This window comes from Arachis stenosperma, chromosome 7 (assembly GCF_014773155.1).
Source record: "Arachis stenosperma cultivar V10309 chromosome 7, arast.V10309.gnm1.PFL2, whole genome shotgun sequence".
In the NCBI taxonomy this organism is placed as follows: domain Eukaryota; kingdom Viridiplantae; phylum Streptophyta; class Magnoliopsida; order Fabales; family Fabaceae; genus Arachis; species Arachis stenosperma.
Genome location: NC_080383.1, coordinates 2,757,298 through 2,899,549, shown reverse-complemented (window position 1 = coordinate 2,899,549; position 142,252 = coordinate 2,757,298). Strand labels below are relative to the sequence as shown.

Below are 142,252 nucleotides of genomic sequence, written 5' to 3'. Positions count from 1 at the left end.
AAAATTAATAATAAAAGATTACACTTTATTCTTTAAAATAAAATTTAAATTTTAGAAGAATCAAATCCTATCAAAACATAACTAATAACTTTGGTTGAAGATGTGAAGGGTGGACAGACGAGGAAGGTGGATTGGGTGGTATCTTAAACAATATATACCCATTTTTAAGGGAAAAAGACAAATAGGTCCCTCACTTTTTAAATTTTTGACAAATATATCCCTGACAAAATTTAAATATAAAAAAGTCCCTGACTTTAACAAACGGAGGACAATTTAGTCCTTCCGTCTATTTGCCTCTCATACACCTAACGGAACTGGCTGACGTGGCTGAAACAATGTCCAGGTGTCCGTTACGGTGCCACGTTGAAAGAGGAAAAAAGTTTGAAGGACAAATAAGTCATTGACGTCATTTTACAAATAAAGTTCGAAGGACAAATAGGTCCTTGAGAATTTTTTGTTTTCAAAATTAATAAACTCATTTCCTAAATTCTCTCATCTACCTTCTCTCTATTTTTATATTTCTCTCTACTATTTTTACTCTATATATAATTATATTTTATATTAGTAATTTGAAAAATCAAAATATGTCATTCGATATTTTTTTACAATTAAAATATTATAAATGTAAAATTATACACATTAAATTATTTTAAATTTTAGATAACGAATGTTAAAATTAATTACTAATAAAAAATTAGACTTTTTCATATAAAAATAATAACTAAAAATCTTATTATTTAATTTTTTATCTGCAGATATCTTGGTCTTCTTAGTCAGAAACTTTTGTCAACTTACGACTTTTTTGTAAAAGTAGTTTGATTTTATAAATCTTTTGTGTTATGCATAATTTATACTGTTAGAACAAAGTGAACTATAATTTAAAAAAAAATATTCTCGTAATGTTATTATGCATAAAAATACTAGTTCTAATATAATACACAAATGCACTAATGCTAACTTAATACACGAATGATGCATAAATGAACTAATGTTAACTTGATGCATAAATGAACTGATGCTAACTAATGCCACTGGTATGATGAAAATTGAACTAATGCAATTTAACAAATTCTAATATAATACACAAATGCACTAAAACTAAACTAATGCAATTTAAGAAAAAAGAGTAGAAACATAACAAACCCAATTTCTACAATTTTAATACAAATAATTTCAAAATACAAGCATAATTTTATCAGAAATTATTTTTAATATGGAAAGAAAATTGGTGTTTTGGTTGAATATTGACATTTGAAGTGTATTATAGTATTGTGGAAATTATTCAACACGCCCCCACGTGTTGGCTAAGATGCTGGCACGTGTTCAACACGCCCCCCACGTGTTGGTCAGAATGATGCCACGTGTTGCACCACGCTCCCCACGTGTTGATTTCCCACAAAAAAAATCCACCCATCTATAATTACACCACATTCTCCCATTTTCAACAAAAACACCAATATTTTTTCCATACAAAAAAAAATTAGCCTAATTTTATAAACTAAATTCTCATAATAGAAGCATAATAGAAGTATAATGAAAAAAAAAATTCTCAAGGACCTATTTGTCCTTCGAATTTTATTTGTAAAATGACGTCAAGGACTTATTTGTCCTTCGAACTTTTTTCCCCTTCCAACGTGGCACCGTAACGGACACCTGTACACCGTTTCAGCCACGTCAGCCAGTTCCGTTAGGTGTATGAGAGGCAAATAGACGGAAGGACTAAATTGTCCTCCGTTTGTTAAACTCAGGAACTTTTTTGTATTTAAATTTTGTCAGGAATGTATTTGTCAAAAATTTGAAAAGTCAGGACCTATATGTCTTTTTTCCCATTTTTAATTTGGCCTGAGAAGGTGAAATTTCATTGGATTTTGGAGCGTGTAAAGGGTCTTAAAAGTACCAATATTTAGGGCCAAGGAAAATTCGGTGTTTATGATTCGGGAACACCCATACTTGGGACTAATTTTCTCTCTCTTATTGAATCTCCTCTTTGACAACGTAGAATGGATCTTGAGGTGAGGGCATATTACCTTATTGTTATTGCTCTCTCTCTTAAAATATACAAATTGACCCCTTTTAGTTTGCCTTATATTATAATAGTTAATACAAATATCCTTTTTCTTTTTCATTGATACTCTAAGCAATGACGAACACTCTTATGAATCATCGTGTTTGTATATTAGATATATTTTAAATATAATATTTATTTATATTCGTTCGATAATTAATCGTATTTTAATAAAAATAAAAAAATGTTTGATATACTTAAACATAACTAAATATTATTATTTGTCAACATGTCTAACTTATTCTTAATATATTTTTAAAATAAATTTAAAAAAATATATTATTATTTATTAAAAATAAAATATTTTAAATATTTTATAATTAAAATAAGATATTAAAATAATTAAAAAATTAATTAATATTTTAATATTAATAAAATATTAAGATATTATTATAATTTATCTAAAAAATATTTTATATTTTATATATATATATATATATTCTTTCTTATCTTCTAATATTTTAAAAATTGTGTGTTAGTTTTATTTGCCACGGTGCATCAAGCTAAGGACCACTAAATCAATAGAAGATAAATTCAATCCAATTTTCTATTTTTTTCATAATATTTTTTAATTTAACAAATTAAAAATTAATTTGTTATAATCTAAAATTTATTTAAGATTTTATTATTAGTTCATAGATTGTTGTATATATAATATAAATTTTAAATTTTAGATATTTAATTAAGTTGATAAATGAATTAATCATTCAATCAACTCAAATGAGTAGTAATTTTTTTTGGAGTAAATATTTTTTTCGACTCCGGTCTTTTTTAAAAATTGATAAGTTGTCTTCTAATCTTTTAAAAAATAATAAATTGGTCCTATCTATTTCTTCTATTTTGTGGCTAATAAACAAGAATTAATGTGCCTAACGAAAAAAATAAATAAAAAACAATTTATCTAATAAAAAAATGGATGTGTCTAACAAAAGAAATAGACAAAAATCAATTTATTATTTTTTAAACGTTAAAAGGTGGGTTGTTAATTTTCAAAAAATAACATAGATCAAAAAGAATATTTACTTTTTTTTTATTTTAATTAGCTAGCTAATCTAACAATTACAAGCTTTTAGTTTGATGGCGATGGTTATTAGTTTAATAAAGATTGTTCAATTTCTGAAAGAATATTCAATTGATTTAAAACTACAACACAAAACTTCCACAGTTAATTTTTAACTTCATTCGAATAAATATTACGATAAATATATTCATATACATAAAAAATTCTAATAAAAATGAAAATTAGACATGGAATAAACACAAGGATTTGACATTATTATATTCACATAGGAGAAAGTCTAGGGGCAAGTAATTCTATTGAATTTGGGCCAGCATATAACCAACAAAGAAATGTAAGTCATTGGATAAAATCTCACATCATCAAATTATCATTGATAGCAAATTGATGGCTAATAATCATAAAAATTATTGGACCCCTAACATTGCTCTTCACATAGTTTATTTAAAAAAAAATAAATTATATTTATTTGTATACACATGCAAAGGGAAGCATAAGAACAAAGAGCTCATTGCTTAATCAAGCTGCCAATAATTATATATTTATCAAAATAAATATAATAATTATCAAAATAAATAATTTAAAAAATATTTATCAAAATAAAAAATTTTTTTATTTCGTTTACGTAATTACACTGTAAATGAGATAATTTTGTATGTACATTGTTTATAAAAAAAATTGAAAATAATAAAAAATATTAATAATATCAATAATCTAAATTTTTGGCATATAATTAGTACATAAAAAGATTGGTAGAAAAAATTAAATGGATATATTTGATCAATTTTAGTTCATTTTAAATGATAAGTATTAACGCGTTATTTAGAAACTATTAAACTGTCGACTATTAATACGGTTACCTCTTTTCTAACTACCCACTGTTTTAAAATTTTAAAATATAATTTAAATACACGTGATTTATTTAATGACCCAGTTAATACATGTCACTATTCTATTAGTATATAATACGAAATTCTTTTTACTTAAATTATATTTTAAATTTGTATGTACTCCTATGCAACAAATAAAATTTATATGTACTCCACGATAACAAACGAAAAAAATAGTAAATATAGAAGAAACAAATATATTAATAATGTATAGTTAAAAATATATTTATAACTGTCTATTACTAATAGTGTATTGAAAATATATTTATAACTATCATTATTAATAGTAAATAGTATGTTTATTTTTTTCCATATTCACTCATTCATTTTATTTTTTGGACGAGAGTACATATAAATTTTATTTATTATATATGAATACATAAAAATTTAAAATCCAATTTAAGTAAAAAAGATTTCAAAACCACCTGCCGATTCCAACTTTTTGTTGTCCTCCTTCTGTTTTTTAATTGTGGGATTCTCTTTACCGCTCGGGCACAATTCGAAGTAGCCCTGACTCGGGTCCATTTCTTTCTTTTTTGGATGGAGTCTCTTCTCTATGTTTGGTTACTTTTTATTTGTTCTGTTTGTTCTTTTTTTTATATTTTTTTTTGAATTAATTGCATGTCTTGCTGGTAGAAAATTGCTTATATTAATTAGATTTTTATATTTATTACTATGTGTAGTTTTTTTTGCATGTTTTTTTGTACATATTAATTTTTTATACCATAATATTATGAAATTTTTTATTTTAACAAATAAATTAATTATAATAATTACTGAAATAAATAATTTAAAAAATATTTATCGAAATAAATATTACTCTCTTATTCTGTTTATAATATAAACGAGATAATTTTACATGTATCTTACTTACGGTGTAAACGAATACGTACAGTTTTTTTATTTTCGTATATCTTGTTTATTGTATAAACGAGATAGATGTATTTGTAAATATAAAAATATATTTTGTGACAATAATAAAAAAAAAATTAATAATATCAATAATCTAAACTTTTAGCATACAATTAGTATTTAAAAAAGTTGGTAAAAGAAATTAAAATAGATATGTTAATCAATTAGTACTCAAAAAGAGTATATAACAATTTTAGATTAAATCATAGATCGAATTGGATTAATTTAAAAATAAAAAACTTGTACCATGTTTAGGTTCCATGATGAACTTCATATTTTTCATCCTATAAATATATTTCTATATAACAAACAAAATTTAAATATATTTTAAATTTTTATATACTCTCATACAACAAACAAAATTTTTTCCCTTAAAAATAATTACTTCTATATATAATTATATTTTAATTTTTATGTACTCTTACAAACAAAATTTAAAATATATATAATTTAAATTTAAAAATTAATATTCAAGAGAGTACATCAAAAATTTAAAAATTTGGTTCGTTAAAAACAATTATTCCTATATTTTTTTGCTTTCAGTCATCACTTGTTATTGGTCAAAAAAACTGAGTTATTCTCGAAACACTTAGATGCTTGTTTACTAAATAGTTAAATTACAAATTAAAAAATTGCTCGAGTCTTAGTGTTTGTAATTTCTTTTATGCATCCCTTTTAAACTTAGGGAGAAACTGTGCCATGTATCAAACATATGAAAAAGGCGAAATTTATTAAATTTACATCCACAGGTTTGGTGGTACTACATTGGCAAAGAGTAGGCTTTTATATCTGTCTCTCCTTCATAGTTTATCAGTTATGTGAAGACAATGACCATGATAAATTAAAGATGCAGCATCTATGAGACAACATTTTCTTGAGAATGCATTTGTTGCATTTTTCATAAAAAAATAATCTTTTATTCTTTTAAGAGTAAATTATATATTTGTCCTTAATTGTTACCTAGATTATTTCTTTATCAATAATAGACTTACCATTGTAATTATTTTTTAGTGAGAGTACATAAAGAATATATAATACATAGGGTAATAACTCAACAAATATTTTTAAAAATGATATTTTTTATTCTATTCAACAATGAGAAGAACTTATTTTTCTCTCCCTCTTAATCCCTTCTAGTTCATCAAATCATCAACATCACAGTTTAAACAGTTTAGGATATGAGATTTTCTTCATGGTGCGGTGAGCGTGGAGAGCAATCAAATTAAAAAAAGGTTGTGAATTGAGATCCAATCCAATTTTACCATTTTCTTTTTATCCCTAACATTTTCTTTTCCCATTCTTACCTCTCTTTCAAACTTATCCAATAGAGTTTGATGAGAGGCTTTCTTGATGAACATAACTGTTCCTATCAACGAGTTGGAAGGAAGAAGATCTGAATCCTTATTACTCTATAAATTATTGATTTCTCAAAATAGCGGTAAACAGATCCTCCCATTATAGAGGTCGTGGAACAAGAAAGGCCACATAGAAGATGTATATTATAAGAAACATGGGCACTTCTCCCATTTCTATCGACGGCGGCAACATAACAACACCACGGGCATGATGATATACTCAGTGACAAATAATTGCAGCTCAATTGTCTCAAAGTGAACACTGGAATATCAAGATCTGGGTTCACACAAAAGTGTGCAACAACAACCTCATAATGCAAATCCAATTTTGACTAATTCCATTTAGACTTCCACTCTAGGAAAAATCAGTGCATTATATTTTAATGCGAAAATTATGAGTATTATCAAAATATGCAATATGGGTCATTAATTCTGGTGCAATAGATCACGTGACTTTTGACTTAAAAGATTTCGCAAGTTTTCAAAATATTACTCCAATCAATGTGATATTGCCAAATGGGACCAAAACTGTTAGCACCATCATGGACACAATCACATTCTTTAAAAAAAATTTTCTCAAAAATGTTTTATACATTCCTTCTTTTGATTTTAAACTGATCTCTATGTCAAAGTTAACCTCAAACTTACATTGTCGACTGTTAATCAATGATAAGTGTTATGAGATACAAGATTGATCCACATCAAAGATGCTTGGCATTGCTGAGTGTATAGAAGGGTTATATACAATGAGTAAGGATTCTCTCACTTTTCCCTCTTCCAACAAAGCAAGCTTCATTGGCGGCAACTACGATTACTACTCATCCCATCACACCTTCACACAATGAGCACAACAACATTTAACATCTTAGACTAGGACACATACCCATGCATAAATTGATTTTTCTAAAGAAGTATTATCCTTTTATAGATTGTATTGCTTCAAAACTTCTTTGTGATTTATGTCATTTTGCAAAATAAAAGAAATTATCTTTTAATCTTAGTACAACTGAAATAAAAAATTATTTTGACTTAATTCATATGGATATCTGTGGTCCTATTTCTGCCCCTTCCAACAGAGGACATAGGTATTTTTTGACTGTGGTGAATGACAAGAGCAGATTCACTTGGATTTTTTTTATGAAAACCAAATCTGAAGCATCACAATTGGTTATTAATTTTGTGAATTTTTTTAGAGTACAATTTGAAAAACAAGTTAAGTGTATAAGGATTGACAATGGATCAGAGTTCACTCTAAAATTCTTTTTTGCATCAACTGAAATTTTACACCAAACTTCTTGTGTAGAAACACCAGAACAAAATGGGATTGTAGAGAGAAAATACCAGCATATTTTAGGTGTTTCTAGAGCACTGCTATTTCAATCAGGAATTTCACATTGTTTTTGGCAATACGCAGTTGCTCACGCCATTCACCTAATTAATAGGCTGCTCAGCACTAACCTGAAAAATGCTAGTCCTTACAAGCTTTTGTATGGTAACTTACCTGATCTTTTATATTTAAGAGTATTTGGTTCTCTTGCATATGCCTCCACATTAACAAATTAAAGAACAAAATTAGGCCCAAGAGCCAGAAAAACAGCTTTTCTCGGTTTTAAATTAGGAACAAAGGGTTTTCGACTTATTGATTTAAAATCAAAGAAAATTTTCATATCCAGAAATGTAACTTTTTATGAAACTCATTTTCTATTTTTACATTCTACTAGCACTGACATTTCTGTAGTACCTACTCATACTCCACAATACATTGATCTTTTTCAATATGATACACCATTCACACATCATTTGCAATCACCCACACATACCATACTCACAAATTTAAATGAACATTTCTCAAGTCCAATGCACTCACCAATTTTCTCACACACCATTGCACCCATTATCACACCACACACTAACAATGCACCTGTATTACAACACTTTGACATCACACATGACTGCATTACTAGAAAATATGAAAGAGTCAAGAAACCGCCTGCTTATTTGAAGGACTATCATTGTATGACAATCCACATAGGTCACTCTAGCAACTCGGCCAACTCTAACTCTTTATATCCTATCCCACAACACTTGTCATATGATAAACTAACCCCAAAATATAAGTCAGGCCATCAACTCAAATCAAGAACCTAGCACTTATGAGGAAGTTGATGCGTGAACATCTTCTCTATCTTTTTCTAGTGATTTTGCACTTGAATTGCTAAGTTTAATCAAGATTTTATATATTTTAGCCACTATAGACACTACTTTGAGTTGTGTGTAATTCTGTTTATTTCAGGTAGCATTTTAGATGAATTTAATAGAGATGGAGCCACGGATGGAGCAAGAAGAGATTGGAAATCAAAGCTGCCAACTCCACACCAAACTTAGATCCTCCAAGTTTGGCGACACAATAAGAAATCAAAGCTGCCTCCTCCACGCCAAACTTGAGGTTTCCTCAAGTTTGGCGCCACTTCAAAGAGTCCAAAGGAATGCATGCTGAGCTCTCCAAGCCAAACTTGGATCCTCCCAAGTTTGGCGCCAACTCCATTATCCAAGAAGACCATTCAGCCTCCTCCATGCCAAACTTGAAGTTCTTCATGTTTGGCGCTAGCTCAACGCTCTAAGGGAAGCTCTGTGCACAACCTCCACGCTAAACTTGGACCCTTCCAAGTTTGGCGCCACAACCCACGCATTAAGGAAGAACCCACTGCCATCTCCAAGGGAATATGTGCTGTCCACTTCATGCCAAACTTGGATTCTTCCAAGTTTGGCGCCAACCCTAATGCAAGTGGTAGTCCCCAACCTCGTCCAAAGGCTCACACAAGTCATTCATTTAGTTTTGATTAAAATGTTATTATTATTAAGATTAGGAAAAGATATTATTTAGTTTTTAGGAAAGATATTTTACATTAATTAGGATTAGATATAAAAGGGAAAAGAATTAGCCTTTTGGGCTCTTCTCTTCTCTTCTACCTCATTCGACAATTTATAGTTTATCTGAATCTTAGTTTTCTCTCCGAACCATGAGCAACTAAACCTCCACTGTTAAGGTTAGGAGCTCTGTCTATTGTATGGATTGATACTATTATTTTTCTATTTTAATTCATGTATGGATTTATAATTCAAGAATTGTTTTTGTTCTTTATCTTATGAATCTGGGTGTAACGGAAGTATGACCCTTGTTCTAATTGAGTTCTTGTATAACTTGGAAAAGCTCTTTACTTGAACAACAGTTTGAAAACAATTTCTCCTAAATTTATAATTATCTAGATTTAACGGGATATGTGACATATAATCCTCTTATATTTGGGTAATTAGGGTTTTTGTGGCATATAAACTAGAATTGAACTTCACCCTCTAATTGGAATTAAGCGACCGAAGAATTGGTGGTTGATGAAGGTTAGAGAAGACTAAAAAGGTCTAAAAAATTAGGGTTTAATCACATATAGTTTACCATGAATTAAATCTTGCATGATTAAAATAGTTAGAAAGAAAAGTCAATCCAAAAGATAGATATCTCTGAAGCTTTAACTGTTTCTCTATATATTATTCACTAGTTGTTTACTGCTTGTTTTTCTGATATTCTGAATTTACTGTTAATGCGTTTGAACTCTCAAAACATCATTTTTTGTTTGTCTGACTAAGAAATTCACTTGACCTTTATTGCTTGATCCATCAATCCTCGTGGGATCGACCCTTCATTCACCTGAAGTACTACTTGGTACGACCCGGTGCACTTGCCGGTTAGTTTGTGGACTTTAGCGCCAAAAATTGACTGTGATTGACAACTATTAGTTGTTTGATTGCTTAGATTAGGCGTTTTAGCTTTAAATTTATTTAATTTTTGCACATTAGTTTTCGAATTTTTTCTAGCTTTATTTTTCCTTAATTTCTAAAATTAAGTTTAGTGTTCCCTAGTTATTTTTATTTTAATTTTTTTATTTAATTTGCCTAATAATTTCAAAATTTTCTAGTCTTAATTTCAATTACAGTTTTTGAATTTTAATGTTTATTTTATTTAGTATTTATTTTATTTTATTTCTTTACACAGGTTACCTTACTGGAAATTCTCTACACTCTGACATAGAGAATCCCATATTTTCTTGTCTTCTGTCTGTTTATGAGCAGGAACATGGATAAAAAACCTCTTTTAGACTTTGATCCAGAACCTGAAAGGACTTTGAGGCGGCGTTTACAACAAGCAAGACTTTACAAGGCTGCGGAGTCTACCATGGATCATAATAATGCTGCTAATGCCAATGTGGCAAATCCAATTAGGAATGAAGAACGCAGAAGAGTGCTTGGCTCATACACTGCTCCCAATGCAGATCTTTATGGAAAAAGCATTGTGGTGCCTCTTATAGCTGCAAACAATTTTAAATTGAAGCCTCAGCTTGTCACTCTTGTGCAACAAAATTGCCAGTATCATGGACTTCCTCATGAAGATCCAAATCAATTTATCTCTGATTTTTTGCAGATTTATGATACGGTGAAGACCAATGGAGTAAATCTTAATGTGTACAAACTCACGCTCTTCCCATTTGCTGTGAGGGATAGAGCAAACGTGTGGTTAGATTCTCAACCCAAAAAAAGTTTGGGTACTTGGAACAAGGTGGTTATTGGATTTCTGACTAGATTTTTCCCACCACAAAAGCTAACTAAGATGAGGGTGAAAGTTCAGACTTTCAGACAGAAAGAGAGTGAGAACCTTTATGAAGTTTGAGAGAGATTTAAACTACTAACTAGACAATGTCCTCCGAACATGTTTTCTAAGTGGACTCAACTGGATATCTTTTATGAGGGCTTAGACGAAATGTGCAAGATGAGTTTAGATCATTTTGCAGGTGGTTCATTGCACATGAAAAAGATACCAGAGGAAACTACTGAGCTCATTGAGTTGGTTGCTAATAACAAATTTTTATACGCTTTTAACAGAAATCCTGTGAACTCTAAGGCCCCTCAGAAGAAAGGCGTTTTGGAAGTGGAAGCTGTTGATGCTCTTCTTGCTCAGAACAAACTTTTGTCCCAGCAAATAAGTCTAATTACTCAGCATTGGGTGGAATGTAAGTTTCAGCTGTCAACACTCAGAATGCACCTCAAGAGGTCCCTTATGACATGACAGGTAACTTTATGCAAAATGAGAATTATGATTATACTCAATCTTCTTCTAAACAGGTCAACTATATGGGGAATGCTCCTAGACACCCCAATAATGATCCATACTCTAAGAGCTACAATCAGGGGTGGAGAAATCACCCAAATTTTGGGTGGAGAGACCAACCTCAGAGACCTCAGAATTTCAACAATAATTCTCAAGGCGGTTTTCAGCAGAATAATCATAATAACGCCAATTTCAATTTCATCAACAACAACCACCTTAGCAGGAAAATTCTCAACCTCGGTAGAATACTAACTGGGAGACAATGATGAATAGTTTTATGCAGGAAACTAGAGCTTCCATTAGAAATTTGGAGGTGCAAATGGGCCAGTTGAGCAAGTAATTACCTGAGAGATCTCCAAGTACATTTCCTGGTGATACAGTGGTGAACCCAAGAGAAGATTGCAAGGATATTCAATTGAGAAGTGGTAAAGTAGCTGGTTCTGAGACCAAGGTCAATGAAGAGCTAGTTGAAAAAGAAGCTCCAGAGGAGAAGAAGGAAGAAGTAGAGCACGCCCCTCCAAATCGTGCAGACAACCCATTCCCAAACTCTCTTGACACCTATCCTACATTGCCCAAAACTCCTGAGTACAAGCCAAAAATGCCTTACCCTCAAAGGTCAAAGGCTTCAGAAGGCTTCCAAAGACAAGTAATTTTCTAGATTTTTAGAAGTCTTTAAGAAGCTGCAGATCAAAATTCCTTTTGCAGAGGCTCTTGAGCAAATGTCTCTCTATGCTAAATTTATGAAAGAATTGTTGACTAACAAGAGGAATTGAAAGGAACAAGAAACAGTGGTGTTGACCAAGGATTGCAGTGCTATTATTCAACATAACCTTCCTGAGAAAATGCAAGATCCAAGGAGCTTTGTAATTCCTTGCACCATTGGAGATATCACCATTCAGAGGGCTTTATGTGATATTGGAGCTAGCATCAATCTCATGCCACTTTCAGTGATGAAAAAGCTTTAAATTGAGGAGGTAAAACCCACTCGTATTTCTCTTCAACTTGCTGATCTTTCTATTAAATTTTCTATGGGTGTTGTTGAGGATTTACTTGTGATAGTAGGACCATTTATTTTTTCTGATGATTTTGTTATATTGGATATGAAAGAGGATGCAAAGTCTTCTAGTATTCTTGGTAGACCCTTTTAGCTATAGGTAGAGCTTTGATTGATCTGCAAAAGGGTAAATTAACCCTGAGGGTCAATGAAGAGCAGGTGGTCCTTAATGTATTTGAAGCTCTCAAACACCCGAATGATTCTGAAGGGTGTATGAGAGTTGATATTGTTGAACCACTTATTCAAGAGGTACTGGAAGCTAAGGTACTTGATGATATTCTGGATCCTATTTCTGAGTATGAATTAGTTGAAATTGATGATTCACCACCCCAAAAGGAGCTAATGAATACGCCTAAAGCAGAGAAGGAAGTCCCCAAGCTTGAGCTCAAACCCTTGCCTCCTTCTCTAAAATATGTATTATTGGGTGAAAATGAGTCATATCCAGTGATTATTACCTCTTCCTTGAAGCCTGGAGAGGAAGAGTCGCTTATTACAGTGCTTAGGAGCCATAAAATAGCTCTTAGGTGGACAATTGGTGATTTAAAGGGGATTAGTCCAACCAAGTGCATGCAAAAGATCCTTCTTGAAGATGATGCTAAACCGGTTGTGCAACCACAAAGGAGACTAAATTCAACTATGAAAGAGGTGGTCTAAAAAGAGGTAATAAAACTATGGGAAGCCAACATTATTTATCCTATTTCTGATAGCCATTGGGTGAGCCCTGTGCAGGTAGTTCTCAAGAAAGGAGGTATGACAGTGATTAAGAATGAAAAGAATGAGCTTATTCCTACAAGAACCGTCAACGGAGAATGTGCATAGACTATAGGAGGCTCAACACTGCTACAAAGAAGGATCACTTTCCCCTGCCTTTCATTAATCAGATGCTTGAGAGGTTAGCTGGTCATGCTTTTTATTATTTTCTAGATGGATATTCTGGATATAATCAAATTGCAGTAGACCCTCAAGATCAATAGAAAAGAGTATTCACATGCCCTTTTAGAGTATTTGCTTACAGAAGAATGCCATTTGGACTTTGTAATGCTCCAGCAACTTTTCAGAGGTGTATACTTTTCATTTATTTTGATATGGTTGAAAAGTTCATTGAGATATTTATGGATGATTTCTCTGTTTTTGGTAATTCTTTTGAATCCTGCCTTAAGCATTTATCTATAGTCTTGAAACAGTGTCAAGAATCAAACCTTGTTTTAAATTGGAAAAAATGTCATTTTATGGTTACAGAAGGTATTGTTCTTGGGTACTAGATTTCAAGCAAGGGGATTGAGGTTGATAGAGCAAAGGTGGAGGTAATTGAAAAATTACCACCACCATCTAATGTTAAGGCAGTCAGGAGTTTCTTGGGTCATGCAGGATTTTATAGAAGATTTATAAAGGATTTTTCTAAAATTGCTAAACCATTGAGCAACCTGTTAGTTGCTTATCTGCCTTTTGTTTTTTATGCTGAGTGCCTGCATGTTTTTGAAACTCTTAAAGCATACCTTCTCTCTGCTTCCATTATAGCTCCCCCTGACTGGGATTTACCATTTGAATTAATGTGTGATGTCAGTGATTATGCTATCGGAGCTGTTTTAGGACAGAGGCAATGCAAGCTTATACATATCATTTACTATGCTAGTCATGTGTTAAATGAAGCTCAAAAGAATTACACAACTACAGAGAAAGAATTATTAGCTATTGTGTATGCTGTTGATAAGTTTAGGTCCTATTTAATTGGTTCTAAGGTTATTGTTTATATTGATCATGCTACTTTGAAGTACCTTCTAACCAAACAGGACTCTAAACCAAGATTAATCAGATGGGTGTTACTCTTTTAGAAGTTTGATATTGAGATTAAAGACACGAAAGGGTCAAAAAACCAAGTGGCTGACCACCTTTCCAGAATTGAACCTGAAGAAGGAATACAACCACCCACAGCTGTGACTGAGACATTTTTGGATGAGCAATTGTTCTTTGTTCAGCAGGCTCCATGGTTTGCAGACATTGCAAATTACAAAGCCGTAAATTTCATCCCAAAAGAGTACAGTAGACAACAAGTGAAGAAGCTACTGACTAATGCAAAGTACTACTTTTGAGAGGATCCATACCTTTTTAGAAGATGCTCAGACGGTATAATCTGAAGATGTGTCCCAAATGAGAAAACACAGTAGATTCTTTGGCATTGTCATGGTTCTGATTATAGAGGCCACTTTTGTGGTGAAAGAACAGCTACAAAGGTCCTTCAGAGCGGGTTTTACTGGCCAACTCTCTTCAGGGATTCAAGAGAATTTGTGAAGAACTGTGACAGGTGTGAAAGAGCTAAGAATCTCCCTGCCAACCATGAGATGCCACAACAGGGGATTCTTGAGGTTGAGTTGTTTGATGTGTGGGATATTAATTTCATGGGACCGTTTTCACCCTCATATTCCAACAACTTTATTCTAGTGGCAGTTGATTATGTGTTCAAGTGGGTGGAAACTGTGGCTCTGCCCACCAATGATGCCAAAGTGGTGATGAGCTTTCCATAGAGATATATTTTCAACCAGTTTGGTGTCTCAAGGACACTCATTAGTGATAGTAGAAGTCACTTCTGTAACAGACAGCCAGACTCACTTTTGCGGAGATATGGAGTCCGTCATAAAGTGGCTACCCCTTATCTCCCTCAGACAAGTGGATAGGTTGATGTTTCCAACAGGGAACTCAAGAAAATTCTAGAGAAGACCGTCAGTGTTTCAAGAAAGGACTGGTCTAGGAAGCTTGATGATGCTCTCTTGGCATACCAGACGGCTTACAAAACTCCTATTGGCATGTCCCCTTATCAGTTGGTCTGTGGCAAAGCCTGTCACTTGCCAGTGGAGCTGGAGCATAAAGCTTACTAGGTAATCAAGTATCTGAACCTTGATGCTTAGGCTGCAGGAATTAAGAGAATGCTTCAGTTGAATGAGCTTGATGAATTTAGATACTTAGCCTATGAGAATGCCAAGCTTTATAAGGAGAGAACCAAGATATGGCATGACAAGAAGATTGCCATTAGAGTCTTTGAGTCAGGTCAGAGAGTGCTTCTGTATAATTTAAGGCTCAAACTCTTTTTCAGGAAGTTGAAATTCCGGTGGCCAGGACCGTTTGTGGTTACTAGAGCCTCACCTATGGTCATGTGGAGATTCAGGAAGAGAATTCTGACAGAAAATTCACGGTTAATGGTCAGAGGTTGAAGCATTATCTTGGAGGTAAGATTGATCGCCAAAGGTCCACTCATCGCTGAACTAGCAGAATTGACCGTCAAGCTAGTGACGTTAAAGAAGCGCTTGTCGGGAGGCAACCTGATAATTTCGTATCCTTAGTTATTTTCCGTTAAATTGATTTTATTTTTATTGAGTTTTTACTATTTTTCCTTTGGTTTACATGTGTTTTTGTCATGCAGAAATTTTAGAACAGGAACCCGGACACTTAGAAAAATTCTTGACCACCCTAGAGGTGCATGCTGCGGACTATGTGACGCCAAACTTGGGATCCCCAAGTTTGGCGTGGAATATTGCGAGCAAAATAGATGAGAGGCTCTGGAAGGTCCACGCCGAACTTGGAAATTCCCAAGTTTGGCATGGAAAACGGCGTAACAATGAGCAAAACTAGCAAAAGCTTTGGCGCCGAACTTACTTTCCTCAAGTTTGACGTGGGAGTTTCGAAAAAAGGGAGTAGTACGCTCTGCCGGGGTGACGCCAAACTTGGCTCCCCTGGCATTTGGCGTGAGGAACGACGTATTATGAGGAGCTGGAGAAGAATTGACGCCAAAGGAGCATCCCAGCGGGACGCCGAACTTTGCTCCCCTGGCGTTTGGCGTGAGAAATTGCAAAAAAAAATAGCATTGACTTTTATTTTCTTCTATTTCAATTTCCGCTTTTCTATCTTCTTCCTCTTTGTATTTCTTTATTTTGCTCGAGGATGAGCAACAGTTTTAAGTTTGGTGTTGTCGCTTTGCTGTTTTATTCTGTTATTTCCATGGCACCAAAGACCACCCAACCTTCCAAGAAGAGAAAAGAAAATGAACCGGCCACCAGTTCTCATTATTCAAGACGCTTCCGCTCTAAACTGCATGAAGAGCACTTTTATGAAGTTACTAGCAAGAGGCCATTTCTACCGGAAGTGCGGTTCAATCTCCAGTGGAATGAATATCCAAAAATTCAGCATGAAATTTAGAGAAGAGGATGGCAGCTTCTGTGCAATCCGCACACACAAGTGGGACAATTAATAGTTCAAGAATTTTATGGAAATCTATGGGTCACATATAAGGATATATCTGGAGTCAATGAAAAAGGAACCACAAAAGCTTTGTAAGAGGAAGAGTAATTGATTTCAGCCCAGAGACCATCGAACAGACCTTCCAGCTACCACATAATATCCCCTCACTTCGGTCCTACAATGAGAGGGTAAACAGAGACCAGCAGCTAGAGCAAGTAATCGCTTACATATGCATTCCAGATGGCCAGTGGAAATTGGGGGCAGAGGGGAAGGCGGGCCATATCAGAGTCGGTGACCTGACGCCTTTGGCTAGGGGATGGCATTATTTTATTCACCGGTCTATTATACCCACAAGCAACCGGTCCGAATTCATTGTGGACCGGGCCATTATGATTCACTGCATTATGAGAGGAGACCCGGTGGATGTGGAGGACGTTATTACCCAACAGATTTACCATGTCGCCACCGCCACCTAGGAGAATGCCAGGTTGGGCTTCCCACATCTCATCTTCTGCCTCTGTAAGGCCGCTAGGGTGAAGATAGAGAATGATTTTCCTATCCCAGTCAAGAAGCCTATAACGAAGAAAACTATGGAACTGACAAGGGAATATCAGAGGCTCCCAAGAATAGAACAGGATGAAGAAGGAGCTCAAGAGGAACAGTCATTGCCTCAAGGACAATACTTTCCTCCTCATTAGGAATACTGGTAGCAGCTCGCATCCTTCATGGAACAGATGAGGGTCATTAATTACAGCCGCTGGCAGCAGTATACTGCGTCTGTTGAGGAGATCAGAGCGATACAGCAGAGTCGTTGGGCGCATCTCTGTACCAAAAGAGTCAGAAACAACCATCACGAACATAAAAGATAAAAATAAAAATTGTTCAAAGAAGGGCCCGGAAAATAGCTAAAATCACTGGAAAGGTAGATTGGGGACATCCAGAGGAGAGGAGTTCGGATCCGCAGCAAAAGTTGGAAGGGTTAGAGCAGTCTCTTCGGCAGCGAAAGTCGGAGCTTCTGAAGATGTCGACAGGAATCCCTCCTGTTGCTCCTCATGAGGAGGAGACTCAATAAGCCTTTGTCCGCGATTCTTCAGCTCGGAGTCCGTCTGAGGGCGAGGAGGGGAGACAATGACTCCATCAATAACGACCTTGTCGGGATGGAGAGGAGAAAGGTCCAAATCAGGAGTGATAACTCCGACTTGTTCCTTAAATATCCTCCAAGCCTCCTCCGAGCTCTTCGCTACGGAATCCTCCAAGTTCTGATAGGCCTTCCGGTTCAACTCCAACTGCTTTTGAAGATCAATATTATCAGCAAAGAGCCTGACATAACTCTGCTCCGCTTTCTTCTTCAACCCCTCCGACATGGCACACTGGCTCATCAGCTTCTTCTCCCTCTCCTGAAGCTGGGCCAACTCCTCCTTCATCCAGGCAACCTCTTCCTGAAGTCGCTTCTCCTCCTTTTGATAAATAACAACCCTCCCCTGAAGTTTCTCTATAGGTTTTTTAGAAGAGCTCAAAGAACTCAGGAGAGTTTTGTCCAAAATATCAAGGAGAGCGGTGCAAATCCAGCAGACCGAACCCCTGCCCGAACCAAGACTTGAAGATGATTATGAAAGGAAGCATCATCCATAGCAATCTGGCTATGAGGGAAGATGTGCTTTCGAACAAATTGAGGACCATCGAAGCCAAATTCCCCAGCAACAGAACTGGACTCCAAGGTCTTTTGTTTCTTTTTTTCCGGTTCGGGAAGAGGTCCGACTGGAGGGATAGAGGCAGGAGGAGGGAGACAAGAAGCAGAGGTAGAAGTCACCATGATGGGACGAGAGGAGGACCCTAGATTTTGAGGAGGAGGGGGAGGAGGAGCGCCAGTAGCCTTCGCAGCATCAGCTCGGGCCCGAGCCATCCTTTTTGCCTCCTGGACCTTTTGGTAAGCTGCGCTAGATCCACTCTTCACCATTTCTGGAAAGAAGAGATAAATAATTAGTTAAAAAATTGGAAAACAGCGCAAGTCAGAATCTCCAAAAACAACTACAAAAGACAAAAGCTACCTAATTGGGTTCACACGAAACTCGAAAATCCCAAAAGAAACTTCTTAGTATCCAAGTTAGAGGCTCTCCCCTAAACTTCTTGGAAAAATCCCACTATGGCCTCCTCCACCTCGTCCAAGTCGTCCAGGCCATACTTTTTTATAGGGGAGGCCTCTAACCAATAAAGAGGAAATCGGGGGTTGGAGTTTTCGTCAAGGAAAAAAGGGATGGTGACCCTCTATAGCTTGGACTTTGAAGAAAAAATTTTTAAAATTATGGAAGGATTCGTCAAAAATAGAAAAGACTTTTCGACTTTGAATGGCCCAGAAAGAAACCCACTGTTGTTTATTATTTTGAGCACTAAAAGGTTTGGTCATGTGAAAAAGATAGAAAAAATCTTTAAAGAGGTCAGAAATTCTAGCTCGCGGCTGACAAGTTAGTAAATTTTCATAAAACCCCAAGAGTTGGGGTGGAGTTGGGTAGGAGCAACTTGGGCAATGAGATAACATGCTCATCTCAAAATCAGAAAAAGGCAGAAAAATCTCTAGACGGGTGAAGAGGCAATCATATATAAAGAAAAAAATGAGGGTCAACATCAGCAGCCTTCCCGAAACAAACTCGGTCTTCAGGACCCGGAGCTACCATCTCATATTTGGGCTCATCAACATCAGTGCCACAAATCATATGATGGGTGCGGAGGTCGGCAATATAGTCAGTATCTACTAAATGATTTTTCTCCAATACTATATCGTCTACCCATCTCGAAAGGGACGCGGGGATATGGAAAGACATTTTTTCAACAAAGAAGTAGGCACAAAAGTGGAAATACCTACAAAGAAAAATGAAAGGGCATCAAAAACAAGGCTTCCCCAAGACAAAGCAGCATTCTCTAAAAAAAAAATCACTAGACCACAAACAAGGAATCGTAAAAATACAAAAGCCTCCTTCGACATGTCAAGAAAAGCACAACTTAAATGATAAAGGAAGAAAGAACTAACCTTTATCCGCGAAAGTGAGGAGGAACAGACACAGTGGCAACGAAGCACTCCGAGAAGGAAGGCTCAAGGTTTCTTTTGAGCGAGAAAGAGCAAAGAGTGTAGGCAAGAAGCTTCAGAGGACGAAAGAAAACAGAGAAAAGAGAGGGAAAAGTATTTATAACATGTTAGAGGCATAGGGGTAAAATTGACGTGATCATTAAAGAAACGCATCGTTGCCACTTACCAATGTAACTGCTCCCACGTGTAAATACGAAAACTCCAACGGACGCGACGCTTGATTAGACACGACAGTTGAGAATTTTAAATCACGTCAGTTTTAAAAATCACGTCAGCTGCAGACCCGAGTTCAATACTCGAATCCAACTCATAAGTAAAAGAGATTGGACTTGAGTAGGGGTACTATTCATACCCTGACCCAGCATTATGGCCCAGGTCCAAATGAACCGAAAGGCCCAATCCAAAGATTGGCCTCCTCTACCCACCGACCTCCTTAGAAGAGGTCGGATTCGACATAGATTTCTTCCCAAAGAAGTCGAGCTCGAAGGATAGGTGGCAGATAATACTTATTCAAATAAGTAACTGCCCCTAAAATCTCTTAACCCACTTCTGGAAGCTATATCTCAACAATACTAAGATAAAGGGATGATTATCCACCTTTAGAAGTGGAACTACTCCAACGGTGGTTATTGAATCACCACTATAAATACGCTGACCCCTCAGGTATCTCTAAGTTCCAATACTCTCTAAACCTGCTTAACCCCTTACTGACTTAGGTATCAGAGTGTCTTTGCAGGTATCACCCTCCATCCTTTCACATACACAAATCGGACGGCGATTTCCGGACGTAAACCAAATCAGAGACCACCTTCCACTGACCCGCGTGAGCAGTGGTGGACGAAGTGGAAGCGAGAATGTCGGCTTGAGTAACGCAAACGATGGTGAGAATCCAATACCTCAAAAACCTAAGGGTTCCTCCACCAGGTTCGTCCACGGAGGGTGTGTCAGGACGTTTGAGTCAATCCTTCAATCCCAAATTACCAACTTTAGATTACCCTCGTAACAATTATTATACAATTTATTATGATATATATTTTTTTAAAATTATATAAGAATTATTTTATAATTAATTATAAAATAAAAATATATCTATTATTTTTAATTATCTAAAAAATTATGAACAAAAAAATTTGTAATATTATTAGTGCACATATCTAAATCTTGTTTCTTCTAAATTTGACTGCATTGTATTTATTGTTCTTTGCTTGACACGTTGTCATACACCTTTGTTCTATTCTATCCACGTTTATAAAGATACACTACCGAAGTCATTTTTTAAGCATCTATAAACTAGGCCATAGTTTTTTATTCGATATTATTTCTATATAAAAAATCATTCATTAATCAGTTATATATATATATATATATATATATATATATATATATATATATATATATATCATAATTATTTATATATATATATATATATCATAATTAATTTAATAATTGACTTTTAGTATTATATGATATTTTTACTTTTTAAATATTTTTTTAAACATTTAAGAGCTAGAAAATTTGTGAAATAATAAAGGCGTAATTCTAGTCTTTAAGTAATACAAGTTTTGTGGTACTAGGTTTATAGTCAAAGCATAAACATTTTTTCTTTCTTTCCACAAAAGTCAAGATAACACAGAAATTCTGCTGATTCATAACTTACGTGGATCCAAATAATATTACATATATATATGAAATGAAATTACTCAGGAACCTGCTTCTAATTTTCAGCTGCTTTATATTCACCGTTCAGAATCCCAGTAGAAAGATCAAAGAGCATAATGCTTTTACTATAATGTTAAATAATTATTATTCTTAACGAATTTTATTCGGTAAAAGCTTGATTTTAATGTAAATAAATACCATGGAAAATTTGGAAGAAATAACTAACTGAAATTTACATATAAGTCAACATTTAAAACAGAGAGTTAAACAAATAAAATAGATTGTTGACCACAGTTTTGGAATTCTCGGTCAATTATAAGATTACACAATATAAAATATATATTTTTTAAAATTAAGAGTAAAATTTAAATTTGTAATTTTTAGATAAATATAAAAAGATTATGTTATTTGAGTTGTAATTTATTAATATATAAAATATATATTTAAAGTATATAAAATAATATATATGTATATACAAATATATAATAATTAATTTAATAATTAATATTATATATATAATATTTTTATTTCTATTATATATATTATGTATTTAAAGTATGATTGTTTCTGCAATTTCAGTTGCATTATCGGTTTTGTGATTGAATTGAATTTCCCATTTTTGCTTGAAATTTAAAAATGTTTCATCAAAATAACTACTATTTTTCACAGACAATGAAGCCCCAAAAATTAAATTAGTAATGAGACATTATTAGAGGGTTTAATCCTAATAGAGATAGAGTATGTAATATAATATATTAAGATAAAAAAGATCAAGATATAGTTGTTAAAAGATAATCAAGCTTAATTTGTTTTTAAATTTGTTATTTCTATTTTGTGTTAATAACAGAATTCTGTAGTAACTTGCTATATATATAGTAGAATTGCCTTATCTATGTAATCTGATCCAATTACTCAATGTTAGATCATCAAATCATTTTAGCTTTTTGTTTTATTGAAAACTTTTTCATGGTATCAAGAGCATAGGTGATAAATCCATAGCTTCAATCATCTCTCATCAAAACCCACCCACTTCTTCTTCTTCTTCCCCTTCTCCTCAACCCTTTATTGCACCCGTTCTTGACAAATTGACTGAAAATACTTTTCGAACATGGCAGAAGCTTGCCCTTCATGTTATTAATGCTAATGGCCTTACTGATCATCTTTTTGCTGACAAGGTTCCATCACAATTTGAATCCAATTTTGTAAAACAAGCTGGTATAAAATCAAAAGCTTACAAGGATTAGAAGCAAAAAGATGATTACCTTATGACTTGGCTCCTTTTTTCTCTGGATCTCACATTCAAGAATCGATTGCTGGATTGTCAGTATGCGCATCAAGCTTGGACGACTATCACTGAATATTTTGCAAAGACCTCCAAGATCAAGATTCAGCAATTAAAGAATGAATTGAAGTCTGTCAAGAAACAATGTATGACAGCAACTGAGTATCTCAAGAAGATTCGAGATATTGTTGATTCCATGACATCAATAGGCTACACCCTTTTCCTAGAAGATCATATATCAGCCATTACCAGTGGTCTTGATGAAAACTATGCTTTATATCTCTCAACAGTGATGAAAAAATCAGAATCCATTACTCTTATTGAAGCTGAAGCACTTCTTCTTGGACATGAAGAAATGATTGAACGGTTTAAAAAGACTGCTTTGGGCACGATCCAAGCACACTATACTCAGACATCATCTTCCGTTTCCAAACCACCAAATTTCCCAAATTATGCTCCAAGAAGAGGTCGAGGAGGAAGAAACTCTACCAGGAGCAGGTTTGCAAATTATGATTCTAAACCAATTTGTCAAGTCTGTGGAAGGATAGGTCATATTGCCCTGTCATGTTTTCATCAGTTTAATCAACAATATCAAGCTTCATCTTCTAATGCAAGAACTCCAACCCAATCTAGACTGTTACCACCTCCTACTACCTATCACAATCCAAGGACTTATATGGCTGCTCCATCCACTTTCTCATATGCAAGCTAGCTTCCTGACACAGGGGCAAGCAATCATGTTACAAATGATTTTCAATCTATCTTGGCGCCCTCTGAATTTCTTGGTACAGACCAATTCCTTCTAGGTAATGGATCAGGTAGTAGTATCTCTCATGTTGGACACTCATATTTGGTGAATTTAGATTCAAAGAAACACTTTCTCTTGAACCAGCTTTTACTTGTTCCTGAAATTACACAAAATTTAGTTAATGTACATAAATTTGCCACTGATAATGCATGCTTCTTTGAGTTTCACCCTAATGTTTACTATGTGAAATTTCAAGACACTCAGGAGATTCTTTTACAAGAAGCTCCATATAATGGGGTGTACAAGTTTGATAACATTGCTGTCACAAAATCTGCATCTAATAATAGTCATATTTCTCCACCAAATCCTATCTCTTGTATTTCTGTACCTGCTGCTTACGCTTCTCAATTAGACACTTATAATTTATGGCACAAACGTTTAGGTCATTGTGCATCTAAAACTATTGTTTCTGTAATGAACAAGTGTAATCTGCCCATTTCTTCTGCTTCAATAAAATCTGGTGTTTGTAAACATTGTTGTCAAGCTAAAATGCACTTGTTGCCTTTTCAATTAGATGAATTCAATTTTCATGCCCCTTTAGAAATGGTTTACAGTGACATTTGGGGCCCTACACCATATACATCTTATCATGGTTTCACATATTATATTTCTTTTGTGGATGCTTATATTAGGTATAGTTGCATTTATTTACTTCTTACTAAATCACAAGCTTTTCAGGCATTCCTTCAGTACAAAGCTGAAATGGAAATTTTCACTGATTTAAAACTAAAACAAGTGCAAACTGATCATGGTAGGGAGTATCTTTCCAATGCCTTCACTCAATATTTAGCTCAAGAAGGTATATCTCCTCGCTTCTCCTACCCTTATACTCATCAACAAAATGGGAGAGTAGAGAGAAAGCATAGACATGTGACTGAAGTAGGCTTGGCACTTTTAGTCACTGCCTCCATTCTTTTAATTCACTGGGATGATGCATTTATATCTGCGACATATATTATTAATAGACTCCCTTCCCTTAACACTAATAATCTATCCCCATTTGAACTTTTACATCATCATCTACTTGACTACTCTTTTTTTAAGATTTTTGGTTGTGCTACTTTTCCTTGTATAAAACCTTATAATACTCATAAATTGGACTTTAAATCACAACTCTCTGTATTTTTGGGTTATGCTCCTCATCATAAAGGTTACAAATGCCTAACTAGAGAAGGTAAGGTTATTATTACAAGACATGTACTGTTTGATGAACACAGATTTTTTTATGTTGAAATCTTTCAACTTCAGAAGCCTTCTTCAACATTTGGTCAGTTTTCTCATATAATTCTCCCTTTACCTCTTATTTTATTTCTTCCATCTTCTTCCAATCTTGCTCCTATGACCACTATTGATTCCACTCAGAACTTAGAACCTGCTACTCTCCTTACAACATCACAAGATAAAGCAGCTCACAACATCCCAATCAATAACACTATTATTCAATTTGGAAACTCTCCTCCTACTAGACTTTCTTCTAACACTCACCCTATGCAAACCAGATCCAAGTCTGGCATTTTTAAACTGAAAGCCCTTACTGTCTCACTCTCCACCTCATGTGATCTTATTAATAATATACCTTCATCTGTTGCTGCTGCCCTAAAATAAGAACACTGAAAGAATGCTATGTTGGAAGACTTACAAGCCTTATACAAGATCAATACATGGACATTGGTCAATTCAACAACACAAGACAAGGTTATTGGCTGCCGTTGGGTTTTTGCCATCAAAAGGCATCCCAATGGCCAAATAATGAAGTATAAGGCTCGGTTGGTAGCCAAAGGCAATCACCTAATTGAAGGAATCGATTATGATCAGACATTTGCTCCTGTGATCAAGCCTTCTACAATCTGGTTGGTGCTCTCTTTGGTTCTGAGTTTTCATTGGACAATCAAGCAGTTGAATTTCAATAATGCCTTCTTGAATGAAGACCTTAGGGAATTTGTGTACATGTCTCAGCCACTAGGCTTTCAGCAAGGTGATTCATCATATGTATGTAAGTTAAATAAGTCCATTTATGGTCTTAAACAAGCTCCTAGAGCTTGGTTTCTGAAATTGGCCTCAACTCTTGCTGTTTTTGGTTTCTATAGAACAAAGTCAGATCCTTCCTTATTTGTTAAATCCTCTGGTAATATTACCCTTTATATTTTAGTTTATGTTGATGATCTTCTTATTACGGGTAATGATAACAATGCTATTCAAACTACCATTACTCAATTGAACAATACCTTCTCTTTAAAGGATCTTGGTGAATTTTAGCTACTTCTTAAGGATAGAAGCTACTAAATTGTCCTCAGATTCTTTCCATTTGTCTCAATCAAAACATATTCAATCATTGTTAAAAAAGACTAACATGATAAACTCCAAAGGTGTTCCTACTCCTATGGTCACCAGTTTAAAACTCTCAGGTCAGGGAGATAATGAATTTGATAATCCATATCTGTATAGGTTTATAATAGGATCATTGCAATATGCAACTCTTACCAGATCTGAGATCTCCTTTTCAGTAAATAAGGTTAGCTAATATATGCAACGCCCCCTTCTCACACACTGAAAATATGTAAAAAGGATTTTGCGATACTTGGCTGGCACTATTGATCAAGGTCTATTGTTTCATGCTTCTACTAATTTAAGACTATTTAGTTTTACATATTCCGATTGGGGGTCGGACATTGATGACCAAAGATCTACTTGTGGATATGGCATCTATTTGGGATCGAATCTTGTTTCATGGTCAAGCAAGAAACAATCTTCAGTGAGCCAGTCTAGCACGGAAGCTGAATACCGCGAGCTAGCTGCAGCAGATTCTGAAGTCATTTGGTTACAAAATTTGTTGAAGGAACTGCACATTTCACTATCTGGGACACCCACTCTTTTCTGTGACAATATCAGCGCTGTGTTGCTTGCTGAAAATCCTGTTCTTCATAGCAGGACAAAACATTTTGACTTGGATCTGCATTTTATTCGTGAGAGGGTTAATCAGAATCAATTGAAGGTTGTGCACATACCCTCTACAGAATAGGTTGCTGACATTTTCACAAGGCTTTATTAGCTCCTACTTTTGAAAAGTTCTGTTCCAAACTCAAGGTTTTTCCTAAAATCACCATGAATTTAAAGGAGGGTAATAGAGATAGAGTATATAATATAACAGATTAAGATCAAGAAGATCAAGATATAGTTATTAAGAGATAATCAAACTTAATTTGTTTTCAAATATATTATTTTTATTTTGTGTTAATAACAAAATTATGTGGTAACTTACTATATATATTGCAGAATTGCCTCATTTATGTAATCTGATCCAATTATTCAATGTTAGATCATCAAATCATTTTAGCTTTTTGTGCCATTGAAAACTCTTTCAAATCTATACTGTTTTCTTTTAGTTATTTTATTAACACAAGTGGAATTGACCATTTTATCCATATTCTATTACATAACAAGTTACATAATGATACTTCATGAGTTTTGGTATACAACTTGTAAGGAATGACAAATGAGCAGCACAAGAATGTTGACTTTTCTTCATGTTTTTTTGTCATATAAAATACATAATAATGACTGAGAATAACTCTATTCACTGAACAAACATTTACCATATGCCCCACCACAAATTTATTACAATGAAAAGAACTTGCTTGAATTGAAATAATTGTAATGTAATGTAGCCTCCTTAATTCATGATACTATTTTGTACTATGCAACTTTTGGCCATACATGTGTTGATGTGTTCACTTATTACTAAACGTTCATTGTTACCTACCTTGGTTTTAAGATATAATGGCTTTTGTTATGAATTTCAATAATTTTGTGATGTGGTCCAAGATAGAATAACAAGAAATTAAATTAGATAAAATTATAAAACAACATGTTTATCTCATTATATATAAGTAACATTTGGCAAAGACTATACTGCTTCTATAGATATTAATGCAAGACTTTTGGTTCCCTCTATGTTTTGGCAATTGAGAGAAATTTTTAAACATTGTCATTTTCAAATAATACAACTTGTATGAATAAATTAAGAACTTACATTAATTTCAACTTTTTTATAAATTATTTTATATTATGAACTTTTATGTACAAAATATGATGCACATTAGACAAAATAAGGTTTAACGAAAATAATGGGTTCCTTGATTAGGTGAGACTGCTTTCATTTTCAACCATATTATTGCTACATATTTAAATCTTAAAGATTAGCAAAAAAAATATAAAAAATAAAAAATTTTATAAGTCACAAATGAAAAATAATCCTTAATTATTATAATGCAGTGTTCAGCTAAATATTTAATTAAGGGAAAGTATAGGGGACCAGCAGTTTTATTGAATTTTGGCCGGCATATAACCAGCAGATGAAGGTAAGTCATTGGATGAAATCCCATACCAATCTCACACCATCAAATCATTATTGATGGCTAATAATCACAAAAATTACTAGCCCCCTAACATTGTTCTTTAATTAAACCTTTGAAAATTTGGAACAACACAGTTTTATTAAACTACTCTTTTATCTTAGTTCATGATAATAATAAAAAAGTTTGATGATTTACAAGTTGCTAAATGAAAAATATCAATAATCCACCATTTGAATTAATTCCAATAAAATTATTAAGAAAGATGTGTCTGACATAGTATTACAAAAATTTTTTTTATTGTTGTCATAAATGAAAGTGGAGGAGTAGTTTAATAAGTTTAAAAGATGCAACCATATACTTTGAATTGATGAGTTGCCAATTGGTGCATTGATGTGTGTGAGTCACATTCTTCTTTGTTCAACACCTGAAGCTTCCTAGAAGCTTAACCTTAAATAGTTAAATCTTATTAACTTAGGATATATCTTAATTATGAATATATCTTAAGTTATTTTATTACACATTAACAGCACTTTGTGACATAACATAATTGTGCATTTTCCGTGTGCTAGTTGTGTTTCTCACTCATGGAATCATGGTACAAGATTTTTATTTTTTTAATATTATTGATATTATTTTACTAGGTGGTGGAGTGTTATATGACACTTTCATAGTTTTATACTTTTATCAATTATCATTTGATGTGCGGCGTGCCATTTAACATGAAAACAGTTTATGAAAAAAATTATGAATTGGTATTATAAAGAGATTTTATATATTCAATTTATATTAATAAAATAATTAGTTTTATAATTATTTAAAAAATAAATATAATTAAATGGATATGTAAATAATTTATATTATTAGTAATGCAAAATTAAATAAAAAAACAAAGAGAAGAGGAAAACAAAATGGTTATGTATTTATTTATTTATTAATTTCCTAGCTTTTGTCATTTTGTTCTTGTTGAAAATTTTGACTTCTTTTGTCTGTTCTTTGACAATAGCCAGTCTTTATCTATTAGCCGTTCAATCACGTAGGGAATAGTAATTCATAATTTTTTGAATTCATAATTTTTCGTAATTCAATTTCATCTATCTATTTAATTGAGAAAATTGGCGCTAATTAAATACAAGACAACAAAAAAATTTAATCAATTGTAGAAATTAATAAGTAATAATATTTTAATTTCAGTTATGCTATGCACATCTTATAGAGACACGAGTTACAACAAAAAAAAAGGAAATATTATATATATACTTTATCAATTAATTAATTAAAATGATGCAAAAAATTAAGAGGACAATTAAAAAGAAGCTCCCGTTATTTTATATATATATATACTTATCAAGTAAGATCATTATTTGGGGAATTAGGTAAAGTTAGTCTAAGACTAAGCATCCACTATGTAACATAATATTAAAATAATTTAAATGAGCCTTTTTACCTTTATACTATTATTCTCTGTTGAAGATTCCCATATGCTTATGAGTTTGTAAAAGTTAGTGAAACGACTCAGTAAAAAAGAAAGATTACTGCCTCACACAGCTAGCCAAAAGTTAGTGGATTTTTTATTTTAATAAATAAATTAATTATAATAATTATTGAAATAAATAATTTAAAAAATATTTATCAAATAAAATAAGAGAGAAGTATTTATTTTGATAAATATTTTTTAAATAATTTATTTCAATAATTATTATAATTTATTTATTTATTAAAATAAAAAATCCAAAAGTTAGTACTTAGCAAGAGTTAAAACTTACCATAAAAAATAAAAAACAAAAGAAAACAGATAAAAGTTAAATACATGGTAAAAAAAAATTAACTGACACAGCCGATAAAAAAAAACCTTCAAATTTCATTAAAATCTAAATTCATTTTCATCATAAGAATATTTCAATTAGAAAAAATAACAAAGTAAATATTGAAATTTAAGTATTTTTATACATTTAAAATATAAAATCAAATTTTTTTACACTCTCTTAATTAACATTCTTAAGACATTTTTTAATTATTTCTTATTATAATATGATTTATTTTGTTGGATAATCATTCTACAAATATTTAAAGAATTTTAAAATGTACCTAAGAAAATTTGATAATATATATAAGAGAGATACAAAATACATATTTCTCTAAATTTTTTATATATAATTATCTAGTGTAAATTAAAAAACAGTTTTTTAATTTACTCAGAAAATTTTCAAACTCTGATTTAAATTAAAAAAAATAAAAATAAAAAAGGAAAAGAGTGCAATTGATAGGTAGATGCATCATAATCATAGTGCAAAGACAAAGCATAAATGGTGTCTTATTATTGGAGCTTGGGAACTTGTGCTGCCATTCATTTCATTCATTCACTCCCTCTTCTTCTTCTTCTTCTTGTTTTCCACCATTCTCTTCTGCCAACACTCTCTCATCTACTAAGGTAAGAACTAAGAACAACCTTTTCTACTCAAAATATATATAGCATCATGATCCTTAATTAATAATTATCAGTTTCAATTTATTATTTTCCATATATAGTTAATTACTTATATACCTCTAAATTAAATTTCTTAATTTTTCTTTGCTTTGCATATTCCAGAAAGGAAATTAAATTAAAACACCACTTTGGAGAAGCTTCTGAGTCCCCCTCCAAAAAAGGTAGATTTAAGAAGATTCTTGCTTTCCTTATAAAATTTCTCCATTATTTTTTATCTGATTTTTTTTTTAAATTTGGAGGTTTAAAAAAAAGTCACAATATTCTGAATCAAGATCAATAGGGAAAAATATTGGTGGTCCGGTAATTTTAGCCGTCGGATTTAGATCCTCTAAAGTTTGAATTTCACTTTAGAGAATAAAGTTTGATCTCTCACCATTGATTTCATAGGTGGAACCAAAAATAAATACGAAAGAGAAATTATTCAAAAGTAGAAGATCACACTTTACTCTGTAAAATTCAAACTTTAGAGGATCCAAATCCTTAGCCGTCGATCTTAATCATATACATGATTGAAATCAACAGTTAAAATGATTGAAATATAGAATATTATACTTTAAATTTTTCCAAAAGTTGATTCTGATTTTAGATTTATTGTGTGGTGTTTGTAGGAAAGTACTAAGGGTTTTTTGTGTTGGTGACTTAACTAAGAAAGATGGAAGGTAAGTATGGATTAGTTAGGGAACATAGTGGGATATGGAAATCATTGAGAGATGGTGACTTTGATGAAGAAGATGTTTGGTGTGTCCTTAACAAGGACACACATCACTCTGGTGCCCTTAAAATTAAGGAGTCTTCTCCTATTCCTGTCCCTAGATCAAGAATGATTCCAAGGCCTAATAGCACAAATAACATTAATAATAATAATAATAAAAATAATAATTCCTCTAGTGAAGCAAAATTTCATCAATTTCTTCAGCAATCAGCACCGGTCAACATCCCTGATTGGTCAAAGATGTATAATTCAGGTGATTATGTTGAAGATTATGGTAGTGATGAGGATTTATTAGATGAAGATTATGATGAATATGATGTTAATAATAATAATAATAAAATGTTGCTACCACCACATGAGTTTATTGCTAGGAGGCTAGCAAGGAGTCAAATATCATCATTCTCAGTGTTGGAAGGTGTTGGAAGAACACTCAAAGGTAGAGATCTTAGCAAAGTGAGGAATGCTGTTCTTACAAAAACTGGTTTTCTTGAATCACTATGAATATTTAATTAATAACATTATTATTATTATTGTTGTTGTTATTGTTAAATATTGTTATAGCTACTAGTATAGACTATAGTATTATTATTATTATTAGTCATTATAGCTAGTATAGTGGTTTTTAATTGGGGATGGAGAATTTTTTTTTTTTCATGATTAATTATTGGGGTGTGATTGTGAAGGATTTGTTGTTTTAGCCATTTACCATGTAGAAACTGAAAAAAAAAAAAGCAATGAATTAGATTTTGGTTTTCATCACAATATCTAGTGATGATTATTTATGTCTTTTATTTTATTTGTCTGTTTAATTTTCTTTGTAATTTTTTGATTGAGTTTAATTTCTTTAGTCTAGTAGTACTTTATTTTATTTTATTTTTCATTTGAGACGGTTAGTGAATGGAGTTAATAGAGATAACTCTTAATAAGCTATAGAACCACAGGATCAAGTTTATGTAGACACTTTTTTTTTCTTTTTTAATTTTATGGGTGACTGCTTTTTTTTTTTTAATACACATAGTATGGTGAAAAGTTAACTTATGTATTAGCTTTTATTGAAGTTGTTTTAGATATAAAAATATATTATTTGTACTTGCAATTTTGGCATAGTTGAGAGATAGCATATGAACTACAAAGTGGAAAAGCACCCACATCTCTTTTTTTTTTTTTCAATTTGTTTTTTTTTTAAATCTAATATAATTTCAGATCCAAGTGATGGGCATCAATCTTATGTTAAGATTTTTTTTTTATGTGAACAAACATTATTCTTACATGAATTAATTCTTTAGTTGTGGGGAAAAAAATATACTTAATTGTTGATTAGATCATCAACGCTTTGTTTGTATCCTACACCTAATTTAAAAAAAAAAAAGATAATACTATTATTTGGATGAGTTGATTGCTTATCTGAAGTATAAATTAAATGATTTAATATGGAATAAATTACTTCCAATTGGGTTATTATTAAACTAAAACAACACTTTAGTGTTAATCCCAATTAAGAAGAGACAAGAATTTGTGAATATTGAAATAAGGTGACTCTAGTGTTGGACCTAAGCAATATAGTACCAAAATTATTAAATAATGGTGGGAGAAATTGAAAATGACATTCCACCGGCTTCATTTCTTTGTCTTTAAGTTATAGAAAAATAATATGGGATAAAGTATATTTTTTGTTTTTGAAGTTTTATAAAAATTTTAAAAATATTTTTAAGATTTATTTTGTTTAAATTTTATTCTAAAATTTTTTTATTTGCATCAAATATATTTTTAATGACTAATTTTAAAAAAAATTAAGACAAATTTAACAACAATTTTATAAGAACAATCTTCAATACAAGCAAATCAAGCATAATTTTTATGTATTATTGTTAGATTGGTCTTAAATTTTTTTAAAATTTAGCCGTCGAAAATATATTTGATGCAAATCGAAAACTTTTAGAACAAAATTGAGATAAAAAAAATAGTGGTATTTTTAAAATTTTTATCAAATTTCAGAGACAAAAAGTATACTTTATCCGATAATATTTAATAATGCATGACACTATGAATAAAAAATTACTTGTTAATCTAAAAGGGTGTGTATTACTTGAATTTAATCGTATAAATCAATTTTAATGTGAGCAAAAGAAATCATGTTAAATGATTATTTTATCTCTATATTAAATATCCGTTAGATATATACTTGGGTGTTGAAACAAAAAAAAAATCCTTGTAGCCTGCTTTGAGAGCTCATAACTTTGGATTTAATAAAAATAAAGCTTAATTATTTTATTAATCTTTATAATTTAAAGTTTTTATCAAATTTTTATGATTGAGTTTTATATTAGATAAAAATTTATAATTATATTTTTATTAATTATTATTTTTCATAAAATATAATAATATTCTAGAATATTTATTTTTAAAGTATTTTATAATTTATCTTATATCAAACAAAAAAAATTATACTTTTTAATAAAATAATTATAAAAAGTTAAATTACAATTTTTGACCTAATATAATGATTTAATTATTAAACTATAAAACCATTATTAAAAAATTAATTAAACTATCAAGACATACTAATTAAGCCTAAAAACAACAACATTATTCAAGATCTAAAATATTACTAAAGACTTATTCCTCCAAAGAGTTTTATTCAATAAATTTGTTGGAGTCAAAATTGTTGGAGTAATATATAATACAAAGAAAAATAAAATAATAGTATTTTAGTTTGTTTCATAATTCATACCCATAGATTATTGAGAATTACTTCTCTCACACCTTGTTTTTGGACGAATAAACTTCTCTCTAAAGTTTTATTATATATTCGTTTTTTTTTTGGACTTGATTATATATTCGTTTATCGTATTAGGATATGGGCTTTGGGAGAAGCCTATCACAAGGGCCCAACAAAAAGATTATATCATTAATAACCAGAAATTTAATATTTTAATTTAATACTTATCCTCCATTCATTTGTATTTGTCATTTTGACTAAAATAATACTTGAAGTCAAGAGCAATAACAAATATTATAAGAATTTTCAATAAATACTTGTATAGATTAACAGTATAATTGATAATTTGGACAGATGAAACAAAAAAAACCTAGCAAGGTCCTATAATAATTAATAAGTGGGAACTAATCACAATCAAGAAGAATTTTGGGGTTAAGCATGGTCCATAAAAAAGATAGCTAGGATGGCAAATAGGTTTCCACCGTGTGTGTCATATAATTTTATGCCTCTAATATTTATAATTACAAATTTATTATATCTAAAATTATTTAATTATTTCAAAAATAATTAAAAAATATAAAAAAATTAATTTGAGTTGATCAAAAAGTTAGTTCACATGGTCACACGTCTATTTAAACAAATTTTAGAGTTTAAATTTTATTTTGTATATATAATAATGTATTGATTATTAATATAAATTCTTAAATAATAAAATTTAGATCTACAATAAATTTATTATTTTTTAATTAAGTAAGAGGATATCGTAAAAAATTAAAAAATAAAAATAAAATAACATTAAATTATTTTAGACTAATTTTTTATTCCCAAACATCTATGAAATACAATTATAATCTATAAATATATATGCCAATGTAATGCAAAGAAAAAATGTGAGATAGGCATAAAACAAACATATATGTACTTTTTCCTCTGATGATAATCCTCTAATTGCTAGATTTATCAAAATTTTGAATCCTTTATATATTTTTAAGTGGAGTCTTTCACTTTATTAATGTGTATAATATTATTGTTAAAAAAATCATCAATAACCGAAATAATGTCTTTTTTGAAAAAGAAAACGTTTCGGATCTCAATGCGTGGCAGGGATAAGGGATGAAATATGGAGGTATGAGTCATGCATGGATACAAATAGTACATGCATCAAATATATATAATAATATCTGATAATAATCTTATTATAAAAAAGGTATAAATAAATTATTGAACTGATCGTGCATGTGTTACTGATCAGTACTACATATATACATACATATTATACACACATGAATATGAATCACATATGTTTAATTTGTGTACCCTTTCTATAGTTTGATATACAGACTTTTAAGTAAACTAACTTATTTTAGTCAAGTAAATTAGAAGAAAACGATGAATTAATAATATATTAATTAACGATAAAATTTTAAATAAAATTTATATTTATGACAAATTAATCATTAGTAAATTAGAAGAAAATGAAATACTGATAAAAAAATGTATATATGAATTAATACTCAATTTAATTCTTGAAATTTGAGGTTAGATTTAAATTGATTCTTAAAAATACAATCGACTTATTATTTCGATCTCCAAAATTTATAATAATAACTTATGTTAGTTGCTGAGTTGATTTTATAAATTGTGTGTTAATTTTGTACGTTAACTTATTAAGATTTAAACTCATCATATAAATTTTATATGACTAAAATCTATTAGACTTCCTAGAAACTTGATTCACTGTCCAATATTCTCATAAAGACGATAATTATAAGTTTAATTTAAAAAATTTGTAATTCTAGGAGCAACAATCAAATTTTTAGAGTTCTAATAATCTTGATCTCGTAGAATTTAAGTGAGAAATTTAAATCACAATAAATTGATATATTAAATCAATACGTCGTTAAAAAAGATTAGTTCAAAGCTTAATATGAGTTATAATTATATATTTTAGAATCTAATTTGAATCCATTAAAATTTAAAAAAATTAATTAAATGCGATAAAAAGTATATAGAATCGAAAGGTTACCAGGCAAAAACTAAACAAAACCACATTAATTTATATTAATAATTAATTTTAATTTTTTTAAATTTAAAATTTAAAAAATTTAAAATTAATTAAATAAACCTAATTAAAACCTATAAAAACCTTCTTCTACTCTCTCACGTTTACCTACCCACCTAATAATCACACACACAAACCTCTCTCTCTCACCAATGCTGCTGGAAGCGCCGACGACTTCCATGCTCTCCGCGATGCCCTCAACAAGCGCATCCAAAACAATTGCGCCGTCACTCGCAAGAACGCGTTCGATTCCCTCATCACCCTCAACTTTCGGTGTTGCTGAGTGTTTCTGTTTTCTGTCATGGATCCAAACTGCGTTAGGAACACCGATTACATAAACGCCTACGGATTCGGCGACGATGGTGGTGCTTTGTTTTCAGATTTCAACGATTGGGATCTACACGGACAATACAATCACCCTTTCGATTTAACTCCAAGTAATGCTTTTGATCGGTTTGACGCCGACACATTTAGCTTGCATGCACATGCGGTTTCGAATTCCGGAAGCTCGGAGCCGTTTGTTCCACCCTCTTCCGCGAGCCGTGTGGAAAAATCCATGTCGGGTTCAACTTTTGGGGCTGTGGCTTCTATGCCGGATCCTTCCGTGGAAGACACGGACTTTTCTTGAGGATTATAGCACATGCAAGGTTTATCCTCAAAATTCTCTTCCAATGATTATTAAAAAAAAAATTCATTTAATATGAAAAAAAATATTCTAATACTTAACAAAAGAAATATCCAGTTATATTTTAGTAAAAATAATTAAATATCTATAAAATTTTAAAAAAATATAAAATTTTTAAAGAAATAGAAACATTCACATTTGCAATACAAAAAAATTTGAAAAATATATAAAAGAACATCCATTTAGTACGAAAAAGAAATATTCTGATATTTAGCAGAAGAAACATCCATATATATTAACTCGTAGAGATTTTAGATTCATCCAAAAATATTTGACTGATTTTTGACTAATACCCTTTTAATTCTCTAGCATTATTCATTTTCAAAAGATAAATTAAGTATTAACTCGTACATATTAAGTTAATAATGTAAGTATATCCATGTACTGTTTGCACGTGAATCACAAGGTACCATAAAACTAGTAGTTTATATACATAGTGCAACACCTAACACTCCACTAAAATTGCTTTTTATTTGGATGGATCGAGAGAGATGAATAATGATGGAGAAACAGTGTAAGACCTAATAAACTTTTCCTGGAAAAATATTGAGAATTACTACTTTATCCGTTCAACAATCAATTTTTTTTCCTTTTAAAATTTTGTTTATATGTCTCTGCTCCCACAACTCACTTTCCTTTGTCAGACATATCCGATGATGTAGTATGAATTAGGATGCTCCCGGTGTTGTTTAGATCGGTTTGAGGGAATAAAAATTTAATTTAAATACTAATTTGATTTGTGGTGTGATTTAAATTTAATATTTTTTTTAGAGAATTTGATTTAATTTTAAGTAATTTGAATTAGATTGAATTTGTGGTTTTATAAATTAAAAAAAATAAAGTATATTTTTTATTTTTGATGTTTGACAAAAAATTTTAAAATATTTTTAATTTTTATTTTATTTTAATTTTGTCTTATAAATTTTTTATTTGTATCAAATATATTTCTAATAGTTAATTTAAAAAAAATTAAGATTAATTTAATAATAATTTCATAACAACAACCTTTAACATAAGTAAATTAAGTATAATTTTTATGTATTATTATTAGATTGGTTTTAAATTTTTTGAAAATTTTGTTGTCAAGAGTATATTTGATGCAAATTAAAACAAAATAAAACTTAAGAGTATTTTTAAAATTTCAAAGACAAAAAATATACTTTACTCTTAAAAAATCAAATATATAACAAATTTCAATATCAATTTTTAAATAACCAACAATATCATAACAAGTCTCAGTAATATTTTAAAAAATTAATAATAACATAATAATAGAAATAAAATTATAAATTAATTAAAATAAATAAATAAATTTTAAATTCATAAAAATTTACTAAATAATAATAATACATGATAACATAAATATTTATAACAGATTGAACATATTATGTTATAATAAAAATTTTAAATATAATAATAATATTATAGTATATTATAAAATTTAGATTGAATTGGATCGATTTTGATAAATAAATTTAAAATTTAATTAATTTAATTTATATAGTTTGTCAAAAAAATTTATTTAAATTTAAATTAATACAATTTTAATCAATTATCGATTTAGATTAAATTAGATAAACGATTTAGTTTGAATCGATTTGGATTTGGATAGGAATACCTGAAATAAATTAATCCCATAAGATTAATTATATTACCTGGTTCTCATCATCAAATAGAGTTGATTTGCTCTCCTACTACTTAATTAAGCATATATCTAATTTTATATAAAGCACATATATGCGCATATATAATTATACACTTTATTTTCTCATACAAAACATAGATTCTTATTATTAGTACTATGGATTAAAAGATGATTGAAACGGAATAACCAAATTTAAATTGCGGTTAATATAATTTCTAGTTACAAGTGATAGGCCACGTTTACAAAGGTAATTCATGTACTTCGTTCAAAAAATAATATATGATGGATATGAAAATTTCTTGTATGCTATGAGAGAAACAAATATTTTTGCTATATATTATTTATTTTGCTTCATCTTAGTTTATATTTTATATATTAATATATATTTTTTTGTTAAATCTTAATTTTAAAATAACATAGTGAATCTGTATTACTAATAACCTGAAAAGTAATTAAAGTATCGAACGAAAACCTACAAATGGAGTTGTTTTCGAAACACCTAAAATTATAGTAAATACATCTTAATATATCTTACATTTACATAATTATAACACCACCTAAAATACAATTAAGATAATATTTTTTTTCTAAACATGAATAATGAAGCTAGAAATTGCATCAACATCTCTATTATTGTCCTTGAAATATTGCAATTCCTTGAATGCCAAATCTTTTACCACTTCCACTTCTTCCCAAAATCCCTCATTAACCATTCCTTGGATCATTCCAACATAAAATCCAAATTTTCTTAACCTTTCAATTTCCTCTTCACTCCCACCACCCAACATTGCTCCACATGAAGCCCCACATGCATGCAACCCACCCTCATTTTTCTCCATAATGTCCATGATCCTTTCCACGTGGCATGACTCCCCACCGTCCGATTCACTCAATAAAAATTTTTTGTATTGGGCATCTATCAGTCCTTTTGATCCCACGGCGCGTGATATCTCAATGATCACGCGCAAGACCCGGTCCGAGTTTTCTTGAACCGAGTCACAGGATTTAGACAACAATTCAAACCCAAAAGGTATAAGACCATCTCCTGTCATAAGTTCAATACCAGGACTAAAAGCCCGAAAACTCATAGTATTGGATTTGGGCCTGGACATGGGCTTGGGCTTGGACTTGGGCTTGCTTGGAATTTGCTCGTGTGTGTGATTAGCTGCAAGGAGGAGTACCAAAGCAGAAGCCGCCGCCATGGCTTGGTGGCGATCACCACTGAGAAGCTCGCCGGCGGCGAGGCAAAGAGCCGGCACGGTGGTTCGAGGGGCCGAGAAGACGAGATGGTGCATGGGCTCGAATACCACGAGTGGATCTTTATAGGGCATGACATGTTTGAGATGGGCTTCAATGTCGGCCTGCAAAGAAGCCCAATAAGGTTGAAGGATAGAGGGAGCAGTAGTAATAGTAGTAGTAGTAATTGTTGTCATTTTAACCGCCGTGGGCTTAGGTATGTATGATGGACGATCATGATTTGATTTGCATGAAAAATGGACGGTTGGATTGCCATTTATGTGGAGCATAGAACCAACCACCATGGTGGAATGAAGAAGAAAAAAGAGAAATGGAAAGAGCTTAGGCCTAGGGAGAATTAATAGGAAGAAAAGCTTTGAAGAGAGAGTGGAGGGCCTATGCTATATTTATATATGCTTGAATGCTTCCTTAAATCATTAAATGAGTGACTGCTGCCAACCAGCCTTAGCTTAGAGGGCATTCTGCTCCTTTTCTATTTCAAAGATCTTTGATTAATAACGATTTAATGGTGTGAGATTTTATTTAATGGTTTATTTTTTTTTATTGATTACATATTGATCAGAATTTAATAAAATTGTTGGTCTCGTAGACTTTTTCATTCCTACCAATTACAACCAAGAAGAAAAAAAACTTATACTTTATTTTATTCTAAACTTATATTCATAAAAAAACTTTTATTTTATTCTTTTATGATAATTTATTTCGATTATAATTTTATTTTAAGAGTTATATTTTGTATTCTATAAAAATACAAATACTTTTGTGATCATTAATAATTTATGATTTGTTTTCGAGTTTTTGAAATTAAAAATATATAACAAATTTTTAATTAAATATACCAAAAAATACTAGTATCTTATAATTTTATAAAATATTATTAATATTGTTATATTTTTTTATGTAGTTCTCATACCAAAAATAAAATTACTAAAAAAATCTATATTTTATATATATATTGATAAAATCATAAAAAAATTCAGTAATTACATATCATACATAAATTGTTTTTATGTAGTAAAAAAATAATATAAAAAATTAAAAAATTATATAAAATTTAACTTCTACATATCAAAATTTTTAGATTTATCTCTGTTTACCTACATATTCTTTTTCTTTTAAAATAAGTGTTTCTTCTTAAAAGTTATTAACGAAAACTTTTATGTGTATTTAATTAATATATTACATGTATTTTTGTATTTTTAAATATATTTTTACTTTTAATATTAAAAGTGATACATCAGAAATGAATAAAAATAGAAATTTAGCTTTCATATCATGAAAAATCTACACAAAAGTGTAAAAAATGTTATAAACATGATTTTTTTATTAGTTTGAGATATGCTAGTTTTTAATATTTTTTAAAAGAAATTCAAAAAGACATCTCTCTTAAGAGGAAAAAGTTATACCATAATGATGGTAGTAGATATAAATGGCCAAATGGGCCACTGATGGGTCATAGTGACAAGAGGAGTCGAAGCCACATAAATATAGGTGACTGCTCATTATTAGCTAGTTGTCGGAGTAAATTTTAGAATATTAAATTTAATAGTGTTTATAGAATTTTCTAAAGTATTTATTCTAGATGATTTTGGAATGTTTTAGAATATTTTAAAAAATTTTGGAATATTTTAAAAAATTTTAGAATATTGGTCATAAAGTATTTTAAAAGAGTGTGAATGTATATAGGAATATAAAAAGTAGTATAGAAAAATTTAAAAGTATTTAGAAAGTTATGGTGTGATAGATATTTGTAAAGAAGGTTCTAGATGATTAATCTTGACCATTGATTATATTTAATTCTAACTATCTATTAAAGAGGTGGATGGCTATAAATAGAAGGTAAGAGTTAGTGTGAGATGTGTGTGTGAATCACTTGTAACAAATACTTTGAGTAATAAAGTGTTCTTCTACCAAAGCTTCATTTCTCTTGTGTTCTCTTTTATTCTTAGTTTTCTTGCTAAGTAAAAAGGGTTAGGGCGTTAGGATGATTTAGTTTTAGTTTAAGAAGTTGAGTAAGTTTAAATACCGACATAATAGCATTGGAATGTGTTCAAGACCATAATATAGTACTCAATTATTTATTAAAAATACTATTCATACATTTATATTAAAATTAGTTGCTATCATTAACTATTAACATAATTATATATAAATATTTATATAATTTAATTTATTTTTATATTAATAACTAATTTTACTGACTAATTTGAGTGTATATTTAATATAATCAATTATTCATGTAAGTAATATTAATGGATATTTGTCTTTGCCATGCGAATCTTTTTAAGTTTTTATTTTTAGTTGTGGACCATTATTAAAAGGGGGGAAACATGGATAAATTAAAATGACACGTGTGAATCCATAATAATACTATAACAATCATGATATTTTGTCTTTTTTTTTGTGCCTAATCTAGTTATTTTGACTAATTCAAGAAGATAGTAGCAGCCTAGCAGTTGAACAATAATAAAAATTTCAGTTCAATTCAATGAATTTTAAGTTGGGTCAAGTCATTTGGGAAAAACGTACCGAAACAAAGAAAACTGTTTAGAGTTGGTAGAATTAAATATGATAGAGAATTAGAGATGGATACATCCATATATCTGATTTTTATCAAGTTGTTTTTGTTTATGATTTCTGTTAGCATGATTTTAATTTTATATTTAAATTTTTTTTGTTCTTTATAAGAATCAATTATTTTACAAAATACTCCAACTATTAATTCCAATTTCATATTCTCATGTAAGTATGGCTTTATTCTTTTAAGTTTTGTAAACTCTTTTTCAACTTAAAAAATAATAGTCATTGTTTATATTATTTTATCGATTATTTTAAAATATAAAAAAAAGTTTTTTTTTTAATTTAGTTTTATCATATTTATAATTTTTGAATATTTATTTTGGTCTTTTATATTTTAATATTGATTTAATTTTTTTATATTTTCTTTTTTTCATATCGTTTGTAATGCATGTTCTAATTAACAAACTTATAATTCATGATTTTTTGTTTAAATAATTATTAGTAGTAGTTGTTAGCTTTCTCAAACTTCTGAACATTATAATTAGGATTAGTAGAAATTCAATTTACTAAAATACATAACAATTTTTTTGTTCATCTATTTCTTTTTTTGTTTATGAACCGTCGCTGCTCCTTCTTTATATTTGTTCTTTATGTTTCTGGATTTAATTTTATCACTTATTTTTCTTGAATTTGTTAAAATCTCATATTATGGTTTACTTTATTATAATACTCTCTTTTGTAGTAAGAGACAAGATATTTTCTTTGTTCTTGATACGTTACCTGTATCCTCGGTCGCCCGGCATACTCGGCATACGACTACCTGAGGCTAACGTCACATTAAACAAACTCGGAACAAAAGCAGATAAGCTCGGCTTCACCTAATCGAATAAAAAGACACGTGCATTATGAAGCTCGGTCCCATATCAGCCGTCCGAAAATTCCGGCACACGATCAGAACCGAAACAGCATCACCCAACGGAAAATAAGAAACGTGCCCAACTGGCTTATAGCACCAAAACCGAATATCTTAACCAACCTATAAACTAGGACTTATCCATATGGAAATGGTAAAACAATCTCTATAAATCCGGACTAATAGTCTCAGCTGAGATCAAGTTAAACTACCAGTTTTCACACTCACTTAACCACTCTCAGTCTCTTACTTTTTACTCTAAGTTCACCTATCTCCCTCTCACTTAATTATTCTCTCTCTCTCTTTCCTGAGACTGTCACTGACTTGAGCGTCGGAATATCTTTTGCAGGTATTCCCGCCGCGGTGTTTGGTCTTGGCCGACGTAAAGCTCTTCCTCTCGGCTGACGACTTGCTTGGAAGTGCTTAAGCTCGGCCTCCCAGTGTTCGGACGAATCACTTGGCGCCCACCGTGGGGCCCGGAGTACATCTAACCCCACTTTTTTCTTTGTTTAGTCTTCTACCCTATTTTGCAGGATTCCCGATCCTCGAACATGGCTGACAAGGAAAGCCCACAACTCTCACAGGATGACCTCTTAGCTCGAATCGCCGAGCTGCAGGCGGAAGTACGAAGAATAGCCGAGTTGTCTACGTAGAACAATGGAGAAAGCTCCAAAAACTCGGCTCAAGGTGCTACAGATCCCTTGAACATCGCCCCGCCAAAGGAGAAGCTCACCCTCGACAACCCCTTCTCCGAGGAGATCACAAATTATCAGATGCCGAAAAACTTTACTCTCCCGACCGCACTGGAACCGTACAAAGGGTTCGGCGACCCCCGAGCCCACATAAAAAAGTTCCAGTCAATGATGTTTTTCAACGGCCCTAAGAACGAGCCCGTCCTTTGCCGAGCATTCCCGACCTACCTCGACGGCGCTGCATTGCTCTGGTTCTCCAAACTCCCTGAGGGATCAATTTCCTCTTTTGAAGATCTTGCCAGATCATTCATCGATTACTTTGCCGCGTCGAGAATCTACGTGCACAGATCGGACTATCTCGGCACCATCAAGCAAGGCCAGCATGAGAGCCTGAAAGACTACCTGACCAGGTTCGCTGACGCCACCATGGAGATCCAAGACTTGGACCCAGCTGTTCACCTGCACGCCCTCAAAGCCGGACTCAGACCTGGTAAATTCCGGGAGACCATCGCCGTAACAAAGCCGAGGACCCTAGAGGAGTTCCGAGAAAGGGCGGCAGGTCAAATGGAAATCGAAGAACTTCGAGAAGCCCAAAAATCTGACAAACAACCAAATCGAAGAGACGAAGAAAGAACTTTCAGATCGCCAGTCAACAGGGACAGTAAGAAACCCTCCAAGCCTGCCTCAAAGTACAACACATACACCAGATTTAATACCAGAAGAGAAAACATTATCAGAGAAATCCTCAACGCCAAAATCATAAAACCACCAGCCCGAGCAGGAAACTACCAGGACCAAAGGTTCGTAGATAAGACGAAGCATTGCGCTTTCCACCGAAAATTCGGCCACACTACGGATGACTGCATCGTCGCGAAGGACCTCCTGGAAAGGCTAGCACGCCAAGGACTCTTGGACAAATATATCGAGACCCGAAAGGGCAGAGGAGGAAATTCGGACAGAATAGAGCATAAGCAAGCAAGGGCCGACGACAAAGAAAAGAAGTCGACGCCTGATCCGCCAAGAGGAGTCATCAACCATATATCAGGAGGATTCGCAGGCGGAGGAAAAACAAGTTCGGCCAGGAAAAGGAGCTACAGAGCAATGTTGGCAATCGAAGGAACCATACAACCAAGGATGGACAAAGAACCAGATGCGACAATATCCTTCACCCAAGCAGATTTCAAATCGGCAAGCCCTAACCTCGACGACCCTGTGGTGATTTCAATCCAAGTCGGAGAATTGTTGGTAAGAAAGACACTATTAGATCCAGGTAGTAGTGCTAATGTTTTATTTTACTCTACCTTCATGAAAATGAAATTATCTAAAAAATTAATACAACCTTCTTCTGGAGAGCTAATTGGGTTCTCCGGAGAGAGAGTCCCTATCATGGGACACATATGGCTAAAGACCACAATGGGAGAAATCCCTATGTCAAAGTCAATGGATATTCAATACTTAATAGTAAACTGTTACAGCCCTTACAATATTATACTCGGGAGACCTGCCTTGAATATATTCAGGGCAGTGGTGTCCACATTACACTTGTGTGTCAAGTTCCCAGTGCAGGAAAACAAGATCGCTACAGTACACGCCGATCATCGAGAAGCTCGGCAATGCTACAACGCTGGTTTAAAACTAGTCCAAACAAAGCAGGAAGCTCGGCCCCAAGTCCAAGCAATTCACACGTCCGCCAGCTCGGCGACACTTGCCGACCTAGACCCTAGGGAAGACCTCGGCGAAAGACCTCGGCCAATGGACAACCTTCAACAAGTAACACTAACAGCAGACGAAGAGCAATGCACATATGTTGGAGAAGCGTTAGAAGGGGCAGAACGAGCAAGACTCATTCAAATACTGCGTAAGAACGCCGACCTTTTCGCATGGACACCAGATGACATTCCCGGGATAAACCCCGAAGTCATCTGCCACAAGCTAGCAATCGACAAAACAATCCGACCAGTCGCACAGAAGAAAAGGAACCTCGGAGAGGAGAAAAAACAAGCAGCACTTGAAGAGACCCAAAAGCTCCTCAATGCAGGTTTTATAAGAGAGATTCGCTTCACCACATGGCTGTCCAACGTGGTAATGGTAAGAAAGAGTTCAGGTAAATGGCGCATGTGCGTCGACTTTACAAATTTAAATAAAGCCTGTCCTAAAGATGCATATCCATTGCCTTGCATTGATAAATTAGTTGATAACGCCTCTGGTTTCAAGGCTTTGAGTTTTATGGATGCATACTCTGGCTACAACCAGATCCTGATGCACCCAGAAGACCAAAGCAAAACGGCTTTTATAACAGAACATGGAAATTTTTGTTACAAGGTAATGCCCTTTGGCCTAAAGAATGCAGGTGCGACGTATCAAAGACTAATGGACAAGGTATTCCAAAAACAGATAGGCCGCAATATGGAGGTCTATGTAGATGACATGGTAGCAAAAACACCCTTGCAAGGGTCGCATTGTGACGACTTAGTAGAGATCTTCAGGCAACTCCGAGCATATAACAATAGACTTAACCCAGACAAATGTGCGTTCGGAGTACAAGGAGGGAAGTTCCTTGGATTCATGTTAACATCTCGAGGCATCGAGGCCAACCCATAAAAATGCAAGGCCGTACTGAACATGACAAGCCCAAAAACGGTGAAAGAAGTCCAGCAACTTGCAGGACGAATAGCTGCCCTGTCACGGTTCCTGCCTGCAGTGGCAAACCGATCTTATCACTTTTTTCAGACATTCTCTAAAGGCAAGAAGTTCAACTGGACAGACGAATGTGAGAACGCTTTTACCGAACTTAAACAACACCTCACATCACCACCAATCCTCCAAAGACCAGAGACAGGTAAGCCGCTATATTTATACCTATCAGTATCTAATCATGCTGTAAGCTCGGTTTTAATAACAGAAACAGGAAGAAACCAAAGCCCAGTATACTTCATCAGTAGGGTGCTACAACCAACAGCAAGAAGACTGCGGCACTATTTCCAGAGCCACACAATCATAGTACGAACGAACCAACCACTAAGGCAGATACTAACCAGACCCGAGCTCGCCGGCAGATTAATAAAATGGTCGGTCGAGCTCTCCGAGTTCGACATTCAGTATGAATCAAGGAAAACACTGAAGTCACAGGTGCTAGCCGACTTTATATCAGAAATGACCAATGACACACATAATACAGAGGTCAGTTGGAGCATGCATGTGGATGGAGCCTCAAATAAAGAAGGCAGTGGAGCAGGAATTCTACTAAAGGAAGGAGACAAAGTGGTGGCCGAGCAGTCACTACAGTTCCGTTTCAACGCTAGCAACAATCAGGCAGAATATGAGGCCCTACTCGCTGGATTAAAGCTCGCCCTACAACTGCAAATACCTCGAATAACAGCCTACTGCGACTCTTCGTTAGTGGTACATCAAATAAAGGGCGAATTCCAGGTAAAAGATCCTTTGTTAGAGAAATATTGGCTCATAACAAAGGATCTGATTTCAAAATTTAAAGAATTTGATATTATTCATGTAAACCGAGAACAAAACACCAGGGCCGATGTGTTATCTAAGTTAGCCACAACTCGGCAAGCCGAAAACACATCGGCACTATCCCAGCTAACACTTGATAAACCAAGTTTTGAGCAGGATACAATTCTGAGTATTACACAGGTCCCAGATTGGCGAGCATCTTTTTTCGATTACATCAATACAGGCACCATTCCAAATGATGAGCCAAACTTGTTGCTCTTCCGAAGAAGAGCAAGTTTCTATACAGTGCTCGGAAACACCCTATACAGACGAGGACATTCACAATCATTGCTCAAGTGCATCAGCAAGGAGGAAGCCGAGGAGGTTATGGCCGAAACACATGAAGGAGTCTGCGGCAACCATATCGGTGGCCGAGCATTAGCAGCAAAGATCCTGCGAACAGGATATTATTGGCCGACGATAAAACGGGACTGCATCTCCAAAGTCAAGGCATGTGATAATTGTCAAAAGCATGCCACCCTCTCGGAGACCCCAGCCGAAGAACTCCATACCACAGAGGTAAGCTGGCCTTTCGATAGGTGGGGATTAGATATCCTCGGACCTTTCCCGAAAGCGCCAGGCCAGGTAAAGTTCCTTTTGGTTTCAATAGATTATTTTTCTAAGTGGATAGAGGCACAACCACTAGCACACATAACGGCAGAAAAAGTACGATCTTTTCTATGGAAAAATATCATATGCAGATACGGTATCCCAAGAGAGATAATCTCGGATAACGGGAGACAATTTACAGATCATAAGCTCGCCACCTTTCTAACAAACTTTAACATCAAACACCATTTCAGCTCGGTAGAGCACCCGCAAACTAACGGACAAGTTGAATCGGCTAACAGAATTATCTTGCAGGGGTTAAAGAAAAAGCTCGGCGACGCTAAGGGAGAATGGGCCGACCTCATTCCAGAAATTCTATGGAGTTACAATACCACCATTCAATCTGCCACAGGAGAGACTCCTTTCAAACTGGTATATGGCGCAGAAGCACTTATCCCAGTAGAGGTCAGCGTCCCAACATTAAGGACCGAGCTCTACGATGAAACAAGTAACCTACAAGCTCGGACAGCCGAGTTGGACCTTGTAGAAGAAGAAAGAGATATTTCCGCCATAAAGCAACGAGCCAGGAAACAATACCTAGAGCAACGACACAACAGAAAAGTAGTTCACAGGTCTTTCAACAATGGAGACCTCGTACTCAGACGCACAGAAGAAGCCCGAAAACCTCCGGCACATGGCAAATTGGCGGCGAACTGGGAAGGGCCTTTCCGAGTTCTCCAAAGTCTCGGAAAGGGGGCTTACAAGCTCGAAACCCTTCAAGGAGACCAACTTCCAGGAACATGGAACATCTCCTCCTTAAGGAAATATCAGTCATGATGTAATCTGTAATTTGCGAATGATGGTACTCTATTTCCCCTCCGAAGGTTTTCTCCCAAAATACATGGGTTTTACTCGGAGAGGGTTTTAACGAGGCCGGACGCAACAAATCATTGTACTCACACAACCTATTGAGCAATCAAAACGATTCACATTTTGACAGTTAAACAAGTCAAAAACCTAACATCACAATCTGAGCTTATTTCTCGGAAAACCTCCACCACAAAAACAAGTCAAAATTTTCCTAACATACTAATCCGAGCTTCATACTCGGAATTCAACATGCGCATGCCGAGCATAATACTCGGACAAGTACATACTGACATTTCCCGGGCTTCTAACAAATGAGCATTTAAAATTAATCCGAGCTTAATAGTCGGAGAACAATGCGCGCATTCCGATAATAATACTCGGAGAAGCACATGCAAAATACAACAGACAAATTATTCCGAGCGAAGCCTAAGGGATAATCAAAACATCCTAATCAACAGATCAACCAAACAAAGAATGGTTTCAACCACCGTCAGTAAACACAAAGCAGTCATTTTTCTCATAACGGCACACCAATATGGTCTAACCAAAATATATATCGCATTAATCAAAGCTATTTGTTCCAAACCGAGCTATATACTCGGAACACAAAACATCACTGTTAAACATTCAGGAAGAAGTTCAAAGACAAAATAGTAACAAGTTCCAAAGATACAACAAGCATTAACAAATACTAAGAAACTACTCTATCTTATCGCCTATGCTGGATCCCTCACTCTCACTTCCAGCAACACCATCATCTTCCACAAGTTCACCATCAACAACAACCTTCATAACATCGAGCTTTGAAGGGTCAGCCTCGGGATACAACACCTTGACTTGAGAAACAGCGCGATCGAAACCCTGGGCAAAGGCCTCATAAACCCCGCCTTCTAACTATTTGATCCGAGCAGACAACTGATCAACCTCAGACTTCATGTTCTGCAAAGAAGCCTCGTGCAGTTTCCGCTCCTCAGTAAATTCAAGCTCTCTCTTCTCAATGGAGGAAGACAGCTCAACAATTTTCTCATCCATTTTCTGGATAATTCCAGATAACTCTTCAACACGAGTAGCCTCTTTTTCCTCTCGCTCTAAAGCAAGTTCCTGAGAACGACCAATAGCGACAATGCGAGCGCCAATCACCTACAAAATAAGAAAATAAATAAGTAAACACCAGCTAGAATTCAAAAAGAACAACAAAGTAACCCATACCTGCAGAAACCGACTGACACCTGCTCGACCAACATCATCAATCCTCTTCATATCGTCGGGAAAACAGCAGAGCTCGTCAGCCATGACACCAAAAGGATACAGCTTCGCCCACAAAGATCTGCCATGATCGTCCTTATCATACCCATGAAGCTTCTTCTGCGATTCGTAAGCAGACTCCACCATTTGTAGTATTAGCGACGACTCACCCTTACCATCCAGCACTTCAGCAAGGCCACCTTTGCCTTGACCCCTCTTTCGCTTCGACCTCGGCCCAGGACCGTACTGGGTTACCACAGCAGCAACACCTCTTCCCACATTAGAGGAAACCTCTTTCTCACTCTTTTTACGCTGACTGAAAAAGGACTTCAACCCGGCAGTGGTAATGGCAGGGGCCTTCTCGGCTACAGATGAAAAACAACCAAGCTAAGACACAGCAAAATAAGCAAGAATACAAAACAAACATAACAAAACACAATTACCTATATGCTTATAAACTGCTTGCCTATCGGAATCCCATTTCAACATCTCGGCAACTGACAACAAACCCTTCGGACCCAAAGACTTAAACAGGAAATCCATGACAATATCATCATCAAGTAACCTATCATCTACATCCAGGGCTTGGTAGGGCTTAGCACACCAAAACAAAGGAAACCTTTCAACCAGATGCTCGTTCAAATAGAAGGGAAAGTCCTCCGGGACGCTCCTAACCTTAACGAACATTGACTTGAAATCCTTAAACGAAGACTTATACAAACCAAACACTGCCCTACGAGGATAGCTACTGAGATTTACCCACAAACCCCTGTTTACCCCCTTCGCCTGGAATAGAGAGAAAAACAACCTAAGAGACGGAGGACACTCTAAAAGTTCCATCAACACCTCAAAAGCTCGAACGAAGCCCCATGAGTTGGGGTGCAATTGGGTCGGGGCGCAGTTCAACCAGTACAGAACACCACACTCAAAATCGGTAAAAGGAAGCCTCACCCCCAATTCTGTGAAAAGACAACTGTACATGTAAAAATAGGACCAATCATTTAACCGGTCGCACACACGGTCCTCCTCCCCACAAGGCAGCAACTCAATCCTAATATTACTACCAGGCCTAACCCAAACACCCGATCCTAAGAGCTTCACAGACTCTTCATCATCAAATTGGGACTTGCGTTCCCTCACCTTAACGTCAACCCAGTCATATAAACCACTCACATTACAGTTCTCCATAGAAGGCAAGAAAAGAAAAAGGCAAGTAGATGAGGACAAGAGAAAGATTAGCACTGACCTTGCTTGCTCATTTCTCAGACAAAGAGAAGACAAAATCTCTATCCCAGAATACAGCAGTTGGAAATAAAAAGAAAACACAAAGTAACATACAATCCCACAAAAGAAACGGTTAATAAACCCTATGCATTTACTTCAGAACAGCAAAAAAGAGAAGCATTAAACCACTACAGAATCCAACGGACAGGGGTGCCTAGAGAAGCGGAGCGGTTTTCACATAAATCATGTCACTGGCGCGAAGAACGAAGTCACTCGCAACGCTCTGTTTTCCCAGACAGAACCAAGCCGACCTTGGGGGCTACGAAGACCATGCGCGACAAAATCGGCAACCGAGGATCCAATACTCTTGATCCGAAAGCTCGCCTTAGTCCTGTCCACACCAAGGCTAGCTTGGGGGCTATGATACGTTACCTGTATCCTCGGTCGCCCGGCATGCTCGGCATACGAATACCTGAGGCTAACGTCACATTAAACAAACTCGGAACAAAAGCAGATAAGCTCGGCTTCACCTAATCGAATAAAAAGACACGTGCATTATGAAGCTCGGTCCCATATCAGCCGTCCGAAAATCCCGGCACACGATCAGGACCGAAGCAGCATCACCCAACGGAAAATAAGAAACGTGCCCAACTGGCTTATAGCACCAAAACCGAATATCTTAACCAACCTATAAATTAGGACTTATCCATATGGAAATGGTAAAACAATCTCTATAAATCCGGACTAATAGTCTCAGCTGAGATCAAGTTAAACTACCAGTTTTCACACTCACTTAACCACTCTCAGTCTCTTACTTTTTACTCTAAGTTCACCTATCTCCCTCTCACTTAATTATTCTCTCTCTCTCTCTTTCCTGAGACTGTCACTGACTTGAGCGTCGGAGTATCTTTTGCAGGTATTCCCGCCGCGGTGTTTGGTCTTGGCCGACGTAAAGCTCTTCCTCTCGGCTGACGACTTGCTTGGAAGTGCTTAAGCTCGGCCTCCCAGTGTTCGGACGAATCAGTTCTTAAATCTTTATACGAAGTCTCTGTATCTGATAAGGCTGAATGGCGATGGATGCCGATAGAGAAGATCCAAACAAGTATGTTGCTGAGCATTAGAAAAGATGTTTTTTTTTGCTGCATTTTCAATTCCATTGAAGTCTCATCTACTTTTCCATTCAATATATTTCAGATTAACTTGTGAAAATTTTAATGTCAATTAAATATCAATGTTATACCGTCTATAGTTTTTTTTAATTCTTTCTCATATATTTTTCATATTGTAATTTAATTTTATTGACTTTTCATTTATATGTAGGCCAGATTTCATAAGTTGTGGTAATCTGTAAAATATGTTGTATAGTAGTTTTTCAAAGTGGTTTCTTGGGTATTTTTCATAAATATGCTTTTAATTTATTATCTTTTTTGGTATACTTAGTTAGTTGGTTTCTTGGTTAAAAGTCTTAGTCTTAGATTCTAATCATACCATTATGTGCTAATATGAGGTTTTTAGCAACCCAGCATTATTGGCCCAACGAAAAAGAACAGATTTTTAGATTTCGCCTTTTTAGTAACCAGGTAACCAAATATATTATAGAATATTATATCATGCATGTTAAATAAGTTTAATTACCTAACTATGAGTTCCTGATCTTTCTAATCTGAAATTGGTGTAGAGTACAACAACTCTAAAAAGAATAGTTTTGATAAATTATCAATGTCCATTCAAAATAAATAATATAATGTTTACTAATCATATATATAATGATAGTAACTTTAAAAATTCAGCATTTATTAATATGTGAAAAGATGATTCGATGTTTATGTACATGATTTGGTTTCAGAATCCACCAAGATAACAACAATTTCTTTTTTATTTTTTCTTTCAAAATTTCAGTATTTTTTTCTGGACATTCAAAAAGACCTGATATGTATTTTTTACTTAGTTACCTATTTTTGTCATGCTCATTATAAGTAGAGTTCATTTACGTGATTATTGTTCTCTTGTGTTGCTCAGTTGGTAATAATGGTAGATTTAAATGTATATATATCTCTCTTTGCTAAATAATTACGTAATATTATGTGATGCATTTTTACCATATTTTGTTAGACATGAATTAACTTTAGGAAGAAATTTGAATATAGGGTGAAAGAGCTCTTCCCCCAACTTTTGTTGAGACTCATGGTGAAGAATTAGGGACAATGTTCTATGTTATTGACGAGCTAGATAATTGTTTAGTGTTGGAGCTAAGAAAAAACAATCATCAGTTGCTCATAACTGACTACTCATTTGAACATATTAGAACTTTCTATTTAATCAATAGAGGGGCATCTGTTTAATTTAGGTATGTCAGTTTTAGAATTTTTTTTATTTCATCGTGGAATCATGACAACCAACTCATTCAAGTTCACCTTGATCCTCACTCATATGTGCCTGAGTTAATGGATTTAGAGACACTTGATAATGTATCAAGAGTGTTCCACATAAAGTATACCAGAATTGATGAGGACTCATCACCTGATGTGATGGTTCTATCTGGGTCTGAACCATCTGATAAGGAGTTTTCATCAGACGGTGATGAAAACAATGATCAAGATGGGATGGTAGTGGATAATCCGCATAATCCGATAGATTTGTCTGGTGGAAGCAGTTTATCAATGGAGCGCAACGAACAAAATAACGAGACAAATGAATTGTCTGATCATAGGTACTACTAAATGTAACTTTTTTTCTTGTATTTTGGATTTTAATTTCATGGTATAGATCGATATTTTTTAATATGGTAACTAACATGTTTAAATTATCCTGAACTAGATATACTCCAGAGGTTTATTATGAAAAGACCATCAAGACTTTGGATTTGGGTCAATCTAGATTGGTAAGTTGATCTCAAAAGAGTGATTTCTTTTATGTTTTTTTTTCTTGCAAGTTTATTAAATATTCTTCCTAAATCTATTATTCCTCGTGTATGAAAATATTATGTTTATCTTAACTATGAATTATTCATTGCAGTATTTGGGTTCTAAATTTGTTGCGTATCTTATACTATCTGGAGATGGTTCGATTTGGATGATCACTGGTCCATGCTCAAATGTAGAGAAGAATGTGTTCTTTTTTCACTTACTGAAAAGTGTAGGAAGAGGTGGAGTATGGAAGTTTGGGGTCGGGTGGAATGAATGTTGTAGAGTATACAATTTAAAGGAGGGGAACATCATTACCTTGAAACTCGACTCGATACCTAACCGCCAGATAGAGTTGTCGATTCAGCGATGTTAGGCCTCCTATGTATAACTCTGTTTAATAGATATTTTGAACTATATGTTAAGTTATTTTGGACATATTTTATTTTTTGATTAATGAACAAATTTATATATGCTGTAAATATTTTGTTTTGCTATCAATAGGTATCTTGACAATCTATATTTTTAAGATTATGCAAAATAGAAAACTACATCTTTATTAGACTTTTTTTTCTGTTTTTTAGTGTCTAATAATTTTTATTATATTTTATTATCTTACAAAATATATTATACTGTTCATTGACATATTGAATAATTATTGTATTCTATTGTTTTATTTTAATGTAGTAATAATTTTGTTGTTATCTAAATTTAATACAACATATCTATCTTTATAGAATATATTTTAATTATATTTTTAGTATTTTTTTAAAGACTTTAAATTACATAAAGCTCGTGCATTACGTGGATTATCACGTTAGTTTTGACTAATTCAAGAAGATAGTAGCAGCCTAGCAGGTGAAAAATAAAAAAAAATTTAGTTCAATTTAATGATTTTAAGTTGGGTCAAGTCATTTGGGAAAAACTGAAACAAAGAAAACTGTTTAGAGTTGGTAGAATTAAATATGATAGAGAATTAGAGATGGATACTTGGAAAAACTTTGGTCTTGCAAACATAATTCTTGCCATCTCTATTTAATTACTAAATATAAATGAGATAATATATACACACATACAAAATTAGTTATTAAATTAATTTTTATATATTTGTGTATTTACTTTATATGTATTGTTGTATATATTTTTTATTTATATTTTATATATTCTGACATCTAAATCGAATATTCAAAATTTTTATTATAAATATCTAATTTATAATATTTTTTTAATATTTTAAAATTATTTTATATTACTTTTTTATATTTTTACATATATCCACACTTTTCTAAAATTTATAATATTTTAGAGCATTCTTAATTAAATATTCTAAGATACTATACAAACATTAGTAAATGTAATATATTCAGATTTACCGTGACAACCCGCTTTAAATTTAAATTCAAATTTTAAAAATAAAATATACCACTGGAGAAAAAAAATTTCTGAAATCGATCGAATAAAAAAGATTTTTGATATTATAGTTTGGATATTGCCGACAATATAACCAGCATCAAAGTTAAATTGGCATGTGGATTTCATGAATTTGCAGGAGTCTGTATATAGGTCCCATTTGTACGTGATGATGACAAAAATGACAACGAAATTTAACTGACAAAGTTCTATACAGTATGCAAATTACTAGCTAGTACATTATTATTATTATTATTTCTCTATATATTTGAAGAAAATGTGCACATTTCCATGATATAGTTGTCGCAAACTTGAGCAATTTTCAGCTTTTGTTTAACATTAATAGTTGAAATAATTATGTAATTTAGAATTAGTTTTGAACAGTTAAACAATGTCTTTTCCAAGTCACCAAAAAAAAACAATGTCTTTTCCAAACCACAATTTTGGAATTTAATATTTATGAAAAAAGTAGATAATAAAATGAGAAAGTATGAGGAGGCAATAGAATATTTATACAATGTGTATAATGGAGGTTTATAAAATATTAGAGATATAATCATTATTGTTACATTTTTCCATCAACTGAGATTTTTGGGATGAGTGGTATCATGATATAATATTAGAACACTAAATTCGAAAGGTCAAGAGTTCGATCCTTGGTGAATCCCAAAATTAGTTTAATTTTTCAAGAAAATGTTTATTCTCACTAATAAGCGGGATCCTAATAAAATTACACACAATTATGCTTAGTGTATATTATAATCAAATAGTAAAATTAATTACTAATGTAAAGTATTTATTAAAATACAAAATATATAATAAAAATAAATTAAATTATATATGTATTTATATACAAATATATAATATTTGAGTTTGATGACTAATTTTTCATGTGCACTTAGTATTTATAAATTACAAATCAAAATGTAACTCCATTATTTTTCTTATATTTTTTTTTCTATTGGAACAAAAATGATTTTGGGCTAAGTTGGGCTGAAGCCTAGGGATGTTAAAAAAGTGATACAAGTTTTTGGCTAAACAAAAGGAGAGGTATATAGCTAAGTGAGGCCTAATTTTTTATTGACCCAAAATTATGAAACCATAGTCCCACTTACTTGATTTAGTAGACCCACATATAATATTTGTTTAATACTTTGGGCTCAACAGAAGGACTTGTTATGTTTCTGTTAAAAAATTACCTAATTTGGGTCAATACCAAAAAATAAAAAAAAATTCCAATTTGATTTAGGTACTATAAACATTAAAAAGGTGATGTATACTGTTTTAGTCTATAAAATTCTTATTATACTAATTTAATTTCTGATATATGAAAAAAGGCAATTATTCTACAATTTGATTATATTACTAATAGTATTTCTGTTAAATTCTGTCAATTTTTATTTATAATTGTGTTTAATAAAAGTGTCTTTGTGGATGTATCTAATAAAAATATCTTTTTTATGGCTGTATCTAATGAAAGTGTCTTTATAAATATATTTTCTGAATGTGTCTCTTTATACATGTATTTAAAATATAATAATTAATTATTATTGGTAATAAGTTAACAGATAATATATTGGTATTCTATATTTTTTATTATTCTAATAAAAATATCAAAAATATCTTTTTATGATAATTTTTATTTAAAAAATAATTTATTTATTTAGCTATATTTTAAAAAAAATAACATTTTTATAACATATAAAAATCAAACACTATATTTTTATCCAATAATTAAAATAAAATATCTTCACATCATGACAATCATACAATTTTCATTAAAATACTTACTATGAAAAGATACACTTTAGTTACTATTAAGGCCCAGTTTAGGTAAATAACTTAAATAAGTTTTTTTGGAAAATGAGCTTAAAACATAAGGACTTTTATTAATAGCAGCTTATAAATAAGTTATTTTATGTTTGGATTTTTAGTTATAAAAGTACTTATTTTAAAATTATAGCATTTTGATAAATAACTCAAAAGATAATTTTTTTTACAAAAGAGAATGAATATTAAAATAACGATGATAACAAATACTTTCCAATATTGAAGGTTGATTTTACATAACCTCATCACTATTATTGTGTATGATATGGTAGGTGAAAATAAAAAATAAATATAAAATGTGTGTCAATGTATATTTTATTGCTGTTTTTTATTTTTTATTTTTACTCCTATTAGAACTCTCTTCTCTTTTATTGAGGTCAAGAACTTGTTATAATTAACTATGAAAATAATAATAAGCTATAAAATTACATATGAAAAAAATAAAATTAAAACTGAAATTTCATACTACACTTGAATACAAATTTAATAATAAAAAATAGTGATAAAATGATAAAAGAAATACTTAGAAGGAATATATGCAGTAAATTGTTCATATCTAATATTGTCCGAAAATGTGGTGGAGGATCAATACTTCCATCAAATGTTTCATTACGTAAAAATGGTGAGACTTGGAACATTGTGTGAGAATGATGGTGGAAGGCCAATGCTTTTAGCAGATTTTGTGTGAAAATGGTGATGAAGGGTCAGTATTTTTCATAGAGTCAAGAAGAAAAATAGATTTTTTGTTTTAAAATTAATTTTTTTTAAGTAAGTGGTAGAATGACTTCTCGAGAAGCAAGAAGTCATATATTTCTACTTTTTCAAAAAGTTACAAATTAATTTTTCGAAAAGTTAATTTTTTTTAAAAATAGTGCCAAACACATAGATTATGACTTTTCATAATCCAAAAGAAAAAAAAAAAAGTAGCTTCTACTATTTCCTAAGCGGGCTCTAAGTCATATTTAGCAAAAAGAGAGGCTAGGACTAATTTGAAATGTTTTTTTAAATTGAGAGATTAAAGTAGTACCATTAGAATTTCATAGACCAAATCGTCATTACCTTACATTGTTTAATTTGTATTTAGTTTCTTTTTTCCTTTGACTTTGACCTTGTTTCAGAATAAAAAAATTTTATACGTTAAATAAATACTTGGTAACAGATAATTTTATCAAATAGCGAATTTATTGGTTGACTTAAATAAAGTATTGGAATTTATATTTTATTTTTTATATATATTAATCACTTATTTTTTTAAGTTAAAAATAAAATTTGAATTCAAAATCTCTAAATAAAGATAAAAAAAATTATATCATTTAAGATATAATTTGTTGGTATGTATCGGTCACTCATTAAAAATTAAATTTTCGATAAATTAATCCATTTAACTTATCAAAATAGAGAATATAATAAAGAAAAATATACACACATACCTAAAAATTATGTTAAAATTATCAAAATTTTATTTATGGAAGGAAAATAAAAAAAAGTTATTTTTGTTGGATATTTTAAAAAAATAAGAAAATTAAAATTCAGTTAAATGTGTTCAACTCGCATTCTTCTCTTCTTTTCTTTCCATGGTTTGTTAAGAAAAAACCAATATTAATATATATATATATATATATATATATATATATATATTATAAATAAAATTAAATATATTATAATTGAATCAATTAATTAAAAATATATATGAAAGGAACAGGAGGGTAAGTCAAGTCGGCATCGTGTGTTTCTATTTTTCTGAACATAAATAAACAATTTTTTTTAAATCCCTAAATACTAAGAACCTTTTTCTGGGCAATTGTATTGTATTGTGTGTGTTTGATTCAATCGTGGTTGCACATACTTGTCTCTGTTTTTTGCTGTTTGATTTTTTTGATGGATAAAGGTAAAGCTTCCAAGGAATTAGAAACCTCTCTGCAAAACCTCGATTTGAATCCCCAATCCAACGTCAAGAACAAAACTTCCATTGCAACTAACCACCATCAATTTCAAGGTAATTTGGTTTTGTATGTAATCAATTTTATTTTTTCCTGAGGTGGGGTGTTTTGTTTTTGTTTGTTTATTGGTAAAGCTTCAAACTTTCTGAGCTCTATGATGAATTGCACTTGCTTTGTTTTTAGGGTATGGTCAATGAAAATTAGAAGAAAAAAAGAGGGAGGGGGGTTGGACAATTAATTAGCTTGTGTGACAATTTCAGATTCAGTTCCAATTTACAGAAAATTTGGGAATGGTGAATAAAATTCATTTGGAGCTTTTATTGAAGTTTGATTCCATATGATTATATACCTGTTTTGATTATGGTAGCCGATGTTGTGAAAGTAGCAGATTGTATACTTAGGGATTTTCCTTTGAGGCTTAGAATCTGTGTTTGTTTATTGTGACTTGTGCTAATGATATTCAAGGAAGTTCAGTTTGAGTTTTGAACCTTAATAGGATTGTTAAAATTGTTTTATATTATTTGATGGAGCCAGTATGTATGTTCTTGGTTGTCTTGAGGTTTAGGTAGTTAACTCACGGATCATAGGTTTTGAGCCATGGCAGCGCCTTAATATGGTTCGATTTCGGGATAAAATTATATGCAGGACTACTGCCTAAGAAGATGAAGCCTCCAAGTTTGGTTAGCCTATGCATTGGAGTTATTGGAAAACATTTGGAGGATATTATTACGGATTTGCCGGAGATTGCTATCGGTTTGCCAGCTGAGATAAAGGTAGTTTTCTAGAGAATGATTCTACCTGTTAAATCTATTGATTGGTCATTTATTCATGCATATATTTCTGTAAAGAAAAATTTCGAAGTTGTAGCCTGCGCAATGCGAATGCACGTAAGAAATGTTTGTAAATTTTTTCTCTAGGAGAGCCTTTTTGTGGGTAAAAAAAAAAACTGCTTTATTGCTTAATTTCATGAACAGCTTTATTCTTAAGAATCTTTTATTGCGCTTTGTACGGAAAAAGAGATCATGCATAAGATGCATTCTTACGGTTAAAGAATTAATTCTAAATGATAGACGGCAGTGGCAGCTATTGCGAGACGGAGAAAGTTGTTGAATGATGATGTCCTGATTGCATTAGCTGATACTTCTTGGGAATACCTTGATGTCTCTGGATCAGATGTTTCCGACGTTGGCTTGATTAAAGCAGCCGAAGTATGCAGATCAATTAAAGCTCTGGATATAAGGTATAGGATTATGATTCTGTCGAAACAATTACCAAGCAAACACGTTTGCCGCCGTGTCTAGTGTGCTTTTTTTTATATTATACTTCTCTCTCTTTTTCAGAGTCACTTGATATATTGAGACTATTTGCAGCCGATGTACCAAAATCACTGCTACTGGTATATCCGAACTTGTGAAGCACTGCCGTTTATTAGAGACATTGAGATGCGGGTACGTATCTCTCATCATTCATTGTTAGTCATATTTCTATGTTATAACGTTTGCCTATTTTCAATGCTCAGAAGTTGAAAACCAGAAATTTCTTAAATGGCCCATTTTAGTATCATGTTCATATGCCGGATTTCAATAGTTCGTATAAGTAAATTGAATTCTTTAAAATGATCAAGATTCATGACATTATTACTTGCTTTTCTGTTCATAATGTCAAGATTTGACTTTGGTGCTTGATTTCTCCTCACAATGGTAACATTCTCTAAACTGGTGACTGGTGAGAGTTGTAGATAGCGAAAAGTTCTCTCTTAACCTTTTTAAAAAATAAAGTATTTCAGAAAGTGGAATTTTTTTTATGTAATTGAAGATTTAAGACAAGATTATTGGATAATGTTGCAGAGGGTGTCCGAGGAGCGATCATACAGCTCGGAGGTGCTTGAGTATATTTAAACCGAGGCTGGACTATGTCGAGGAGGATTCCTGGGAGGAGCTCGATACGAAAGAAATTTCAAGTGGCGCGCAATCACTCCGGTGGCTAGTATGGGTATGAACTATTAAATCTTTCTCTTTTGTAATTGAATGCAGATCTTTGTCCTCACTAATGCATGAGTCATGAGACGCTTAATTTTATGGTTTTCTTTCTGCAGCCAAACATCGACAATAATTCGTTAGACGAGATATCTACCGAGTGTCCGCGGATCATAGTGAACCCGAAGTCATCTCTGTTCGGGTTTATGGGAACTCAGGTTCCTTGGGAAGCGTTACGAAATACTGTATTGGATGATGTGGCTGTGAAGGATATTGATCCCAAGACATGGAGAGGGCGTGGTTTTGCAGTGAAGCCCGCTTCGCCCTCTCCTTCAACCTCCCCTGAATTATCAGTGGCCGAGAAATTCCGGCTCGCCTTTGAGGAAAGGGACAACCGGTTAGCTCCAAAGCGAGCGAAAAATGCACGGCAACACCAGCGTCGCGCAGTGCGAGAGTTAATGTTGATGAGCACAAGGGCTAAGGCAATGGTCTTGGCTTCACAAGCAAGCAAGTCTCTTCACAGCAGAAGCTCATAAAATTATCAGATCATGTGGTGTTTTATTACTCTGTATATATGTAAGAAATTTCAATAGTTCTTCACTAAATTTTTAGAAAATTTCCTTCAACAAGTTGGAAACATCACAGGCTTGAGATGAATGGAGGTGTGAGGTTTTGACAAAAGTGCAAATTTATTTGCATGCTGCTTGGTTTTGATGAAATTGATAAATTTAAGATGAAATCTAAACAGAGTACTCAGATAATTCAATATCCATTCTCTAGAGACTATTAACAATTTTTTTTCTTTTAATGTCAAATTTACAATAATAAATTAGCAAATGCTTGGTTTATATTCTTGTTATGGAGTTGTAAAAGCAAAGATCAAACATGACAACACAAAATATCACACATTGTTTGTACATAATAATAATGAGAAATATAAAAATTAAAAAATATTGAGTTCAATCGCATATTTATTTTTATTTCTTTCAGTATTTTCTAATTCGGTATTAGGCTATGTTTGTTTCTGAAAACAGGATAAGATAAATTCTAAGAACAAGATATAAAGGCCAGAAATACAAAATTTTGTATTATTCTATTTGGTGATAAATTAGAACAAAGGATGAAAATATAATTTATTCTCATTTTTTTATTCAAAAAATTTGAGACGAAAATATAATAATAAAAAAGTACAATTATAAAAAATTAACAAGAATAATGAAAGAAAAAATAAAAAATAAGTTGTGTTTTTTGTTAGTGTCTCTATGTCTTTTTTGGACACAAAATACAATAATTCACTGTTCTTTGGACATATTGTCTTTGTCTATGTCTTCTTTGTCAAATACAATTTTGTGTTTTTGTCTAAGTGTCTTGTCTCTTCAACAAAGACAGCCTTAATAGCTAGTTTATTGTAAATTTAAACTTTATTTAAGAGTATATTACTATTTAATGAATAAATTAATTATTTAACTAACTCAAATTGGTGAATTATAGAAACAAAATTATATATTCATGTATTAATACAATAATAAAATAATATTTTATGTAATGATGCCCTAAAAAATAAAATTTAATTGAAAAAATCGTTAAAAATGTTTTACAAAATGACAAAATTAAACTCAAAAAATATAACCACCTAGTCGTGAAGGCAGTATAAATTTAAAACTTTTAATTTTTGTAAACTTTTTTTTCAATTACTAGTTAATATTAGTCACAAAAAAAAAATTACTAGTTAATATTAAGCTGAAGCTTAGAAGCAAGCAAGGCAGAAGAGTAGTAGTAGTAACTAGAAACACACCAAGATGTGGAAGAGAGCCTTCGTCGGCGCCGCCACGGCCGCCGCCGCCGCCCTCCGCCGTCCATTCCCCTCGTTAATCCGCGGCGCCACCAGCAGCTCATCGTCCAACTCAATCTCTTCTGCCGTTAACTCGATGCTCCTCCGCTCCCTCAAAGACCACTATCTCGAAGTCGCCAAAATGAACATGCCCCCTGTAATGCTCTCTTCTTAAACCCTAAACCTCTCAAATTAGGTTTTATTTATTTATTTATTTATTTTCTGATTCATTATTTGTCGCAGAAAGTTGGACCTCCATCGCCGTTCACGATCGTAAAAGGCGCACTCGATTCTAACGGCCCCGTGCTGAAGCGGAACTACGGCGACGAAGAGATCACAATCTACGTCATGCGCTTGGCCGCCAACGACGACGAAGACGGCGACGGCGGCGGCGGTGGCGGAGTCATTGATCAACTGTTCATTCACGTGGATGTGTCGAAACCAAATCAGAACGAATGCTTGATGTTTCTGTGCGGATTATACGAAGATGCTCTGGGGATTCACTCAGTTTCAATGAGACCTAAGCTTCAAGAATCTGGTGGCGGTTACCTCCTCGTTCCTTCGCAATACGCTGGTCCATCTTTTGCGTAAGTTCACAATTTTTCTTTTTTGAATGTTATACCTTAAAAGTTTGTGTTTTTGGTTCAGTTCCTTTGCTAGGGCATGAAATGATGCAGCTAATTGTTTAATGATGTTAGTTTAAGCTCATTAGGAAGGTAATCAAACTCTGGTGTTCACAGGAACTGGAAAATTGAATTGCTGAACTCAAATTGTAAGCTCTTAAGAGTTTACTAGTAAAATTGTTACCTTGATTTGGGGACCTAAGCTTGTTATCAGTTTGATAAGCTTGCTAATTAGGGTTGGTTTTAGGTGGCAAATTAACAATTTTACCTTTTAGTGAAAATCGTAGGCAGCCCTTCATCTACTTGGATAAATGTTGAAGAGTTTCTAGTCTAAGATAACAGAGAAACTTAAGTATTAGTTTTCTAAAAGAAAAAGGGTGCCTATTTTCTTGTTACTATGCCCTAAGGCAAGGAGGAGTTTGGTCGAATTGGAAGGGATGAAGCTTGTGTAGTGTGATGCATTAGTGGCGTTGTAAAGCTTAGACAAAGATTGTTTAATGTCTTTTGCCAGAGTAACACTGGATTCCAAAACATGCCAACTCATTACCCCGTTCACAGAGATAATTCCAGGGGCAAACGTGAGTCACAATTGCATATTTGGGGGACTAGATTAGGTAAATTGAAATTTGGGGGTTGAAAATGAGGCTGGGCTCTAATTTCACGGGGGGCCAAAATGGGTATTAACTCGCCACATAGAAGAAGCATTCATTTTGGTTGAGAGTTTGTATGGTCTTATTCCATATAGTTTAGGGCAAATTACATTTACATGATCACCTCCTCTAAGGTTTCACGAAATTCGACTGGATTCTCCTCTATTTATGAAAACCTGTGCTAATTTCCCTCCAAGACTTAGAAAATAATGTAGTTCTAACTAAAACACAAACCAGAGCTAGGTGGAAATCAATGGCACTTGAACGAATAGGAGAGTCGGGTTGAATTTTAGCAAACCTCAAAAAAGATTAATGCAAATGTAAATTTTGAAATTTTATATTTTGATGTTTGTAAGTGAGAATGGTTCATGCTATATTTGACTGATGAACTGTGTGAATTGACAGAGACTTAGATGAATCCATGAGGGATGCATTTCACAGTTACATAGAGGAGAGAGGAATAAACGATAGCCTCTTCAAGTTTCTACAAGCATGGCTCTATGTTAAAGAACATCGAAATCTATTGCATTGGTTCAAAACCATGGGCTTGTTCATTGATGGCAAGAAGCCTCCTACGCCTTCCTCCTAATCCTCTCTGTTAGAGCATGTATTTTTGAAATTGACTCGTATAGTGTTCAGTTTTCACAATATGAAATTATGAATTTAGAACTTGTTGAGTTTTGATTATATCTTATTTTTTGTTTAGAGGCCCTAAGGTTTCTTAGTGGACTATTTGAGTTAATTATTTATTTTGGAGGCACTCTAAACAAATATAGTTACATGATTCATTGATCATACTACTAATAATAACAAGTAGTACATCAAATTAAAAAAAAAAAACCCTTTATATAACAATAATATTCAAAATCTCGAGGTAATTTTTTATTATTATTATTATTATTATTATTATTATTATTATTATTATTATTTGTTTAAGTTATGAACATGTGCATTATAGTTTATGAAAAATTCATGGAAACTAATAAGGAAATTGTTGAAGCATTTTATTAACTTATAATTTAATCACAGTGTATATCTATATATAGTATACTAATTCTTAAAATTTAGAATGATTGAGAACAGAAAAAAAAATCAAATTAAAGGAACATGGTTAACATTTAGAATTTAAAATTGTCCAAAAGATATAGATTTATTTTTAAAAATTCAAAATTTACGACAAAAGGTAAGTTAGGCAATAATTGATAGGAACCATAGAATTTCCTAAAAATATAAAGTAAGCACCATATTAAGCATCATTTATTATTAGTAATTAAGATACCAATCATCGGCCTCTTTCAACAATTATTCAAAGCTTGCAAAAAAAAAAAAAACAGATTTTCAATTGAACCAAGAAGCTATAGTTGGATTGTCCCACTCAAACTGCTCCATATTGCTGCTTTGTGATTGCAAAACCTCCGAATTTGGTTCGGCTTCAACATGTTGGGTTTGGAGCTTGTAGAAAGTAATCTGAGTTTGAATTTTTGCTAGTTCAATTTCTGCATTTTTAATTTGTTCATACAATGAAGAGATAATGCCAACAGACCCATAAACAGGGTCATGAATCCTCCATTTTGCTTCTAAATACAATGCATTTGCAGTTTGTTCTCTTAGATAGGTTGGGATTCCCTGCAATGGTTTACAAAAAAAATTATTGCAATTATTCGATAGATTCTATAAGGATACCCAATGAAGGAAAATTGCAGATAACTAGTGGTATAGGTTGAGAAAATTTGTTGAGGTCAAAGAATTTTTAACACAAAATATATAATGATGGTAAAATTAAACTAAAGTTTGGTTAAGAATATCTATTAATCTTTTTCATTCAATAAATGTATTAAAAATTAATTTTTAATTCTTTATAAAAGGTTTTTTCTTTAAAATGTTTTCTAACCATGACATCTTTTTAAAAGGCTCCCCTCAACATTAAGCAACACTCATCCACCAGAGTTTACATTGTAGATACAAAAGCAAAAAATAACTATAACAAGCAACATAAAAGAAATGTTTTGTACAATATATATATATTTTTTTTAAAAAAAAATGTCAAGAGACTGCAATATTGTTTATCAAAACAAATCATGTTCTTAATTCAATATTAAACATTTTCATCATTTGCTAACATTAAAATAATAATATTTTGTATTGATACTCACATTCACTATTAAGGTTAAGATAGTGTATAGTACCTTTTTTTTTTTATAAAATAGTATATATTACTAAATATTATTATGTTGAGGTAAAATAACCTGAAGCATTTTTCCAACATTACTGCCACCATAGATTTTGTGGACACAAGCAAACTTTTGAGGATCATTGGCAGGAAAATATGGAGAAAAAATGCAATCAGAAGGGCATTTTCTTCTTTGATTCTTGCAAGCAGCACATCTTCCAGAAATCATGATATGATATCTATATAAAGAGATATAAGATCGAGGTAAGAAAATCTCTTATCCTACACACAAAAGATTTCTTCTTCTCTATATTATTGGTCTTAGTGAGAAGAAGAAAATCTAGACAAAATTTGATGTAATTTACTAAAATGAGATGATTTATATACTTTTACCTTAGCTTAGATCATGGTTAGGTTTGTTGTTGATAGTTAATTAGTTATAATCTTAACGGCTAAATTTTTTAATTGCATTGTATTATGGAGGAAAGTTTTTAAATAAATGAGGTAGAAAAGGAAAGCTTTTATGATGGTTTAATAATATATTGAACAATTGAATATGCACAATAATAAATGGACCCTAATATATATGGATAGATAATACATTTTTTCAAGTGAGTTCACATTCTTGTATAGTAGCTCTTAAACCAAGGAGGAATTTTTTTATTTTTTATTTTTTGAGAATTTAAAATACTATTAACATGTGCATTTACTCACAGCACATATTTATTCATCATCATCTTAAAAAAAATGAGAATATAAACTGGATCATTGATTTTCATCTTAATACAAAATATACATGGAAAATTTTTAGCTTAAATCTAATATTATTTTGTCTAGACTCCTAGTAGATTATTATTGATTCGTCCGAACACTGGAGGCCGAGCTCAAGCACTTCCGCGCAGATCGCCGGTGAAGGGGAAGAGCTTTACGTCGGCCGGGATCAAACACCGCGGCGGGAATACCTGCAAAAGATACTCCGACGCTCAAGTTAGTAATGATCTCAGAAAAGAGAGAGAATAATTAAGTGAGAGTGAGATAAGTGAACTTGGAGTCAAAAGTAAGAGACTGAGAGTGGTTAAGTGAGTGTGAAAACTGATGATTGAACCTGATCTCAGCTGAGACTATAAGTCCGGATTTATAGAGATTGTTTTACCGTTTTCATATGGATAAGTCCTAGATTATAGGTTGGTTATGATATTCTGTTTTGGTGCTGTAAACCAGTTGAGCACGTTTCTTATTCTCAGTTGGAAAATGCTGCTTCGGTTCCTGATCATGGGCCGAGATTTTTGGATGCACGTGCCGCTTTATGCGATTGGGCGCGGTCGAGCTTATCTGCTCCTGTTCCGAGTTTGCTTGATGTAACACCAGCTTGTGCCGAGTATTTCGGGTGGTTGATACGGGTGCCGAGCTCATTGGCTCTCGTGCCGAGCTTTCTGGTGCAACCGAGGATAAGGGTGACGTATCATAGCCCCCAAGCTTGCCTTGATGTGGACAGGACTAAGGCGAGCTTTTAGATAAGGAGTGTCGTAATCCTCGGTTGCGGAAATTGTTTGTCGTGTATGGCCCTTGTAGCCCCCGAGTTCGGTTTAGTCCTGCTGAGCATGCAGAACGTTTTTAGTGGCTTCGTTTTGCGCGCCAAGGTGACATGATTGATGTGAAAACCGCTCCGCTTCTCTAGGCACCCCTGTCCATTGGATTCTGTAGTGGTTTTAATGCATCTCTTTGTTGCTGTTCTGGAGTAAATGCATAGGGTTTATTAACCGTTTCTTTTGTGGGATAGTACAGTACTTTGTGTTTTTCTTTTTATTTCCAACTGCTGTATTCCTGGATAGGGGTTTTGTCTTCTCCTTGTCTGAGAAATGAGCAAGCAAGGTCAGTGTTAATCCCTCTCTTGTCCTCATCTACTTGCCTTTTTCTTTTCTTGCCTTCTATGGAGAACTGTAATGTGAGTGGTTTATATGACTGGGTTGACGTTAAGGTAAGAGAACGCAAGTCTCTATTTGATGACGAAGAGTCTGTGAAGCTCTTAGGATCGGGTGTTTGGGTTAGACCTGGTAGTAATATTAGGATTGAGTTGCTGCCTTGTGGAGAGGATGACCGTGTGTGTGACCGGTTGAATGATTGGTCCTATTTTTATATGTACAGTTGTCTTTTCACAGAATTGGGGGTGAGGCTCCCTTTCACCGATTTTGAGTGTGGTGTGCTATACTGGTTGAACTGCGCCCCGACCCAATTGCACCCCAATTCATGGGGCTTTGTTCGAGCTTTTGAGGTTTTGATGGAACTTTTAGAGTGTCCGCCGTCCCTTAGGTTGTTTTTCTCTTTATTCCAGGCGAAGGGGGTAAACAGGGGTTTGTGGGTAAATCTCAGTAGTTATCCTCGTAGGGCAGTGTTTGGATTGTATAAGTCTTCGTTTAAGGATTTCAAGTCAATGTTCGTTAAGGTTAGGAGCGTCCCGGAGGAGTTTCCCTTCTATTTGAACGAGCATCTGGTTGAAAGATTTCCTTTGTTTTGGTGTGCTGAGCCCTACCAAGCCCTGGATGTAGATGATAGGTTGCTTGATGATGATATTGTCATGGATTTCCTGTTTAAGTCTTTGGGTCCGAAGGGTTTGTTGTCGGTTTCCGAGATGTTGAAATGGGATTCGGATAGGCAGGCAGTTTATGATCATATAGGTAATTTTGTGTTTTAATGTGTTTGTTTTGTGTTTCTATCTTTCTTTGTTTTTCCTGATTTGGTTGCTTGCTGTTTTGCAGCTGAGGGAGCTCCTGCAATCACTACTGCCGGGTTGAAATCCTTCTTTAATCAGCGTAAAAAGAGTGAGAAAGAAGTTTCCTCTAATGTGGGGAAGGGTGTTGCTACTGGGGTAGCCCAGTATGGTCCTGGGCCGAGGTCGAAGCGGAAGAGGGGACAAGGTAAAGGTAGCCTTGCTGAGGCGCTGGATGGTAAGGGGGAGTCATCACAAATATTGCAGATGGTGGAGTCTGCCTATGAATCGCAGAAGAAACTCCATGGGTATGATGAGGACGAGCATGGCAGATCTCTTTGGGCGAAGCTATATCCTTTTGGTGTCATGGCTGACGAGCTCTGCTGTTTTCCTGATGACATGAAGAGAATCGATGATGTTGGTCGAGCAGGTGTTAGTCGTTTTTTGCAGGTATAGGTTACTTTGTTGCTCTTATTTTTGAATTCTGGTTTGGCGTTTATTTATTTGCTTTCTGTTTTCGTAGGTGATTGGCGCTCGCCTTGTTGCTGTTGGTCGATCTCAGGAACTTGCTTTGGAACGGGAGAAAAAGGAGGTTACCCGTGTTGAAGAGTTATCTGGAATTATCCAGGAAAGGGATGAGAAAATTGTCGAGCTGTCTTCCTCCATGGAGAAGAGAGAGCTCGAATTTGCTGAGAAACAAAAGCTGCACGAGGCCTCTATGAAAAACATGAAGTCTGAGGTCGATCAGTTATCTGCTCGGATCAAGGAGTTACAAGGCGGGGTTTATGAGGCCTTTGCCCAAGGTTTCGATCGCGCTGTTTCTCAAGTCAAGGTGTTGTACCCTGATGCTGACCCTTCAAAGCTCGATGTTATGAAGGTTGTTGTTGATGGTGAACTTGTGGAGGATGAGGGTGCTGTTGGGAGCGAGAGTGAGGGATCCAGCATAGGTGATAAGATAGAATAGTTAGTATTTGTATTGTTAATGCTTGTTGTACCTTCGGATCTTTTATTTTGTACTTTTTACTTGAATGTTTGACAGTTATGTTTCGTGTTCCGAGTATATAGCTCGGTTTGAAACGAATAGCTTTGACTAATGTGGTACGTATTGACCGTAGTGGTGTGCCGTTATGAGAAAAACGACTATTTGATTGTTTGAAGTCGTTCTTTGTTTGGATTAGGATAATAGAGGTTTTAATGTACTGCTGTGATTATCCTTAAGATTCGTTTGAAATGTCATGTTTGTTGCGTATTCAAGTGTTATTTATCGGACTGTGCGCGTTGTTCTCCGAGTATGAAGCTCGGATTAGCACTTAGTGTTCATTTGTGATAGAATTGTGGGAATTGTCAGTATGTCCTTGTCCGAGCAATATGCTCGGTATGCGCATGATTGAATTCCGAGTATGAAGCTCGGAATAGTGTGTTTGTTAGAAACATTTTGACTTGTTTTTGTGGTGGGCATTTCTGAGAATTAAGCTCGGCTAGTGATGGCAAGGTTCCGAGGATTATGCTCGGATTCTTTGAAATGTGCGTTTTAACTGTTCAGAATATGAACCGTTGCTCAATAGTTCGTACGAGTACAATGGTTTGTTGCGTCCGGCCTCGTTAAAACCCTCTCCGAGTAAAACCCATGTATTTTGGGAAAAAACCTTTGGAGGGGAAAAAGAGTACCATCATTCACAAATTATATGTTACATCATGACTGATATTTTCTTAAGGAGGAGATGTTCCATGTTCCTGGAAGTTGATCTCCTTGAAGAGTTTCGAGCTTGTAAGCCCCTTTTCCGAGATTATGAAATATTCGGAAAGGTCCTTCCCAGTTTGCCGCCAACTTGCCATGTGCCGGAGGTTTCCGGGCTTCTTCTGTGCGTCTGAGTACGAGGTCTCCATTGTTGAAAGTCCTGTGAACTACTTTTCTGTTGTGTCTTTGCTCTAGGTATTGTTTTCTGGCTCGTTGGTTTATGGCGGAAATATCTCTTTCTTCTTCTACAAGGTCCAACTCGGCTGTCCGAGCTTGTAGGTTATTTGTTTCATCATAGAGCTCGGTCCTTAATGTTGGGACGCTGACTTCTACTGGGATAAGTGCTTCTGCGCCATATACCAGTTTGAAAGGAGTCTCTCCTGTGGCAGATTGAATGGTGGTATTGTAACTCCATAGAATTTCTGGAATGAGGTCGGCCCATTCTCCCTTAGCGTCGCCGAGCTTTTTCTTTAACCCCTGCAAGATAATTCTGTTAGCCGGTTCAACTTGTCCGTTAGTTTGCGGGTGCTCTACTGAGCTGAAATGATGTTTGATGTTAAAGTTTGTTAGAAAGGTGGCGAGCTTATGATCTGTAAATTGTCTCCCGTTATCCGAGATTATCTCTCTTGGGATACCGTATCTGCATATGATATTTTTCCATAGAAAAAATCGCACTTTTTCTGCCGTTATGTGTGCTAGTGGTTGTGCCTCTATCCACTTAGAAAAATAATCAATTGAAACCAAAAGGAACTTTACCTGGCCTGGCGCTTTCGGGAAAGGTCCGAGGATATCTAATCCCCACCTATCGAAAGGCCAGCTTACCTCTATGGTATGGAGTTCTTCGGCCGGGGTCTCTGAGAGTGTGGCGTGTTTTTGACAATTATCACACGCTTTGACTTTTGAGATGCAATCTCGCTTTATCGTCGGCCAATAATATCCTGTGCGCAGGATCTTTGTTGCTAATGCTCGGCCGCCAGTATGGTTGCCGCAGACTCCTTCGTGTGTTTCGGCCATGACCTCCTCGGCCTCCTCGTTGCTAATGCACTTGAGTAGTGGTTGTGAATGCCCTCGTCTGTACAAAGTGTTTCCTAGCACTGTATAATAGCTTGCTCTTCGTCGGAAGAGTGGCAAGTTCGGCTCGTTATTTGGTATAGTGCCTGTGTTAATGTAATTGGAAAAAGGTGTTCGCCAATCTGGGACCTGTGTAATACTCAGAATTGTATCCTGCTCAAAGCTCGGTTTGTCAAGCGTTAGCTGGGACAGTGCCGACGTGTTTCCGGCTTGCCGAGTTGTGGCTAGTTTAGATAACACGTCGGCCCTGGTATTGTGTTCTCGGTTTACATGAATAATATCAAATTCTTTAAATTTTGAAATTAGATCCTTTGTTATGAGCCAATATTTCTCTAACAAAGGATCTTTTACCTGAAATTCGCCCTTTATTTGATGTACCACTAACGAGGAGTCGCAGTAGACTGTTATTCGAGGTATTTGTAGTTGAGGGGCGAGCTTTAGTCCAGCGAGTAGGGCCTCATATTCTGATTGATTGTTGCTTGCGTTGAAGCGGAACTGTAGTGATTGCTCGGCCACCACTTTGTCTCCTTCTTTGAGTAGTATCCCAGCTCCACTGCCTTCCTTGTTGGATGCTCCATCTACATGTATGGTCCAACTGACTTCCGTATTATGCGTGTCATCGGTCATCTCTGATATAAAGTCGGCTAGCACCTGTGACTTCAGTGTCTTCCTTGATTCGTACTGGATGTCGAACTCGGAGAGCTCGACCGACCATTTTATTAATCTGCCAGCGAGCTCGGGTCTGGTTAGTATCTGCCTTAATGGTTGGTCCGTTCGTACTATGATTGTGTGGCTCTGGAAATAGTGCCGCAGTCTTCTTGCTGTTGTAATTAGTGCCAGTGCCAATTGTTCTATCTTCGGGTACCTTGTTTCTGTTGGTTGCAGTACCCTACTGATGAAATACACTGGGTTTTGCTTTTTTCCTGTTTCTGTTACCAAAACCGAGCTTATAGCATGGTTAGATACTGATAAGTATAAATATAATGGGTTACCTGTCTCGGGTTTCTGGAGGATTGGTGGTGATGTCAGGTGTTGTTTAAGTTTGGTGAAGGCATTTTCACATTCGTCTGTCCAGGTGAACTTCTTGCCTTTAGAGAATGTCTGAAAAAAGTGATAAGATCGGTTTGCCACTGCAGGTAGGAAACGTGACAGGGCAGCTATTCGTCCTGCAAGTTGCTGGACTTCCTTTACTGTTCTTGGGCTTGTCATGTTTAGCACGGCCTTGCACTTTTCTGGGTTGGCCTCGATGCCTCGAGATGTTAACATGAATCCCAGGAACTTCCCTCCTTGTACTCCGAACGCGCATTTGTCTGGATTGAGTCTCATGTTATATGCTCGGATTTGTCTGAAGATTTCTACTAAGTCGTCACAATGCGACCCCTGCATTGGTGTTTTTGCTACCATGTCGTCCACGTAGACTTCCATGTTGCGGCCTATCTGTTGTTGGAATACCTTGTCCATTAGCCTTTGATACGTCGCACCTGCATTCTTTAGGCCAAAGGGCATTACCTTGTAACAAAAATTTCCATGTTCTGTTATAAAAGCCGTTTTGCTTTGGTCCTCTGGGTGCATCAGAATCTGGTTATAGCCAGAGTATGCATCCATAAAACTCAAAGTTTTGAAACCAGAGGCGTTATCAACTAATTTATCAATGCAAGGTAATGGGTATGCATCTTTAGGACATGCTTTATTTAAATTTGTAAAGTCGACGTACATGCGCCATTTACCTGAACTCTTCCTTACCATTACCACGTTGGACAACCATGTGGTGAAGCGAATCTCTCTTATGAAACCTGCATTGAGGAGCTTTTGGGTTTCTTCAAGTGCTGCTTGTCTTTTCTCCTCTCCGAGGTTCCTCTTCTTTTGTGCGACTGGTCGGATTGCTTTGTCGATTGCTAGCTTGTGGCAGATGACTTCGGGGTTTATCCCGGGCATGTCATCTGGTGTCCATGCGAAAAGGTCGGCGTTCTTACGCAGTATTTGAATGAGTCTTGCTCGTTCTGCCCCTCCTAACGCTTCTCCAACGTATGTGCATTGGTTGTTGTTTGCTGTTAGTGTTACTTGTTGAAGATTGTCCATTGGCCGAGGTCTTTCGCCGAGGTCTTCCCTTGGGTCAAGATCGGCTAGTGTCGCTGTGTTGGCAGACGTTTGGATGGCTTGGACCTGGGGCCGAGCTTCCTGTTTTGTTTGTACTGGTTTTAGACCAGCGTTATAGCATTGCCGAGCTTCTTGATGGTCGGCATACACCGTAGCGATCTTGTTTTCCTGCACTGGAAACTTGACACACAGATGTAACGTGGACACCACTGCCCTGAATGTGTTCAGTGCGGGTCTCCCAAGTATAATATTATAAGGGCTGTAACAGTTTACTATTAGGTATTGAATATCAATCGATTTTGCCATAGGGATCTCTCCCATTGTGGTCTTTAGCCATATGTGTCCCATGATGGGGACTCTCTCTCCGGAGAACCCAATTAGCTCTCCAGAGGAGGGTTGTATTAATTTTTCTGATAATTTTATTTTAGTAAACGTAGAGTAAAATAAAACGTCAGCACTACTACCTGGATCTAACAATGTTTTTCTTACCAACAGATCTCCAACCTGGATTGAAATTACCACGGGGTCGTCGAGGTTAGGGCTTGCCGATTTGAAGTCTGTTTGGTTGAAGGATATTGTGACGTCTGGTCCTTTGTCCTTCTTTGGTTGTATGGTTCCTTCGATTGCCAGCATTGCTCTATAGCTCCGCTTCCTGGCCGAGCTTGTTTCTCCTCCGCCTGCGAATCCTCCCGATATGTGTTTGATGACTCCTCTTGGCGGATCAGGAGTGATCCTCTCTTTTTTGTCGTCAGCCGTTGCTTGCTTATGCTCTGCCCTGTCCGAGTTTCCTCCTTTGCTCTTCCGGGTCTCGATGTATTTGTCCAGGAGACCTTGGCGTGCTAGTCTTTCCAGGAGGTCCTTCGCGACGATGCAGTCATCTGTGGTATGGCCGAACTTCCGATGGAAGGCGCAATGTTTTGTCTTGTCCACAAATCGTTGATCATGATAGTTCCCTACTCGGGCTGGTGGTTTTATGATTTTGGCGTTGAGGATTTCTCTGATGATGTTTTCTCTTCTGGTGTTGAATCTGGTGTATGTGTTGTACTTTGATGCTGGCTTAGGAGGTTTCTTTGTGTCCCTGTTGCCTGGAGATCTGAAGGTCCTTTCCTCATCTCTCCGGTGTGGTTGTTTGTCTGATTTCTGGGCTTCCCGGAGTTCTTCAATCTCCATTTGTCCAGCCGCTCTTTCTCGGAATTCCTCTAGGGTTTTTGGTTTTGTTATGGCAATGGTCTCCCGAAATTTGCCGGGCCTAAGGCCGGCCTTGAGGGCGTGTAAGTGGACGGCCGGGTCTAGATCCTGGATCTCCATAGTTGCGTCCGCGAATCTAGTCATGTAATCCTTCAGGCTCTCATGCTGGCCTTGTTTGATGGTGCCGAGATAGTCCGAGCCATGTACGTAAATTCTCGATGCAGCAAAATAGTCAATGAATGATCTGGCGAGGTCTTCGAAGGAGGAAATCGATCCTTCAGGAAGTTTGGAGAACCAGAGTAACGCAGCGCCGTCGAGGTAGGTAGGGAACGCTCGGCAAAGGACGGGCTCGTTCTTAGGGCCGTTGAAGAACATCATCGATTGGAATTTCTTCACATGAGCTCTGGGGTCGCCGAATCCCTTGTATGGCTCCATCGCAGTGGGCAGTGTAAAGTTCTTCGGCATCTGGTAATTCGTGATCTCCTCGGAGAAAGGGTTGTCTAGGGTGAGCTTTTCCTTTGGCGGGGCGATGTTCAAGGGATCTGTAGCACCTTGGGCCGAGTTTTTGGAACTTTCTCCATTGTTCTGCGTAGACAACTCGGCTATTCTTCGTACTTCCGCCTGCAGCTCGGCGATTCGAGCTAGGAGGTCATCTTGTGAGAGTTGTGGGCTTTCCTTGTCAGCCATGTTCGAGGATCGGGAATCCTACAAAATAGGGTAGAAGACTAAACAAAGAAAGAAGTGGGGTTAGATGTACTCCGGCCCCACGGTGGGCGCCAAGTGATTCGTCCGAACACTGGAGGCCGAGCTCAAGCACTTCCGCGCAGATCGCCGGTGAAGGGGAAGAGCTTTACGTCGGCCGGGATCAAACACCGCGGCGGGAATACCTGCAAAAGATACTCCGACGCTCAAGTTAGTAATGATCTCAGAAAAGAGAGAGAATAATTAAGTGAGAGTGAGATAAGTGAACTTGGAGTCAAAAGTAAGAGACTGAGGGTGGTTAAGTGAGTGTGAAAACTGATGATTGAACCTGATCTCAGCTGAGACTATAAGTCCGGATTTATAGAGATTGTTTTACCGTTTTCATATGGATAAGTCCTAGATTATAGGTTGGTTATGATATTCTGTTTTGGTGCTGTAAACCAGTTGAGCACGTTTCTTATTCTCAGTTGGAAAATGCTGCTTCGGTTCCTGATCATGGGCCGAGATTTTTGGATGCACGTGCCGCTTTATGCGATTGGGCGCGGTCGAGCTTATCTGCTCCTGTTCCGAGTTTGCTTGATGTAACACCAGCTTGTGCCGAGTATTTCGGGTGGTTGATACGGGTGCCGAGCTCATTGGCTCTCGTGCTGAGCTTTCTGGTGCAACCGAGGATAAGGGTGACGTATCAATTATTATTATTATTATTATTATTATTATTATTATTATTATTATTATTATTATTATTATTATAAGTTTTGAGGAGAGAAAAAACTAATGACATTTGATGCTGTAAATTAACAGATGACAACATTAACAATTTGTCAAATGGTTCATAATCGTTACAAATCCATTATCCATATATATTAGCAAGACTCAAACAAATTAAAAACTTAACTTGCAAATATTTTATATTTATAAAATTAATTTTGTTTATATATTTTTAAAAAAAAATCAATAACATTATAATCTAAAAAATAGGTAAAATTATTTTTATATACATTTAATTTTATATATATATATATATATATATAATCATTATAATGTTAATTCATAGTTATTAAAACATTTAAGATCAACATACTCATAATTGATCATAAACAAAAATCTAAATCAAAATTGATGAATGATATGAACACACGTAAAATGAAAGCCAACCACAATGTCACTCTAGTGGTCTAGTCTAATAACACGGTTTGATTCTACAATAAAAAATTAATAAACTGTTTGACTTATATATATGAACTTAATTTCTTCCTCAGGGAAAGTAAACTTTGTGTCAAACGGTGCCGGCCAAAATATTTGACCAAACACGTGTTTTTTTCTACACATTATAAGTATTTATTTCAACTGCCAATATTATTATAAAAATTTTGGGCAGCAATATTTTGTACTTTTTTTATTATTTAATTTATATAAATATTAAAAAATATAAATATAAACGGTATTAATTTATGTATATTATTTTAATAAATATAGATATAAATGATATATTTATTGTGTACAAAATTTTTATAAATATAGAGTGAAATTATTAATTAGAAGCAAAAAAATATATGATACTAATTAATAATAATAATAAGAATAAACATAGGCACCTATATATATATATATATATATATATACACACACATTTGAGGTTTATTGCTTGCTTTGATATAATTTTAACAATGACTTTGTATATTTCAAACCTCTTTGGGTGCTTCTCTGAGTCTTCATCATCAGAATCAAAAAGATACAAATGTGATGGAAATGTTTGTGTTCTAAGAAATCCAAAGGAAGAAATTTCCAGCACCAAAAGATCATCATCATCCATCAACAGGAACATCAAGCCATCAAAGCAAAACTTTTGGACTTCATCATTTTCTTTTCTTTCTCCAAAAGGGTCTCATGTTTAGAGAGAGAAGACAGAGATCACTCTTCTGAATCATCAATTTCAAGAAGCTTACATGATCATCAATGAGTTTTGCTTCATTGAATAGATAATGTAAGCCGTTTTTTTGTTCAATACTCAAAATTTTTTTGTTGTTGTTTTATATATGGTGAAAACTCAGGTGAAGTTGACTTCACGTGAAGTTGATACCTGAGAGACGTTGGATGAAAATTTAGTCAAATCAGTCAAATTATTTAGTAGCTCTCAGATATCAACTTTAGGTGAAGTCGGCTTCATCTGAATTTCCACCTTTATATATATATATATATATAGTGTATATATTGTGATTGTTAAAGTTGAATATTAATTTTTTGAGGCTACAAACTTGGAAGTGCTTGTTGATTATTTGATATACAAAGTTTCTGCCTATTAACTTAAATTTTTTTACATATTTTACGACGAACACAATAATTTTATAACTCCTTTGAGCTCATCATGAAAATAATTTTAAGTATATGCTAAATAATTGTGTTATAATAAATTTATAATCTTATCGCTTATTTACTCACTTCTCGTGGATACTGTAATTCGTTAATTTCAGATATAATAATAAGTTCTCTTATTTTCTTTATCCAAGTTTAATTTGTGGACTTGAATTTATTTGGTTAAATTTTCAAGAACATAAATGAATGAAGTTCTATTCCTTAGAAAAGGTAAGAAACGATAATTTCATGTATCTACCGAGTATTTATGTTGTTTATACTCTGTTGCTTTTTAATTTTGGTCATTTGAATCTTAAGAGAAAACATAAATTTGGAGAAAATTATAGTTTTCTTTCAAGACATAATATTTTTTAATTTAATAAAAATAAAAATAGAAAGACAAAAGAAAATAGTTTCTTTTATCCCAACCAAACAATGCTTAGGTATCACATGAGTCAAGTGTTATTAATGTATGAATACTATTAGTATGACAGTTGTAAAAAAAAGTCTTTATAAAAGTAAAAATTTTTATTAATATAATAGATATATTTTTTTCAAAAAAATATTATATTAATTATTTTTTCGTATTTTTTATACAACTATAATACGAATTATTTTTTTATATTTTTTATACATCGGTCACATGTTAGTTTCATATAATATCCACTAAGCTGGCAATATAGTTTTTTTATTATTTTTAAATTTTAATTTTTTAAATTTAATTTTTTTTAGAGTAAGTTCGTCACATCAGGACAAATTCTATAAAAATGATAGAGTTTGCGAGTTACAACAAACTTATTCTAGACAAAAAAAAATTCTATTTAAAGAATTAAAATTCAAAAATAATGTTTTAAGCTCTTTACGAAACAAATGAATGAGGTTCAGTAACCGTTTGGCGCTCCCTCTGACCAATCAAACTCACTTCGCCGCCATCCGACAAACACTCCGCCATAATGGCCTCGACATTGCCGCCTATGGCTCCGCCATACAGCGTTGTGCCGACCGCCGCCTCCTACGCCAGGGCAAGCAGCTCCACGCGCGCCTCTTCCTGTTCTCGATCACACCCAATAACTTCCTCGGCTCAAAGCTTGTTACGTTCTACGCCAAATGCAACCTCATGCACCATGCACGCAAGGTGTTCGACGAAATACCCAGCAAGAACTCCTTCTCCTGGAACGCAATGCTCATGGGCTACTCATTCAACGGCATGTTCCATAAAACGATAGACCTCTTTTACACCTTTTCTTTTACCCAAACCATGTGCATTGATAATTTCACCATATCGTGCGTTTTGAAGGCGCTTTCTTCGTTGTTTTGTAGCTTAAATTCGGCGAAAGAGGTTCACTGCTTTGTTATTAGAGGCGGTTTGGACAGAGATGTTTTTGTTATGAATGCTTTGGTTACGTGTTACTCGAGGTGCGATCAGGTTGTACTTGCGCGGATGGTGTTTGACGGAATGCCGGAGAGAGATACTGTGTCGTGGAACTCAATGATTTCGGGGTATTCGCAAGGAGGGTTCTATGAAGAGTGTAAGAGGCTGTATTTGGAGATGTTGGGTGTGCCAGATTCAGCGACCATTGCGAGTGTGATGCAGGCTTGCGGACAGTCTGGGGATCTTGTGTTTGGAATGGAGGTTCACCAAATGGTGAATGACAGTGGAATGGAGATGGACATGTTGCTTTACAATGCTGTGATTGCCATGTATGCTAAATGCGGTAGTTTAGATTATGCTCAAGAACTGTTTGATGAAATGAGTGAGAAGGATGAGGTTACTTATGGCTCAATGATTTCAGGGTACATGGTTTATGGATTTGTTGACAAAGCCATGGCTGTTTTCAGAGAAATGGTAAGGCCTGCATTGAGTAATTGGAATGCTGTGATTTCAGGTATGGTTCAGAATAACCAGTATGAAAGGGTATTGGATTTGGTACAAGAAATGCAGGCTTCTGGTTCAAGGCCGAACGCTGTCACGCTTGCTAGCGTTCTTCCATCTTTTTCATACTTCTCAAACCTGCGAGGAGGGAAAGAGGTGCATGCTTATGCTATTAGAAGAAGTTATGTTCAAAATATATATGTTGCAACTGCAATTATTGATACTTATGGAAAGCTAGGGTTTATTCATGGGGCACAGAAGGTTTTTGATCAATCACAAGGTAGGAGCTTAATAATTTGGACCGCAATTATAACAGCTTATGCTGCTCATGGAGATGCTAGTTTGGCGCTTGGCCTCTATGCTCGGATGCTAGATGAAGGAATTAAGCCTGATCCAGTTACAATAACTGCTGTATTGACTGCTTGTGCTCATTCTGGATTAGTAGATGAAGCTTGGGATATCTTCAATTCAATGCCATCAAATTGTGGAATTCAGCCATTGATGGAACAATATGCTTGTATGGTGAGTGTTCTTAGTCGAGCTGGGAAGCTCTCAGAGGCAGCAGATTTCATTTCCAAAATGGCAGTTGAGCCAAGTGCTAAAGTCTGGGGTGCGTTGTTACATGGGGCTTCTGTTTATGGTGACGTAGAAATGGGCAAGTTTGTGTGTGATCATTTGTTTGAGATTGAACCAGAAAATACTGGGAATTACATAATTATGGCGAATCTATATTCACGTTATGGGAGATGGGAAGAAGCTGATAATATCAGGGAAAAACTGAAAGGAATTGGGTTACAGAAGATCCGTGGAAGTAGCTGGATTGAAACAAGTAGAGGACTAATAAGCTTCATTGCCAAGGATGTATCAAATGAAAGATCTGGTGAGATCTATGCATTGCTGGAAGGGTTGCTTGGTTTGATGAGGGAAGAAGGATATGCTCTGCAGGATGAGTTAGATTTTGAGACTTCTTTTGGTTAACAATTAAATGTTAATTTGTGGTGAAATAGATTAGTGCAGAAACTAAACAGTACTTGTCTACCCAGAAAAAAAAAGTAATGCTTTCCTGAGTTCTCTAGATGAGGATTTACTCTCCTTTCCATGAATTGTTAGTGGAAAATTTATGGCTGCTAAGTACTTCCTGTACACCTCACACCTAAAAAGACGAACAGGGATTAGAATGCTAGAATCACTGAGCACCAGCATAGCACTTATTTAATCTTGCTATTTAGTGTACAAAGAGGTTAAAGGTCTTATCTTTGATTCATATATTCATAGTTCTTCACTTAATATTTAAGATTTCATTTAAAAAAAAAAATCATTATACTAGCTATCCTTACCTTTCCTCATATTCTATGTGCAACTATCATTTACTAGTGTCACACAATACCCACTAAGTTGGAAGTACTAGTAGTACTCATACATTAATAAGTGTTTGGATAAAAGGAAGATTTTAAAGTTACATAGGCATGAATTAATTTAATTTAATTCATTATTATTATTTTTTTTAATGAATAAAAACCCAGTGTAAATTTTGGAATTTATATTTTGATGTTTGTAAGTGAAAATGGTTCATGCTATGTTTGACTGATGAACGTGTGAATTGACAGAACCTAGATGAATCTACCAGGGATACATTTCAATTTTCAGTCACATAGAGGAGAGAGGAATAAACGAGAGCCTACTAATCCGCCGCGGTACTGAGCTCCATTTAAGGGTTTTTCATTGGCCAATGGGTTGCTGCATGCACAAGGCGGGATTCGAACCTCCAACACTTGCTTAAACGGACTAGTGAACTAACCACTAGACCAACCCAACTTGGTTAAAGAACATTGAAATCTATTGTCTTGGTTCAAAACCATGGGCTTGTATATTGATGGCAAGAAGCCCCCTACACCTTCCTCCTAATCCTCTCTGTTAGAGCATGTATTTTTTAAATTGACTCACATAGTGTTCAGTTTACACTTTTCACAATATGAAATTATAAATTTAAAAACTTTTTGAGTTTTGATTATATCTTATTTTTTATTTATAGGCCCTAAAATTTCATAGCGGAATATTTGAGTTAATTATTTACATTGGAGACACTCTACACAAATATAGTTACAGGATTCATTCATCATACTACTAATAATCCCGAGTTAATTTTTTATTTTATTATTTGTTCAAGTTATGAACATTGCATTATAATTTATAAAAAATTCATGGGAACTAATAAGGGAATTGTTCAAGCATTTTATTAACTTGATAATTTAATCACATGATGTTAATATTTTGTAATATATGGTATACAAATTCTTAAAATTTAGAATATTGAGAACGGAAATAAAATCAAATTAAAAGGAACATGGTTAACATTTGGAATTTAAAATTTCCAAAAGATATAAAGTAAGCACCAAATTAAGCATAATTTATTATTAGTAATTAAGATACCAGTCATTGGCCTTTTTCAACAATTATTCAAAGCTTGCTAAAAAAAATTTCAATTGAACCATGAAGTTATAGTTGGATTGTCCCACTCAAATTTCTCCATATTGATGCTTTGTGATTGCAAAACCTCCGAATTTGGTTCAGCTTCAACATGTTGGGTTTGAAGTTTGTAGAAAGCAACCTGAGTTTGAATTTTTGCTAGCTCAATTTCTGCATTTTGAATTTGTTCATAGAATGAAGAGATAATGCCAACACATCCATAAACAGGGTCATCAATCCTCCATTTTGCTTCTAAATACAATGCATTTGCAGCTTGTTCTCTTAGATAGGTTGGGATTCCCTGCAATATAGTTTACAAAAATTATTGCAATTATTTGATAGATTATATAAGGATACCCAATAAAGAAAATTGCAAATAACTAGTGGTATAGGTTGAGAAAATTTCTGAGGTCAAAGAATTTTTTAATACAAAATATACAATGATAGTAAAATTAAACTAAAGTTTGGTTAAGAATATTTATTAATCTTTTTCATTCAATAAATACATTAAAAATTAATTTTTAATTCTTTAATAATAGGTTTTTCTTTAAAATGTTTTCTAAGCATGACATATTCTTAAAAGGCTCCCCTCAACATTAAGCAACACTCATCAACCAGAATAAAACAAAAAATAACTATAACAAATAATAGTACTCCAATAATAGCTTCTCAATATAACTTTTAGAAAAATACTATAGAATATAATAAAGAATAGAAATTAAATAAATGACTTATTTATAGCATAATATGACATTGTAAACATAAAAAAAATGTTTTTTTATGAAATATATATATATTTAAAAATCTAAAGAACTACACTTGTTTATCAAAACAAATCATGTTCTTAATTCAATATTAACTATTTTCATCATTTACTAACATTAAAATAATAATATTTTGTATTGATACTCACATTAACTATTAAGGTTAAGATAGTGTATAGTATTTTTTTTTTTTTAAGATAGTATATATTACTAAATATTATATATTATGTTGAGGTAAAATAACCTGAAGCATTCTTCCAACATTACTGCCACCATAGATTTTGTGGACACAAGCAAATTTTTGAGGATCATTGGCAGGAAAATATGGAGAAAAAATGCAATCAGAAGGGCATTTTCTTCTTTGATTTTTGCAAGCAGCACATCTTCCAGAAATCATGATATGAAGAGATTTAAGATCTAGGTAAGAAAATCTCTTACCCAAACAAAAGATTTCTTCTTCCCTATTTTTTTTTTTTTTTTGTCTTAGTGTGAAGAAGAAAATCTAGACAAAATTTGATGTAATTTACTATGAGAGGATTTATATACTTTTACCTTAGCTTAGATCATGTTTAGATTTGTTGTTGATAGTTAGTTAGTTATAATCTTAACGGCTAAATTTTTTTATTGCATTGTATTATAAAGGAAAGTTTTCAAATAAATGAGGTAGAAAAGGAAAGCTTTTATAATGGTTTAATAATATATTGAACAATTGAATATGTACGCTAATAAATAGACCCTAATATATATGGATAGATAATACATTTTTTCAAATGAGTTCACATTCATATATAGTAGCTCTTATACCAAGGAAGAATTTTTTATTTTTTTTTTGATAATTTAAAATACTATTAACATGTGCATTCACTGGCAGCACATATTTATTCATCATCATCTTTAAAAGAAATGAGAATATAAATTGGATCATCAATCATCGTCTTAATAAAAAAAATATACATAAAAGATTTTTAGCTTAAATCTAGTATTCTTTTGTCTAGACTCCTAGTAGATGGTGGGAATTATTATTATTATTATTATTATTATTATTATTAGAGAAAATTTCACTCCCTTCCCCTACGAGATGTTAAAATGACACTCCTTTTCCCTTTATTTTATAAATGTACATTTTCCTTCTTTCTAACTTTTAAAAAACCTCATCTTTAATCCATTTAAAATTTTTTGTATTAACTAATGTTAACTTTGTCCATTTTTTAAGAAAAAAAATATTTTTTAAAAAAATATCCATTAGCAAAAATTTTATTTTTTATCATTAAATTTTGTTTACTAAAATATTCTTTAATAAATTATTCTTTTATTGATTAAATTGTATTTTTAAAAAAATTTAATAATTATATTATTTTTTTCTAAAATACCCTTCAATAATTTTTTAATTATTAAATTATAATTTTACCAAAACTTTCGTTAACAATTTTTTTATATTTTACTATTAATTTTCTAATATCTATATATATTATTTTAACATTAAATAAAATATTTTAGTAAGATTATTTTTCAATATCAATATATATTAATTGTTATACATATTAATAGTGGTAAGATTTTTTTATTTAATGTTAAAATAATATATATTGATATTAAAAAATTAATAGTAAATATAAAAATAATTATTAACAAAGTAAAATCACAATTTAATAATTAAAAAATTATTGAAGAGAAAAAATAATTAAATTATTAATTTTTTTGAAAATATTTTAATAAAAATACAATTTAATTAATAAAAGAATAATTTTTTAAAGGATATTTTGGTAAGTAAAATTTAATGATAAAAAATAAAATTTTTGTTAATGGGTATTTTTTTTTTAAAAAATGGATAAAGTTAATATTAGTTAACGCAAAAAATTTAAAATGGATTAAAGATGAGGTTTTTTAAAAGTTAGAAGGGAGGAGAATATACATTTATAAAATAAAATGGAGGGGAATATCATTTTAGCATCTCGCGAGGGGAGTGGAATTTTCTCTTATTATTATTATTATTATTATTATTATTATAGGTTTCGAGGAGAGGAAAAACTAATGACATTTGATGCTGTAAACTAACAGATGACAACATTAACAATTTTTCAAATGGTTCATAATTGTTACAAATCTATTATCCATACATATTAGCAAGACTCAAACAAATTAAAAACTTGACGTTATTACATCGCTGCAAGTTGCAAATATTTATAAAATTAATTTTATTTCAAAAAATATCAACAAGATTATAATCTAAAAAATAGGTAACATTATTTTTATATACATTTAATTTTAAATGTTATATATATATATATATATATATATATATATATATATATATATATTAAAGAAATTTAAGATTTAGGTAAAAAAAATCTTTTACCCAATACAAAAAGTTTCTTCTTCTCATAGAAGAAGAAAATCTACACAAAATTTGATGTAATTTACTAGAAGGAGAGGATTTATATGCTTTTCCCTTGGGTTAGATCATGATTAGGTTTGTTGTTGATAGTTAATTAGGTGTAATCTTAATGGCTAAATTTTTTAATTACATTATGTTATGGAAGAAAGTTTTCAAATAAATGAGGTAGAAAAGGAAAGCTTTTATGATGGTTTAATAATATATTGAACAATTGAATGTGCATAAAAATGGACCCTAATATATGGATAGATAATACACTTTTTTTTTTGAGTGAGTTCACATTCATATATAGTAGCTCTTAAACCAAGGAGGAATTTTATATTTTTTGATAATTTAAAATACTATTAACATGTGTATTTGCTCATCTACTGTTTCTAGTGTCACACAATATCCACTAAGTTGAGAGTACTAGTAATATTCATACATTGGCAAGTGTTTGGACAAAAAGAAGATTTTAAAGCTACATAGGCATGAATTAATTTAATTTAATTCATTATTAATTATTTTTTCATGAATAAAACTCAATATAGCTCACGAACTAGTAGAATAACGTATTGACTTAATTTGTATGTGAATTTTTGTTGTATATCTTGGTAGCGGAGATTTTGTGGTATGTTGTAATTTACAAAATTTATAATTTATAGTTGATCTTTAATTGACAATATTGAAATAAATTAATTATAAATAAAAAATTACTCTTTTTTTTAAATTGAGATTAATAAGAATAATCTAAAAAAATATCATCGTCTTTACTTTATCAACAAAGTGACCACAATTGACAACTACACTTAATAATTACCGGAAAAGAAAAAAGAAAAAAAAGAAAGAGAAGTAGTAAAGCAAACAGTAAGTATTAAATTATTCTTCCATCTTAGTCTATGACAATAATAAAAAAGTTTTGTAGCCTACAAATTTAATTCAACAAAATACATAAATTTAATTATAATTTTTTTAATAAGAGAAAATTATTATTATTGTCAAAATTAAATTTGTTAATCATACAATGGGATAAATTCAACCACGGCCAAAAGAAAATTCAGAATCTAAATATAGAGTCTTGTTCATCTTCTAATTATGTAAACCTAATTAAGTCATTTAAGGACGCAAACTTTTGACACTAATTCCACATGAACGAAGAGTATCTGAATAAGGAACAAAACGAATAAATACAGAGTCACACCTATGGTCACAAATTTCCGAGAGCACCATGTATTTGTCACTAGTTAAACCATATGCATAAACGTTCTTCTCCGTAGCAAAAACAAGATCACCATTCAAAACGGTAAAGCCTCTGATCTCAGGGTTCTGTTCCACTAAACACATTCCTTTCACTCTCACCTTCAAGATCTTTCTCCACGAACTCGATTCATGGTTCGTTAGAATCCAAACCGTAAACACACGCTTTCTCAATCTCACTAAGCAAATAGTTTGATGGCCAGTAACTACTCCCCATTTGAAAATATTCATACGGTAATTGTCATCATGGGAGCCCCTTCTTGCTTCTTTAGGAACCCTTAATAACTTGGTTTCAACACTTCCATCTTCATCGCCGTTTGTGATTTCATAAGACATGATATAAGGCCTAAAATGAGTGCTATCTTTAGCAAGATAACTAAAGCAATCCGAGATGAAGTGAATGGCGCCATTGCAAATCACAGGCATGTTAAATTTTAAATCTCTAGATCCAGCAAAAAAACGGTTCTTCCTTAAACTCCAAACACCTTGTTTATGACTATAAACATGGCAATCAAAATGTGAACTCCATTCTTCATTGTCAAAAAGAATCAACCTGTAATCCTCAAAGTCGCATTCCAATGTCATGGACAAACTATGAAGATTCCCTCGCTGCTGCAAGTGGTTGGGGAGGGGAATGTGTAAAAGGTAACAAGTTGCTGGATTGATGATAAACAATTCTGTTCGATGAAGACAAAAGAGTAAACCGTTGCTTGAGCTTAGAATTTTGAGCCGCGAGCTTGCGATGAATTGTAGCATGTTTTTAGGGATGCCGGAGGAGAGTTCCTCTCCCGACAAAGGATGCAACTCGACGTAGTCGTTGTGATTTAGAATGTCATCTCTTTGAATGAAGAAGCATGAAGGACGATCTTTTTTCAATGAGTTTTCTGCTTGTTTTGCTACAAAGTATGGAGTTTTTGGAAGTTCTAAAAAGAATTTTGAAGAAGATTTGAGTTTGTGAATTGCTTTTGCAGGTAACCAAGATAATATCTCTATTAACTCGTCATTAGACATTGTAGCCATTGTGATTAAGATCAACGATGACTTACTTGTTTAAAAGCTAAGAATGAAAATATTATTGATTGTTGATTGATTGAATTGTATTGAAGTATGTTGTAAATTATGAGGGTAAAATAAAATATATATAGAATATTGTCCTATGAAAGATAAAAATAAATAAAGAAAAGATAAGAACAACTAAAGATAAGATAAAGATAAGATAATAAAGACTAAAATTATAATTAAATTTATGTATTCTGTTAGGTTAAATTTATGGGCCACAAGACTTCTTTATTGTTGTTATAAACTAAGGTGAAAGAGTAATTTAATAGCAACATATATATTTTGAGCTAAGACAAATTAAAAGGCTTTATTTCCTGAGCCTTTTAAAAAATGTACTAACAAAAAATGTTAGACACATAAATTTTAATTTTTTTTCTCATTTAGTATTCGGATCATTTATACTCTATTTAAATCGCACACCGGATTATAATAAATAAGTCGGTCTGTTTAATCAAATCAAAATTATTTATCACTAAGATCAATCTCATTGTGACACGAACTTTTATTTTTGTAATTAATGTACACTTTCTTAGTTTTGGCTAAACTACTAGGACCACTATTGGTTTCTCAAATTAATAATGCTCTATGCAAAATTGGATTTAGATATATATGTATATATAGTGCAGCTTTTTAAGGCCATGTTATTATATAGTACTGCATTCTGAAAGTTATGATTTAATATGAAAAAATATATATTAAAAAGTAATTATTAAATCAGTTATTATATATTTATTTAGAATCATCAATTTATAATAGAATAATGAAAGATAAGACATATAATCAAATTTATTTATAATTGATTTTTAATGTACCCAGAAACATGATCGATAACTTTCGGTAAAGTACGGTTTGATATGTTGGTTGATTCCATATTTCCATTATGCTTAGAAATTTCTAATTAAATAGGAATATGTAAAAGCATAATATATAAGTGGGAGCAACATGGGGTGGCAATATTGCAGCGAATCCGAATCACAGGCCTTTTTTTTTTGGCATTGGTCTCATCAAAAAGTGGGTTGAAGCTTGCTTTCAATAGTGAAATTGCATTATTCTGTGTGAAAAATTGAAATTTCTATACAGTTTCTTTCTATAGCTTTAAAAAATGAAATATATATATATTAATTCGCCCCACTAATAGTAGATTGAAAATGAGGTAATATTTTTTTAATATAGAATATAGGTGGTGTTAATTATTTGTGCTGATGAATGAAATCTTAGCTTGTCATATAATTTTGATGTGACTTTGAAGGTTAATTTATCATCATCAGCCACATAAGATCATATCACCTTCATGTTACTATTTCATAAATCATGATAACTAATAAAATATATAAAATAATAATTATCTGTGGGTTGAGTTCTGGAGAGTGCTTTAATTTGTTCCACTTTCAATCAAATCTCTCTTTTCATTATTTTTTTTTCTTCTTTTCACACTTAAACGTGTACCCTTTATCTAATTTTGGAATATATATATAATAACTAACTCAACTCTATTTTGCTCCACACATAAAAAATCCAAGATGAGTTATGGTACTAGAGTTTTGATTTTCATCTTCCTTGTTATTAGAGGTGGATTTTCAAAGGGTGAACAAACGGTGGTTCCAGCAGTTTATGTGTTTGGAGACTCACTTGTTGATGTTGGCAACAACAATTACTTGAGAATCTCTGTTGCAAGAGCTGATCACCCTTACTATGGAATTGATTTTCCAACTCATAAACCCAATGGCAGATTCAGCAATGGCAAGAATGCTGCTGATTTCATTTGTAAGTATATATAGTAGTCATCTACTATGATTCCATTACTGTTAGCTTTACAATCATTTGTTGATTACACACATATGGGATTTAGATATATAAAAAGGGACACTAACATGGGATTTAGATGTAGATGAAGTCAAACTTAAGGAAACTATATTATTAAGGTTTCTGATTAGCCCCTTAGACCAATAAATTCTATATACTGTTCCAAGTTCCAACTCTTGATGCCATTTTGACTTCAAGCTACCATATTGAAAATTGTTATATTTTAGTTATACATTGCTTGTAGATAGATTTTTATTTTTATTTGACATAATAGTTTAATAGTATTTGGTTGATATGGATGGGTGGCAGCTGAGAAATTGGGATTGGCAACTTCGCCACCTTACCTGTCCCTAACTGCAAAATCAAATGCCAATAAAAACAATGTGTCCTTGGATGGTGTTAGCTTTGCATCCTCAGGTGCAGGAATATTCAATGGCACAGATGAACGTTTTGTAAGTTCCATTTTTCATCTCTCCACTATTATTTATTTTGGCCAACATTTTATTTTTCTACCAAGGTGAACCCAAAAAATTGGATTTAAAATGCGGTGAGCGTGGATCGAACACGCGACCTTCAGATCTTCAGTCTGACGCTCTCCCAACTGAGCTATCCCCGCAAGTTATTATAGAGTTTGCTATGCACAATTTTATTTGCAGAGACAGGCAATACCGTTGACAAAACAAGTGACTTACTACTCAGTTGTGTACGAGGATATGAAACGAGAAGCAGGAGATGCTGCTCTACAAAAGCGTCTCTCAAAATCAATTTTCGCAGTGGTGATTGGCAGCAATGATCTCTTTGGCTACTTACAATCATCAAATCTTCGTAAGAAAATCACTCCACAGCAGTATTTGGATTCCATGGTTTTCTCACTCAAAGTACAACTACAGGTTAGTCAAGCTAATATATACGGTATAATAATCACTTTTACAGTGCCTAGTTATCTTGTTAACTTTCTTTTTATCTATTTCTGGCAGCGATTATACAATCTTGGTGCTCGTAAATTTGAGATAGCTGGCATTGGGGCACTTGGATGTACCCCTGTATTTAGGGTCAGGAACAAAACGGAGTGCGTTACAGATGGCAATTATTGGTCAATTAAATATAACGAAGGCCTTCAATCCATGCTTAAGGAATGGCAATTTGAGAATAGGGACATTACTTACTCCTTCTTTGACACTTATGCTGCTCATATGGACCTCATTCAGAATCCAGCTTCCTATGGTACTATTAATTATAATATGATATTCTCTCCTATGCATATCATATTTTGGTGTTTTAGATTGTTATAAGTAACGATCATGATAAACTTTTTTTTCTCCTTTAAGGATTTAGAGAGATCAAAGCTGCTTGTTGTGGATTTGGGGAACTGAATGCAAGGGGTCTTTGCTTACCACTGTCAAATCTTTGTTCCAATAGACAAGACCACATCTTCTGGGATTTGTTCCATCCTACAGAGGCAGCTAATCGTATCTTTGTCGACAAAATGTTTGATGGTTCTTCAAAGTACACGTCTCCTATTAACATGAGACAGCTAGTTGCAGCCTGAAGTTAATTTTCGCCAATAATTTGTCTGGTTGGACAACATTCTTTTGTTCAATTCGTTGTCAATGGGGCAATGTAGATGACAGAAATAAGAGAAAACAGAACCGGATTCGTTACAAGGTTAGAAGTTAGAACACCCCTATACTTGACCAATCTATTATCTTAGTTAACCTAATGGTTGATGGAGAAACTACCAACTAGACTCTGATCATGGATTAAGAGATAGAGAAAATACATCATCAAAAAATTGGTTTAAATCGCCTTTGTCAATATCGAATTCCAACAACTTCTCTATGGCATTCTGCATCAAAGTCCAGAAACATAAACATGTCTAAATGCTGAGGACAAGGAAACACTAAGCAAATGTCATGTTCAAAATGTTATCCCTGTAATTTTCGACTCTGGAAATTTAAATGATACCTTGTACTGATGATCTCGTGCCGTGATGTTATCATTGCATAGACGCTCAACACACATGTTATTTGCAACAGCATCCAACACAACTGCAGCTCTTTTTATAATTTCATGTGGCACACCTGCATGAGCAATGTAGTTTGCGTCAGAATATAGAAAGTTGAAAAAAATATATTTAGATCATAGCATAATTTCACCTGCAAGCAGTGCACAGTGCAGTCCTGGATGATACACCAAAATCCCACGTTATTTTCATTAGTTTTTCAACAGACATTATATTACTAAAGCAAAAGAATACCGTAGCTATGATGCGCATGTCCTGGAACAAGCCTGCATACAAATATCATAATAGCAAGGCTGAAAACTCCTTAGAAAACAGAATTACTTCAATTTTTACTTAGTAATTTCAATAACCAATACTCACAAGAAAACCATTATAATTGATTGAATCAAATATTATCATTTAGTGCAGATTATTCTAACTGAAACATATGCATGCTCAAGTGTTTATATTTTGGTGTTCAGTGTGCCGTCTCCAGAGGACAAAGAGATTGCATTTATTAGGTTTAGTAAACATGCATGTTAGCAAAATTTATCTGTTAATTTGGTTGGCATAAGTGATCATATGATGGTTAATGTAATTCTTAGCATACTGAATGGCAGAATTAAGAAAAAGATACCTATATAAAAATACAATGTCTTCAAGACATGTGGAATTATCGTCGGGCTTCAGTATACTCATTGTATGAAAGCTAATCTGCTGAGACTGAAACAATTCAAAGATATTATGATCACAATGACTCAGCTGAAACCTTGAAAACTTAAACTCCACTATGATGCACAAGCAATAACCTTGGTCAAAGAATGCCCTTGCAATAAATCCATGAGATGAGTGCATATGAAGACCTGCAAAAATCACAACAAATGAGCCATTGGAGTCTCCCATGAGGAAATCCTCAGTTTCAGCAAGAGAACAAATAACTAATTGCCATATATTCATTTAACCAGTTTTGTATAAATTTGAAATGCAATTTGACTCGTAGAGTTTCAGGTAACATTCCTCAATGTCATTTCTGAAATTGTTCTCACTAAGTAATATGTCTTCTTTTTAAGAGACAAGTAAATTTTGAATTATTAAAAATTAAGCTGAACTGCGTATTACAAATACTGCAAGTTCAATTTGGCTTCAAGCAAAGAGGTGAAGGCAAACCATAATGAAGTGCTTTACCTTTGGTGGTTCATCATACGTTACGAAGTGATTTATGGTCCCAGCTAGCAGACCAATGCCATCTGAAACGGGATCAAAAGCATTTATGGCCAAAACGAGCATGTGCAACAAATTCTGCAATCCACATATTTGTGAAATTAGATGCTTCATAAACACTGGAGATACTGACCTTCTGTGAGAGTCCCTTTACCAAATTCATCCACCAGACATAGAGATCGTGAAGTAGCATGCCTGCAGGTTTTCCTCAAAATTAAACAAAAACTAGTGTTATTTTAGTACACTACACTACATTCTCCTGGAACCCTTCATCCATTTTGTTGTCTTGATAAAACCATACTGAAGAACATCTGTGATTATGAAATGAATGGCTCATCATTCAAAGGTCAGATGCAAGGAGAGAAGATACCCTTTCTGCTTAGGGCCATGGCTAGATCAATGCATTGGCCTTACTCTAATCAGGTTTTTTTCGGTATACCTTAGCATCATTCCTATTTGATGAAGATCAATCATGAATGTTGATTGTTCTGCTGTCATCAGCCTGCTTCCCGTTGCACAAAATATTCTGCAGCATTGTAAAGATAATGTAATAAGTAATAACTAGGATCAACAGATAAAATTGTTCCTCCTTTCACCTAAATTAAAGTCCTCCTTCTAGAGTGCTCTCTTTTGAAAAATATTAAAACCACTTAATTTTCTAAAAAATTATGTAAAAATGACAAAGCTAATCGAATTTTGTTATACTAGATATATTTAAGATATTTTTCCTTTAATTTTTTAATATATATTAACGACTGATAATTGATGAACATAGCAACACCCATCATAGTCGATATAAGCAAAGCCAGGATGTAGAAGCTGTCTCAGAATTACTTAGGTTACAAGAAATTCATACCTATCTGTCAGACCCACTGTTGCTGCATCCGCTGGCACGAAACTACCAATGTGGGATAGAAAAACAATTAAAGCCACCTGCTTTATATAGATACTCTTTCCAGAAAAATTAGGACCGGTGATGATATTAATTCTTCCTGATGGAAAGAACAATTGAATATGGGTTAAACAGTCAATTTGGTGAAACCAAGTTTATTGGACATAATATAGCCGATGATAATTATGTATGTCTACATCAGTTTACCATCACGAAGAATCTTGGTGTCATTAGGAATAAAAGTATCGACAGTCATTTCCTGCAGAACATGCCTACAAAAAGAATAAAGTTTCACCATCAACCATCTTAATAGTCTTCCATTTTAGAGAGGTTCTTTTGAAGGTGGAATGTTTGAACCTTCCATTTTTTATATCGAGTAAGTTTTCTTCAGTCAACAAAGGCCTGATATAGTTGTTCTGCCGAGCAACCAATGCCATTGACAGAAAGCTGAAATAAAAATAATCAGGCAATAAAGTCAACGAAAGTGACAAGACACTATTGGCTTTTGATTTATGTAACTAATTTCGTTTAGTGGTCAAGACTTAGTTGTTATTAGAAATAGAAGTTAATCCCCAGTCATTATACAAGCAATTTTCTTTTACCAGTCCAGTTCAGCTGCAAATGTTGCCACCTTTGTCAAGTGGCTTGAGAACAGAACTATATGTGAAAACAAGTCTCTTGTGATCGCCCTCTCCATATCTTGCAAGATACAAATTAGAAATAAGATTTGCACCAGAGACCAAATATAACTACCCCAAAAATGAAAAACATCATGGAAATATGAAGTATATGATTTTAATACCTAAAATTTTATGATAGATATCTCCTAGAAGATTGTCCAGTTCTCTTGTTTTTGGTGTACGATAAAAGTATCTTTTTGTCTCTACATCTGCGTCACAAAACTATATTTGAAATTAACGTTGTCCAAATAGAACATATCAGTTACATAAATTTGTTTACCAGGTGAAAACATCAACATACTGTGTATTCCCAATCCACAAGCTTCTCCAGAGTGGTTTCTTCAAGTTTTTCTTCAAAGATACACATCAAATATCCTATATTGAACACAATTTTACAGTAACAAAAAATAATTAAAGCTAAATTAAATTTCAATCACTAGTACAGGAGAATCTCCATCACAAATATATTTAATTCTACATCAAATATAGCCACATGAAATCTGAAAAACTACAGGTGAAATTAGCTGTTAGACTGTGATTGGCAACTTTAAAGCATTAACATTTATTAGCTCTGTTCACTTTCTTTTACCATGATGCCCACAACTTTGGCTGCGGAAAAGGTGAATTGGGTACTCTCTTTATAAAAAAGGATAAAACCAAATGCAGGTTTTAGCAGGATTTGAACTCAAGACCCTGAAGAACTTAAAGACAAGACGACATGGACTAAGTGACCCATTGGACCATCACTTGCTTCTTAAGGATACAAATATAATCAGTAAAATCAAAATACCTATCTGCTGTATGTAAACTATACAAGGAATAGGCTTGTCCTTGAATATAACAGGAAGTTGTGCCAATTCTAATGATGAAACCTGCAAAAATATGTACCATGTTCATGATGAAGAAAAAAATATAAATACTTGTTTTAACAAATTAAAGAATGCACCATAGCAACCTGTTGGAGAAATTCTGGCAGTTCCTCATATATTTGCCTCAACTCATCCAACTGCCAAAAAAGAAATGGAAACAAATTTATACCAAGTTCTAAAATTAAAATCTGACCACATAGAAACAAAGTTTAACCGTGAATGAAGAAAAATGCAGAGTGGAATTATCTTCGATATCGATTTCTATGGATTAAATCTTCTGTTAAAATCTTATCTAGTTACTAAATTAGATGAAACATGAAATTCAATTTGAATTGGATGATCATATTACCTAAATTCTTTATATTGGTACTAAGTTGAAGAAAAGAACAAGTAAATTGGCTTTAACCTCATCACAGAAACCTTCTTTCACTATTGTTGCATATCCCTTCTCTTTAGTTCTGTTTACGTCAATAACACCAATTACCTGCAAAAGACACTGCTTGTTAAAACTGGAATGCAAGTGAAGGAATACTCCTCAAATTAAACAAGCCACCCCATTGCATTCACTTTTAATTCTGATGAAACAGATGCCTCTCCATTCTGTATTCTCTGTCATGTAAAATGAGGTTCCATTTAAACATGCATCTATTTTTGAAAACGAGTCATATTCTGCTGAGAATAAGTAAACGCAGTGTTGAATATCGGAGTCCTTTGTTCAAAACAAAGTTAAAAAAATTAAACAGTAATTTATCCAAAATAAATAGAGACGTGAACAGTAAAATGCCATCTTTCATGTCTTGTGTGCATTTTCTTTTTGATAATTAGTAGGAAAGGAAACAAATAGAACCTACCAGCTCATAGACATAGGCAAGTTCCGTTGATATGGATGAACTTGCCTGCAATAATGTTACACCCAAAAGGTTATTTAGGCAAAACCGCAAAGGACCTATGTAATTGCATTTCAAAAGAACAAAATATTTACCTTTTCAACAATATCCAGATTCAAGTATTTCAGTTCTTCTCGAAGACCTTCTGAAATCCCAACTTCAAATATCTTTCCCAAATGCAACAGCGCACAGATACTCTAAAAGATAAAGTGAACATTTAAAAAAAAAAAGGCAAAAACTACAAATGTGATGATCAAGGCATATTTCCACAATGATAGACATTTTTGAACAGCACAGAAAAATCGACTACTTTGTTCGAGCATAATAAGAACCTATGATTCCATGAAATACAATAGAGAGTCACGTAAATATAAATTCAAAAGTCCAAAATATTGATTTCTTTTAACACATAGAAGTAAAAAGGAATACAAACAAGACAAGGAAGCAGTACTAGAAAGCATTCTCTATTCATTTACCTTGAGAAGAGCTGTCCAATCAGAGCTGGTGCATATGGAGCTCGGAGAGTCAAATTTCTTCACTCATTGAAATTGAATATTCTAAAGTATTAGTATACCGAAACATCATATTTGAGGAATGAAAAGATGGATAAAACTTGGAAATTATATCGCAATTTATGACACTACCAAACAGCAGTACTTATACACGTCATGATCCAGCACTTATGGTACATTCAAAGGAAAAAGAAACAACATGTTTATGGTACATTCAAAGGAAAGAGAAACAACATGCTTTCAAAACTTATACGGTTCATTTCCACAGGGAAAAAAGATCTTGAAATTAACAAAAATTAAATGATCATATTCTATAATCTATGAAAGAGGAGCTTCAAGAATAAACCATCTGAGAGTATAGTCAGACTAGTACAAACCTATATAAGGAGAAAAAGGAAATAAGATTTTTTTTTTAATAAGAGAGCAACTTCCATACCTTTAGCAAGTAGGGAATATCCTTCACAGATTTCAGGGTGTCACGTAAAGAAACGACCAATTCTTCTGAGCATAGAAAGAAAGATACCTATTTCCCGTCAAAGAAAATCAGCAACTTTCACGAACATGAAGACATGTGATATTAGACTAAATAGCCATATCACTTATAAAAGGAAGAAAAAAATAAGTAGAAATTATCTTCCACACTTAAGTCTATAATTCTGCTGATTATTATAATATAATTAGAACACATATACTGAGCTATAATTGGATACAGAATTTAAACGGTAGTTCAGAACTTCAAGATCAAGTATAGGCCTCATGAACCAGTTTCTGAAATGAGAAGATAGAAAAAGAAATGTTACCAAAAGTTCTTAATTCCGAGTGATATACATGTTATCAATCTCATTAATACTCGTTACCTCAAAAGACGTCTACCCATTAGAGTCACACACTGCATACAGGACAAAGGATTTGTCATTTCAGAAGAAACTGCTTCACTGAATTGAATTATAACAAATCCGTCAAACCTTATTCATCATTCCAAATACTGAAAACCTGCAACTAAGACATTTTGTTTCAGATATTTACATAATCTTCATTCAAAGTATAATATTTAAGAGTGAATATAATTACCCTTCTTTTGGTCTACCAATGCCCATGTGGCTAGGGTGCTTGTCCATTTGGAATATTTGTAATGCTTCATGTGCTGCTACATCAAGTTTGAGAAACTTATGTCTGTATCTCTATTTTAAAGGAAGACATAATTTGAACTTGACATCATTCCCTTAGACGGAATATATATATATATATATATATAAAAGAGAGAGTTGAATAAAGAAAAGGATACAGTGAAATTTCTGCTACCGAATCTACTGTAATTGATGTGTTTCCAGATTCCATTTGCTCAAGAGTATCTACAATCCTTTCATTCTCTAATATTGCAAGAAGACCACCGCCAGCACGAACTTGTACTTCACTTCCCATGTCCATCATAGAACTCAACTGAAGTTGTATCAGGGACAATAGTAAAAAAGAAGGGTGGCATTAGGTATAAAGTTGTTCATGTTTATTACACTAATAACTGGATACAGGGATGTCTCCCATAACAGACTAAATGCAAGCAACAAATTCACAAATAAAGCTTTGAATTGATGATCTAAGTGCATGCACTTAAAAGGCGACCATCCAAAGATCCTTGAACGGTCCATTATTATGATAGCACATAAAGATGCAAATGACTAACATCAATCATTTTCAAACTTACATAGTAAACCCTCTCCTTTTCATTTAATCCTTCATCCATTCCCACCACTCGCAGGTAAATTAATCTGTAAAATCAGGAAATGGACCAAGCAATAGAGCTTTATCAAATTTTCATATCCAAAATACCATGGAATAAAAAATATCTATGCAAATCAATGCCTATCAGTAAATATTTATATTATTGACAAGCGCAATGCAAAAATGTAATTAAAGTTTCTCATTAAGATCACAGCAGCATCAATACCTATGCCATGCTTGCTCATAACTGAATATTGAGCTTTTAACAAGTTTTACTTGAGGAGCCTCGCCTGCTTCATCTGCATCACTTCAATAGGTAAAAAGTATCCTAGAAACTAGTTTTTCATAAGTCAACTGCATGATGTGCAATTTACCACTTCGTTGCAGAGCAGATAAGAAGGATTCCTCACATTTAGAGCTTGTATAAATGATTACAGGGTTTGCTTGATATTTCACTGCACAAATAATTGAAGCCAAGAGATATTCATACACTACAATTTATACCAATAAAAGAAACCACTCAACCTCAAATCAAAACGGGTATATGAAGTGCAACAATGGAGCTTTTAGTATAAAGATAACTCATCCATGACCCTGACAAGGAATATAGAAACTAAAACTAAACTTTAATATAACAAGGAGAACGAAAGCATACCCATATCAATTACTGGATAAAGCTTGTCACCATCATCCCATACTTCAAGCACATAAAGTTGGCGAACACTGGAATCATAGTAAGAAACTCCTATTCTGGAATGAATGATTACGAAATCATCACAAGGTTCGAATTCAGGCACAAGTTTCCATTTCAAGTAAGAAAAATCCTGGTGAATACGATTTACGAGTAACAGGACAAGAGCAAGAACATTCAGCAACATATAACGTTTATAATCAATCATCTAATGGCTTTCTCCCAAAACATTAGCACATTGTGCATTATTTTTATATTCAAGATGGCCTTCTTACTATAGTTCTTTGCACCATTGAATTTCTAAGGCAAGAAAACTAACTATAGTTTTGCTTCTTTTACACAGAACAGTTTTAAGCAAGATTTGCAATATTGAGCTATTAAACAAGTTTACCTGTGACCGTGTAAGATGCAAGCCATGTAAACCTGCATTTTTACCACAAAACAAGAATACTTGTCATTTCTTCAAAACTGTTTCACAAAAATCCATTGCTACAATTAACAGTAATTTTAATATTAAAGCTCATCAAAGTGTTATATTTCAGATCAACGATTTGAGTAAGAGCGCGATCTACAAAAAACAACTAATTATTAATCTCAGCAAATAATAGCGCCATTTCAAGTTTTTCAGCTAAATTAAATGCAAACTAAATAGCAGAAGTAGAAAAAAAAACACAAAACAAAAAAACTAGTGATTCGTTCAAAATTTTCTTTCATTTTCTCTGCCATCAACGAAACAGTGAAAATCGAAGAAGAATGCATGAAAGAGACACCTGAGGAACGGCTTCAACGTCCTCCACGTCGTTGTCATCCATTTTGGCGCGCAATCTCGTTCGCTTTCTGCGAGCTGCGATTTTGATTTTTGTGTATAAAAATTGTAAAATTACGCGGTTTTCTTTTACTATAAAAAATTAAAAACAATTATCCTAACGAGTATTGGCTTTTTGTAGAATGGGCCTTTTATAATCTTTTAGTCGAGAATCTTGGGCTTGTTCCTTTAGTAATGGGCTCGTAGGCCCAAAACATAAAAGATATAGAAAGCATAATCCTTCATGGTTAATTTAATTTGATGGGTATGCTTAAGTCAATTTTTATTTTCTTTGTACTCAGATCAGTGTATTACAAATGAATGGTAGTATTTGGTAATTTTCTTCTCGAATCTACATCCTCTAAATTTTAAATTTTTACTTTATAAAATAAAGTGTGATCTCTTATTTTTAAATAATTTTTTTATATTTTTTTTAGTTCTTTTTATGAAATAAATAATAAAAGATCACACTTTACTTTTTAAAATAAACTTTAAAATTTAGAAGATTCAAATTCTTTTTTAAATATCATTATACTAATAATTTACTAGACGAATTATAAATAAAAGACACTTTTTTTGGGTCAAAGAATAAAAGACATTATTATTTAAATAAATTTACCCCCTAAAAATAAGGTACATTCGTCCCAAATAATTTTTTTAATCTCATATTTTAGAGAATTACTCCAAAACTCAGTGTTTAGCATTCTACAAAATTCTCTATCATATAAATTTTTTTTAGCTTGGTCGGGAGATGATTTGAGTTTTATATATTGTGTTACACTAAAGTTTGATTAATTTGCGTTTAATAAAATGTACTTATAATTTTGTTTTCATTAAAAAAAAAAGGAAGCAAACAAGGAAATGGTGGTGCAAATAATCTCCTTATTTGCATCGTAATTATCATCTTTTCCAACAAGCTGCTCCATTTGGAAGCACACTACGACCTATGCTGATAATACAAGATATTTTGGATTTATTGACTAATATATTATATATTTATATTCAAGAGAGGTCAAACTAAAATTAAAACAATAAGTCAACTCCGTTGATATACATGACTACAACTTTGTCATAAAGTAATTAACTTAATTAACGTAATTAATTAATTAATTAACGTAACATCAAAGTGCATGGGAGTTATGGATAGTGATGCAGAGAAAGAAAGTGACAGAACCGGCGCGAATTTGAAGAAACGAATTTAACGCCGGCCATCTTCTTCTTCTTCTTCTTCTTCTTCTTCTTCTTCTTCTAGCTATATATATGGCTGGTTCAGTAGCAATTGAGAAGGAGCGTGAGGCTAACGTGCGCACCTTCGGCGCGTGATAATATACGATAATGGAGGCACCACCAACCTTTGTGTATAGAGCGAGAATGGCGTTTCATTCCGCAGCTGCAAAAGCGGAGCGGATTCTCAGCGACTTCAAATTCGATCAAGGTTAGTTCTTCTCTCGCCACACACAATTTTAGCAAATCTTTCTTTTGTCTTAATTTTCTTTTCCGCTATTTTTAATTTCATTTACTATTATTTTTATTTTTCAGATTTTTACCTATTTTTGTGTAAGAGAATAGAAAATTAAGAGAATTGCATTGACTCAATTTGTTTATAGGAGAAGATCAAGAGAACAGCTTCACTAAGAATCTGGAATTTGAAATTGAATCTCCTCACAAGGTGAATCGCCATTACACTGTTTATTGTTCTGCTTTCTGGAATTTGTTTATTATCATTATCATTATCATGTAATTTGAAGTTTTGAACTAGTACTATACAAACTTTTTTTTTTTTTTTTACTTTTGTTGTATATTTGAGTTTGATAACTATTATTCAGAGAAAATTGGAAAATGTTGAATTTTGTATTGGCATGTTGCAGCTTTGCAGTGAGTTGAATAATATAAAGGGGAGGGAATCACCTCATATAGGAAGGAAGAAGGATTGGAAAGAGAGATTCAAGAATATTCGAATTGGGAGAAAAGAATTTGAAGATAAAGTTGGGGATGCAAACATGGCAATTCCATTTTATGATGAAAATTTGTACATCCTGAATATGAAGAATGATCTTGAGGCCAAGGTGAAAAAGTAATTTAAAAAAATAAAATATAATATAATCCAGAATGCATGATGTGGTTGTCATGAGTTAGTAATGTTTACTTATTTATTATGAATCATATGTTTAAGGACACAACTGAGGTCTCTTTGACATTTCCAATTTAATTACACATTGATTTCTTTTATAATATATGACTGGAATTTTTTACATAGGCTGCAGAAGCAATTCCCTTGGTTGAAAGCTTAACTTCTGATACAAAAGATCCAATTCCTAAGTCATCTGTGCTGAAGCAGCTGGCTATAGCTTTTGAGTAAGTTGTACTTACTTGCTGCAATTCTTTTACCTTTTTATTGCCCCTTTTTTCCTGAGTCTTCCCAGGAGATGCTCAAAGACCAATGATTGCTGCATCCTATTGCTCAAAGTTGGCACTCTCAATTGTTCACTGCAATTTTCTTTTTCAATACAACAAGATTCTCATTTCTATCATGACAAAGATTTTCAGCTTAACGATATGACTAGCCTCTTCATTAAAATTTTTGTGAACATTTTAATAGGGCTGGAAGCACAACAAAGTCATTGAAAGATTTTACAGCTTCGCCAGTAAGTTCACCAGCCTTGAGTTTCTCAGCAGTGAAGGCTTTAGTGATGCGGGAAAAGGAAGACAAACTTACCTCTGAGTTTAGTGGCGATGAGAGAGTTGTGAATTTGATTAAAGCTCTGTTTGATCCGGGTATGTTGCATTACTAAACTTACAACATTTTTCTCTTTTACTCATTGTTCAGTGATGGTCTTTTACTCTCAATATAATATTTGCAATATATCGACAGAGGGAGATTTTCTCAGTCGAAAGATTGACTCCAATCCAGGGGAAACTTCCATAACATCTTTGTGGGGAGACATTCATGGTGCTCCTCCTGAAAGCTTTGTTGTTAAGCTAGCTGAAATCATTGGAAACTTCAAGTCCATTCGAAAAATGGTTCTTTTCTGGTTCAGGGTTGTTGCTGAAGTATGTTTAACTCATTTTGATATCATTAACCCTTTGTTATCAACCCAACCCAATACATTTAACATATATAAGTTATCATCTATTATCTTAAGTAACTGTTAGTTATAAAGTGAATATCTTTTTAATAAAATGCATCATCATTGGTAGAACTATATCTTTATTCTCTCTTAGGATAAATTGAGATCTACTTGTCCTTGAAAAAAGAAAGAAATCTTTGAAGCACTTCTGGTTTCAAACTTCTAACTAGAACTGAAGTAATATTCAGTATTGCCACTGCTTTATTTTGTTTCTTAATTACCAGCTGAAAATATAATATTTTGGTTTCGTCTTCTTACTAATGCAGCTCAGAAAACATTGGTCTGAGGATCAATATTTACCTGGAGTGCCTCCGGATGATATTCCAGACCTGAAGGCATGTCTTCTGTATCAACAACTTCAAGTAATTAACTGTTGCATCTCTCGGAGAAGGCTCCGTGTTATTGCCACTGAGACTCTGGATTCTATGATGATGGAAGCTAGTTCAAACATAAAAGAACCAATCAATTCTGAAGTCAGAAGTCCCTCAAGTCCTGTTCTATATGCTAGAGTTAACACTGGCGATCTTGTTCTGCGACTTGGTGCAGTTCGACCAGCTAGAGATCTGACATTGTTGGAAACAGGCGAGCCTGTTTACTGTCCTGCTACCCAGGTTTGATAGATTTTTCATTTGTGCCATATAATATGATTAATACTCAAACTTACTCAAGAACTTTCTTTAATGTAGGAAGGGCCTTTGCTTACAGAAGATCTAATCAGAGAAACAGAGGAGTTTGTACTGCGGACAGGGAGGTATGTTCCCTAAATCAGATAGATTTGTATGATATTCAGCTTCAGTAAATTATGAATCCATTTTCTCATTTCATTTATGTGTGAATTATGTGCATGTGTATGTCATGGAAATGAGAGATAGTTCACATTTCTTGATAATTTTCCTTACCATTTATGTTCAGTGTTGGTGTTGGGTGTTCTCAACTCCTCTCCGACATGCAGGCTTTCAAGGTCAAGCTCTCCCTTGAAGGGAACTTTAAATTATTCTGCATGCTTCTGACTACTCTGAATGTTCTTAATGTACTTATCAACATTTCTTCTGTTGGTTACCACATTTTAGGCTGCAAATCCTGGATGTATTTTGGAGGATTTTGTAAGGTGGTACTCTCCTCCGGACTGGACACAAACTAAGGCAACTGCTGAGGATAGTGATGTTTTTGACGCTGGTGAATCACTTGATGGCAGAGGTTGCCTAAGTCGACGAATGCAAAAAGAAGGTGTACTAATGATCCTTTACATTGTATATTGCTACTTAAAATCAGCTGAAATGTGGTTGCTTGGTCTTTGTCTATACCGACATAAAATCATCACTTGATAAATTTGTTTAATACTATGCTTGGCACAAAAATATCTTGTTCACTGTATCCGGACACCAATTATGGGGAACCTTTTCCCGGATTCTTATAAATTTTATCATCATTTATATATTCATTATGGATCTAATTTCCGTGGAGGACATACTTTGATGCCTTGTGAGGAAGATATGCAGAATCCATACTGTATGGCGTAGATGGATGGTTGAACTATAATAGTAAGCTGTTCTGTTTTGGATTTAAAATGTCTGATGGCAGAACCGCAGAACTTGTTTTCAAAAACAAAATATTAATTAATAAATTCGTTGCTGGCCCAATGATGTTAGCATAGATATTAAGGTTTCATTCAGATATCTACCTTCCTTGAGAAAACCATCGAGTTGAGAATGTTGACATCTTAGTCACAACCTTTATGGCATTGTTATAAGATATATGATCCCTAAATTAAATGCCTTTTTCTAAACTGAATGCCTAAATTAAAAATGTCTGGAGAAACAAATTCATGAAAATTGGAGAAAAGATGGGCACTTGTGTTCTCTTGATATCAGAAAACTTCTCTGAATTCCATTACTTTGTTGATGACAGGTAATTTGTGGCGTGAATTATGGGAAACATCCAAACCAGTCCCAGCTGTCAAGCAGGCACCCCTCTTTGATGAAGAATTGGCGGTGTAAGTCCAAATAATAGTTTTTGGGTTTATATTTTCCACTTAAATCCAATCACTTGAATGTCCTTTTACATTTTGCTGCAGGGAGGGCATCCTCAATGCATTTGAAAAGATCCATACTTCTGAGTTTTTTAGACAGCTATTTGTTTCTCTAGTAAGTTCTATTCTATGTTTTAATTATTATTATCGCAACTGTTTTCTCTGGTATAATTTTGAGGCATCTGTCATCACATCCCTGATGAATTTGCCATGCTCAAGTCTCAGCATATATCCTTGTTAGTTGTTATATTTGATGTAGTAGACTGGAATTCACGAAGTGTTTAGAGCTGAATATTTTGACTATAATGTAGATCATAGGAAAGAAATTATTGAGTATATCCATAGAGCCTGTGTTGAACTCTAATATAGGTTTTCGGGTTATCTATGGTGGTTGTTGACAAAACTTCAGGTAGCACAGGTGTACTCTTATGTTTGATTATTTCATATCCTTTAAAAGAAAATAGTGTGTATTGGCCAAAATATTGCTCAAATTATGAATCACAATATGCACTCTTCTTGATTGAGGTTCTGCTTGTTCTCTCTTCTTTCTATAAGTTGTCTAGATTTCTCTAATAGCTTACTTATTCTTTATTCATCAACAGTTATACCACTTGTTGCCTTTCTAATATTTCTCAACTCTTTTTAAAAGACATATGTCTAATCTTTGATCTGCTTATACAGCTTGGTTTAGGCATTGCGAATGCAGAACCTATGCTATCCAGTAATGGAGACTTCTCAAAGTTATTCTATGAGTGCAAGGAGTACATAGTTTCCACATGTCAAAGCAGCAAATTGAGTGAGCACATTGATGACCTTGTCCAGGTGGGTACTTTTAGAATAAGTGACTAATTTTCATTAAACTAGCACCTCAAAACCTCCTGAGGAATCTCAAGTAGTGATTTATTGAAGAACAAAAATGAAATGGTCAATATGACAATATGTAACCCAGCAGAAAACACCCTTGCTTTGTAATGTATCCAACTATGGGTCTGATCAGCCTGTTTGATTTCTTTTTTCATTTTCTTTATTTTCTATTTTCAAGATTTTGCGAAGAGAAAAAGTGAAAACAATAAAGTTGCATTTTTTGTTTTCATTTCTTTGTTTCGCATTTTCCTACAGCAGGAAATCAAAACTGAATTGAAGCAGAGCTTATAGTCTAATTCATTCACTATATAAGGTTATGAATCTGAGTGCATGATGGTAGTTTTTATCTGCAACTATATGATATCTATATTTGTCTCAAGAATGTATCAATCATATCCCCGTGTAGGTGTATCAAACAGTGGAGACAATGTTACTGAATCCTGAGGAAGCATTGAAAATGATGAAGCAGCCAGAAGAATCAACTGTAGATGAACCAAAGAGCCGTCTTGCGAGGATTAGGCTTATCTTTAATGGCAAAGATAAACTGTTAAGGAGTCCTGTAACCAAAGATCAGATGAATTCTGAGGAAAAGCCAAAACAATCTTTCTCAAGTTTCTTTGAAGGCAAGTCATTGCTGTTTTCAAAGAAGTTACATAGTCCTCCATCTGGATGCCAATCGCCTGCTATCAAATCTTCGTCTCTCGACACAAATAACAGCTTCGCCGCGCCAGCACTTACTTAGGATAAGCATGCTACAACACCTTTTTTGGTTCTCACATTCTATAGCAGATAAATGTAAATTTTCTTTGTTCTTCTCCAAATACTTTACTGTTGAACTTTGTAGCAACTTAATATGAATGCCTTCTACATGTTTCATCAATATGAAGCTTTTGGCATCTTAGTTTTTTATCACAATAATGATTTATTTATTTTTTTCATCATGCATGGTATTATTGTTATATTGCATTTATATCTTCAACTTTCTGGTCTTCACTGTGCTTATTTAAATATTTAGGATAACCAACATCATTTTTTGGGTATTCATATTCGATAGCAAATAATGCCAAGTGTTACTTTAACCCTTCTCCAGTTCTCCTTCCTCAACATCTTTTTAAAAAAATTACTATATATTTAATTATCAATTTCAAATGTTTAAGTTACAAATTCAAAGAACTAGATCATTATAATTCATTAATAGACTATGTTCTTGCAGGATTCAACTTGCTTGCTTCCTGGTTTAGGTGTTACCATCATAGTATCATACCATGTTCGGAATATAATTTTTTTTTTTTCTCACGATATCCTCCAACCCAACAGGCCAAACACTAATTGACTAATTCGCCGTGGGAGTCACCGCTGGCCAATGAATTGCTGCTGTGTGCACAAGGCAGGATTCGAACTCCCGACACTTACTTAAGTGGGCTAGTGAACTAACCATAAAATTATTATTATTATTTAGCTGCAAGTCTGCAACTATTTTTTTATCTCCACATTAACAAAAAATGTTTACATATTAGACTCTCTTTTTTAAATTATTATTATTATTATTATTTGCTTTTACTCTCTCTCTCCCCTCCAAAACTCAAAACAAAGTAATAGTCTCATACACAAATTTAAATTTTAAAAAGCTTCTTAAGTAAATTATTTCTATAAAGAAAATTACTTATCGATGTTTGATTTGCTAAATAACAAGTGAATAAATAACCAAATTGGGTTCGTCTAGTGATTAGTTCATTAGTGAGCTTAAACAAGTGTTGGAAATTCGAATCCTGCCTTATGTATGTAGTAACTCATTGGTCAGCAACAAACTCTTAAATAAAGTTCAGTACTACATCAGATTAGTCTTTAGTCTATCGAATCAGAAAATACCATGATAAATTAAAAAAAAAATAATAAGTGAATAAATGTTACTCTTTTCGTAGATAGTGAGACTAAATAATTTCTAAGGAGATATTTGAAGAAAGATAGCAAATTTGTAAAAAGTAATATATAATTGACTCTTGGTTAAAAATTATTCCAATTTCAATTTATATTATTTTTTTTGGTGATTTATATATATATACACTAAACAAAATATTATGTGTATATTAAAAATAAATCATTATATATTTTGTGTATAAATATATGTATTATTTTATAAAATTTTAATATATATATATATATATATTATATTTTAATATATGACTAATTTTTAGTAAAATATATAATATAAATTGATAAAATAATATATTTCGAGAATATATACTTGACTCTTGGCTTCATAGACCGGCAAAGTGACCATATGCATGTTTGAATTGGGATCCTTGATTACCATTATAATAATTATAATTACTATATAAGGCAAAGATTCCCTTTAATTAAATCAAAATAATTAACTATAAAATAGACAAATAAAACAATTGATTTAACTAAAAGTTTTGTCCAAAGAACATCAACTTTTGAAATAACATAACAATTATGAATTATCTTACCAAATATGTAGTTTGTTATGATGAGAATTATAAATAAATAAATAATTGTAAATAAATAATAACCCCACAAAATTATCTTAATTTCTATGTCAAATAGTAGTATAATATTTTTTCTACAATATTATGCATGACTCTTGGCTTTCTATACTAGCCATGTGGCTAACCATTTAAATTTGATCGATTGTACATTGTTATTGAATATGGTTTTATGCTTTCTCAACCTATATATAAACCTGAAAATATATCATATCATTCATTCTCTCTATTCTAAGTAGTACCATTCTCTCTTTTTCTTTTTCTTTTTTTTTTTTTTTCAATTGCTTTACCAATATCAGAATTACTCCTATGATGAGTAGCTTGAAGACATATATTTCCTTTGTTCTTCTTTTCGCTTTTGTTCTATCTTCTCATGTTTTGACCCATGAATTACTTCACGGTAAAATTTCTCATTAATTCTTTTATCCAAACAAATACAAAGAGTATGATTTTTATGTATATCGGTGATTTCACCTTTAATGTCAAAATAATCTAGGGTTTATGGCTTAGCTTGTAAGTTGTTATTCTGTGTAGCAGTGGATTTTACTATTTTATCGTTAACTAAAATAACTTTCAAGATTTACACAACCATGAAACAATTTGAATTTGCATTATTGTAAGTATAATCAAATATATTACATATAACCAAAGTTGGTTGATGTAGTTGTTAGCTTATTAGCCAAGTATTGGATTCGAATTTTACTTTATGTATATAGTAATTCATTATTTAAATCTGTAACAAATTAGTCATTAATTTGTTGGATTAAAAAATATTATAAAAAAACAATATATATATATATATATATATATATATATATATATATATTACATATAAAAAAAATCAACAACCATATATGAATACATATATAGTATTTATAATTTTTTTAGGGTAAAGTATATTTTTTATCCCTAAAGTTTGACAAAATTTTTAAAAATACCCTTAAATTTTATTTTGTATCAATTTTGTTCCAAAAGTTTTCGATTTACATCAAATATACCCCCTAACAGATAATTTTTCAAAAAATTTAAGACCAATACAATAACAATTTCATAAGAATAACTCTCAATACAAGCAAATCAAACATAATTTTCATGTATTATTGTTAGATTAGTATTAAATTTTTTAAAAATTACGACTTCGAGAGTATATTTGATGCAAATAAAAAATTTTTAGGACAAAATTAAAATAAAATAAAACTTAGGGATATTTTTAAAACTTTTGCCAAACTTTAGGGACAAAAAGTATACTTTAATTACCCATTTTTTTATTATACTTTTGTAAGAAAAATTTATTATTTTATTATGTCAAATTTAATTATCATACTCTGATAAGATTTATTATTTCATTGTTAATTGTTTTGTTAAATATATAAAATAATATAAATAAATATATATTACGACTAATTTAGTTTCTATTTTTTTTTTAAGTATATATACTATAATGTATGTCTCTTTTAAGAAACTTTTTTTTTTGTTTGCTATTTAGGGGACATGAATGATGAAAAAAGTGATCCGTTAAAAGATTTGACAAGTGATTCATCTGTGGGTTACAAACCAAATGGGCAATGGGGTATTACTATTGGGCCTGAGCCCAATGAGGAGTTTGATGATGAGGACTTCAGTTCCGGCGAATATAACAGTGGTCATCGTTATGGGCGTTATGGTGGCCGTGGTGGTTCGGGGAGGTATGGTAATTATCCGAGAGGCGGCCGCCGTGGGGGCAGTGATTATGATGACGGTTCAGATGATGATGATGATTATAGTCGTCACCAAAGTGATTATAATCATCGGCGTTACAGAAGATATTCCATTGAATCAGTTCATCCTCAATCTTTAAATTCGCAAAATTCAGGTAAGATAATTATTTTTTGAAAAAAACTATAAACCGCATATGATAATTATCTATTCGATCCCGCTCGGCCGTACAACAACTAGCATAAAATCCATCCCGCTTCTATCCGTGAATAGTAAAACGTTGAATCCTAATTCGTTCTTGCGGGTACCCGCCCCTATCATTATTAAAATCCAATAAATAAAATTAAATTTCAAAATTTATATAACCATCATCGTATACATAATATATAAAAATTTAAATATGATACAATATTATTAATTATTTATTAATTATTTTACATATATTATACATATTATATATTAAAGTTATATATATTATATATATAGCGGGGTGGCCGGGTGGATATTACTTAAACCCGACCCTGCTCCATCCTTCCCAAGAACCCGCCTCAAGCGGGTAGGGATGGGATAAGTATTCGTGGATTTGGATGGTATTGTCATTCCTATAATTATCTTAAAAGACAGCTAGATTCTTAAAAAAATACCTTTTTTGGTTTTTTTTTTGTGACTTATGATATTTTTTGCTATTATCGACTCCTAGTCTTTATTTTTATGGGACTGATTAATTTCTATATTAATATTTTTTTAGCACAAGGACTAATTAGTTCCATAAAAATAAAGATCAGGATTAAAAAGGGTATTTTTTTGTTTGAAAACTTTGTAGTCCTTTTGAAATGATTGTTAGAGTCGAATTATGGTGAATTCACGTACAATTATCTTTAAAAATTATTAAATAATAATTTAGTCAAATATATTAAATAATTTAATAATTTTTAACTATTAACTTCATATAAATGAAAAATATAATTAAATAACCGTATAAAAATGTTATTTGATTTAAATTAAACTCATTTATGTGGCAACAATTTCGTTACATGTTTATATTTCAGCTTTTTAACTTTGATCATAAAAAAAAATGTAGAAATGATGATGAAGAACTACTACGACTTGGATGGAAATATTAAGCATCGCAAAACGATTAGACCTTCAAAATTTGATTATGGGAGTAGCACCACAGATGAGGAGGGTGTTAAAAAAGGTTATGAAGAAGTTGGTAATTAAGAAGCCAATGAAATAATTCAAATAATGAACTATGAACTATAGTCAATATATATGTTTATGGCATATATTTAATATTATGATGGTATCTAGCTATATTCTCAATAATATACCATGGATTATGGAGCAGCAAAGCCTAGCTTGTGGAATTTGCATGTATTTCTTAATTATGTGTCTTATTAGCTTGTTCTGTTACAAGCATTGTAAGTTCGTTCATGAAACTTATCTTTTGTATTTGAATTATGAAATGAGTATTATAATGTTATTATTAAAACTATATTTTTTATTATTAATATTAGGTTACTTAATTTCGTTGCCAAATAATTGAAGTAGGGATAGATCTTAACATGGCTAATTCATTCGGATACTTACCTATTCACTGGGCAAGTCATTGGGGTTTTTCTAAAAGTTTTTGACATGTTACTATGTTAGTATTTCCACCGTCAAGGCATTATTTTATATTAAAATTTAATTAATGAAAATTTAATTTTAATACATTGTTAGCATAAAAAATAAAAATAATTTTATACATATATCTAATTATATAACATTACATTAACAAAATAATTATTAATTTTTTAGATATGATTAAATGACTATATAAAATATTTTATATTGTTAATGTATCAAAATTAGACTTAATTAATAGTTAACAACTATATATGACACTAATTAATCATCACACAAATATAAACTAAAAATACGAAAGAATGAAGGTTCATCAATTGTCAATTTGTCACATGTTTCTTAATTTGTGACTTTTTTATTAGTTATTATCTTTGTCTTCGTCTTCCTCTTCATCTTTATTTGTTTCATCAAATCCGAAGTACTTCGTGATCAAATCCGGCACCAAAAAATTTGTAATCAAATAAAATGATAGAAGGAGAGCACTGAAATACAAACAAAACTTAAGTTCAATTCCTTGTAATTGTTCAATGCCGAACATAAAAAAAATATAAAAAATAAGGGAGCAAATAATATAAGGGAGCAAATACCAAAAAAAAAATTATAAGAACCACTCAGATAAAGAAACGCCTTTGTTAAATATTTTTTTAATAATTAAAATTTAATACATATAATTAATTAAATTATGTTATTTTTATTAAAATTAGTCTGGATAAATTAATTTGACCGAAAAATAATAAATCAAATTTTAAATTAGTCTAAATTAATATTATTTTTTATAGAAAATGACTATAATATCCTTGTATAGAAAATAACTAAAATACTCTTGTTATATATATTAATTTTGAGAATCCTAATTTCTAGTCTTTTATTTCTAGCCGTCATAAAATTAGGATTTAGAGTTTTTAAAATTAATATAGAGGAGTGCTAGGAAGCCAACAAATTTTGTAATTTATAGCCATCAATTAATTATCATTAGTATTTTTAATTGTGTGAAATTAGAGCTAATGGTATAAAATTGCTTATTTTTCTTTAAAAAACTGTTGTCCCATAGACTTTCTAATAGAAGTTATTTAGTCATTTTCTATAATAAGGATATTATAGTAATTTTTTATAAAAAAATAAATTTAGATCGGTTTAAAATTTGATTCATCATTTTTTCAATCAAATAATTAATTTGTCTGGCCTAATTTTGACAAAAATAACACGATTTAATCAATTATATATATTAAATTTTAATTATTAGAAAATATTTTTAAAAAAATATTTTAATTTCTCTCACGATTAAATCAATTATCTGGATAACCCCCTAATTATAAAGGTTATTGGTATTTATTTTTTTAGAAATTAATCTATTTGAAATGTAAATTTTAAATGCTTATTTATTATTTTACTCTAAAAAAATATGCTTAAATTTTATTATGTAGCTATTCATTATTGATTATCCACTATTGAATAAACTCTGCTCGAATTAAGTTTACATTCCATCCAATAATGAACAGAATAATGAGTCGCAACAATTTTTCACACAAATTCATGTTGGTAACAAAAAATATAATAATATTCCATAATTCATGATAGTATTTACAGAATCTAACCTTACTGGGAGAAAGACTGACATGTCAACGGGTTCTGGTGGTGGGGAAGTAGCAGCAGCAACAACAATGTAATGTGGAAGTGCCATGTTATTGTTGGGTTTTCTTCTTAATAGAAAGTGTTGATTATTCTTCAATTGTGGAACACTATAAAGCCGTAATAGACTTGTAGTGTGTTGTAGTTTCTGATGATAAGGTTTGAGTTTTGAATTCCAAGGAAGCAATGAAGAATAATGGAGCTGGAGACACCACATTTGGAAGAAAAAATAAAAAAGAAAATAACTTTTAGTTTAAGCTTTTGTGTTTCTTATGAAGGGTGCAGAAAAGATAGTTGTGGCTAACACTTTTGTAGGGATAAGGTTTGGGAATCCGATATTTGATTCTGTTTTGCAAAGAGGTCACTTTAGTGGGTTTTTTATTTTGGAAAAGTTTAGAACTAGTAACTTTATCAAATTCTAACCAGCATGTAACCAACAAAAAAGAGTGAGCCATTGGATGAAATATCACACTAATCTCACACCATTAAAAACCTCATTGATGGCTATTTGATGGCTATAAATCCTAAAAATTGCTGGCCTCCTAACATTCCTCTTTTATTTTTTGTATTGGAGTACTAGTATTTTTCAATAATATGAAAGTTTTGTGTATTTTTATTTTATATGAATATTATAAATTTGACTATTAGATTTGTAGTTTTTATTTTTTTTTTAAGTTTAGAAATTTAAAGGTAAGAGACAAATTTTTTGAACATACAAATCGGATCTTTTAATTTGGGTTTTTCGGTTTTTTTTTTGTATTTTATCCAAAACTAATCCTCAGTTTTTTTTTACTTTCATCAAATATTGACTCTTAATAATTTTTTAACTAAGTTGGATTGGTCTAGTGGTTAGCTCACTAGTCCGCTTAAGCAAGTGTTGGGGGTTCGAATCCCGCCTTGTGCATACAGCAATCTATTGGCCAGCGGCAAACCCTTAAATGGAGCTCAGTACCGCGACGGATTAGTCATTGACCTGTCGAGTTAGGGATACCGTGGGAAACAAAAAAAAATTGACTCTTAATTTTTTTACTTCTATCTAAAATTTTACCCTCAATTTTTTACCTTTAGCTAAATCTGAGCATCCGATTTATAATTTTTAATTTATATAAAAAAAATATTGACTCACTTTAGTGCTATGAGATTATTGGCAGAGCAAATTACCATTTTTGTTTTTGTTTAAATTTGCGATAAACTAGTGTTTAAAATAGAAAAAAAAAATATCATGACTAAAAGATTGATAAGAGTATAATTTATATATTTTTTTAGCAAAATAATTAATCACTTTGATAATAAAGTAGTATAAATTTTTATAGTAGAATAATCAATTTTTTATAAAAAAAAAATAATAAATACAGTAAAACAATTAAGAATACGTTTGATTTATGTTTTATTTTAGATTTCTATTTCTAATATTTTGTGTAATAAAATTTTATAATTAAAAAAAAAAACACAAACCAAAAATAAAACATTAATTAGCCTACTTGTAATACCTCAATAGACTCGACTTATGAAGAGAATTGAAAGTGTTTTAAGTTTGGTAATTATCTTTTAGTCTCCACATATATTTTTTTTAAATATAAGTATATGAAAAAATTAACTACTAAAATATATTAAATATATTAAAATATCAATAATATTATATAACCAATAAATATTATCATTTTAGTTTAGTATTTAATCAATAACATTTATGTTTATACAAATTTATATACATAAAATATATAATTTGTATTTATATTTATTAAAATATATATACATAAATTGATATAATTTATATTTATATTTATTAAATTTTGTATACATAAATCAATAAAATTTATTTATTTAAAATAATTTAGTATTTGTATCATAGTTATCAGAACCGAACCAGTAATCAACCTGGTTATACGACCGGGTCACCGGATTACTGGTTCAACCGGTAGGTCATTGATTCACCCGGTCAACCCGGTCATAACTAAAAAAAATTAAAATTATATGAATAAAATTAAAGTAATATCTTAAAAATTAAAATATAAATCTTTACAAACATTAATAATTTAATATCAATTTTTAAACATAACTAATTATCTAAAAAAAATAATATATTAGTCTTTAGTACAAAATACTTTTTTAATTTAAATCAAAGACAAGTGAAAGATAACACAATGGTAAATCCACAATTTGTTTACAATGACTCCAAGCAGGGTTAGTCTTCCCTCTATTATTATAAACTCTATGATTATCACAAATACTAAAAATAAGAAAGGGCTAGGTGTTCATACCACCAACTAACTCTTGAAAGAAAAACAAGAGTTTTCCCGGCAAACCAGTAGAACTTATACCTGGGACCAAGAACAAGCTTCAAAGAAGAGGAAGGACTTGTTGCAATCTCACGTACAATGGCTAGTTGGAAAGCCTTTCCATTCAAGCAAAAGAAACACAGCAACACAGCAACAATTAATGATAATCAACAACCACCAAAGTTCACTAACGATAATCAACAACGAATTTAACTATTCAATCAAAGTTCACTAAAATTTTCTCAGGTTCAAAAACAACTCTAAAAAACTAAACAACATCAGCAACTGCCATATTCAATAATAATTCTAACTAAAATTTATATCAAACCAGAGAAAGAATAGAAAGAACAGCAACAACTCAAAAAAACCAACATTCAACAAACAGAAAGAACAACAGAAACTCTAAAATTTGCTCAGGTTCACTAAAATTAACATCGAATCAGCGAAAGAATAGTAACAACAACTATAAAAAACCAGTATTCAGCAAACAGAAAGAACAACAACTCTAAAATTTGCTCAGGTTCACCAAAATTAACATCGAATCAGAGAAAGAACAGCAACAACAACTCTAAAAAACCAACATTCAACAAATAAAAAGAACAACAACAACTCTATAATTTGCTCAGGTTCACCAAAACTAGCATCAAACCAGAGAAATAACAGCAACAATAACTCAAAAAACTAAATAAAACATCAATAGCCATATTCAACAACCACCAGATTCACCGAAATCAACATTGAACTAGAGAAAGAACAGGGTCGAAAATTGGAGCTCGCCTGGTAGAGAAGACGACCACCACCACCACCTGAGGGAGCAGATGTTGCTTCAATGGTTTTGACGAAGCGAACGCAGGGTCAGGACCCACGGTGAGAGACCGAGAGAGCGACGAGGCGAGAGACCCAGAAACTGAGAGTGACGAACTGACGACGCTGAGGGAGCGACGAACTGACGATGAGGGGAGAGACGAGGTGAGGGTGAGGGGATGCCAGTGCTGAGCTCGAGAGAGTGACGAGGTGAAGGTGAGGGGTTGCCTGCTGCTGACGCCGGGCTTGAGAGAGTAGAGACAGAGAGATGAAGGCTTGGGAGGGGAGCGGATGAGTTCCACTCTGTGACGCCAGGGGTGTTAGGGTTCATTCAAAGAGGGCGGGGTGGGGGTCTGAAACGATGCCGTTTCAGGGAAGAAAAAATAAAAAAAAAATAATAAACATGATTCGGACCGGGTTGGATTAACCGGCCGGGTCACCGGGTTTGCATGAAACCCGTCGGATCGAACCGGATTCTCCCGGGTCTATTGCGTAAACGGTTCAACGAGTGGCTCAGCCCAGCTAGGTGACCGAGTGACCGGGTTTCCGGTCGAACCGGCTGGATCGACCCGAGTTTGATAACTATAATTTGTATTTGTATTGTTGATCAAAATTATTCAAATTTGCTAATCGTGAAGACTTTCTGTTAAAATATATATTAAAAGAGAAATAAGATACTTATAGTATAAATTTTACGGTTATTTTTTGTATATAAGCTATTTTTTATATAAGTCTTTACAAGTTATTTATATTTATGTGCATATGTTCTTCTTCAGTTCTTCGTGCCACTACTACACGTTGTTATTCTTCTTTGTCACCAACACCATCTCCTCCTTTTCTTTCTCTTTCTCTTCCTCCTCTTTTTTTTTATTATAATTTCTTTTCCTCCATCATTAGTTATCTCGTTGTTGAAAATAATGAATAATTCAAGTTCAAATTGTCAATTAAAACAAAATAAAATTGATTATTATTTTGAATCTAATCAAGTGGTTGAGGTGTGGTTCAATTCTAGTTAATTTTTTTGTTAGTAGTTTATGATTCGATAGGTGAACAATGTTTTATCATTGATGGTTTGAATTGAATGTAATGTAAAAGTTCTGCACTAGAGGAAACATTTTTCTGTATTTGCAGCAAATTTTGCAGCAAATTTGGGTGTAACATGAAGATATTTGGGTGTAAAACGAAAATATTTGAGTATATTTGTTCTTGCCTGAGCGAATGGAGGTATATCTTGGCTCTTGACGAAGGTCGGTGATCCTTCCCTGAAAAGTGTGGTATACGTCGGTTGACTGGAGCGGGGAGCTTGAGTACCTGCAAAGGCACTCCGATGCTTAAGTTAGCAGAGTGATATAGGTGTATGAATATTCTTCTTTCATCAAAAGATGATCTTACCTTTGGTTGTTTCCTCGTCCCTTTATACCCGTGTGGACGAGGTTGTAACGCCTGAGGAGAGGATTAATTGCATATCCGACGTTATCAATTAGAGATTAATGCTGTCCTTCAAAAAGGTCGGTTATAATTGAAGATTATGCGTTTCCGAGCTATAACTCGTAACCGATGTTTACTGGTCATATCACAGCCCCCAAGCTTGTCCTGACTTAAAAGAGACATGTTAAGCTTTTAAATGGTCATTAGCGAGTTATAGCTCGGCATATGGAGCCCCCAGCTTAATGTGGTTCATTTAAGTAAAACCGTTTTGTTTTGAAAGGGTTTGGGAGATGGAAAGGTAGTGGGAATTAATTCTTATGGTTTTTCGTAGCACACTTTATTTATTGTGTTAATAATAGTTGTGCTATTTCCAATGCGTTGCATCTACCGTTGAGAGTGGGTGGACTCGAACGGCTGATATCATCTTACGGAACTGAAAAGTTTTGTTAAATGAAAAGGAAAGGGGACTTGGTGTTTTTCTTTTGTTGCAGTACAAGAAATCTTCAGAGGCTTTTAAGGAGAATGAGTACTAGAGGTTAGTGAAATTTCCTTCATTTCTTATTCTCAGAAGTACTTTTCTTTATTTCGTTTACAAAAATGAGTGAGAGAAAGAAAAAGGCATTACCCAAGGTTGAAGACAGTGTGTCTTATGACTGGGTAGATAGTGATGTTCAGATACGGGCTTCGCTTTTCTCAGATGTAGATAGTGTTGGCAGAGTGATTTTGTCCAGGATAGTGAAACCAGTGTTTCGTCTGGAATTGTTGCCATGCAGTCGGTCTGATCGAGTCTATCATAGGAGAAAAGATTTTGAGAGTTTTTATATGTATAGCCCTGTATTGGAGGAGTTGCGTGTTAAGCTTCCGTTCTCCAGCTTTGAGTGTGATGTTATGACACAGATGAATTGTGCCCCCTCTCAAATCCATCCTAACGGTTGGGCATTTATCAAATGTTTTGAAATTTTGATGGAGTTTCTTGAAGTTGAAACAGATTTAGAGTTATTCTTTTCACTATTTCAAGCCAAGGGTGTTTGGAAGGGGTTGTGGATAAATCTGAATAGCACCCCAGATTTTGCTGTTTTCAAACTTTATAAATCATCTTTCAAAGATTTTAAAGAAATATTTCTAAAGGTAAAATCTGTAGATGAGGAGTTCCCGTTTTATCTTGATGAGCACCTGGGAGAGAAATTTCCCATGTATTGGTGTTGCCAACCAAATCATATACTAGGCCCCGAGCTTATTAGTGGTCGGAATGAATGCATATTGTCTTTTCTGATTGAAATGGTTGATAAGGGTGGTTTAGTGTCCGTGTCAGAGTTGCTCCCTTGGGAGGATGACAGATCGGCCGTTTTGGATTATCTAGGTGAGGAATTTTGTGGATGTAGGCTTTTTTATGTGAGATATATTTGTTCTGATATTCTAATTTTTTTTTTTTGTAGCGGGGAAGTATCCTGGAGTATCGGCTTCAAGCCTAAGGTCTCGGTTTAAGGCAAAAAATTTTGAAGGTTCCTCTTCAAACCTGGAAAAGGTTGATGGTGGGGCCGAGGTTAACCAACCTCCGAAGAAAAAGGGAATTGTGTTTAAGAAAAGGAAAACAGATTTGATGGAGTTGGATGGTAGAGGAAGTAAGCAAGAGATGTTATCATTGGAAGATTTGTCGAGTTTTACCTTGAAACAAGAAAAATTGCACACTTTTGATAATGAAAGGGAGAGTTCTTCTGTTTGGTGTCCGAAGTTTCCGTTTAATGTTGTTGCTGATGAGGTTGTTCAATCATCTGCCGACGTTTCTTTGGTGGAGGAGGTCGGGGACATAGGAGTCGACCAATTTCTACAGGTTAGTTTTTTTTTTCAGTCTTGCTGACTTATACAAAAAATAATATAGTTACTTACTTATTGTCATTTTGAATGGCAGGTTCTGGGGTTTCGTCTTGCTAGTATTGGTCGCAGTCAAGAGAAGAAACACAAAAAATTGTCAAATGATGCTTCTGCAACTATTGCTTTAAAAGAGGAGCTTCTGTTGAAAGACAAGTCCTTATCTTATCTGAAAGAAAAATTTGCTGAAGTTGAAAGTGAATTAAAGGGTGAGAAGGAAGGTTGGGAAAAGACAGTGAAGTTATTGCGAAGAAGGAAGAGGATCTCATCAGTCTAGGCAACCAAGTTGTTGAATTGACCTCTAAAATGAAAGAAATGGAGAGTGCCAAAGAGGGTGACATTCTGGATGCATTTGCAGAGGGGTTTGAGCGAGCTGTGACCCAGGCAAAATTTCTTGTACCTGAGGCAGACTTCTCTGCTATGGAGCCTGGGAAAATAATTCGTGAAGGCGAGCTTGTTGATGACGAGGAAGCTGCCGAGGAAGGCGATGATAACTTGGCTGATTAGGGCTTTTTTTAGCATTTTGGGCTGTATTTTTGTGGAACCTTGCCTCTTACTTTTTGAAATAGGATCTGTTATTTATGTATGTGCTGGAAACTTTGTTTTGTCTTTTCTGAATGCTTGTTAAGATTCTGACTTATCCTTATGAGGATATTTTGACTGTGTTGTTATTTAAGCGTTTAGTATTTGCTTAAATGTTGCGCATTCGTTACTGAATAATGCGACTTTGGTGGTAACCTTTTCGTGAAAGGTCGTCGAAGTCTGATAGTTTGGTAACAGTTTTAACTGAAAAAATGCATGAAAATATGCTACAAAATGTTGAGTTTTATTATGAATAGTACCTTGACATGTTATATGTCGGTAAGCTAGCCTCGTTAAAACCTTCTTGAGCAAAACCTCTTTTGGGAAAAATCTCAAGTTAGGAAAAAGAGTACTAGCATGTTGTTGTCCTTGACTGTAGTATCGCTTTAAGGAGTGTACATTCCATGTGCTGGAGATTTTGTCTCCATCTAAATGTTCTAACTTGTAGGCACCTTTTCCTAAAACTTCACATACTCGGTATGGACCGTCCCAAGTTGCTGCGAGCTTTCCGTGGGTGGAAGGTCGGCGAGCCTGTTCTGTTTTTCTTAGTACTAAGTCGCCGATGTGGAATCCTCTAGGAATTACTTTCTTTGAATATCGCCGGGCAAGTTGCTGTTGTAATGCTCGGTGCCGAACAGCTGCTATATCTCGGATTTCTTCGACTAGGTCAAGCTCGGCCAACCGAGCTTGGTCATGATTTATAGCTTGCGTTCTCAGCGAGCTTTGTGAGACTTCGATGGGGATCATCGCCTCCGAGCCGTATACTAGACGAAACGGAGTTTCCTTAGTTGTTGAGTGTGTTGTAGTGTTATATGCCCATAGCACCTCAGGAATAAGCTCGGCCCACGCCTGATGAGCGGATAATTTATACGCTTTTTGGCATTGTTTTTAGTATGTTTTTGGTAGTTTTAGTTGAGTTTTTATTATATTTTTATTAGTTTTTAGTTAAAATTCACTTTTCTGGACTTTACTATGAGTTTGTGTGTTTTTCTGTGATTTCAGGTATTTTCTGGCTGAAATTGAGGGATCTGAGCAAAAATCTGATTCAGAGACTGAAAAGGACTGCAGATGCTGTTGGATTCTGACCTCCCTGCATTCGAAGTGGATTTTCTGGAGCTACAGAAGCCCAATTGGCGCGCTCTCAACGGCATTGGAAAGTAGACATCCTGGGCTTTCCAGCAATATATGATAGTCCATACTTTGCCCAAGATTTGATGGCCCAAACCGGCGTTCAAAGTCACCCTCAGAATTCCCAGCGTTAAACGCCCAAACTGGCACAAGAATGGGAGTTAAACGCCCAAACTGGCACCAAAACGGGAGTTAAACGCCAAGAAGAGTCTCTACACGAAAAATGCTTCATTGCTCAGCCCAAGCACACACCAAGTGGGCCCGGAAGTGGATTTTTATGTCATTTACTCATCTTTGTACACCTTAGGCTACTAGTTTTCTATAAGTAGGACCTTTTACTATTGTATTTTCATCTTGGTTCTTCTGGTTCCCTCTCTGGGGCCGAAACCAATGATCACTTCTGTTCTTATGTATTTTCAACGGTGGAGTTTCTACACACCATAGATTAAGGTGTGGAGCTCTGCTGTACCTCGAGTATTAATGCAATTACTATTGTTCTTCTATTCAATTCCGCTTGTTCTTTGTCCAAGATATCACTTGTTCTTCAACTTGATGAAGGTGATGATTGACGCCCATCACCATTCTCACCCATGAACAAAGTGACTGACAACCATTCTTGTTCTACAAGCATCTGAGGCTCTAGTGAATATCTCTTGGATTCTTTAATCGGAATCTTCGTGGTATAGGCAGGACCTGATGGCGGCATTCAAGAGAATCCGGAAGGTCTAAACCTTGTCTGTGGTATTCTGAGTAGGATTCAATGATTGAATGACTGTGACGTGCTTCAAACCTGTAACCTACTGGGCGTTAGTGACAGACGCAAAAGAGTGATTCTATTCCGGTAGGGGAGGGAACCAAACCAGTGATTGGCAGCACTGTGACAGAGTGCGTGCATTAGCTTTCACTGCGCGGATGGGAGGTAGCTGCTGACAACAGTGAAACCCTACACGAGCTTGCCATGGAAAGGAGTAAGAAAGGATTGGATGAAGGCAGTAGGAAAGCAAAGAGACGGAAGGGAAGGCATCTTCATATGCTTGTCTGAAGCTCTTACACCAATGATATACATAAGTATCTCTATCTTTATCTTTATGTTATTTTCGTTCATCATCTATACCCATTTGAGTCTGCCTGACTGAGATTTACAAGATGACCATAGCTTGCTTCATACCTCCAATCTCCGTGGGATCGACCCTTACTCGCGTAAGGTATTACTTGGACGACCCAGTGCACTTGCTGGTTAGTTGTGCGAAGTTGTAGTGATCACAATTTCGCGCACCAAGTTTTTGGCGCCGTTGCCGGGGATTGTTCTTGTGTATGGACAACTGACGGTTCATCTTGTTGCTTAGATTAGGTATTATTTTTCTTCAGAGTTCTTAAGGATGAATTCTAGTGTTTCAAAGTGATGTTCTTATCATCACCAAAGCTGATTGATTTTCATCAATTTAGCTCTTGAATGCAATGTCCTGCTGAAGCTTAGCCGGCCATGTCTAATTCCTTTAGACTAAAGCTTTAGACTAACATTGCATGATTCCTGGAATTCTCATTAAGAATTTTGATACCTTTATTTTCCTTTTCACTTAATTTTCGAAAAAGCACAAAAAAATTACAAAATCATAAAATCCAAAAATATTTCTGGTTTGAGTCTAGAGTCTCATCTTAAGTTTAGTGTTAATTGCATGTTCTTATTGCATTCATGCATGTGTCCTCATTGATTTTCAAGTTGTTCTTGATGATTTTCTTGTTTTGATCTTTGAATTCTATTGACTTGAGTGTTTTGTTGTTTCCCATATATACAAACTGCTAAGTTTGGTGTCTTGCATGCATTATTATTTGATTTTAGTTGCATTTTGATTATTCCTCATTATTAAAAATCCAAAAATATTTTTAATTTGTGTCTTTTCAAGTCAACAATACAGAGAATTGAAGATTCAGAACATACTGCAGAGGAATCACACAGAAAAAGCTGAGCATTCGAAAATGCCTAGTGAAGAAGGACAGACTGGCGTTTAAACGCCAGCCAGGGTGCCTGGTTGGGCGTTTAACGCCCAAAAGGGTAGTAGTTTGGGCGTTAAACGCCAGAATGTGCACATTCTGGGCGTTTAACGCCAGGATGGCAAAGGGGGAAGATTTTGTTTTCAAAATCAATTTTTTTCAAGATTTCAAAGTTTTTCAAAATCAAATCTTTTTCAAATCATATCTTTTCAATCAAATGTTTTCAAAATCAATTTCTTTCCTTTTTCAAAGATACTTACTAACAATTAATGATTTGATTGAACGTTTTTTGCCTTTTCTGTTAAGGAAGGTTTTATGTTTGAATCATATCTTTTCTTGTTAGGCAAGTCATTAATTTTTAAAATCATATCTTTTCAAATTGTTTTAAAATCATATCTTTTCAAATTGTTTTCAAATCATATCTTTTCAATTACATCTTTTTAAAACCAATCATATCTTCTTAACCACATCTTTTTCAAAATAGTTTTCAATCAAATCTTTTTAATTTCTAATTTCAAAATCTTTTTTCAAAAATCACTTGATTTCTTTTTCACTCTTATTTTCGAAAATCAATTAAGTGTTTTTCAAAATGTTTTCAAAATCTTTTACTTAATTTTCGAAATTACTTCCCTTCTTCTCACATCCTTCTGTTTATGGACTAACACTATCTCTTAACGCAAAATTCGAACTCCATCTTCTTTGATAAGTTCGAATTTTCTACTTCTGTCTTCTATTTCTCTTCTTCCTCTGACACCTCAAGGAATCTCTATACTGTGACATAGAGGATTCTATATTTTCTTGTTCTCTTCTCTTTCATATGAGCAGGAACAAAGACAAAGGCATTCTTGTTGAAGCTGACCCTGAACCTGAAAGGACCTTGAAGAGAAAGCTAAGAGAAGCCAAAGCACAACTCTCTTTAGAGGACCAGACCGAATTCTTCAAAGAAAAAGAAGACATGGCAGCCGAAAACAACAACAATGCCAACAATGCAAGGAAGGTGCTGGGTGACTTTACTGCACCTACTCCCGACTTCTATGGGAGAAGCATCTCTATCCCTGCCATTGGAGCAAACAACTTTGAGCTTAAACCTCAATTAGTTTCTCTAATGCAACAGAATTGCAAGTTCCATGGACTTCCAATGGAAGATCCTCATCAGTTCTTAACTGAATTCTTGCAAATCTGTGACACAGTCAAGACTAATGGGGTAGACCCTGAGGTCTATAGACTGATGCTATTCCCTTTTGCTGTAAGAGACAGAACTAGAATATGGTTGGACTCTCAACCTAAAGAAAGCCTGGACTCTTGGGAAAAGCTAGTCAACGCCTTCTTGGCAAAGTTCTTTCCACCACAAAGATGGAGTAAGCTTAGAGTGGAAGTCCAAACCTTCAGACAGAAGGATGGAGAATCCCTCTATGAAGCTTGGGAAAGATACAAACAATTAATCAGAAGATGTCCTTCAGACATGCTTTCTGAATGGAGCATCATAGGTATTTTCTATAATGGTCTCTCTGAACTATCCAAGATGTCTTTGGATAGCTCTGCTGGAGGATCTCTTCATAGGAAGAAGACGCCTACAGAGGCTCAGGAACTAATTGAAATGGTTGCAAATAACCAATTCATGTACACTTCTGAAAGGAATCCTGTGAACAATGGGACTAGTCAGAAGAAAGGAGTTCTTGAGATTGATACTCTGAATGCCATACTGGCTCAGAACAAAATATTGACTCAACAAGTCAATATGATTTCTCAAAGTCTGTCTGGAATGCAAAATGCACCAAACAGTACTAAGGATGCTTCATCTGAGGAAGAAGCTTATGATCCTGAGAACCCTTCAATGGAAGAGGTGAATTACCTAGGAGAACCCTATGGAAACACCTATAATTCTTCATGGAGAAATCACCCAAATTTCTCATGGATGAATCAAGAAAGACCTCAACAAGGTTTCAATAACAATAATGGTGGAAGAAACAGGTTTAGTAATGGCAAGCCTTTTCCATCATCTTCTCAGCAACAGACAGAGAGTTCTAAGCAGAGTACTTCTGACTTAGCAACAATGGTCTCTGATCTAATAAAGACCACTCAAAGTTTCATGAATGAAACAAGGTCCTCCATTAGAAATTTGGAAGGACAAGTGGGTCAACTGAGCAAGAAAGTTACTGAACTCCCTCCTAGTACTCTCCCAAGTAATACAGAAGAAAATCCAAAAGGAGAGTGCAAAGCCATAAACATGGCCGAATATGGAGAGGAAAGAGAGGAGGTGGACGCCACTGAGGAAGACCTCAATGGGCGTGCACCAATCTCCTCTGAGTTCCCCAATGAGGAACTATGGGAATCTGAGGCTCAAAATGAGACCATAGAGATTCCATTACTTCTGCCTTTCATGAGCTCTGATGAGTATTCTTCCTCTGAAGAGGATGAGTATGTCACTGAAGAGCAAGTTGCTAAATACCTTGGAGCAATCATGAAGCTAAATGACAAGTTATTTGGAAATGAGACTTGGGAAGATGAACCTCCCTTGCTCACCAAAGAACTGGATGACTTGTCTAGGCAGAAATTACCTCAAAAGAGACAAGATCCTGGGAAGTGCATGGATGAATCCATCATCCTTGGCAGACCCTTCCTAGCCACAGCAAAGGCTGTGATTGATGTTGATAGAGGAGAGTTAATCATTCAAGTGAATGAAGAATCCTTTGTGTTTAAGGCTCAAGGATATCCCTCTGTCATCATGGAGAGGAAGCATGAAGAGCTTCTCTCAAAACAGAGCCAAGCAGAGCCCCCACAGTCAAACTCTAAGTTTAGTGTTGGGAGGCCACAACCAAACTCTAAGTTTGGTGTTGAACCCCCACATTCAAACTCTAAGTTTGGTGTTGGGAGGTTCCAACACGGTTCTGAGTATTTCTGAGGCTCCATGAGAGTCCTCTGTCAAGCTAATGACATTAAAGAAGCGCTTGTTGGGAGGCAACCCAATGTTTTATAGTTAACTATTTTCTTTTGTTATTTTATCTTTTTTGTAGGTTGATGATCATAAGAAGTCACAAAAACAATGAAAAAAGCAAAAACAGAATGAAAAACAGGAAGAAAAACAGCACACCCTGGAGGAAGATGCTGCTGGCGTTTAAACGCCAGTAAGCCTAGCAGTTGGGCGTTTAACGCCCAGTCTGGCACCATTCTGGGCGTTTAACGCCAGAAAGGGGCACCAGACTGGCGTTAAACGCCAGAAAGGGCAAGAACCTGGCGTTAAACGCCAGGAATGGGCATCAGCCCGGCGTTTAACGCCAGAAATGGCTCAAAACGTGGATTTTGATGCTATTTGGTGCAGGGATGACTTTTCCTTGACACCTAAGGATCTGTGGACCCCACAGGATCCCCACCAACTCCACCACCCTCTCTTCTTCTTCACCCATCCACCAATCACCTCAATACCTCTTCACCACTCACATCCACCCTTCCTTTTCACACAACCTAAACACCACTTCTCCCCCTCTTTTGGCCTAACCACAAAGCCATCTCTCTCTCCTCCATTTCTTCTTCTTCTACTCTCTTCTTTCTTCTTTGGCTCGAGGACGAGCAAACCTTTTAAGTTTGGTGTGGTAAAAGCATTGCTTTTTGTTTTTCCATAACCATTTATGGCATCCAAAGCCGGTTCAACTGAGAAGGCATGACCTCAAGCCCATCACTAAGAAGAAGATGGAGCAAACAAGAGACCCCTCTCATCAAGAAATCCCTGAGATACCTCAAGGGATGCACTTTCCTCCACAAGACTATTGGGAGCAATCAACACCTCCCTAGGAGAATTGAGTTCCAACATGGGACAACTAAGGGTGGAGCACCAAGAACACTCCATTCTCCTCCATGAAATTAGAGAAGATCAAAGGATCATGAGAGAGGAGCAACAAAGACAAGGAAGAGACATTGAGGAGCTCAAGCACTCCATAGGATCTTCAAGAAGAAGAAAGAGCCGCCATCACTAAGGTGGACCCGTTCTTTAATCTCCTTGTTCTTTATTCTTCTGTTTTTTTTCGAAAATTATGCTTTATGTTTGTGTTTTATGATCATTAGTGTCTTAGTGTCTATGCCTTAAAGCTATGAATATGAATCCATCACCTTTCTTAAATGAAAACTGTTTTTATCACAAAAGAACAAGAAGTACAGGATTTCAAATTCATCTTTAAAACTAGCTTAATTAGTTTGATGTGGTGGCAACACTTTTGTTCTCTGAATGTATGCTTAAACAGTGCATATGTCTTTTGAATTTGTGGTTCATGAATGTTAAAATTGTTGGCTCTTGAAAGAATGATGAAAAAGGAGACATGTTACTGAGGATCTGAAAAATCATAAAAATGATTCTTGAAGCAAGAAAAAGCAGTGAATACAAAAAAAAAAAGAGAAAAAGAAGGAGAAAAACGAAAAAAAAGGGGAAAAAGAAAGAAAAAGAAAGAAATAAAATTGTGATCCAAGGCAATAAGAGTGTGCTTAAGAACCCTGGACACCTCTAATTGGGGACTTTAGCAAAGCTGAGTCACAATCTGAAAAGGTTCACCCAATTATGTGTCTGTGGCATGTATGTATCCGGTGGTAATACTGGAAGACAGAGTGCTTTGGGCCACAGCCAAGACTCAATAAGTAGCTGTGTTCAAGAATCATCATACTTAACTAGGAGAATCAATAACACTATCTGGATTATAAGTTCCTAAAGAAGCCAATCGTTCTGAACCTCAGAGGATAAAGTGAGATGCCAAAACTGTTTGGAGGCAAAAAGCTACTAGTCCCGCTCATCTAATTTGGAGCTATGTTTCATTGATAATTTGGAGTTTATAGTATATTCTCTTCTTTTTATCTTATTTGATTTTCAGTTGCTTGAGGACAAGCAACAATTTAAGTTTGGTGTTGTGATGAGCGGATAATTTATACGCTTTTTGGCATTGTTTTTAGTATGTTTTTGGTAGTTTTAGTTGAGTTTTTATTATATTTTTATTAGTTTTTAGTTAAAATTCACTTTTCTGGACTTTACTATGAGTTTGTGTGTTTTTCTGTGATTTCAGGTATTTTCTGGCTGAAATTGAGGGATCTGAGCAAAAATCTGATTCAGAGACTGAAAAGGACTGCAGATGCTGTTGGATTCTGACCTCCCTGCATTCGAAGTGGATTTTCTGGAGCTACAGAAGCCCAATTGGCGCGCTCTCAACGGCATTGGAAAGTAGACATCCTGGGCTTTCCAGCAATATATGATAGTCCATACTTTGTCCAAGATTTGATGGCCCAAACCGGCGTTCAAAGTCACCCTCAGAATTCCCAGCGTTAAACGCCCAAACTGGCACAAGAATGGGAGTTAAACGCCCAAACTGGCACCAAAACGGGAGTTAAACGCCAAGAAGAGTCTCTACACGAAAAATGCTTCATTGCTCAGCCCAAGCACACACCAAGTGGGCCCGGAAGTGGATTTTTATGTCATTTACTCATCTTTGTACACCTTAGGCTACTAGTTTTCTATAAGTAGGACCTTTTACTATTGTATTTTCATCTTGGTTCTTCTGGTTCCCTCTCTGGGGCCGAAACCAATGATCACTTCTGTTCTTATGTATTTTCAACGGTGGAGTTTCTACACACCATAGATTAAGGTGTGGAGCTCTGCTGTACCTCGAGTATTAATGCAATTACTATTGTTCTTCTATTCAATTCCGCTTGTTCTTTGTCCAAGATATCACTTGTTCTTCAACTTGATGAAGGTGATGATTGACGCCCATCACCATTCTCACCCATGAACAAAGTGACTGACAACCATTCTTGTTCTACAAGCATCTGAGGCTCTAGTGAATATCTCTTGGATTCTTTAATCGGAATCTTCGTGGTATAGGCAGGACCTGATGGCGGCATTCAAGAGAATCCGGAAGGTCTAAACCTTATCTGTGGTATTCTGAGTAGGATTCAATGATTGAATGACTGTGACGTGCTTCAAACCTGTAACCTACTGGGCGTTAGTGACAGACGCAAAAGAGTGATTCTATTCCGGTAGGGGAGGGAACCAAACCGGTGATTGGCAGCACTGTGACAGAGTGCGTGCATTAGCTTTCACTGCGCGGATGGGAGGTAGCTGCTGACAACAGTGAAACCCTACACGAGCTTGCCATGGAAAGGAGTAAGAAAGGATTGGATGAAGGCAGTAGGAAAGCAAAGAGACGGAAGGGAAGGCATCTTCATATGCTTGTCTGAAGCTCTTACACCAATGATATACATAAGTATCTCTATCTTTATCTTTATGTTATTTTCGTTCATCATCTATACCCATTTGAGTCTGCCTGACTGAGATTTACAAGATGACCATAGCTTGCTTCATACCTCCAATCTCCGTGGGATCGACCCTTACTCGCGTAAGGTATTACTTGGACGACCCAGTGCACTTGCTGGTTAGTTGTGCGAAGTTGTAGTGATCACAATTTCGCGCACCAACGCCCCTTTCGCGTTATCGAGCTTTTTCTTTAAGGCTTGTAAGAGGACCTTGTTCGCTGCCTCCGCCAACCCGTTTGATTGTGGGTGTTCTATAGATGAGAAGTGTTGCCTGATTCTTAAATTCTGCAAAAAATTTTTGAAATTATGGTCGGTAAATTGTCGACCATTGTCAGTAATAATGTGCTGTGGTATGCCGAATCTACAGATAATATACTTCCATACAAAATTAACCATTTGTGACGATGTTATTTTTGCTAAAGGCTGTGCCTCGATCCACTTAGAAAAGTAATCGATGGCAACTACCAGATATTTTACCTGTCCCGAGGCCGTGGGGAAAGGGCCGAGGATGTCGATGCCCCATCTGTTGAAAGGCCAGCTTACCACAGACTGATGAAGTTCCTCGGCAGGTAGGTTAATGATCGGTGCGTGCTTCTGGCACTTGTCACAGGTCTTGACTTTTTTGCCACTGTCTTCCCACAATGTGGGCCAGTAAAATCCGGCTCGTAAAACCTTTTGTGCTAAGCTTCGAGCTCCGGTGTGTATTCCACATATGCCTTCGTGGGCTTCGGATAAAATAAGGTCGGCTTCAGCCCTGTCCAAACATTTTAAGAGAGGTCGAGAGTAACCTCGCCTATATAAAATGTTATTTAACAATGTAAAGAAAGATGCTTGTCTCTTAAACTTTTTCTTATCTTGAATTTCATCAGGGATAGAACCATGGCGGAGGTACTGGATATAAGAATTTTGCCAACTGTCCTTATTCAGGGTGGTTAGAATCCTTATTGTATCAATGCTTGGTTTATCTAGAGTTGATTGCAACAGTTTGGCAGTGTGTGCTTGTGTTGTTGCTAATTTTGACAAAACATCTGCTCTATGATTTTGTTCTCTAGGTATGTGGTGTATTTTAACGTCCAGAAAGTTTGCTAACAGTTGTTGAACAACATCTAAATATTTTAGTAAAATCTGATCTTTTGCTTGGAAACTTTTGTTTACTTGTTGAACAACTAACAAAGAGTCACAAAGTATTGTTAAATTTGTAATATTTAAATCGGCTGCTAACCTGAGCCCGGCTATGAGGGCCTCGTATTCCGCTTGGTTATTGCTGGCTTTGAAGGAGAAACGGAGAGAGTGCTCCAGGACTATGCCGTCTGAGCTTTCCAGTAGTATGCCGGCTCCAGACCCTTGAGGGTTTGAGGCACCATCAACAAACAAGGTCCACGTCTGGTTTACCTGTTCTGGGTGTGAGCTTGTCAATTCTGCAACAAAATCGGCTAACCATTGTGGTTTGACAGCACCTCGTGGCTGGTATAAGATGTCAAACTCGGAAAGTTCGATAGACCACTTAATTAGTCGGCCTGCTAATTCAGGCTTACTGAGTATTTGACGAAGTGGGTGATCGGTTCTGACGATGATTGTGTGGCTTTGAAAATAAGGTCAGAGTTGTCTTGCGGAGAAGACCAGGGCCAAGGCGAGCTTCTCAAGCCTTGGATAACGAAGTTCCGCATTCTGTAATGACTTGCTCACAAAATAGACTGGTCGCTGTTGCTTATCTTCTTCTGCAGTGAGAACAGAACTAATCGCCATGTCAGTGATAGATAAATACAAATATAGTGGTTTGCCGAGCTTGGGCTTCTGTAAAATTGGTGGTTTTGAAAGGAGTTGTTTTAAATCGGCGAACGCTTTTTCGCACTCTTCAGTCCAAGTAAAGAATTTTTTGTCTTTTTTCAGGCATTGAAAAAAGTTGTGTGACTTAGATGCCAAGCATGGGAGGAATCTGGATAAAGCTGCTAATCTGCCTGTTAAACGTTGCACTTCTTTTATAGTTGTCGGACTTTGCATGTTAAGTATTGCTTGACACTTTTCTGGGTTTGCTTCAATGCCTCGGCTTGTCAGGATAAATCCAAGGAATTTGCTGCCTTGGACGCCGAAAGCACACTTCTCGGGGTTCAGCCTCATGTTATATTTTCTGATTTGTGCAAATATCTCCTCAAGGTCTTGTATGTGAGGGTGGCCGATCTTTGTTTTGACGACCATGTCATCGACATATACCTCGATGTTTCGGCCGATTTGTTCCTCAAAGATCTTGTTCATGAGTCGCTGGTAAGTTGCACCTGCATTCTTTAATCCAAAAGGCATAATATTATAACAATAGTTACCATATTTAGTTATAAATGCTGTTTTTTCTTGGTCGGATGGATGCATAAGGATCTGGTTGTAACCAGAGTATGCATCCATGAAACTCAAGGTACCATAGCCACAGGAATTGTCAACCAGGGTGTCAATACTTGGCAAAGGATAAGCATCTTTGGGGCAGGCCTTATTTAAATCAGTAAAATCGACGCACATGCGCTATTTACCGTTATGCTTTTTTACCATGACGATGTTGGCCAACCATGTTGTGAAGCGGAGTTCTCTGATAAACTCGGCGTCAATGAGCTTCTTGACCTCGGCCACGGACGCTAATCATTTCTCGGTCCCGAGGTTCCTTTTCTTTTGGGAGATCGGCCGAGCTGTTGGATTGATTTGTAATTTATGTGTGATCACTGCTGGGTCTATCCCCGGCATATCTCCTGAAGTCCAAGCAAATAGGTCAGCGTTCTGGCGTAAGCAGTTGATTAGCTTTTGCTTTTCCTCTTTGGTAATAGATGTTCCGATGAATGTAAACTTGGTTGGATCCTCCTTGAGGATGACCTTTTCCAGATCTTCATTCGGTGTAGGGCGATCTTCAAAGTCGGCCCTTGGGTCGAGCTCGTTTAGCAATGGTCGCCCAGATTGTATAGAATTGACACGTGCCTGAGTGCTTCTTTTAATTGGCTTGAGGCTGGTATTGGCTTCATGTAGGTCACCATGTACAGTTGCAACTATGTTATCCTGCACAGGAAACTTGATACAAAGATGAAAAGTGGAAACAATAGCAGCAAATCTATTTAAAAAAGGTCTTCCTAATATGAGATTATAAGGACTAAAGCAATCGACCACGAGATATTGTATATCCTGCGTCTTAGTTAGGGGTTGCTCACCGAGTGTGGTTTGTAACCACACAGATCCCAGCACAGGGACTCGTTCTCCTGAAAATCCGACTAGATCTCTCGAGTAAGCTTGCACGATATGAGTGCTGAGCTTCATTTCTGGAATGTGGCGAAGAATAGTACGTCGGCGCTGCTCCCAGGATCAAGCAGCACTTTCCGAACAATAAGGTCTCTCAACTGAATCGAGATCACCACGGGATCGTCATAGTTCATGTGGTTGGATTTAAAATCAGAACAGCCAAAAGTCATCTCAGGAACGTCTGGGGTTGGTTGAGAATGGCTAGAAGAGTGTTCAACTGCCAATATAGCCCTGTATGTGCGTTTTCTTGCCGAGTTTGTTTCTCCTCCACCGGCATATCCCCCTGAAATACAGTTAATCACCCCTCTGGGCTGAGCCGGGGCTTTGTCCTTTTCTTTGGATGATGAAGTTGTTGCAGGTTGGTCGGAGCTTGGAATTTGACGTTTCTGCATGTGTCCTGCAATGAATTTATCAAGGTGTCCTTGCTGCGCTAAGCGCTCTAGGAGATCCTTGGCAATCACGCACTCATCTGTGGTATGACCATGCTTTTGGTGAAAGGTGCAGTATTTCGATTTATCTACGTTCTTTGGCTCCGGGTAGCTGCCGGCCTTACGGGGTGGCTTGATGAGCTTGGAGTTTAACATTTCCTTGATAATGTCGTCCCTTTTTGTGTTGAACTGAGTGTAAGACTCGTAACGCGGCACGGGCTTGAAATTTTTCTTGCTCTCTCGAGGTTTGTCATCGTCTTTCATGAACGCTGACTTTTCTGCTTGTCGCGCTTGTCGAAGCTCTTCGATGTCTATTTGCCCCTTGGCTTTCTCCCTAAACTCGGCCAGAGTCTTTGGCTTGGCTACTGCAATAGTTTCCTGGAATTTGCCAGGTCGGAGGCCGCTTTTAATTGCATGCAAGTGGACCTCTGGATGTAAATCAGGAATTTGCATGGCGATTTTTGTGAAACGGGTAATATAATCCTTCAGACTCTCTTGCGGACCCTGCTTGATTGTATTTAGATAGTCGGAATCGTGCAGGTAAATTGCTGACGCTGCAAAATGGTCTTCACACTGCTTTGCTAGCTCCTGGAAGCGGGAAATAGAATCTGCAGGCAAAGAGCAAAACCAGTCAAGTGCGGGTCCATCTAAAAAGGAAGGAAAACAACGACATAAAATGGGGTCGGATGCCCCATTGACAATCATAATAGATCGGAATTTTTTAATGTGCTGCTTAGGATCCCCTAGCCCGTCGTAGGGAGTTAGCGTTGTCGGCAGCGTGAATTGTCTGGGCAGTTGAAAATTCATAATGTCAGCCGTAAAAGGTCCTGCCGAGTTGTCGGGCTGGTCATTCTCGTCCTCGGGTATTGCCTCCTCGTTCCGATGATCAGCGTCATCGTCTTGAGGTGTCTCCGAGACATGAGTCGGTTCGGACCGTTGGTCATCATTTTCCTGCCGCTCACGACGATCATTGTTATGTTCCAGTCGAGCGTTAGCCAATTGTTGAATCTGTTGTTGCATTCTTTGGTTTTCTTCTGTCATGCGCTGGTTTGCTTCAGCCATACGTTGATTCGCTTGCTGGAGCTCAGTTACCATCCGGAGAAGCTCAGACGGGGTGGGGGGAGGGGCATCGGCCATCGTCAAGTGTTAGGGTTTCAAGAGCTCGCGAAAGGAAATTTCACACGAGGCCCTCCTTCTAGCGCCAATCTGTTCTTGCCTGAGCGAATGGAGGTATATCTCGGCTCTTGACGAAGGTCGGTGATCCTTCCCTGAAAAGTGTGGTATACGTCGGTTGACTGGAGCGGGGAGCTTGAGTACCTGCAAAGGCACTCCGATGCTTAAGTTAGCAGAGTGATATAGGTGTATGAATATTCTTCTTTCATCAAAAGATGATCTTACCTTTGGTTGTTTCCTCGTCCCTTTATACCCGTGTGGACGAGGTTGTAACGCCTGAGGAGAGGATTGATTGCATATCCGACGTTATCAATTAGAGATTAATGTTGTCCTTCAAAAAGGTCGGTTATAATTGAAGATTATGCGTTTCCGAGTTATAACTCGTAACCGATGTTTACTGGTCATATCAATATTATTTAAGAATTTTTGGTGTATGTGTGCTAATAAGTTATGTATAATTCAAAACTATTCTTCTCTCTCCTCCTCGTCTTTTGCTGCTTCTTCTTCTTCTTTTTTTTTTTATTATCATCATTATCTTTTTTTACTTATTCATCTTTTTTTGTTGTTGTTTTGTCTTCTCAAGTTTCTTCTTGTTTTACTCATTTAACAATAATAAAAACAAAACAAAAAAATAAATAAATAAAAAGAAAAAATACACAATGTTACAAAATTATTTGGAAGAGGATGAACTTACATTCATTCAACTAAAAAAAGGAAAGAAATAATAAAAAGAAGAAGAAGAAGAAAGATGCAACATTAGAGGAAATATTTTTTTTGTATTTGCTGTAAATTTGGGTGTAACACGAAGATATTTAAGTGTAACACAAAAATATTCGAGTGTATTGTTTAAGAATTTTCGGTGAATGTATGCTGATAAGCTCTGCATAATTCAAAACTCTTCTTCTTCCTCCTCTTCATCTGCTGCTTCTTCTTTTTTTCATTATCATCACCATTTTCTTATTTATCTTTATCTTTTTCTTTTACCTTCTCAAGTTTCTTCTTGTTTCACTCTCTTAACAAGAATAAAAACGAAAAAGTCAAACAAAAAAGAAGAATAAACACATAATGCTGCAAAATTACTTGAAAGATGATGAACTTACATTCATTCAACTAAAAGAAAGAAATAAATAAGAAAAGAAGAAGAAGAAAAAAATGCAGACATTAGAAAAAATATTTTTCTGTATTTGCAGCAAATTTGGGTGTAACACAAAGATATTTGGGTGTAACACAAAAATATTCAAGTGTATTATTTAAGAATCTTCAGTGTATGTGTGCTGATAAGTTATGCATAACTTAAAACTCTTCCTCTCCCTCCTCCTCATATTCTGCTGCTTTTTCTTTTTTTTTTTTTTTCTTATTTCATATTTTCATAATTTTTTTTTGATGGAAAAAAATCAAACAAAGAAGAAAAAAAATACATAATGTTGTAAAATCAATAAAAAGATGAAGAGGAAGAAAATGCAGCAACAACAACAATAATAAAAAAATAACGATGAAGATGAAACACGCGAAAAAAAGAGAAGAAATGCAAAGAAAAGGGAGAAGAAGAAGAAGAAAGGAGAGGAGGAAGAAGAATGCGAGATATAAAGAGAAACAGGATTTTATGCGCAAATTATATAAGTGATTTGTATGACTTATATGTCAAAAAGATTTATATGTATAGCAGTACTTTTCCATTGTAAATTATCTTTAATTAAATAAAAGAGCACTGTACTATACTAAAATAGTATAGAGGAAGAATATAAATTCTTTTTATAGTTATTTTTTATTATTTTATTGTTATTCACAATATAAATCCTATATTTATTAATCTTTTCTCATCATATTAAAAAAAAAATCTGTAAACTTATATATTTATCATATAATTCACTCTAAATAAAATAATAAAGTTTGGGTGAACAATTAAATCATAGTAATGAGAACGATTCTTTTGTCCATCTTATATTAATTTAGTTAGATTTAATTGAAAAACATGTGTAAAGTATCTATTAAAAATAACAGAATGATGATTAGTAACTAAAGCACGCGATTCTTGACTTTTCCCTCTTTGAAAATAGGTGACGACTAAGGACAATACCGAAGAATTAGGGTCATGGAAATTTTGGACAAAGCACAATAATAATAATAATAATAATAATAATAATAATAATAATATACTGTTAATTAATGATTAACAAAAATAATAAAAATAAAAGGTAGAAAACTAAAATAAACAATTCTTTTGTTCATCACTTTGCTGGCGGCGATCTTCTCTCTGCTTCCGTTACCGTTTTATTCTCTCTCTCTGTCTATCGATCGATCGATCTTCCAATCACTCTCAGCGTTTCTCACTCCGGTTAGGGTTCTTCCTTTCTCTATTCACCTTTTTCTTACTGTTACGCACTTTCCGTTTTCTCTCTCTCCTTGCTCAGAGAATTCGCATTTGTGTTATTCTTCGACATTTGTTATTATTCCTGTTTCAAATTGTTAGTAGTTTTTTAAATCTACATCTAGAACATCTGGAATACAATTTGGCGCATGTTATTTCCTCTGGAACGAATTGGATCGAAGATATTATCTGTTGCGTGAATTTGCTGTTACGGCTAGTGATTTCTCAGCTGATGATGTTTGTTGAAATTGTTGGCTTTTTTTTCTTTTTGTGCGTGTGAAATTAGGTTTTAAAGTTGCCGCGGAATCATGCTCGGTGTCATAAGGCGGAGGGTTGCTTCTAGCAGCCCATATCCCATGGTGAGTTTTTCTCTTACTAATCTCTTATGATGAAATTTCAAATTCAATGGAGACATGGAGTGAAATGTGAAGGTAGTTGATCTGTTGATATTTTAAGTGAAACCTGATGTGATTTTTTTTTTCAGCTTTTAAGCCAGTCAGCACGGAAATTCCGCTCTGGCTCCTCAGCTGCTGCCAGAGATTCCTCCATTGTTGAAAAGGAGGTAATTTGTCCCTCATATTGAGAATCGTGTACATGTGTTGTTCTGTGGTTCTTGGACAGTTTGAACAGTGAATTAGATCATAGTTGCTTCTCTGTAAAATTGGTTCTCTTCTGTGTTCTCTGAATTTTGTCCAAAATATGATTGGATATACAGATGGTTGTCCAATATTGATGAGGTGTGGTGAAAACTTGTTCTTACTGAATTAAAGTCAGTTAAGTCTGCTATTTCCATGTGGATTTATACCTTTATTGTTGAGTTGAGCTGCATGATTTTTGTCCAGCATGAATTTTACTAAAAGACTACAAAGTGTTGATTTCTTTGATCAATCGTCTTCAGTTTGTAGGACGTCTTATTATTAATGTTATCTTTTACTATCTGCCCTTATATTGATTGAATTATACTTTTACAGTTTTACACAAAACAAATTTCTTTGAACATCTAATCTATAATTGTAGAGTGATTTACCTTTTATTGATAAGGTGTGTTCTTTATGCAATTTTTACCTTCACAGAATGTGGATTTTTTGTTTTCAGGCAATCTTTATTACCTGGAGCCTTAATTGTTTGTTTGCTCATTAGTTATATCCTTGGATGGTTCTTACTATTATTTTTAATTTTGTTGAACAGGTTTCATTTCATTCAGGACACTATGGGAATGTCCGGAACTTCTCTCACATGACACCTGGTAAGTTTCGGTGCATTTTATATTTGGAAATGCTTTAACTGGTGTCATTTTAAATTATTTATTCAAATTTGAAATTTTGCGTCATCAATGTTATTGCTTTTGCAGGGTGCTGGGTCAATGTAAAACCTATGAGGTTAGTGACTTCATTTATTAGTCAGAGGCTTTAATTATTGCTTTAAGATTCTATTTCGTGGATGGAAATTAGGTCAAGCCGGAAATAGAAAAATGAGTCTGCAGTCTACACTGGGCATGCCTTTAAGGTTTGATTACAGGGACTAAATGTAAGGTGGCGAGTCAATTAACCTTTGGAAGATCAATAACGTTCTTATGCTTTTTGGAAAAAGGCTAGGATGAAAAAAATAATTTGAAACTTTTCTGTTTCCTATCAGAACAAACTTTTTTAGAACAGGAAAAAATGACAATTAAAAAATATTTCCGTAAGATGGAGGTGTGGCATTGTTTTTCAACACCAAAATTGCCTTGATTTTTCCTTATGAGTGATGGTAAATCTGCCTCTGGAATAATTTCTTTGCTTTCCTTGGTTTTATTCATCCCTTTATTGTATGTTGTTCATGCATGCCCGATTATTATTCCCAAAACATGTTTCAAGTATTTGTCTTACATCTTAATGTTCATCTACTTGATTATTTTCCCCTGCTTCCTTCCTCTCATAGTTATAGAAACTGTCCTGATTAACCTGTTGCTATGTAGGGAGGTTTTTTGTCAAGAGGCTACCATGCAAACATGGAGGCGTCCATTTTCATCAGACAGTGGTGAGATTATGTGACTATCAGTTTCTCTCATTTACGTTGCATCTATAGTTTGTGCTTCTTTTATTCGTGGTGGGTAACTGCACCTGTAAAGAGGAGTATTCTTTTGAGGGGGAGGAAAAAAGGGGGGGGGGATATGATGGAATTGATTTAGTGAATACTATATTGCAGTGGTTAGGAACAATTCTAGAGTCCCCCAACTCTTCAGAACTCATTAGTCACTTATTCTCTTACCCTAAAGTACATTACTTAATATAACATCTGAGTAGTTTTGTTTCTGTGCACTGTATCAATTGGGCATATCTCAAGGAATTTGGGAGAATCTAATGTCTAGGACCAACATGGTCCTTTTTGTGAAAGAAAGAGTTTTTTAATGCAGGTCTTAATGCTTTGTTTTTTAAGTATCCAGTTTTGTTTTTTGCTTTTGCTTTTATTTCCCCCCTCCTTGAATGCTCTTATTTTAACACATCTAATGTTGTTTATATTTGTGATGAAGGAGATAATGTTGATGTTGTGGTCCCTCCTTTGGCTGAATCTATTGCTGATGGAACCCTGGCAAAATTCTTGAAGAGTATGCTAACTTGCCTCTTGTATTATATTATAGGTGACATGATTGAATTATTTTTAATAGTTCTTGTTAATTTACCGCCTTGTGTTCTGTTTTGGTGGGAACAGGGCCTGGTGACAGGGTTGCTGTTGATGAACCAATAGCTCAAATTGAAACAGATAAGGTTATTTGGGGAAATATGCAAATCTTCATTAATGATTTTGGTGGTTATTAGTGGATCAAATTTTCTTTATTTCTAAATAACTAATGCTATATATTTTCTATTATTCCTGAATTAGGTGACAATTGACGTTTCTAGTCCGGAGTCAGGTGTGATTGTGAAGGTAATGTGAAAGAGATTTATATTGTTTTTATTTCTGACTCTCACTTAAAATGATATAAAGCAATATTTTCTCTCTCGTTAAAATTGCTTAATGATTTGCAGCTTCTAGCCAATGAAGGAGATACAGTTGAGCCAGGTAACAAGATAGCAATTATTTCAAGGTCTGCCGATGCTACTACTCATGTTGCTCCATCCGAGACTACATCTGAGAAAGCTGCTCCTCAGCCAACCCAAAAGACCAGTGAGGAGAAGAAAGCGCCTAAAGCTGAACCAGCACCTGCTAAAGAGAAACCCAAAGCACCCCCTGCTCCAGCGAGGCCTGCTGGTGCACAAAGTTCTCCTACTGAGCCACAGCTTCCCCCTAAGGAAAGGGAAAGACGAGTGAGTCACTCTGAATGTTTTGTTATTCATATGTTGATATGCCTAGCTGGTTATGTTTAAAAATTATGTATCTTGTCTTGATGATTTCATTCATTATCAAAGGTTCCTATGACAAGGCTTCGTAAACGTGTTGCTACCCGTTTGAAAGATTCCCAAAACACATTTGCCATGTTGACAACATTCAATGAAGTTGATATGTAAGTTCTGTTTATTTTGAAATTATAGCAAGCTTTCAATTCTGCCTTGGTTTTAAGATTTGTTGTGTGCGCATAATTATTCTGTACCATTATTTACCAATGCATCTTTTGAGTTAAAATTTGTGCACCGTGTCAAAAGCCCATATGCTATTTATATTTAAGTCACTTTGTAAGTTTTGATATGATAGTATAGGACCCGTGGGGACATGCCATTGATTGGATTTGTAAAGGACGAGGGAAATTCATTCTTATGTTGACCTAACATAGTGCGACATTTTGATTGTTTATTTGTTTGAATATCAATTAATGATGGTGTTTGTGCTTGTTATGGCCTTACATTTTAGATTACCACTGTCTGTCTTTCCTGATTGATTGCTTTTAACTGCAGGACTAACTTGATGAAACTCCGTGCTGACTACAAGGATGCTTTTGTCGAAAAGCATGGAGTCAAGTTGGGACTTATGTCCGGGTTTGTCAAAGTATGTAAATTTCTGATTTTGGTGTAAAAAGCATATGGGCTTTTGACATCTATCCTCTCGTACTTATATATGGGTTTTATATCAGGCTGCTGTCAATGCTCTCCAACATCAGCCAATTGTAAATGCAGTCATTGATGGGGATGATATCATATACAGAGATTACATAGATATCAGCATAGCTGTTGGTACACCAAAGGTTGTTAACAGTTACCTTAACGTTTCCTTTTACTTTGTTTCATTATGTAGAAACACCTTTGTGGTTGAATGTGCTGCAATTTTGTATGAAACTTCACTGCCTTCTACTAATGGGCTTTGTTAATTCATTTTGTTATGGCTGGTTAACTTGAATGTTTGGATTATTGAGTTAAATTTAATAAGTATATATTGTCTATTTGAATTTTTTGCTTGGCTACGAAAATTATCACGTTGCCTGTTTTGTTTGAACTACAATTAATATTACTTTTTGCTGTCTCAGGGTCTTGTTGTGCCAGTTATCCGCAATTGTGATACCATGAACTTTGCGGATATAGAGAAGCAGATCAATGCTTTTGCAAAGAAGGCAAATGATGGAACTCTATCAATTGATGAGATGGCTGGAGGCACACTCACAATATCTAATGGTGGTGTTTATGGAAGCCTCTTGAGTACCCCTATCATTAACCCTCCTCAGGTTTGAAAGTTTTACTATGCTAGCAGTTATTAATTGTTATGTCTCTTTCTTTCGTGCCAATCTCTATACATATATATTGAAGTTGTTCCTATAACTACGATTGATACTAACAATTGATTGCTTCCCCAAATGACCCCTATGGGGGGCCTATGTTTGATGGCAAAAAGTAGGGGCAACCAAGGGCATTTCATGCCTTATATAATGATAAGGGCCTCATTTTTTTCTCTTGTAACTCGTGATAAAATTTGCTCTAAAAGCAGGACCGATATTATTCAAAATTACCAAGCCAAATATTCTTGATTATTCCTTTGGTTTTTTTTTTTTTGGTGACTATTCCTTTGGTTTAGTTAAACTTAGATCGTTGTTGTTTATTCTTAAAAAAATATTATTATGCCTAATATTGTGAGGAATTTATTTGATGAAGTATATGTCTTATATAGAAATCTCATGCAATAACCATTTTTGGCAGTCTGCAATCTTGGGCATGCATTCCATAGTGAGCCGTCCTATGGTGGTT

At 34.0% G+C, this 142,252-nt stretch overlaps 16 protein-coding genes and 2 non-coding genes across 18 annotated transcripts in view; 8 read left to right on the top strand and 10 right to left on the bottom strand.

Annotated features, from left to right (window-relative positions):
* The first annotated feature begins 30,069 nt into the window (after positions 1-30,069).
* Positions 30,070-31,856, top strand: LOC130941029 (protein S40-5-like). The gene is made up of 3 exons (XM_057869381.1): positions 30,070-30,296; positions 30,456-30,514; positions 30,962-31,856. Exon 3 carries the CDS (start codon positions 31,006-31,008, stop codon positions 31,564-31,566), a length of 561 nt encoding a protein of 186 aa, XP_057725364.1. The 5' UTR covers positions 30,070-30,296; positions 30,456-30,514; positions 30,962-31,005; the 3' UTR covers positions 31,567-31,856.
* A 6,783-nt stretch (positions 31,857-38,639) lies between these two features.
* Positions 38,640-39,796, bottom strand: LOC130941028 (heterodimeric geranylgeranyl pyrophosphate synthase small subunit, chloroplastic-like). The gene has a single exon (XM_057869380.1). It carries the CDS (start codon positions 39,715-39,717, stop codon positions 38,764-38,766), a length of 954 nt encoding a protein of 317 aa, XP_057725363.1. The 5' UTR covers positions 39,718-39,796; the 3' UTR covers positions 38,640-38,763.
* A 19,032-nt stretch (positions 39,797-58,828) lies between these two features.
* Positions 58,829-61,808, top strand: LOC130940591 (uncharacterized). Its single transcript, XM_057868779.1, has 6 exons — positions 58,829-59,095; positions 59,685-59,812; positions 60,110-60,279; positions 60,410-60,487; positions 60,887-61,031; positions 61,135-61,808. Exons 1-6 carry the CDS (start codon positions 58,978-58,980, stop codon positions 61,549-61,551), a joined length of 1,056 nt encoding a protein of 351 aa, XP_057724762.1. The 5' UTR covers positions 58,829-58,977; the 3' UTR covers positions 61,552-61,808.
* Positions 61,809-62,751: 943 nt separating this feature from the next.
* Positions 62,752-64,892, top strand: LOC130941502 (uncharacterized protein At2g39795, mitochondrial-like). The gene is made up of 3 exons (XM_057870034.1): positions 62,752-63,003; positions 63,090-63,433; positions 64,525-64,892. Exons 1-3 carry the CDS (start codon positions 62,815-62,817, stop codon positions 64,706-64,708), a joined length of 717 nt encoding a protein of 238 aa, XP_057726017.1. The 5' UTR covers positions 62,752-62,814; the 3' UTR covers positions 64,709-64,892.
* A 565-nt stretch (positions 64,893-65,457) lies between these two features.
* Positions 65,458-66,518, bottom strand: LOC130940623 (LOB domain-containing protein 23-like). The gene is made up of 2 exons (XM_057868823.1): positions 66,366-66,518; positions 65,458-65,745 (listed from the first exon to the last, which is right to left on the bottom strand). The coding sequence occupies exons 1-2, from the start codon at positions 66,516-66,518 to the stop codon at positions 65,458-65,460; spliced, it is 441 nt and encodes a 146-aa protein (XP_057724806.1).
* Positions 66,519-70,689: 4,171 nt separating this feature from the next.
* On the bottom strand, positions 70,690-75,777 carry LOC130941212 (uncharacterized). Its single transcript, XM_057869631.1, has one exon. It carries the CDS (start codon positions 75,775-75,777, stop codon positions 70,690-70,692), a length of 5,088 nt encoding a protein of 1,695 aa, XP_057725614.1.
* A 3,241-nt stretch (positions 75,778-79,018) lies between these two features.
* Positions 79,019-81,283, top strand: LOC130941211 (pentatricopeptide repeat-containing protein At2g37310-like). Its single transcript, XM_057869630.1, has one exon. It carries the CDS (start codon positions 79,019-79,021, stop codon positions 80,993-80,995), a length of 1,977 nt encoding a protein of 658 aa, XP_057725613.1. The 3' UTR covers positions 80,996-81,283.
* A 1,213-nt stretch (positions 81,284-82,496) lies between these two features.
* On the bottom strand, positions 82,497-83,644 carry LOC130940610 (LOB domain-containing protein 23-like). Its single transcript, XM_057868808.1, has 2 exons — positions 83,492-83,644; positions 82,497-82,784 (listed from the first exon to the last, which is right to left on the bottom strand). Exons 1-2 carry the CDS (start codon positions 83,642-83,644, stop codon positions 82,497-82,499), a joined length of 441 nt encoding a protein of 146 aa, XP_057724791.1.
* A 3,093-nt stretch (positions 83,645-86,737) lies between these two features.
* Positions 86,738-87,898, bottom strand: LOC130941210 (uncharacterized). The gene has a single exon (XM_057869629.1). It carries the CDS (start codon positions 87,896-87,898, stop codon positions 86,738-86,740), a length of 1,161 nt encoding a protein of 386 aa, XP_057725612.1.
* A 1,522-nt stretch (positions 87,899-89,420) lies between these two features.
* LOC130940290 (GDSL esterase/lipase At5g55050-like) lies at positions 89,421-91,715 on the top strand. Its single transcript, XM_057868395.1, has 5 exons — positions 89,421-89,701; positions 90,050-90,192; positions 90,397-90,630; positions 90,718-90,964; positions 91,069-91,715. The coding sequence occupies exons 1-5, from the start codon at positions 89,458-89,460 to the stop codon at positions 91,287-91,289; spliced, it is 1,089 nt and encodes a 362-aa protein (XP_057724378.1). The 5' UTR covers positions 89,421-89,457; the 3' UTR covers positions 91,290-91,715.
* Positions 90,284-90,356, bottom strand: TRNAF-GAA (transfer RNA phenylalanine (anticodon GAA)). Its single transcript has one exon. It is a non-coding gene; the product is annotated as a tRNA-Phe (tRNA).
* LOC130940289 (DNA mismatch repair protein MSH5) lies at positions 91,494-100,049 on the bottom strand. The gene is made up of 33 exons (XM_057868394.1): positions 99,984-100,049; positions 99,605-99,636; positions 99,178-99,272; positions 98,897-98,977; positions 98,749-98,821; positions 98,506-98,569; positions 98,089-98,243; positions 97,875-97,976; positions 97,769-97,796; positions 97,661-97,692; positions 97,514-97,571; positions 97,240-97,326; positions 96,768-96,824; positions 96,387-96,488; positions 96,256-96,300; positions 95,811-95,888; positions 95,491-95,541; positions 95,326-95,407; positions 94,837-94,910; positions 94,658-94,757; positions 94,458-94,554; positions 94,213-94,302; positions 94,063-94,127; positions 93,820-93,955; positions 93,403-93,489; positions 93,097-93,158; positions 92,928-92,989; positions 92,552-92,605; positions 92,380-92,465; positions 91,998-92,029; positions 91,897-91,920; positions 91,706-91,821; positions 91,494-91,586 (listed from the first exon to the last, which is right to left on the bottom strand). Exons 1-33 carry the CDS (start codon positions 100,023-100,025, stop codon positions 91,494-91,496), a joined length of 2,442 nt encoding a protein of 813 aa, XP_057724377.1. The 5' UTR covers positions 100,026-100,049.
* A 1,268-nt stretch (positions 100,050-101,317) lies between these two features.
* Positions 101,318-106,897, top strand: LOC130941813 (uncharacterized). Its single transcript, XM_057870412.1, has 14 exons — positions 101,318-101,453; positions 101,626-101,687; positions 101,887-102,084; positions 102,276-102,373; positions 102,618-102,793; positions 102,891-103,069; positions 103,413-103,757; positions 103,833-103,897; positions 104,059-104,107; positions 104,217-104,373; positions 105,055-105,139; positions 105,221-105,290; positions 105,857-105,997; positions 106,446-106,897. The coding sequence occupies exons 1-14, from the start codon at positions 101,354-101,356 to the stop codon at positions 106,779-106,781; spliced, it is 2,061 nt and encodes a 686-aa protein (XP_057726395.1). The 5' UTR covers positions 101,318-101,353; the 3' UTR covers positions 106,782-106,897.
* Positions 106,898-108,820: 1,923 nt separating this feature from the next.
* LOC130942010 (uncharacterized) lies at positions 108,821-111,714 on the top strand. The gene is made up of 3 exons (XM_057870673.1): positions 108,821-108,946; positions 110,033-110,398; positions 111,323-111,714. Exons 1-3 carry the CDS (start codon positions 108,856-108,858, stop codon positions 111,460-111,462), a joined length of 597 nt encoding a protein of 198 aa, XP_057726656.1. The 5' UTR covers positions 108,821-108,855; the 3' UTR covers positions 111,463-111,714.
* Positions 111,715-112,086: 372 nt separating this feature from the next.
* LOC130942243 (uncharacterized) lies at positions 112,087-113,827 on the bottom strand. Its single transcript, XM_057870960.1, has 2 exons — positions 113,463-113,827; positions 112,087-112,349 (listed from the first exon to the last, which is right to left on the bottom strand). Exons 1-2 carry the CDS (start codon positions 113,711-113,713, stop codon positions 112,226-112,228), a joined length of 375 nt encoding a protein of 124 aa, XP_057726943.1. The 5' UTR covers positions 113,714-113,827; the 3' UTR covers positions 112,087-112,225.
* An 11,111-nt stretch (positions 113,828-124,938) lies between these two features.
* On the bottom strand, positions 124,939-125,046 carry LOC130942443 (small nucleolar RNA R71). Its single transcript, XR_009071013.1, has one exon. It is a non-coding gene; the product is annotated as a small nucleolar RNA R71 (small nucleolar RNA).
* An 8,101-nt stretch (positions 125,047-133,147) lies between these two features.
* Positions 133,148-134,698, bottom strand: LOC130941207 (uncharacterized). The gene has a single exon (XM_057869625.1). It carries the CDS (start codon positions 134,696-134,698, stop codon positions 133,148-133,150), a length of 1,551 nt encoding a protein of 516 aa, XP_057725608.1.
* A 2,168-nt stretch (positions 134,699-136,866) lies between these two features.
* The window catches only part of LOC130941008 (dihydrolipoyllysine-residue succinyltransferase component of 2-oxoglutarate dehydrogenase complex 2, mitochondrial), a 5,837-nt gene continuing 451 nt past the window's right edge, over positions 136,867-142,252 (top strand). Inside the window, exons 1-15 of the mRNA XM_057869348.1 lie at positions 136,867-137,069; positions 137,389-137,461; positions 137,587-137,664; positions 138,291-138,348; positions 138,454-138,481; positions 139,060-139,121; positions 139,615-139,689; positions 139,794-139,849; positions 139,965-140,009; positions 140,111-140,389; positions 140,492-140,586; positions 140,975-141,065; positions 141,151-141,261; positions 141,541-141,735; positions 142,205-142,252. The exon at positions 142,205-142,252 is cut by the window's right edge and continues 451 nt beyond it. Coding sequence (XP_057725331.1) covers positions 137,411-137,461; positions 137,587-137,664; positions 138,291-138,348; positions 138,454-138,481; positions 139,060-139,121; positions 139,615-139,689; positions 139,794-139,849; positions 139,965-140,009; positions 140,111-140,389; positions 140,492-140,586; positions 140,975-141,065; positions 141,151-141,261; positions 141,541-141,735; positions 142,205-142,252 — 1,272 coding nt within the window. The 5' untranslated portion in view covers positions 136,867-137,069; positions 137,389-137,410. The remainder of the gene's footprint in view (positions 137,070-137,388; positions 137,462-137,586; positions 137,665-138,290; positions 138,349-138,453; positions 138,482-139,059; positions 139,122-139,614; positions 139,690-139,793; positions 139,850-139,964; positions 140,010-140,110; positions 140,390-140,491; positions 140,587-140,974; positions 141,066-141,150; positions 141,262-141,540; positions 141,736-142,204) is intronic.

Excerpts from the sequence above, each read along its gene's own strand:
- LOC130941212 (XM_057869631.1), bottom strand. The coding sequence starts at position 75,777 with ATGGCTGACAAGGAAAGCCCACAACTCTCACAAGATGACCTCCTAGCT.
- LOC130942243 (XM_057870960.1), bottom strand. The coding sequence starts at position 113,713 with ATGTGGTGTCTCCAGCTCCATTATTCTTCATTGCTTCCTTGGAATTCA. Across the intron at positions 112,350-113,462 it reads TCAGTCTTTCTCCCAGTAAG|TGCTCTCCTTCTATCATTTT; the intron begins GTTAGATTCTGT and ends TTTGTATTTCAG.
- LOC130940591 (XM_057868779.1), top strand. The coding sequence starts at position 58,978 with ATGGATAAAGGTAAAGCTTCCAAGGAATTAGAAACCTCTCTGCAAAAC. Across the intron at positions 59,813-60,109 it reads GTTTGCCAGCTGAGATAAAG|ACGGCAGTGGCAGCTATTGC; the intron begins GTAGTTTTCTAG and ends TCTAAATGATAG. Across the intron at positions 60,488-60,886 it reads TTAGAGACATTGAGATGCGG|AGGGTGTCCGAGGAGCGATC; the intron begins GTACGTATCTCT and ends ATAATGTTGCAG.
- LOC130940610 (XM_057868808.1), bottom strand. The coding sequence starts at position 83,644 with ATGATTTCTGGAAGATGTGCTGCTTGCAAAAATCAAAGAAGAAAATGC. Across the intron at positions 82,785-83,491 it reads ATGTTGGAAGAATGCTTCAG|GGAATCCCAACCTATCTAAG; the intron begins GTTATTTTACCT and ends ACTATATTGCAG.
- LOC130940290 (XM_057868395.1), top strand. The coding sequence starts at position 89,458 with ATGAGTTATGGTACTAGAGTTTTGATTTTCATCTTCCTTGTTATTAGA. Across the intron at positions 89,702-90,049 it reads GAATGCTGCTGATTTCATTT|CTGAGAAATTGGGATTGGCA; the intron begins GTAAGTATATAT and ends GATGGGTGGCAG. Across the intron at positions 90,965-91,068 it reads TCAGAATCCAGCTTCCTATG|GATTTAGAGAGATCAAAGCT; the intron begins GTACTATTAATT and ends TTCTCCTTTAAG.
- LOC130941028 (XM_057869380.1), bottom strand. The coding sequence starts at position 39,717 with ATGGTGGTTGGTTCTATGCTCCACATAAATGGCAATCCAACCGTCCAT.
- LOC130941207 (XM_057869625.1), bottom strand. The coding sequence starts at position 134,698 with ATGGCCGATGCCCCTCCCCCCACCCCGTCTGAGCTTCTCCGGATGGTA.
- LOC130941211 (XM_057869630.1), top strand. The coding sequence starts at position 79,019 with ATGAGGTTCAGTAACCGTTTGGCGCTCCCTCTGACCAATCAAACTCAC.
- LOC130942010 (XM_057870673.1), top strand. The coding sequence starts at position 108,856 with ATGATGAGTAGCTTGAAGACATATATTTCCTTTGTTCTTCTTTTCGCT. Across the intron at positions 108,947-110,032 it reads GACCCATGAATTACTTCACG|GGGACATGAATGATGAAAAA; the intron begins GTAAAATTTCTC and ends TTTGCTATTTAG. Across the intron at positions 110,399-111,322 it reads TTTAAATTCGCAAAATTCAG|AAATGATGATGAAGAACTAC; the intron begins GTAAGATAATTA and ends AAAAAAATGTAG.
- LOC130941502 (XM_057870034.1), top strand. The coding sequence starts at position 62,815 with ATGTGGAAGAGAGCCTTCGTCGGCGCCGCCACGGCCGCCGCCGCCGCC. Across the intron at positions 63,004-63,089 it reads CCAAAATGAACATGCCCCCT|AAAGTTGGACCTCCATCGCC; the intron begins GTAATGCTCTCT and ends TATTTGTCGCAG. Across the intron at positions 63,434-64,524 it reads TACGCTGGTCCATCTTTTGC|AGACTTAGATGAATCCATGA; the intron begins GTAAGTTCACAA and ends GTGAATTGACAG.
- LOC130941029 (XM_057869381.1), top strand. The coding sequence starts at position 31,006 with ATGGAAGGTAAGTATGGATTAGTTAGGGAACATAGTGGGATATGGAAA.
- LOC130940623 (XM_057868823.1), bottom strand. The coding sequence starts at position 66,518 with ATGATTTCTGGAAGATGTGCTGCTTGCAAGAATCAAAGAAGAAAATGC. Across the intron at positions 65,746-66,365 it reads ATGTTGGAAAAATGCTTCAG|GGAATCCCAACCTATCTAAG; the intron begins GTTATTTTACCT and ends AAACCATTGCAG.
- LOC130941210 (XM_057869629.1), bottom strand. The coding sequence starts at position 87,898 with ATGGCTACAATGTCTAATGACGAGTTAATAGAGATATTATCTTGGTTA.
- LOC130941813 (XM_057870412.1), top strand. The coding sequence starts at position 101,354 with ATGGAGGCACCACCAACCTTTGTGTATAGAGCGAGAATGGCGTTTCAT. Across the intron at positions 101,688-101,886 it reads AAATTGAATCTCCTCACAAG|CTTTGCAGTGAGTTGAATAA; the intron begins GTGAATCGCCAT and ends GGCATGTTGCAG. Across the intron at positions 104,108-104,216 it reads CCGACATGCAGGCTTTCAAG|GCTGCAAATCCTGGATGTAT; the intron begins GTCAAGCTCTCC and ends ACCACATTTTAG.
- LOC130940289 (XM_057868394.1), bottom strand. The coding sequence starts at position 100,025 with ATGGATGACAACGACGTGGAGGACGTTGAAGCCGTTCCTCAG. Across the intron at positions 97,572-97,660 it reads ATGGGTAGACGTCTTTTGAG|AAACTGGTTCATGAGGCCTA; the intron begins GTAACGAGTATT and ends TTCTCATTTCAG. Across the intron at positions 94,303-94,457 it reads TTTGCAGCTGAACTGGACTG|CTTTCTGTCAATGGCATTGG; the intron begins GTAAAAGAAAAT and ends TTTTTATTTCAG.